Consider the following 144,179-nt stretch of genomic DNA (forward strand, 5'->3'; position numbering starts at 1 on the left):
GCTCTGATGACTGAAAATCCTTAACGAGTTTGTTTCAAAAAATGTCCATTTATTAAAGTCAAAGTATCATTACACTCGTAGTTATCTGACAGCAATTTTAACGCAAATAGACATGTGACCACAAATTAGTTTATTAAAATTTTGTATTGTCACAGCATTGTAGTATAAATCATTTTTTCCTGATAGTTAACTAGTTTAATTGGTATATTACCACCAAATGAATCAAAAACAAATTATATATCTTTATTCTTATAAAAACAAATCCAGTGAGAACCAAGATGACAGGATGTATCTAAATTAACTATACCAGATTCGTATTCTCTAGGAGGACTTGGTAATTCATCAATCATAAAAACGTCAAGAAAATATTTAATTTTTATTGTTTAACTAAATTTTCAAAAGCGAAATGACATAATGCAGCAGAATAGAAATCGATTGCTTTTTGAAATTTTTTCTAAATCTTGCACCTTTCTTTTCAATTGATTATGTCTACTGTTTGCTTCCAATTGTGCATCAGCTGTTTTCTTGTTTATTACTGCATTTGTAATGGCTGCAGATCCACCAGCAAGTGAAACAATAGTTGCTAGATATGTTAATGCAGCTAGTAGTAATGGAAGATATCCACCTTAATGTTTTGTCAGTCCTTTTCCTTGTATCATTTTTGTTAAATATTGAATAATCTTTCTCACAACAGGAATACCTAGAGCAATGAGTAAATTACCACCAGTTTTTTCTCTTTCTTTCTTTTCTGAGCATCAGATAAAAACTGTTCAATACTATTTAATGGATCATTATTTAGTTTAAATGTAACTGATTTTAGTTTAGTCTTGCCACTTGGTAGCAAAGTATAATCGGTTGATAAGTTATTCATTTATATAGATTAAAAAAATTATAGGTATTAATATTTTTTACACTCTCCAACCATTGTCATCCATGCCTAATCCCACTCCTCAAACTGCATTTGCTGCTAATTTTTCTCCTAATGAAGCATTGCTTCTTTTCATTCTGTCTTTTATGGCAAATTTTTTTATCAGTTTCATGTTGTTTTTCTAAATCTTTATTATCACGATAGGCAATGTCATGTTGTTTGCAAAGCTTCATCTAATTTACTTATTCACCATGTGCTACTCTTTCTTCTAGTTTAGTAAAAGGCCTGCAGTACCAATATCCTGGTAGGTGCATTTCTGGCATTGGTACAATATTGAAATCCCGATTGACTAATCCTTTACCATGTTTTTCACTTTCTCAAAATGTGTGATGAAAATTATTCAAAAATCGAATCAAATATTGAATTCCTTTTTGATTTTTGACGACGAAATCGCTAAATTTATTTGTCAACATTTGCATTATTCTCACTTTTTCATTGTGATAATTTTTATTTCCAGCTAATTCTTCCACATGTATTACAGCTAATCTAACAATTAATTGATGGTCATCATTCTTTCAGACATATTCGATTGGTTTTTCTGAATACTATTTTACTAAGCCTTCACCAACGTTTTCTCCATCACTTTGCAACGAATCACCTAAGTTATTTGTCTCAATGCTGTAAAAAGTCATCAACAATTTTCTTTATCAAATATTTGTATGTCTAATTATTTCCTTTACTCGATTTTATTTTATTTGTATTATTATCAGAATATAATGCTCCTGAATGGTATAATATATATGCATAACTTGATAAGTCAGTACCTGTAAATAGTTTATTCATGTCTTCCATAGTTATCAGTTTTTTAGTTCAAAGATTTATTAATCCATCTGCACCTTCATATATCCCATCGCGAATAGTTAATTTATCTCCATCAAAATTTACTGGTAATTTACCAAAGAACTTAAATGAACCAACATGTCTTAATCCAACAGTAGTATCTTCACTGAAATTAATATGTTCTAACATTTCTTCACTTACATTTATTTTTTAACATTTTTATCCTTTTTTCTCTATTCTTCATATTTCGTTAGTAAATCTTGTATTTCTGATCCACTTAAAGTGTGGTCACACCATGGACTTTCATATTACTTAATTGGTGGTATATCATTAAATTCTTGTAACTGATAATGGGAATAAGGATTCATTTGCTTTTCAACTTCTCTATTTTCTTCAATAGCTTTCAAAACATTAACACCTAATCCTTTGATACCGTGTCTAACTTTTTCAATTGCATTGATACTGGGTTGATATTTTTTTTTAAATTTTTCATATTCTGTTTCTGATTGTTCCTTCCATTTTTAAAATTCTTCTTTGTATTGTTCTTTTACTCTTCTCTTTCGCCTAGCTTTTTTAACAACTTGTGGATCACATTTTTCAAACATTTATTAGAGATGAAAAAAAACATTAATTAAACGTTTTTTAACTTTTGTGTTGAACGTTTTATGTTTGTGTTAGATGTTGTATGTTTATGTACTGTTTTATGTTTATGTTGAATGCTTTATGTTTATCTTGAATGTGTTAAGTGTTTATGTTCATTGTTCAAGAGTAACGATTCGTTACCCTTATGTTGTAAAGAAATCTTTTACTTTGGCTCTATATTTTCCTTCATTCGCTTTTCTTGTCGTGTCTATCATACAAAGTCCAAACTCATCATTCCAACATTTACAACACATTTCTTTAAAATCATCGAACTTCAAATTGCCACCAACAAACACATGATAAATATGACTGAAATTTGTGCCGTCTTGTATAAAAGTGTCTGACAACATACAAATAAATTCTATGATCTAATCAATCAGATTCTAGCCACAGTACTTTTTTCACTACAAGTAGCAGCCATATAGCATTCCCTTTCATTATTATGTATAAAAATCTACTTTGTAAATGTAGTAGGTGACCAATAATTTAGTGCACATATGTCATATAATGCAGACTGCTGCCTCACTGCTTCAATTTATCTTTAATCATTATTATAAAATTATAAATTCTAACAAAAGAAATAAAAAATAATGAACAACTGATGTCTACCACAAAAAGCATGTGAATCGAAATATGTATGGCTGTGTATTGGGAGGAAATGAGCTTGAGTGTCACATGATCAACAATGGATGGATGGCATCAGCCATCAAAACCATCTTCCCAAGAAACCTTGACAGTGCTGTGACGTGATGTTACGGGATGGGATGGCCAGTTTGGATGCCGCCATGTGAAATGCATTGCAGAATGTCTTGGTGTGATGGGACGTGAAGTGACAGGCAGTGTGAATTGACCTTTAGATAATATCATGATTTGGGTGATACTATGATTGAAGTTAATGTTATCTGAACGATACTGTACCTATTTATGGATTATATGTGGAGAATGTCCGCAGCTCATGGTCTTGCGGTAGCGTTCTCGCTTCTGAAGTACGGGGTCCTGCGTTCAGTTCCCGGCAGGGTCAGGGATTTTCACCTAACTCGAGATGACTGGGTGTTGTTATGTAGTCTTTATCATCACCATTCATCCCCATTATGATCGGAGGAAGACAATGGTAAACCACCTCCACTAGGACCTTGCCTAGTATGGCGGTACGGGTCTCCTGCATCGTTCCCCTATGCTCTGTCAAGGAGTATGGGATTTTATCATCATCATATGGAGAATATATAAGAAAAGTGTCCACATAAAGGCTAATTCACACTGTCTGTCACGGCACCATCACGTCATGTCACATGAAGGTGTATTCACACTGTCAGTTGTGTCACGGCATATCAAGTCAATTCGAATCATGTGATCTCAGTTATCATTGCTATCCTCAATTGTTCTTTTCTATGGAATTGGATCTTCACAAGATATTTTTCAACTGTTTTTACACACGAAGGCACATATGCACTGTGGTAGCTTAGGTTGGAGTATACATTTGTATGAAAATGATGTTTGTTGGACTCAAATTGTTTGCAGCTTGCAGTGATAGCTTTTATATTACAGAAGGAAGACAGAAGTGCAAAACAGTAAAAGTGTGTGGGCCTGCAAAAATGTCATTACATGGTACAGAAGGAGAATGTCACACACTATACAAGGCGCTTGAGGAAGAGAAATCTGCATTTTATATTTTGGAAAGACAAAGCAACGTTTTTTTTATTTGTTATGCGCCCAGAATTACTGTAAGAAACTCAGTGTTAGTGGCTACCATTACATACTGTCAAAATGTGGTTTGTTTTAATATCTTTCCCTTCAAGATAGATTTCCTTTAAATGTTTTATTTGGTTTTGATAGTTTGTATTGGGGTTAGCTAATGAAACCACATAAGTATTGACCACAGATGCTTGCAGACCTGTTTCACACACAATTCAGAAGCTACTTAATCATAAATGCGCCTGCCACAAATACACCTCAAAACAAACAACTTGCAGATTGTAAACATTTCAGTGCGTTTCTTTATGTAACACCATAAATGCTTGACAACATACAAATAAATTCCACCTACTAATCAGTCTGATTCTAACCACAATATTTTTTCACTTCAAGTTGCACCCATGTTGCAATCCATTTCATTGTAAAATGTTAAATACTGTTCCAATATCTATAAAAATCACTCCATATTTGCAGTAAGGGACAAATAATTTAGTACACTTATGTTGTACAATTCAGACTGCTGTCTCACAGCTTCAGTTAATCTTTCGTCATTTATTATAAATTTTAACGACAGAAATAACGAAACTAAACAATTTATAGCTGGTAATGAGCGACAAATAACCGATATCAACTACTAACACCGCGATGGAACGAAATATAGAGATCTTCGATGGCCATGTATTGCGAGGAAATGAGCTAGTGAGTCACGTGATCAGCAACGGACGGATGTCGTCAGCCGTCAAAACTTTCCACCAGAGAAACTTTGACCGCGCCGTGACCTGACCTGACTTGACGGGCCTGTCAGTATGAATTGGCTTGAATTGTCACAGAAAATTTCTAGTTATATTACATTTCCTTCCAACAACAATGAATCAGTCAAGAGATGACGTTTTGTATAGGAGAATTCAAGGCAACGGACAACTAAGAAAAAGAAGGAAAAAAAGAGAATAATATTCTCTTCTGAATCTACTAAATAAAAAGTCCAACATGATACACTAACCAAACAGATGTATTCTGGCCGTAAACTGCATTTTAATTACGAGTATTTTCTACTACGATACTTTTGCTAAAGCGTTACGTAACGAAGTGATATAGGATAATTCAGGACCAACAAGAGAACACGTGAATTCCTGAAAAAGAAAAGACAAAACGCTTTAATGCACCAAGGATGCCTCAGTCCACCATGGAGGTTCTAGCCTCCTCGGAAAACAGGAAGATGTTTTCAACTTTCCAAGTGGAGCTTCTTTCAAACGAGAGTGTTTGGCAAGAGCAATCGTGATGTACGGAGAAATGACTTTTAGCGGAAATGGATTTAGATAACAAAGTGCAAGTGAGATGTTCTATTATCAGTTGTGTAAACAAGTAGTAAGGATGTGAGACACGTAGCGGTATTTTCAGGTAGGTTTGACTTGCCGAGATGCGCGGAAGCAGGAATACATTTTATAAGTGCTCTGGTTCAATCCATTCCTAGGCTGTAATACTACATGTAGAATTTATTATTTTACCACATATTTACTTGCACGTACCTCAAAAGTTCCCATCACTTTTTGTAAAATTTAATTTTAAATCGTATGACGTTATGGTGGATTTGAATTTTTAAATCGTGGTTGTATCAGAATAGCCACAAGAAATACAATTATTGCCCATCTTTTCAACTTTGGCGGTGTTTATAACCTACTTGTAACTTTACGTAAGTATGTTAGCGAATGATTTGTGAGATTTCATTGGAGCTGAAAAAATCATTGCCCCTTCGTGATTGTACTGTGGTGTTTTTAAAATACACCACGAATTGAGCAAGGTATCTCATGTGATCCTCTTATAATAGTTAATAGAGATAACCATGAAGAACGCAATGTGTGATTAATAAGAAAAGCGATTAGGCAATGTTGAACAGGTTGCAACAGTCTAGGGTGTATAAATATGTTCAGCTGATGGATGCAGAAACTTTTCGAAATACACAAACAGCATACAGGAATATTGATAATTTTTTTTTTACTTATGGACCGTCTGACAGCAACTGAATAAAACACAATTTTAGTGCCATACGCGTTTCGCCTTTATTTTCAGCAAGGCATCATCAGTGCCTGGAATATGTACATATGTTAGCTATTTTATTTACATTTTTCTCATTGTGCCTATAGGTTATAAACAGTTCTGGTGGTTGGTATTTCCTATTAAGTAGTAATCTACCATACAAATAATGAGCCAAGTGAAAAAATAGATGAACTCCATTCAGAAATAAACAAAGCTCATCAGAACATAAAATTGACACTTGAGAAAGAAAAAGAAAATCAAATAAATTTTCTTGACATTACAATTAAAAAAGAAAATGGTAAACATACATTTAACATCTTTAGAAAACCAACAGCCACAGACACAATAATACATTCCACATCCAACCACCCCCACAGCCAGAAACTTGCAGCACAAAGACACATGTTACATAGATTAAACAGAATCCCACTCAGCAAGAGAAACTATGAACAAGAAATGAGTACAATCATACAAATAGCTAGGAACAACAGGTATGACACATATGTGGTACACAAGTCCAATCAAAAAATAAAAACACAAATAAAAAACAAACACAACAGTTCCACAGAACTCACAAGCTGAAAACTTACAAACACACACAGTAACAACACCACAGAGAAAAGAACCAGATGGTACACCATGACTACACACATAAACTAACACACAGAGTTGCAAACATCCTAAAGAGACAGGGCTTCAAAATAGCATATAAGCCTGGGCAAACCCTTCAATCACACCTAAGCCAGCCAGCTACCAAGAGGGACAAATACCAACAATCAGGAATATATAAACTTGAATGTCAAAGTTGTGATGCAGTATACATAGGCATGACATGCAGGAATTTTCAAACAAGATACAAAGATCATATCAGATGTTGGAAGTATGAAACAAACCATTCCACGTTTGCAGAGCATTTAAAAAACTACAACCATCATCCTACAAACATGGAACAAGAAATGAAAATAATGAGAGTAAACAACCATGATAAACATCTTATACAAATGCAAGAAAACTTCCACATCCAGAAAGCCATAGCAGAAAACAAACATGTGATAAATGAACAAACACACATCAGCACAGGCTCCCTACTACACTTAGTAAAGGAAATGATAACATAAAAACTCTTACCCACACCATCTGGAGACAGACACACACACACACACACACACACACACACACACACACACACACAGATACTTAAATAGTTACACTCGAAAGTTTGGCAATAACATTCGATCTTTGGCAAAAACATCTGACAGTCAGCAACAGAAACCAAAACATTGCATTAAAACAAGTGTTCAGTGCATAGTGCTGTGGAATGTGGAAAAAACTGCAAACGCATAGGGCACTAAAATTGTGTTTTATTCAGTTGCTGTTAGACGGTCCATAAGTAAAAATTATCAATATATCGTAATATTACACGCAACTGAGGAAGACAGGACTATAAAAGTTGAGCATACAGGAAGCTGGCGAAAAACAAAAGAAAAAGAATCGAGGAGCGGTTAGATGGACTTGGGGGGGGGGGGTGTGGTAACTATTGAATGTATTAGTGAACTGGTAGTGGGTGAAGGATCCTCCTCACCTCTCCCAATCAGTTGTAGGTGAGTCACTACTGATAACTTGCATGTGAAATCCAATTAGGATGTAGTTGGAATTATTAGATTACTTTGATGACAATGGTGGAAGGGAGAACACATTGTTTAAAGCACAATTTGTTATTTTACGTTGGAATTACTACAATAAGGAATTGCTGGTTAGAGATAATTGTAGTAAAGATTTATGAAAATCTGTGTGACATTTGATTCTTGAGGATAGGGCAGACAACTTCGACTCTTGAGATAGCCGAGAGCCATATATCTGTGTCTGTGTGTGTGCGTGTGTGTTTCAATCTCTGTGCATTAGGTTTTAACAAACTTTATGTAGGTTATGTGTTTTTCTGCCAATCCTGTATAGGAATGATAGTCCAATTCTTGTTTTTTACACTGGATCACCAGTGATGTGAGCCTGTTTCACTATTGAAGATGACATTTTAAACTCTCAAAACCAGTTCAATGAACCAAATACAGTATTTCTTATGCAGCTGACAACTGACTTCCTATCATTGGTGAAATTTCCTGTAACTGTTGAACTACAGCTATGAATAAAATCATACAGCGAAAATTGATATATACTAGTGGAGAATGAGGTTGAGAGATTGCAATTCTACATTGGATGTAGTCACCCATTGGCAGCTGAAAGAACCTTGTTGGCTTGGATGGTTTGTGGATACCCTGTAATTTAAAAATGGAAAGGTTAGGGTTAATGTCATGGTAACCTGTAATTTAATCCCAGCCAGTATCCCAAGGAGATACAGCAGTCACAGAATGGTGTATTCCTGTCCGGAGGCGTGTGTTAATGCACACAGTACACAACAATCTCTATACAAGCAATTTGGAGTTGATGCATCCATTATGAGCAACAGTACGAATCTCCCCCTACTCCCCCCCCCCCCTCCAATACTACACCTGGACTGGAACACAGATAATGGTATCGGGTTCTCTTCACCGGCGAATGCTCTCTCTCTCTCTCTCTCTCTCTCTCTCTCTCTCTCTCTCCCCCTCCCTCCCTCCCCTCAGATGGCAGTAAACACCGGTTTCCAGATTGATGTCATGTTTCTTGACTTCCAGTAGGCAGTGATACAGTTCCACTTCATTGCTTGATGAACAAAATATGAGGGTACAGAGATCAGACCAGCTTTGCAATTGGACTGAAAAGTTCCTGACAAACAGAGCACAGCCTGTCATTGTCAATAAATGGAGATATTCAGGTGTAAAAGTAACTTCGTATGTACCCCAAGGGAGTGTTACAGGGCCTTCACTTTGAACTGATAGATAACATCAGAAGTTCCATGAGGCTTTTCGTTGATGATACTTGTACATACAGAGCAGTCACAGTGTCACAGTGCTAGAATTTTTAGTGAAATACAAGATGACCTGCAGAGGGTTGACACCACGTGCTTTGATTGACAGTTGACACTCATGGCAGGCAGTTGTAATGTGTTGTGCATAAATAGGCGGAAAGACTTATTACTATGTGATTACATGATTGCAGAACAATCACTGGAAGCAGTCACAATAATTGAATTTCTGGGAATATGCATTAATGTGTAACAAATATACAAAACTACTTGCAAGTAAGGCTGTGAGTCATTGGAAGAATCCTCACAAAATTTAGTTCACCCACAAAGGAGGTAGCTTACAGTACCCTTACGGACCAATACTTGAACATAGCTTTGCAGTCTGGAATTCGTACCACAAGGGGCTGATCAGTGAAATAGTGAAGATCGAAAGACCAGTACATTATGTCATAGGCTTATGTAGAAAACTTGAAAGAGTCTCAGAGATTCCTAGAAGAGTCAGTTAATAGCCCACTGACCATTTGCAGTGTAAACAGGAAAGGAGGTTGGTGACTGTGGTACACAGAGTCCTCTGTGCCACACACATCATAAGGTGGTTTATGATACAGATACTTTTCGTTTGAGTATTAAACATCTGTTCCGAACAAAGTGATGACAGCTTTTGAATTGTTAGGTGTAAGTTTGCATTGCTAGTTTTGGAATGGTTATTATGATAAAGCTTTGAGATATTTCCCCTGTTCAAAGATTGCATCAGCCTTTTGTTACCAAAATCTATAGAAAGGGTTGCCCAGTCCTAGCACAGAATGTGTTAAAGTGTATTTAATTTAAATGATGCCAATAGGCACTGCTGAAAATAGATGTCTAATGCATTACTGGCAGAATATTCCATTTTATCTTTAATGAGCAAATAAAGTACTAGAAGAGAATAGATGCTTTTGGAAGCAGATTCACTGGCATTAGACCCGTTACATCCTTCCCTGGCAAGAAGGGAATTTTTTTTTTAGAGAAAATGGGACTCTTCAGGTATTAGACATGCAAATCATCCACAGCCCCTTCTCAAGGAAGATTGATCAGAATTGGATGACAGGGAAGCCACAGTGTTGGGACATAGGACTTATCTTGGTTTTCAGGGTGGGAACTGTGGTGCTTGATTCTGAGCGATGTCTGCATAATCTGACCATTGTGCTCAAGCCTCTTTTGACAGAACAAATTAGTCACTATCTCTCGTTTTTCTTTGCGTGTTTACTTAATGCTGTTTGATGACTGTGCGGTCCTTTAATCTCTTTGTTATTATTGACTTCTTTTGCTTAGGATTGTATTTTTATAATACATATAACTGATAACTGAAGAATATTGTCTAGCACATCTCTTCTTGAGCGTTATGTGACATTCCTATTTTTTATTCACATTACCATAGAGCTATCAATGTGAGAAACATGTAATTTTGTTGATGTTCCAATCACTGCAGTGTTTTTATTATAATTTTTGTAACTAACAATTTAATTTTTTTTTTCTAGAATCATATTTCCAATATGCCTTGAGATTTTTTAAAAAAGAGGAGGAGCAAAAAAAGAAAAAAAGCCATGGATACGGTTGTTGATGAATTATCTCTCTCTCTGTCAAATGTAGTTAAATGGATTGCTATAGGAGCAATAGTGTTTGGTGGCATAGTGCCATATATTCCACAGTACAAGGAAATAAAACGAACAGAAGATACAGAAGGGTTTTCATTATTTGTATGTCTCACATTGCTAATTGCTAATACACTGAGGATATTTTTCTGGTAAGTAATGAACTTTTTTAAGACAACCTGCCATTTATTACTGTACATGAGATACATACCTGTGAATGATTTGTAATCCATTTTGTTCCCAATTCATTGTTGTATTGTTTCATAAAAGTAGCTTCAGGTAGATAAGCAAGAGACATTGCATGAATAACTTTTCTGTACCTGTAAACTTCATTGGAATGTTGGGTATTGCATCTCCCTATGGGAGGAAAATTAGGTCTAGGTTATGACTCAGTGCATTAGAGGACATCAAATAGAATTAAATTCTGGAGAAAATAAAATGATTTGTAACTGATAGAAATTGTTGTTGGATTATTATAGAGAGATACAAAAACTTCTGTTTCTTATTTTTATTGCAGTGTTTAGCAAAATTCGATTTAAAGAGCTCTCAGGAAACGTACTGAAATCCTGGGTATATGTGTGCATTTTCAGTGACACTAAAGATAGTGCACAGACAGTCATGGCTGCCAAAGCATCCAAATTTGAGGGTAGGAAATCAAAACCAGAAATGAACTTACATTCCAATTATTCCTTTGCAAAGCAAGATGCTGGAGTATAACTTCAGTTTAATTCTCACACCACCTCAGAGATGAGTGATTAGTATCGGTGGCATTGAGAAATAACTTTTATTGATAAAAGTTTCAAAGCCTGATGGAACCCTATCAGATTCTATATAAAATTTTGCAGCTGATTTAGCCCCTCTTTTAATCGTAATGTACTGTAGAAAACAATGTGCACAGCAGTTGGAAGAAAGCAACAGGTTACAAGGAGGATAGCAGAAGTGACCCTGAACTATTGTTCAGTATCTGTTGCATAATCTTAGAAAATATTGTGAGTTCCGATATAAATATGTATCTCAAAGGATGATCATCTCCATGCAAACTAACAGATATTTCAAAGACATCAATTGTGTGAAACCCAACTCGTACATTGCCAGATTTCCTGTAAACAGGGCATCGAGGCAGTCGGGTAGACGCAGTATTTCTTGCCTCCTTAAAAGCTTTTGATTCAATAACGCACCCACACTTGTTATCCATTGTACTTTTGTATGGGGGTATCAAATGAAATTTATGGTCAGATTGAGATTTCAAAGGGAGGATTCAACATATTATGTTGTATGGAGAGTCGTAGAACTTCATGTATGTTGTAGGTACCATTCATGTTCTTGTATATTAATGATCTGCAGGCAATATTAATAGTAACCTTAGATATCGTTAAAATTGAACCAAGCTCAAGGCCCTGATGAAATCCCTGTCAGATTCTATACTAAATTTGTAGCAGAGTTAGCCCCTCTTCTAATTGTAATCTAAACAAAAAAATGGTGCCCAGTTCTTGGAAAAAGGCAAGGGTCACATCTGTTTATAAGAAGGTTAGTGGAAGCAATCCACAAAACTACCGTCCAATATCCTTGACATCAATTTGTTGTAGAAAATATTCTGAGTTCTAACATATGAGGTATCTTGAACAGAATGACCTTCTCAGTGCCAACCAGCACAGATGTCGAAAACATCGATCATGGGAAACCCCCTGCTCGCTCTCTTGTCACATGATATACTGAAAGCTTTGGATCCAGGCAGTCAGGTAGATGCAGTGTTTCTTGATTTCGGAAGACAGGGTGTATACAATCCCGGAAAAACCCGGGAATTTTTTGTTGTTTCAGTTTTCAGTTAAATTTTTGTAATTTTGACTGGTAAGTATTGATACTCTAACAAAGGATATTACTGCATCTCACTACTGCAGAATAATACTGCAGCAATAAAACATGAATGAGAGAGAGAGAAACGAAAATGAAACTTCAATTGAAAAGGAAATGCGCGACAGACAACAAAGTGCAGTGCTCATACAAGTGTTTGCCAACAGCAAAATGTGTCAAAGGCTTTAGGAGGACTATGCAATGCTTCATAACAACAAATTGCCTCCGATTAGTGTGACGTCACAACTGTTTGGATTCATTTTAGCAGATACAAGCGGGCTCTGTGCAAGCGCAGTTGAGTGGCGTATGAGTGGTACCTTCTCCAGTTTCTGGCTACATAAATGTGGCTGTTGGCTGTGTAAGCAGTCACAGCAAGCAGCTAGATGCAACCGGGAAAAATTTTGCTACCACACCCAAGCTGCCAGATTCATGCATGTGCAATGAACCCAGATCGATGAGTGAGGGGGGGGGGGGGGTGCCAAATTCATATTCTTGAGGAGGAAAAAACTTTGTTTCACAAAGCGCCTAGCATCCAGCACACGTTGGTCTAGCGATTACTCATATGATTTTGATGCGCATTCCTGTTGGTTTCTGAACACACTCCGTAAGTTGATTTCTGAATGAATCATAAGCCGTGCGGGATAGTCGTGCTGTCTGAGTCGACTTGTCATGGTTCCCACAGCTCCCCCCGTCGGATGTTCGAATCCTCCCTTGGGCATGGGTGTATGTGTTGTCCTTAGTGTAAGTTAGTTTATGTTAGATTAAGTAGTGTGTAAGCCTAGGGACCGATGACATCAGCAGTTTGGTCCCACGGTAAAAAAGATTCATAAGTTGATTTATGAATGCGTGCATAGTGTACGTGATGTCTGTGTCGGGGGAATCCTTGTTCCATCTAGAAATAAACTTTCCTGCAGGTGAAAGGGGACAGGGCTATACAAGCTGAACGGAGTAAAGCCGCGAGTAAATGCCAATCACTCTCTGATTATGTTATTGTTTGGGTTTGCGAATGATCAGCGTTGTTATAATTACTAGGGAAATCCATAGATTCAGACTACCAGAGTGGAAATAAATGACTTAACAGGAATAACAGGTGAGAAAGATTACCTGTTTTGTCAATTTTTTGGCCAGATTGCTACACTAGTAAGGGCCAGTTGTACAGTCCCCGTCTAGCAGCCGCTGAAGTTTTATTCTGGAAGTAGCGCGGAATATTGTTTGTAAGGACATAACAACGCCTAACCAGATAATAATAAGGGATAACTAAACCGGTGATTCTGGCAGGGCAGTGAAGTTGACCAACGGATAAGTTTTGACAAAGGCAGGAATAGTTCCAGAATTAGTCATGACAAGACTGTTTGTTAGAACGAGGAAGGAGAAGAAACGGGGACATCAAACAAATTAGGGAAGAATATGACAATTCCAAATTTATATAAAAATCTCGTACTACTACTTTTCGATCTCATGCTTGCGAAACTGGAGCGTATAAATGAAATATGAAACTATTTTCTAACACAAACCTTTTTGCTTGTAGTAGCCCTAATAGGCATTTTATGTTGGTCTTCGTGAATTATATTCTGTCATGTTATAAAAATGACCATTTCTGCCAAAACAGTCTCGTTTATTTGGTGTGTGTTGCAATTTCTGCAGTGTTAGAAAGACCTATTTGTTTTATCTAGAAGATAGTGACAAAATAGACGTAATCAGATCGAGAAACTACACCGTACTTGGGTGCTATTTGTATTGACAGCTTATGCAGTATTAGACAACAATATTTCGATTTTTCATGTAGCAAAACGTTCGACGAGTTAATAGATTTTTTCGCAGAAAGGAAAGCACGCCATGTAAAGCTGTAGCATGATTAGAGAGAAAACAATGCTAGGAGCTAAGGATTGAAGAAATGTGTACTGTATTGCTTGTCTCTTGTCTTTACTGGTTTTATGTATCCTATATTTAATTTTATGTCACCCAAAACAAAGTTATTAGCTAACAAGCAATAAAGAGTGCAAATTTTCTGAAGAGTTCTTGTTCTCCCGATTACAAATAATCCCATCCAGTATTAATTGCGAGGTGGTGTTTTTTGAGAAAGAGGGGGCAGGATGTCAAACCGGACGACTGAGAGCAAGCAGGAGAGGCACCGCAGGACATTTTAATTTCCACTGTCCTGAATATAGTTTGATGGCATAGAAGGATGCTGTGTGAAGAGGGGTGGCACTGCACTCTGGCACACTCGAGACCAAATAATATTTCTTACATTTCCTCGAACGTATATGTTTTATGTAGCAGAGTCTTCAGAAAGCTGTGCACTACAAAATGAACTTATTGAAAATTTGACGTTTATAAATTTTTGGCGTTGTATCTCAAATGCTCGAAGGAGGGGGGGGGGGGCACTATCGCAGAGCAGTCTGAGTTGTAGTGGGGAAGTGTGTAGTCTCCACGTGACCTGTGTTTACATTTAGTGATTTTGCTGTTTCCTCTTCGTTTACTGCTCTCACATTAAATGAAAACAAAATGGATTTGCGGGTCTGGGAGCTATCAAACGAATTAAAATACATTCACATAATTACGGAAGGCTAATATACGCTATTAGTTTCAGTTTTTAGTTTATTTCCATTTTTATGACAACCATGCATTAATCGCCTTGTAGAACAATCAAGTTATTTTTGTCGGTTTATTAAAGAAATTTGGTTTTTATTAATCTTTTACGCTGAGGCAGTCAATGTGTTTGAAACAAAGTGTTTAGTTCCACACTATTGGTTAATTTCAACTGCTCACTGCATAAGTGCACATTTCCATCATCTACCATGTATGGCATTATGCCATAATAAAGAATAAAAAATGAGTTAATACATTACTGATACTCCAAGAAAATTTACATCCCGAAACCCACACTTAAAAAGCTTAATATCAGGTCAAGGCCTACTTCATTAGGAATCTGGACATACGAATGTGCTAATTAAGTATGAACTTTAAATGTGCTATTTTATGGTTCACGAAATTCCGATGTTCTTGGAGTATCCTCTGATGCCTTTTTTTTCTTTTATGACATAATGTAAGATATTTTAATGTTTTACACGTACGAACATACGGGCTTCCTGTGTCATAGCAGCTGCCAAAGGGCGGTGGCACCTGTCATCTGGCACTCTCTGATGACTACTGAAAGAAACCTGTTTCTAACAGGTCACGGGAAAATATTGCAAATGATGGTTTGAAAAGTGTTAATTTCAAAGTGAATTTCCTTTTATGCAAGTTGAACTATGTGCGAGAATGTGCAATGAATTTCGTAAATCAGAGCATTTGATGATGAGCCATTTAGAAGTATTTCGAGCGCTGATCATTAGACATTCATGTCGTTATTATGAGCAAATGGATGTAGTGCTCCGGGAAGCTCTCTCTCTCCTCTGCGGTAGCTAATTTATTTGTGGAAAACTTTGAGGACAAGTCACTGGACTCTGCTAAAAATTTTACTGGCACATTTGTGTGATATATCCAGTGTAACTCGCGCAAAGAATATCAACATTGTGTGTGAAAGCTTAGCTTCTCTTGCAGCTTATTAACCTTAGAGACCAGTATTATATGTGAAAGCTTTGCTTTTCTTGTAGCAACACTATGTATATTAATTTAAAACATTAACTTTTCCTGTTTGTGTATCTGCGCTACTTAACAGTGATGTTGCTATTAGCTGATTACATCACGTGTCATGTCGCCTGAATATCCACTGTCATCGGCGTGTAGGAACGCGTGACATGAGCTATGACTGACGTACAAAAGCGCATCGCAATCTCAGTTACAATGGTTCAGAAAGTAACATGCGGTATTTGGTGGAATTCGAGTTTATACTTTCGTAATATGAAAATATACAGCGTGTATGTTGCTACACATCAAAAATTTTCCAAAAGGAGTTTTCTTCCCTGAGTTTAGTTTTCTAAAGTGCCGGGAAATTCTATGCCCGTGTATGAAAGCATAACCATTCAGAGGATTGATAAGTTTTACAGTTCTGATGGAAAATATACTGTCACTTAATAACACGGAAAAAGTGTGTTTTCATCTGGGAGAAAATATATTTTTAACTGGGAAATCTGTGAAAAACCCGGGAATTTTTTTCCTTGTCCGTATATACACCCTGGAAGAGCATTTGACTCACAAGGGAACGTCCCCATCGCACCCCCTTCAGATTTAGTTATAAGTTGGCACAGTGGATAGGCCTTGATAAACTGTACACAGATCAGTTGAGAAAACAGGAAGAAGTTGTGTGGAACTGTGAAAAAATAAGCAAAATATACAAACTGAGTAGTCCATGGGACACATAAGCAACATAATGGACAATATGAGCTTAGGAGCGCCGTGGTCTCGTGGTAGCGTGAGCAGCTGCAGAACAAGAAGTCCTTGGTTCAAGTCTTCCCTCGACTGAAAATTTTACTTTCTTTATTTTTGCATAGTTATTATCTGTCCGTTCGTTCATTGACATCTCTGTTCACTGTAATAAGTTTAGTGTCTGTGTTTTGCGACCGCATCGCAAAACCGTGCGATTAGTAGACGAAATGACGTGCATCTCCAATGGGAACAGAAAACATTTGATCGCAAGGTCATAGGTCAACCGATTCCTCCACAAGAAAACACATCTGATATATTCTATACGACACTGGTAACGGCACGTGCGTCACATGACAGGAATATGTTGTCGACCCACCTAACTTGTACACTTGGCGAATGGGTAAAAAGATTCTTCTACCTTGCCCGATTTAGGTTTTCTTGTGGATGTGATAATCACTCCCAAAAAAGTGATGAAAACATAAGAGTTTGTCACATAAACTGAAAATAAAAAATTAAACTTTTCACTCGATAGAAGATTTGAACCAAGGACCTTTCGTTCCGCAGCCGCTCACGTTACCACGAGATCACGGGGCTCCTGCGTTCCCAGCATCCTTAATGTTGCCTATCTTGCATTGAACTATTCAGTTTGTATATTTTGTTTATTTTTTCACAGTTCTACACAAGTTCTTCCTGATTTCGCAATTGATCTGTGTTCAGTTTTTCAAGGCCTATCCACTGTGCCAACTTATAACTAAATCTGAGGGGGGTGCGATGGGGAGGTTCCCTTGTCAGTACTGCTCCTATGCTTGTTGACAAAAGTACAATAATATGAGTATCAAGTGAAATTTGTGACTGGATTGAGGGCTTTTTGTAAGGGAGGACATAGCATGTTATCTTGGATGGAGAATCATCGTCAGATGTAGAAGTAACTTTGGGTGTGCCCTAGGGAAGTGTGTTGGGACAGTTTTTGTTCATGTTGCATATTAATGATGTTGCAGACAATATTAATAGTGAAGTCAGGCTTTTTGCAGATGATACGGTTTTCTATAATGAAGTACTGTCTGAGAAAAGCTGCATATTCAGTCAGATCTGATTAGATTTCAACATGATGCAGAGATTGGAAACTTGCTGTAAATGTTCAGAAATGTAAAATTTTTCACTTCACAAAATTAGAAAAGTAGTAAAATATTGCTATATTATCAGCGACTCACTGTTGGAATTGGCTAATTCATACAAATACCGAGGTGTAACACAATGTAGGGATATGAAATGGAATGATCACATAGGTTCAGTCATGGATAAAGGAGGTGGTAGACTACTTTATTGTTAGAATAGCGAGGAAGTGCAATCAGTCTAAAATAAAGATTGCTTACAAATTAGTGTGATCGTTTCTAGAACATTGCTAAAGTGTGTGGGACCTGTACCAGAGAGCCGCACGGTCTGAGGTGCTTTGTCACGGTCCGTACGGCTTCCCCCATCAAGTTCAAGTCCTCCCTCGGGCATGGGTGTGTGTGTTATCCATAGCAGAAGTTAGTTTAAGTTCGATTAAGTAGTGTGTAGGCTTAGGGACTGATGACCTCAGCAGTTTGGTCCCATAAAACCTTACCACCACCTGTACCAGATATGAAAAACAGGGGGTATTGAACATATTCAGAGGAGGGCAGCATGAATGATAACAGGTTTATTTAATCCGTGGAAGAGCGTCACAGAGGTACTGAAGGAACTGAACTGGCAGGCTTTTGAAGACAGATGTAAACTATCCCAAGAAGGTCAACTAACAAGTTTCAAGAACTGGTTTTAAATGATTACTCTAGGGGTATACTACAGCCCCCTACATATCACTCATATAGAGATCATGAGGATAAGATTAGAATAATTACTGAATACACAGAGGCATTCAATCAATCATGCTTCCTGTGAATAGAACAAGGAGAAACCCTAATATTTGATACAGTGGGACGTACCCTCTGCCGTGCAGCTCATTATGGTTTGCAGAGTATAGATGTAGATACATGCAGCTGTCTGGTGTGCAAATTATGGCTGTAGATCTAGATATTCTCAATTATGGCTGTAGATCTAGATATTCTCCGAACACTACTTGCTTACTGCATTTTATTTGTTTCTGATATGTCATTCTTTAATGTGTTTCAATGCACCAAACCATTTTGAACTGCTGACAGATGCTGTGTGACAAATGTTAGTTTCATTCAGTGGTGACATGGGAAGAACTGTATAGACAGTGATTACTGTTTCTCCGTACATAGTTATTAGGACAGTGAATACTGTGATTATCTGGAATGATTACAGCATATGTTATAAGGAGTCCTTTGAGAATGTATAGGCAATTTGTTTTTGTATATATCCAGTATTACACTGTAATTGTTTCCCAGTTAAAAATATATTTTCTCCCAGATGAAAACACACTTTTTCCGTGTTATTAAGTGACAGTATATTTTCCATCAGAACTGTAAAACTTATCAATCCTCTGAATGGTTATGTTTTCATAAACGGGCGTAGAATTTCCCGGCACATTAGAAAACTAAACTCACGGAAGAAAACTCCTTTTGGAAAAATTTTTGATGTGTAGCAACATACACGCTGTATATTTTTTAAAATATTAGTGTATGTTACTTTATGTGCTAGGTAATTAATGTATTTTATACTTTGTAGATATCATGGGTTTTATGTAAATTGCTTATTGCAAAAAGTGAGTGAGAATGTAGAGAAAAATCTGATTGGACAACTGCTCTTTCAGGTTTGGAAAGCAATATGAACTACCACTACTTATTCAAAGTATAATAATGAACATAACCATGCTCGCAATGGTTCATCTTTGTGTCAATATCAGGAACAAGAATCAGATAATCCGCAGTAAGGACAAGGTGTTTTCAGGTATGGTCATACAATTTTACTCTTGACACAGTTCTTTCTGCCTGTGCAATATGCATTTTTTTAAAGACTAATAATATTGATGTATGTGAAAGGTATCGCAGGTTCTTTGGAATTTCAGTCGGTAATATTTTTTCCTGGAACACACTACTGTTACTGAGGAAAAATGTTCTGTGATCAGTTTTTCCCCCTGCAGTAGACTTCTCTTCATATTGAATATAATACTTGTACAGAATTTCATCGATAAAACATAGGTTGGTTCTAAAAGGTGGACACAATGTCGTGTGACTATACTTTAAAGTGTAAATTGACTTTAAACTGGATATCTTGAAGCTTTCAGATGTGACCACTAGAGTGCTAATGAAGTTCCAAAGTACCATTGTTCATTGAGATTCATGAATGACATGCGTCTAAATGTGGAAGAAGGTAACTTTTTGCCACTTTTAGCGAATGGGTGATGTTCCACAGAAATAGATGCAATGAATGTATTTGGGGAGTGCAAAATTCTGTATTATGAAAGACACTCCCCAGAAGTGAATGTGTTTTCTGTTATATCACCAACAGTTCCCTGAATCTTTTTTGTGAGAAAGTGATAGCTACAAAATGTATTTTGCAATGCTACAGATTATGCTCCTTTCTTGAAATGATGATGATGATTTGCGATATTTCATTTGTCAACAGGATGTGTATCCAGCCATTTGGCACAGAGATATTTGACAGTTCCTGATAAACCTGTCTGTCAACATTAAACTGGTCATATGTGGGAAACAGGCTTGCAGTTATTCTTCTTGGGTTTGTTGCTGGATCATATTGTGTAAATACCACAATATTTCATCGGTGCAAATGCTAGTCATCTTCAGGTGGTGGTAGTTGCTGCTGTCACTACTCCAAGACGTGACTGATAATATCGCGCAGTGGCATCGAAATTTAGTGCCGCCTGCTGGGAGCTGCAGAAAGGTCTTCTATATGTTTGCTGTGGATACTGACTGTGCCGCTAGATGCTTCTGTGGTTAAAAGCTGAACTAAATCGCAGCAGTGCATTGCATTGACTCATGAATTGGAAGTTCTTGTTTTCTTTGTTTTGATTTAATGGCTGCCAGTGCTGGATTCCAGGGAGCACTTAATTGAAAACCTGCATCCCTGTTGATAAGATTGTCCACCATATAGATATGAATGGCTCCCTTAGTAACAAAATCCCAGAAAGATGTTGCTGGGGATAAAATTTCAGTATTTTCGTAAAATGTGTGAATCCACAGGTCCAGGCAATGCTCCGCTGTTGTTCGATGCAATGTTCTTGTACAGTTTAGAGTGTCTGCCCAATATAAGATTTTCCATATCAGTATGGGATCTTATACATGCCACATTTCCTAAGGCCAAAGTTGTCTTTGACTGAGCACAATAAATTCTTCATTTTTGTTGGTGGCCAAAAAACACACTTGATGTCATGCCTTTTGAGGATTCTTTCTATTCATGAAGACATGCCACCAAAGTAGGATAAGAACAGCATTGCAGTGGGTGCCTGTGCATCTGACTTTACATCCCTGCTTTGAAATTGCTTGGAACAGAATGTGTGGCATATCTATTGAAGTAGCTGTTCTGTTGGAATGCCATTCTTAAGTGTTGTAGCTCACCAGGTAGACTATCGACATCTGAGACCATGTGTGCTCAATGCATCAAAGAACGTAAGATACTACTGCATTTTGCAGGGTGATGACAACTTGTGGTCTGCAACTAAAGCTCTGTGTGAGTTGGTTTGCAATAGACACTATTTCCCAGGGTACCATTGGCTTATTTTCTGATCATGACATCCAGGTATCATAAAATGCTATCTTTTCCCACTTATGTTGTGAACTGTATATTCAAATGGAATGAGTTCAGATGCTGGAGAAACACAGGTAATGTTTCTGTTCAATGGGGCCACCCTACAAATGTATCATCTACATATCACGAGTATCAGGAAGGTTTGAGACTTTATGTCAAGGTATTTGAATGTGAGCTACATCATTTGCACACTGTTTATAGTTCATGAAATCTTAAAGTATGACATTACCATGAATTTCCCTGTGTAATATAATTTCAGTCCTAAGTGCAGAATAAGTTGTTGAGTCCACTTGTGCAACTACCCAACTGAAGTTGTAAGTTAGGAGTATCAGTTGTTGTCTCCACCAAGACTGCCTTATTTTTGTACTCTAAAGACAGTTTCTCAGTTGTTGAACAGTGGAGGAATTATGTTATTGTCAGAAAGTACAGTAGATGGCTTTATAACACATTTCGTTTTAGTTATTCTTTCATGAAAGATCTTTGGATGATTTTGCACTGTCATTGTTGGGTAAAGTTCATTAGTTAGAACAAAGAGTTGACATCTACAATGACTAATGAGAGCAGACAAAGATTTTGGAGTCCGTGGTAGAAAGCAACTTGATCTTACAATTTCTACATTGAATATTTCAGCAAGGATACCTGGAAAAAAGTGAGTTTTACACAGTGGGATCTTTTTAACTTTTTGATTAGTGACTTTCATTATTCATTTGACCTTAAGTACATTTCAGCAGCAAAGTTAATATATAAGATCCATATTGTTGTGTTTATATTTTGCACAGTAGTTTGGCAGCAGTCAAGGTGAAATACCGTTGGCATTCAACTGACTACATGACAACTGGTTCTGAGTGGAGATAAGCAGACAGACATATTTCTAATGAGGACTAGTCTTTTACGTTGCAGCACAATCTTGGGGCGTGCTTTGTTTGAGAAAAATTTGAGTCGGAAGTCTTTCACAGCTACTGCAGAACTGAAACTCCGTAGGTCGTAACTTAGTCAGAAAAAATTCTTCTGGTTTCATACTTCTCATTGCCTGCCCAAATCCAGTCTTAAAAAGTGCTGCCAAGAAGCACTGCTGACCCATATGAAATATTAAACAACATACTGTGCTTTTAAGGGAAGTTTAACCCACAAAAATCTGAAGACAATCTGCCTTGGAACCTAGTGGTAGCATAAGTAAAAATTTATGGCCTAAAAAATAACATACATATCATTGTTACTGAATAATGGTTCACCATTAGCAGAATATTTTTCATATTAACTTGACATTGTTTCAAGCAGTTGAAGTATCAGCATGCACAAATGGTTTTATGAGTAAGAAACTAAGACCAAGATTCTACAGAATAACAAGACACTTGGGTTCTTACGATACTTTGTTTCTTAAGATCTAATGACTCTGTCTTCCAAAATACTATTCCAACTCTTATGGCCCAAAATAATTAACTTTCTTGCGTATGTTGAATCGTAGAACACTTATATACTTGAGTAACTTATTGATTATTGTCATGATTTGTAACAAGTAAAGATTAAAGATATTCGTTGATAGTGGGTAAGCCATTAAAATTTGTTTCTAATTTTCTTAGATGGCTGAAGTTAACAATTTTGAAAGTGGACATCAAAAAATGTTAAGGCTCTAAATCATCTATGCTTCAAGGTAAAGTAAGAGGGAATGGTTGTTGATTAAAAATGATTATTCAGTAGATCCTTCGATTAATGATGGATATGGTTGGGATCTGCACTAAATAGCTTTTTGTTCGGGGTTGTGGTCTATACGTACCTTTACTGCATTTAACATATTAGAGGACAATGTTTTTCCCAAATCTGTCATTCGGAAAATACAGGCTTGTCTTGTATTCTCAGGTTAAACTGTTGCTGCCGAGATTAATATTTTTATGTTGTTTAATAGAGTGTTAGAGTGTACAGGGATTGTCCATCATTTGAAGATGAAACTTTGAATATTGAGGTCACATGCAGATTTATTTTGAAGAATTCAGGAAGGCAGCCCTGGGCAAACTATAATCGCATTCGAAGAGGTTTGAAATTTCCCTATATGCTGAAGCGCATGATACAGTGTTGACATTTCTTGAACAATCATGTGACATTTGACTCGTTTCATGCTGGTGCAAGGGATACGTGAGAAACTATGAATTAGCCACTACAACAGTCTATTGCTCTGCTTAAAATTTGACAATTTTGTGAAACACAGGAGCAAAAAGTACTAAATTCTATCATCTTAGCCGGCCGCGGTGGTCTAGCGGTTATAGGCGCTCAGTCTGGAACCGCGCGACTGCTACGGTCGCAGGTTCGAATCCTGCCTCAGGCATGGATGTGTGTGATGTCCTTAGGTTAGTTAGGTTTAAGTAGTTCTATGTTCTAGGGGACTGATGACCACATATGTTAAGTCCCATAGTGCTCAGAGCCATTTGAACCATTTTTTTCTATCATCTTAGGAATTGTTCTTGTATTTGATCAGGTTTACGATAAAAGTTCTCGTACATGTGTGGATACTGTGTACAAACATTAATGTTGCTTTTTAGGTAAAGGTAACATTAAAAATTGGAAATGTCGTCCTTCAAAAACATTACTTGATTCTGAACCCAGAGTAATATCCTACTTGATTATGAGAGACTGTAATGATTTACTAAGTGGTTTGCAAATGAGAAATTCGGTTGATGTTCGGATATTAGAATACCGGGTAAAAACATTACCAGCTTTTAATCAGCTTTTAAACATGATGGTGACATTCAAATAAAACAGGAAGAAAAATTTATCAACAATGAAATGCCAACAAATGAAACCACTCAAATTAAACTGACTGTAATTGTTTTGAGAATAAGTTAAAGCAGCAATATCCAGTTGTGGAGATAGTACCAACAGTTGTCGTCGTCACATATGACTTCCACCCTAGAAGATATTGCAGTCAGTTTCGCAGTTGTTCAAACACAGCACTATGGAAGGGTTGGAGGGGAACAGTGATACCAACTTCGCAGAGAACTAGATAAGCGCGGGGGGGGGGGGGGGGGGGGGGGGGAATGTGTAGTGGGCAGGCAGCAAAGTACGTCATGTTGCGAACTATAGGTCCACATTTAAACTGCAGTTTGTAGTCAGAATTGAATTGACTTTAAAACTGGACAAAAACAGTATTCATTTCCCCCTATGAATCATGGACCTGGTGGGGAGGCTTGTGTGCCTCAGTGATACAGATAGCCATACTGTAGGTGCAACCACAATGGAGGGATATCTGTTGAGAGGCCAGACAAACATGTGGCTCCTGAAGAGGGGCAGCAACCTCTTCAGTAGTTGCAGGGCAACAGTCTGGATGACTGACCGACCTGGCCTTGTAACATTAACCAAAATGGTCTTGCTGTGCTGGTACTGTGAAAGGTTGAAAGCAAGGGGAAACTACAGCCGTAATTTTTCCCCAGAGCATGCAGCTTTACTGTGTGATTAAATGATGATGGCGCCATCTTGGGTAAAACATTCTGGAGGTAAAATATTCCCCCATTCGGGCAGGGACTCCTCAGGAGGGCATTGTTATTAGGAGAAATAAAACTGGTGTTCCATGGATCAAAGTGTGGAATGTCAGATCCCGTAATCAGGTAGGTAGGTAGGTAGGTTACAAAATTTAAGAAGGGAAATGGATAGGTTAATGTTAGATAGAGTGGGAATTAGTGAAGTTGGGTGGCAGGAGGAACAAGACTTTTGATCAGGTGAATACAGGGTTAAAAATACAAAATCAAATAGGGGTAATGCAGGAGTAGGTTTAGTAATGAATAAAAAACTAGGGGCATGGGTAAGCTACTGCGAACAGCATAGCGAATGCATTATTGTACCCAAGATAGACACGAAACCCACTTCTACCACAGTAGTACAAATTTATATGCCAACTAGCATGGCAGACAATGACGAGATTGAAGAAATGTATGATGAGATGAAAGAAATTATTCATATAGTGAAGGGAAACAAAAATTTAATAGTCATGGGGGACTGGGATTCAATAGTAGGAAAAGGAAGAGAAGGAAAAGTTGTAGGTGAATATGGAAAGGGGTGGGGGGGGGGGGGGGTGAGAGTAAGGTATGAAAGAGGAAGCTGCCTGGTAGAATTTTGCACAGAGCATAACTTAATCATAGCTAACACTTGGTTTAAGAATCATGAGAAAAGGTTGTATACGTGAAAGAGGCCTGGAGACACTGGAATGTTTCAGATAATGGTAAGACAGAGATTTAGGAACCCGGTTTTAAATTGTAAGACATGTCCGGTGGCAGATGTGGACTCCGACCACAATCTATTGGTTATGAACTGTCGATTAAAACAGAAGAAACTGCAAAAAGGCGGGAATTTAAGGAGATGGGACCTGGATAAACCGAAAGAACTAGAGGTTGTAGAGAGTTTCAGAGGGAGCATTAGGGAATGATTGGCAAGAACAGGGGAAAGGAATACAGTAGATAAAGAATGGATAGATTGAAGGCAGCAGAAGATCAAGTAGGTAAAAAGACAAAGGCTAGTAGAAACCATTGGGCAACACAAGACATCTAAAGTTTATTTGATGAAAGGAGAAAATATAAAAAATGCGGTAAATGAAGCAGTTGAAAGTGAATACAAACGTCTAAAATTGAGACTGACAGGAAATGAAAAATGACTAAGCAGGAATGGCCAGAGGACAGATGTAAGGATTTAGAAGCATATATCATTAGGGGAAAGATAGATGCCACCTACAGGAAAGTTAAACAGACCTTTCGAGAAAAGAGAAGCAGTAGTGTGAATATCAAGAGCTCAGATGGAAAACCAGTCATAAACGAAGATAGAAAAGCAGAAAGGTGGAAGGAGTAAAAGGAAGATGTACTAAACAGCAATATTATGGAAATGGAATGGAACTTAGATGAAGGTGACATGAGAGAGATGATACTGCATGAAGAATTTGACAGAGCAGTGAAAGACCTAACTTGAAATAAGGGTGTAGGAGTAGACATTTCGTTAGAACTACCAATAGTCTTGGCAGAGCCAGCCATGACAGCAAGATGTATGAGACAGCTGAAATGTGAAATACCCTCAAAATTCAAGAAGAGTGTAATAATTCCTATCCCATAGAAAACAGGTGTCAGCAGGTGTGAAAATTACCGAACTATCAGTTTACTAAGTCATGACTTATAATTTGGACAGAAACCAGATGGCAGTTATACGAATTGAGGGTCATGAAAGAGTGGTGGTGGTGGTGGTGGTTTTGTAGGGCGTTCAACTGCCTGGTCATCAGCGCCTGTACAAAGTCCCAGTTTTTACGAAGTCCCAGTTTTTACGAAGTCCCAGTTTTTACGAAGTCCCAGTTTTTACGAAGTCCCAGTTTTTACGAAGTCCCAGTTTTTACGAAGTCCCAGTTTTTACGAAGTCCCAGTTTTTACGAAGTCCCAGTTTTTACGAAGTCCCAGTTTTTACGAAGTCCCAGTTTTTACGAAGTCCCAGTTTTTACGAAGTCCCAGTTTTTACGAAGTCCCAGTTTTTACGAAGTCCCAGTTTTTACGAAGTCCCAGTTTTTACGAAGTCCCAGTTTTTACGAAGTCCCAGTTTTTACGAAGTCCCAGTTTTTACGAAGTCCCAGTTTTTACGAAGTCCCAGTTTTTACGAAGTCCCAGTTTTTACGAAGTCCCAGTTTTTACGAAGTCCCAGTTTTTACGAAGTCCCAGTTTTTACGAAGTCCCAGTTTTTACGAAGTCCCAGTTTTTACGAAGTCCCAGTAAGCCACTGTCACAGATGATGATGATGATGAATTAAAATCCATGGAGAAGAAATAAAAAGTTTGAGGTTTGCCGATGACAGTGTAATGTCAGAGACAGCGAAGGACCTGGAAGAGCAGTTGAACAGAATGGACAGAGTATTGAAAGGAGGATATAGGATGAACATCAACCAAAGTAAAATGAGGACAATGGAATGTAGTTGAATTAAATTAGGTGCTGCGGGAATTAGATTAGAAAGTGAGACACTTCAAGTAGTAGGTGAGTTTTGTTATTTGAGGGGCAAAATAACTGATGATGGTCGAAGTAGAGAGGATAGAAAATATAGACTGGCTCAGTCAAAGAAAGCATTTCTGAAGAAGAGAAATTTGTTTACGTTGAGTATGGATTTAAGTGTCAGAAAGTCTTTTGTGAAGGTAATTGCATGGATTGTAGCCATGTATGAAAGTGAAACATGGATGATAAATAGTTAAAACTAGAAGAGACTAGAAGAGAGTAGAAGCTTTCCAAATGTGGTGCTACAGAAGAATACTGAAGTTAAGATCAGTAAATCACGTAACTATTAAGGAGGTACTGAATAGAATTGGGGTGAAGAGGAATCTGTGGCACAACTTGACTAGAAGAAGGGATCAGTTGGTAGGACACATTCCGAGGCATCAAGGGATCACCAATTTAGTATTGGAGGGCAGTGTGGAGGGTCAAAATCGTAGAGGAAGACCAAGAGATGAATACGCTAAGCAGATTCAGAAGGATGTGGCTTACAGTAATTACTTGGAGATGAAGCATCTTGCACAGGATAGAGTAGCATGAAGGGCTGCATTAAACCAGTCTCCAGACTGAAGACCACAACAACAACACTATTCATTTCTGCATGGGACGGTAAAAATCAAGGTAGGACTCAGTGACATGTTTCGTGCTGCAGCGTTTTGACGCTCACCGTAACTATGATGGGAAAGAAAGAGGGTGCGTTAGCTGCTAATTCTGCGCTGCCAATGAGAGAGGGTTGGGCAGAAGATATGTTTTCGAAGCAAGTGATGACATTGTAACATTCTCACATCAGTATTGAAGCGAAAACCGATATGTATTCAGATAAAAACAGCTGTGTTCTGCGGTCCCATGGTAACCACAATGTCAGAAATCATAACATATTTGTGAGAAACAGCCAAATATTTGTTCCGATGTAGATAAGAATTTCCCAGCTGTACCATTAGGATGATGATGATGATGATGATGATGATGATGATGATGATAAACAGGAGAAGAATTAAAAATAGTGACAAGATAGACAAGAGGGTCAGTAAGCAAAAAATGTAAAAAAGAAAAAGTCTGCTAATTAATGTAAACCATTTATCAAAATGAAGACAACCAATAAATGGCATAAATTTAGTATAGTTATAATGCGAACTTTTAGGTGGATACTTTGTGAGTAAAACAGTTTGTAATTTTTTTAGTCTGAATATGTTAAAAAAATTTTTTTATAAAGGAGCCTCATGAAAAAAATGGGGGTCATCGTACAATGAGGGTCGTCTCATACTAGCATAAATGTGGTGCACTGAAACATTAAAAACTAGAAAGAGGGGGGAGAGAGGGTGGCAAGGGGATTCTAGTGAGAGAGAGTGTCTTTGCGACAGAACTTTCTCAATTTGACGAAAGGGTAAGGAATTGTTCATTGTTTTTTGGAGGAACTACCTTCAAGTTCACGTTTTGTGATTATTTAGGAGACCTGTACCATGATAAATGTGATTGTCTTGTTAATAACAAATCATATATCAGTTGCAGTGTGGAAATGTATTGGAGGAAAAGATGAAATTTAATCCATGTACCTAAATTGAGCTTGTGGTTTATGATTGTTCAAACAGAGAGAAAAGTTTTGTTACAAAATATGCTTTCTGTCTTAAAAGCAGAGCGTAACAGCTATGTGTACAGTCTCCCCTCCTGCCTTCCATATATTTTCCATTTTTTGTAAAATTTTCAGCTCACTGCTGTGCCAGTTGGGCTGTACTATGACTAAATTAAGTTAAGATGTGTGGGTGTCTGTTGGTGGGTTGGAAAAGGAAGTTTAATGCATCACGACAACATTCCCTTTGAAGATATTACAGTGGTGAGGGAAAGCATATTGAAGTTACATTGGATTGTGAAGGAGATCGTATGCAGTGGTGGTCCAATATATTTTTGCAATATGGTGCTGTCTACCATCTGGATGGCTGTTATGAAGTGTTGCCACCAGTTGGATGTGATCTCAAAAATAGAACAAAGCCTTATAATCTTCAAGGACAATGTAGTTCCCCTTGAATTATTGCAGTGATAGTGATCGATGTGTGGTTATTATTACATATTAAAATCAGTTTCTTTCTGTAGGATATGGTATGGAAAAAAGGATATTTTTAGTTTTTTTGTTGTTAAGCAGTTCTAAGATTGAAATCCATGGTATAGGAACATTATGGAGGAGACCACCAAGTACAGGTGTTGTTTATAACCTAAACTGTCTCCAACAATGACAAGTTAGTGATTGAATTATTCCTGTTTGCATTCATTTGAAGTATTTTTAATACGATCAGTGTGAGTGTAACCTTTCCATTGCTAAGCAAGTCACTTACTTTTCACATTGCTCTTATTGATGCGCGCATTCTAAATACACTGCAAAGTTTTGTAGTTTAGGACAAAAGTTAATGGGTAAGGCTGAAAAGAAACAGTCAAGTATATACATTATTCAGCCACTTGTGAATTCTAAGACTTACCCTTTATTGTTCATTTATTTCTTATTAAGGCATAAAAGTTTACTAATATTAGAAGACATCTCAGTTTGTATTTAGTGTGACTGCGTGTGCGATGCAGAGAAGCTATTCTGTCTCTGAAAGTGTATGAACATGTAATTATCCTTGATTTGTGAATTGTAGTATTCCGTCAAATGCTTAGCCATCCCTCCCTCATAGGGAGTACAGGATGGACCACAGTAACTTAAAATGAATTGCTGGTGGTGCTGTAAAAGGCACGTGTGAAGATACTGGGAAACTGCACTTGCCAACATGACTAAAATACTTTGTGTGAGTGTGTGACATTCCCGGAATGTATCTACCTCTGTTAAGGCTGCAGCATGTGGAAGCAATATAAATGGTCGAATCAAAACACCTTCAGCTGTCTAAATTTCCAGTATTTTATTTGTGCAACTGGTTTCAGCACTACAGTACGCCATCTTCAGACCCAATGACCAACATGTAGGAAGGATCACACCTCTGGTCCAGTCAAAATACGGTCCAGCATTCATTGACTGGTTTCCGCAGATTTCTTCTTAACACCGTGATCCCTTCGATCGTCAGCAAGTGATGATTAAAGGGATCACTTTCTGAGGAACAAACCTGCGGACACCAGTCTTTGAACGCTGTTCCCTATCATGACTGGTCCAGAGGTGGATTCCTTCCTACACGCCGGTCAGGGGGCCTGAAGATGGCATAATGTAGCACTGAAACTGGTTGCACAAATAAAATAACTGGAAATTTAGACAGCTGAAGGTGTTTTGATTTGACGCTTTGTATTGAACAACCAAGGTCCCTCAACCATATGTATAGAAATGGACTTAAGGACAGGAAGCAATTTGTCAGGATTTATTGGACCATTATAGAATAGCAAATGTGGAGTAATCAGATAGTAGTTTCGGGTTTATGGGAAATGTGCATTTATTGGATGATAGTTTTGAACTTATCAAACATTGGAAAATCTAGGATGGAATGTAGGCAGTGTGGTTTCAGTTGCCTGAGACTGCAATCGCACGCGCGTGCGTGCATGCGTGTGTGTGTGTGTGTGTGTGTGTGTGTGTGTGTGTGTTGTTGACGAAGGCCTTAATGGCCGAAAGCTTTTAACTTGTTGTGCCTATCTGCGATTCAGCATCTCTGCTATAAGGTGAGTTTTGAACTTGTCAGCAGAACATTATGTCCACCGATCTATATAGACCCATCCAGGCGACAGCAGTGTCACCTGGCAAGGAATGACTGCTAGTCAGACACACGCATGGTGCATCTAGTATGAGTGAGTGTGCTATCCATGTGTGGAATGGGGAAGGCATATTTGGCTGAGAGCCGATTGTGAGGGCCCGGAGGCTTGCCATGAGCATTTCGGAAACTGCACGATTTGTCAGGTGTTAGAGGAGTGCTGTGGTGAGCATCTTAAAAACATAGTGAAACCAAGGTGAAACCACGTCCAGACGTCATGGGATTAGGTGGTAATACAGGACAGGCAGCGAACTGTGGCGGAACTAACATCAGACTTTTATGCCGGACAGAGAAAAAGTGTGCGTGAACACACATTGCACCGAACACTCCAAACGATGGCCGTCCACTGCCGATGAACCTTGGAAGTGCCAATGTTAACACCACGACATCGGCAACTACAATTGAAATGGGTATGTGACCATCAGCATTGGACATTGGCACAGTGGCAGAATGTTGCAGGGTCTGATGAATTCTGTTACCATCTTCATCATGCTGGTAGGGCGCAAAACCATTGTCTTCTAGGGGAACAGCTCCTTGACACCTGTACTGTGGAACAGAGACAAGCTGACGGTGGCTCCATTATGCACTGGTGAACATTCACGTGGGCATCCATGTTTCCAGTGGAGCTCATGCAAGGAATCACGATGGCCAAGGGGTATTGTACACTGGTTGCAGACTACACGCATCCCCTCTTGATGATTGTTTCCGGATGGGAGTGGCATTTTTTAACAAGATAATGCACCATGTTCCAATGCCAGGAGCGTAATGGATGGGTTCGAATAACTAAGTGGCAAGTTCAATTCAATTGCTGGTCCCCCAGCTGACCAGATCTGAATCTGATCGAACACATGTGGGACGTTATTGGATGTGGTGTCAGAGCTCATCAACCCCCTCCCCAGAATTTATGGGAGTTAGGTGACTTGTGAGTGCAGATGCAGTGCCAGCTCCCTCCAGTGATCTACCAAGGCTCATTGCTTCCGGGCCATTATGTCTCTCCACAGTTATCTGTGCCAAAGGTGGACGTATTGGCTGTGAGGTAGGTGGTCATAATGTTCTGGCTGCAGAGAGAGAGAGAGAGAGAGAGAGAGAGAGAGAGAGAGAGAGTGTGTGTGTGTGTGTGTGTGTGTGTGTGTGTGTAGAATTACAGGGAACATAAAGTCTGGTATTTGCAGTAGGAATTACAATGCTTTCTATTAAAGTTAAACAAAAGACCCAAAGAATTATAAACTGAGTTAGTGGCAGCATGATGTAGATGGCACAGTAGTTCTTTACTATGATTTTTTCACTTCTTTCTTGTTTTATCCCGTTAAGTATTGAAGAAATTTATGCTTCCAAATGATTACAGGTCAGAACCTTCATGTTAACAATTGTTTTTTTACCATGCAGTATTATCACATTGCACAACTGTTTTTGCTACTTCATACTGATACAATGTGTTAGTGATGTATGTTTTTCTCCCCTTTTGTCTGGTTGTGTGTGTGTGTGTGTGTGTGTGTGTGTGTGTGTGAGAGAGAGAGAGAGAGAGAGAGAGAGAGAGAGAGAGAGAGAGAGAGTGAGTGTGCTAGCTAGCAAGCCAGCTAGCTGTTTTGTGCTTAAATTATTTCCTCTGACCTCCTATACTTCACTCTTATTTCTTTGAGATTACAATTTACATATGATACTTTTCTTATGCTCATGCATGAATGTTTGTGTGCAAAGCAAATTGTTATGTGCAGTTGTAAAGAAAATTTTTACACATGTCAGTGTTATGGAATGCACAGAATATTTTTATTTCTGTCTCCAGTTTCTGGTATTATCTTCAGCTAAATGATACACTAAACTGTCACAGTTTCTAGGTTCCTTTGATCCTGCTGTCCACTGGAACTTCTGTGTGAACAGTCCCAAGCTTACATTCTGTAAAAATACTGTGAGAACTAATCCTATGCTCTGTTTCATGACAGAAGTGAGCAGCAAGGATGACACAAGTGGAAGGTCTCACAAGAGTAATAAGCAGCGGTTTCCAGTGCACACCTTCCGTGGTATGTGGTGGATAAGCCTCAGCCACCTTTTCTTCTTGTGCTCTATGCTTATGGATTGGTGAAATCGTGTTTCTGGGTTTCTCAGTCTGCACCTTATTTTCCTTCTCTTTGTGATTAGCTTGGACTGGTGAATGACCTGGCTTGTTTCCAGTTTCTTATCTGCAATTGCTTGCCTGTCCCCTTTGCCATGTGCCTTGTAAAATTGCTAACGTCTTAAGTCAACGTAAGTATAATGTGTATTTCTAACTTAAATATCAGTTACAGTAATTTAGTACATCTCAGGTTTTAGAATGCTGAAAGTAGCAGGGAATAAATAGTTTTTTTGCTCAACTCGCCACGTCCCAGAAAAGGGATTATATACTCCTAGCTGCATGTGAAAAGCAAGGAGGGCAGATCTGTCTATTGTAATTTTTTTCATGTTTCTGAGCACTTCACATTAACAATAATCACCTTTTTATTACTATCAACCATATAATATATACACTAAATTATCTCTGAAAGGCAATTTGGGAACATTCTGACAAGACAGATAATGTAAAATATCTAATTATCACTTTTTGAAACAGGAATTACTGAACAAAATGACATAATAGAAGAAAATAGGAGTTTGTTCCAACTTTTGGAATTTTTAAATGTGTTCACTCACTAATAGAATAGGAAAGGTACCAGATATATTTCAAAATGCAATGTTGACAAAGCTAGCAAAAAAAAAATTCTGCAGAACCAAAACTTAAGGTACGGAGAGTTTGAATTAATAGAGACATCAAAAGTAAGCATTTTTTAAATATTTCTAGACTTCTCTTACCTCCTGCCTTAAACTTCTGATGGCTAGAAATTCAGCAGTGGATTCAGTTGTGTTTTGTGTCGAGCCACCCCTGTTGTAATTGTTTTATGTCTAGTCTGGTATTCAAAGTCTCCTCTTGTATCCTAAGTATTACTAATATTAAATTTTGTACTTCCATTTTACCAAAAAAAAAAAAACCCTTATTTAACATATCACATATCAATGTGGAGCATATTTCATTACTTGCATATTTGAAAATTGTAGAAATTAGTGATAAATACAGTACATCACATTCATTAGCAGCAAAGTTTGAGGTGTTACTTAAAGTTGTTTACAAATATACTGCAAGATAGAATGGGAAATAGTCTGAAGTGGAAAGAAAAGCTGTGAGATTAAACACAAACTGAAAATTAAAAACAAAGCATTACAAAAGCATCAAGCTTTACATAGGATGGAATAACCAGAAACAGTATGAATGACAGAATGATTTGTTTTTTTCCACATTTGAATGCTAAATGTATTTTTGTAAGTTCTTGTCTCCTCAGATAAATTACTCACTTTGTGACCTGCATTTGGGTCACTAAATATGTGGATAGAAGGGTTTTATCACAACTTGTTTGGTTAATTTTTCGGTGTTGACAAGGGCAAATACATACATAAGTATTTTGTATGGTATTTGCACGTGTGTTGGTATGCGTTTCTTGCACTGTAGTCGTTGTTTTGAGATTACCAGGTACTGTGTGTTCTCAGTCATGTAGAAAATTACACAAACAAGTTAACACATTGTTAGTTTGTGTAACATCATAAAAAAATATATCCGTAAATACTGCACTTGACAATGAAATAAAATCTTGAAACACTTTCGCTCAGGAGAGGAAAAAAAAAAAAAAAAAAAAAAAAACGTAACTGGCACTGTATTTAAACTACAAACATTTGCATAACCAGGGTTGCCATAAGGTGTGGAAATCGGGGAATTTCAGACTTGTCAGGGGAATCAGGGAAAAAAAAAAAGCTGGAAAAATCTCATTTATGTCTCAGTAGATGAAATGATTTATTTACAGAGATGTCATGCATCGTTGCTATCTGGGCACAGCTGAGTACGTGCACTGCTTCCCAACTCCCTCATTCTTACTGCTTCTCCATTTCCTATCATTCCCCTCAGCTAGCAGTCAGTGCTGCCATCACTTCTTGCCACTAGCCTAACATCAGGCAATGAGAGGCAGGGAGGCATGAAGAGTGGTTTGTTTGGATCTGATTCTCAGAGACTGTTGACGCAGCGGCCGGAGACAGCCGTCGTGTGTGCATGAGTTGTGTCTGAGTGATTGTGTGAATATGTGTGTGCTCTCGTTTTCTGACAAAGACTATGGCCAAAAATTTAGTTGTGAGAGTGCGAATGTCTTTCCTATGTTGCCTGTCTGCAGCTCAGTGATCATCTTTATGGTGAATTGGTATCTATATTCATTAGTATTGATTCAGAGTATTCATGGTGCAAGTTACTTGTTACATGGATTGATCACTGCAGTCTCATTTCATCAACATGGTGTCTGTGACACATGAATAACTGGCCACACGAGTGGACTTCAGCGATAGACCAAAGCCACGGGCCATTTCTGCATGTATCTCTAATGGATCGAGCCTGCCGATCTGAAGCCCTTTTGTTTCCCACTAACGTGCAGGTCCTGCCAGTTGGATCCAGTCTCACCAATCTGCCTGCAAGCTGGGTCTATTTGTGTGTGGTGTAATGCACCAGATTTTTGTGGTTTATCCATGAACCCAGGACTGTGGAGTTCCTTGGAAGGCCAGAGGCCACGGGCGTGGACGTAAGGAATTGTGACTTGTCACCACAAGTACATTGTACAATGCAGCATTTTATTTATGGACATTGTATTTATTCTAGAACGTTTAGGCTATTTCAAAGCAGTTCTTGTATTAGAAAGTATAGATGATACGAAGAAAATTGTTGCAGTCACTGGCGGTTTATATGCTATGTACTCATAAAATGATATTTGTTCAGGTGATGCCACATTGGGGGACTTGCGTGTCTGAGATCATGAAATGATGATGATGACAATAACACTTGGTCCATAAGTGGAGAAAATCTCCAACCTGCCCATTGCGCTGTAGGCAAACACATTACCACTCAGCTAAGCAGGCGGACACACGATACCTGTAAAATAATAGATATAACAATGTGGGTAATAACTGGAAATAACATTATGGGCATAGGAAATCGGACAGGAGCGATAAAGAAGTCATGAACAGCAGGAAAACTGTAATACTGGGAACGTGAAAGTGGGGTTATACTGTACTACTGAAAACTGCAGTTAGGTTGGGATTTTATTAGTTGTTTCATGAAAGTATACCTGTAGTATAAAAACTTAGTCTGCCTCCATATCCAAGAGGTAGCACATCTGAGTTGCATGTCGAGGACCCAGATTCAATTCCTTTGCTGTCATGGACTTTCCTTCCTTGGTGGGAGTACTGGAACAGGGTGAATTCAACTTCATGATGCAAATTGAAGAGTTACTGGGATGAGAAGTAATGGCTCCAAGATCTGAAAAGCCGATAATGGCCGGGAGAATGGTGTGCTAATCCCATGCCCCTACATACTGCATCTACAGTGCCACTTGGTGGAGGTTGACATGGTGGCAGGTCAAGGTTGCATGGCATTCAGGGCCTGATCTTGTAGTTTAGTTTAGTTTTTCTATGACAAACTCTCACAGAACAGTGGACTTCCTGACGCATCATGAAAGATTGAGTAATGGAAGAGAAACACAAAATTCTAACTTGACTTTAAAACATACAATAATATTTAAGAAAAGATCTATTTCGGCAATTGTGTTCACCTGAAGAAGCTTGTGTGTATCATCAGGGACCATTTCTTGCAGAAAACAGTAAGTTTGTACCAGCAGGTTCTACACCATTTTGTTGCTGTCTTCTCTCTGTGCACTTTCACTGCTTTCTGTGCACTTTTGCTGCTGTCTTCATACATTTCGTGCCACCATTATCTTCTTCTGTTGTTTTTCTTCATATTTATGGCACACAAATTCTGATAATATTTCACGAACTAGGCAGGTATTACACTGCCACAACCACCACCTCCACCTCCTTCACTTGCTATTACCATCCTATGCCCATGTGTAATAGAGCTGCTGTGAATTCTGATATGTTTACATTTTTTTGTGTGCGAGATGCACAGCGAAAGTTTAAAATTCTAAATTTAAAAGAAATTTCTTAAGTCCTGATATTTTAACTCTGTTCAGTCTCAACAATTGTTTTGTGCTACTGGAAGAATTTACAGATTTCATGCTAAATATCTCAGGAGCTGCTGGAGACTGGTTGGGAGCTGTCCCACTTCTGTGATCAAGTTTCATAACGTTAAGATCAACTCCTTAGCTATAATTTTGCTGCTATTGAAACTACCTTAGTACGCATGCAATAGCCTTAAACTAGAAACAGTGCCAGAAATTTCCCCAAAATGCACCTAAATGTTGAATGTACAAATTTTCAATCCATCTTGTATTTACTGACATTACGGAAAGATGTAAAACTGAAGTGTTGAAATTATGCCAGTGATAAATAATCCATGTAAGATAGCAACCTTATTAAATAAGTTTGTGTAGTTCTCCAAATGTATTTTCTTTCCTTGCATTTGTTAATTTTTGTGTGTTAAAACTTCATTTCAGGATAATAGAACAAGGTTTGTGCAGTCACTGAGAAGGAAATGACTGACCTTTTTTTTTTTCGTTTGTGTTATAGTTCATTCACCGAGTAGAAAATGATTGATTTTTCTTCAATTGTGTTATAGTTTCTTCTTCAGTTCACAAAATAGGCAAAATTCCTGCTCTGGTTTCACTCTGAGTGCTGTTTCCACCTTTCAGAGGTTTTCCAACATCTCTTTATTCTCTAGGTTTGTATTCCTGTAGTAGTTAGGTTTTATTCTCATATCAGTTTTGGTTCTTTCAATTTCTTCCTATGTTATCATATTTTTGTAACAGTTTCAATAAGTATAATTCTGTTTGTATCTCAAGGGTACTGATCATTTGACTTTTTCCAGGAGTCTCCTTTCTGGTCTTTGGATTTTATTTAAATCCTTCTTTTAAGGGACACACATCACTTTCCCATATGTCAGTGTTAGTACCACTGTTATTTTATAAATTTTTGTTCTTGTGCCTTTTTTCATCTTTCTGCTGGTGGTGCCACCTATATGATCGGAATGTTCTTTTGTTTTTACATCTGTTTCATTGTCATAAATTATGTCAAATTGCTGAACAAAATAAATGTGACATTTGTGCAATTGGCGTGTCTTCGATCACTTTAATATTTACCTTAAGAAACCATCATTTGGAGTTTTGAAACTGATATTGCTAGTATTGCTAGGATGTACTCTTTTTTTTCAGTTTAATCTAATTTGTCCATAGTGAGTTGGGAGTGATGATTAAATAATGATAATTATCTACATAGCTGCTTTACGTTACAGTTGATGTTCACATTTTGTAAAATATTTTTTTATAGATATTAGTGCTGTAGATCTGAAGTTAGTTTCACATCATGTGTTAAAGTGGTGTCCTTTCTAGGAAATTGTTGCTAAGTCTGTGTAGTGGGTAGGTGGAACCAGCTATTTATCCTTATAAACTTTGATGACAGTATTTTTATGTATCTTCGAAGTGTCTGCAGTTCTTGTGACTACCTTTGTTAGGGGCAATAGTGTTACACGACTCTCTCTCTCTCTCTCTCTCTCTCTCTCTCTCTCTCTCTCTCTCCCTCCCTCCCTCCCCCCTTTTCGAAATACTCCCTCATGGAGTACATAAGCTCACATGTCTGACAACGTAAAACATGAGCAGATTGTTGAACTTTCTGAAACATTCTGTTGTGCAAAATAAATTGGCTGCACAGCGAAACAAAGCCCACAACAAGACGGACCACAGCTGTTTGCTTTACTGGTTGTGAGCATTGTCTGCAATTGGCTGCAGTAGCCACTACCTGCAATAGCAGAGAAATTTTACAATGGTGAACAGAACAGGAGGAGCGGCAATTACATTCTGTGATTCGGCGTTGCTATAGTAGCAGCACTGTGAACAGTTAGACATCAGTCGCTTCATTATTCTGATTTGGGTGTAGAACGAGAACTTTCACAAGTAGCCAACAAGTGAAAGTATAGGATTTTCACATATTACTGTCCTGCTGTATGTTACCATTACTGCACATTCTCCATGTGAAAAATTTATTTTACGGTGGGTCATCTGTATTGATTAGAAATCCAATTTGAAAGTGCTGCTGGATAGTGTTGATCTCATAGTCTGTGTATGCTACCTTCATACATTTTTACTATTTTGTCACACGTTTGTTTCACAAATGTATCCAGTAAGCCAAAACAGTCACCATGTCTCATTTATGTTTTTTCATCAGTTGTGTTATCAAGAATTAAATATCCTTGATTAACTGTGACATGAAGACCTTTGGGAGATTTGTGACTATTTTAATCACCCAAAGTAATCTTGTATTTGTATTGTAATATATATTATTACCACCTTATAATGAATTTTGATGTGCACTATCTTCAGATCACTGACACATAACTAAGAGTATCTTGTCTACATGCACTTGCTACAAAACATAAATTTTGACACCTATAGACAACATTGTGCATGTTAAATGGGTTATGCTACAATGATTGTATTCTACAAACGATTTCGGAAGTTTTGTGGGTTGTACCTCTGAGAACAATTGCATAATTTATTTATACCTCATTGTATTTCATGTTACAATTAGTTAGCAATGAAAACTGTAAGGAAAGTGATACTTTTATTGTATAATAGTAGTGCACATTACTTCTGCTAAGCATAAAATGGCTGAGTTTGTTATTAATTATTCCTGAAGTTTTTTTGGTGAGTAAGAATGCTTTGCCCTTGTATAAAGAGGTGCACTGTGTGGTACTCTACCCTCCACCTTACACATTTTTCAGGGGGAGGATACCTGTCTGTTTTCAAGTGTTTGAAATATCAGGGAGAAGATGTTTTACACACCAGGAAGAAAATAGATGACTTATATGTAACATAATAATGAAATGGCATGTTTGCTCAGGTACAGATCAGATATACATTATTTGGTTTTATGTTTAAATGGCAGTAAATTTTATTTTTATGTTTTTGTAGTTAACTTTTTTAATACCAAAAGCTAAGTTGTACTATCGTTTTTTTGTTTTAAGAAGTTCGATGTTAAAAGATGCTACACATATTCTGTTCTTGTTCTGAAATGCTTGGTCTTTCTTTGCCATTGTAATACCTGTAATAAAATGTTCCCGTTATCATTTTTGTTGGGCTCGTGTAACAGGATGTGATGTCCGTATTTGTTTAGTAACTGAAGAATTTGTTTTTATTTCTTTTTTAAATATTTGTGCTTGCTTTTATGTTGTGGTATGTGTGTTATAGCTTAAAGTTGGTGCAGTATAGAAGTAAGATATTTTCTTGGATGTCTTTACAGGGAATTCCTTATGATGGATATAAAAGCTGAGTCTGAGATACATTGTTTTCGGACATTTGTATAAAGATGGTGGAGATAATAGCTGATCTGATGATGGGGTAGCCTTTATTTCATGTATAATGCTCAGTCTGTACTCATATTCTTAATTGCCGAGACTAAAATGTCAAATATGGACATCATATAATGAATGCAAATCATCTTATCACTATAAGATGCTTTATGAGAGGTCATTTAAAAACTGATTGCACTTACAAGAGGTCTATTTGATCTGCTGTTTCCAGTGTGTGTTATGTTGGTAATATTCGGGTGTCATGCCAGGTGATTATAGATCTATAGAGAATTTCTGTGGCATAATATGGCCACTTTCATGTGATGTGTCATAACTGACAAGAAGAGTTCCCCAGCAACAGGATCGACTTTTTGAAATGAAGTATATGGTGATGTATGTTAAGGTCCCGGGTATGACGCCATGCAACTGTTCACCCTGCTGGGCCATTGCTTGTGTGTAATTGACGAGAAAATTGTGCATGATATCTCAGTAGCATTAAAAAAGTGGTGTTATTAGATTGATTATGTGGTGTAGTGAAGAGGATAATTATTTCGTATGCAGGGGTGGTTGGGGGTTTGATTCCCGTCAGGTGCAGTACGTATTTTTATTTTTAAATATTTATTGAAATGCTGTTAATTATTTTTATTCAATTAATTGGTTTAAATGTAAATTTTTGTTTCCATTTCTTTGTCACATCATTTTAATCACCATAAGAACTTTTTAATTTGTTTCATTTTTTCTTTACATAATTCTTTTCCAATGGGAATTTTTGTGAATATGAATTTGATTACATTTATCTATTATTATTTTCAATTGTTTGAAAATTCCAATCTATCAGTTAAAAAACAAAAGATGAAATAATCTATTTCCATTGACTGGAGTGATGTGAAAAATGTAGTTTTTGTTACCTGATGGGCAATTTTTTTCTGCACGGTAATCATCAGACGTTTTAAACATAACCTAAATACCTACTGCACTTTGGACAAAATATCTGTGGACTGTGGACAGAATAACGCAAATAGAAAGATTTAAATGAAAGAAGGGTTTATGAGTAAAATTAAATACAAGCAAAATGAGGAATAATATTATGCACACAACAATGTGGATGAAGAAACGGGATGACAAAAGAAATTAAATCAAAATAAATACATATCTTAAATAAAAACACTGTACAAAGACATGAATTGGAAAAAGACTGATACGAATAAAATCGAGAGCAAATGAAGTTGATATTATGATTAAAATTATGTGACAAGGAAATGGAAATAAAAAAATACATTTAAATTAATTAATTGAATAAAAATGATGATCGGAGTAATTCTGGTTTGGGGTGGGGGTGGGGGGGGGGGGGGGGGGGGGAAGGAAACCCTCACCTGTGACTAACGAGATTTGAACCCACAACCTCTTACATGTGAGTCTAGTATCCTCCATTACACCATACAATCAGACTATGTTTAAAAACTTTTTTAACACTATTATCACACAAAATTACAATTTTTTTTTTCATCAGTTAGTCGTAAACTAGGGTCCACCAGGGTGAATGGCTGCAGTGAGCGATACCTGGGATTTTAACCTACATAACCTTAAAGCTGGTTTCAAAAAGTTGGTCCCACTGCGGGGTGCCTCACTTTGTGAGATACACAGCTTTACAGATTTGTTAGAGACTTTTCATGCTGCTCTTGCACTGTCATCTTTGTCCTGCATTCTGCCACAGCTAGCTGAGATGCACAGTGCTGATAGCGACAATGAGGCAAATAAGACTTCTGGAGTGAAATTTCACTCTACAGCAGAGTTTGTGTAGTTTTCAGACTTCCTACCCTGTTTAAAAACATCTTTACTCATTGTTTACGAATTATTTTGTTCAGTGAGTGCTTCCTATAATGAAATTGCATGAAGAGAAGCTGAAAGATTCTCTGTGTAACCTGTGGTGGTTTTGTTTTATCAGAGAGCATAAATTCGTGTGCATATGTACGTATTATTTTCTCAAATTGTTTGAGAGATGATTAGAGCTTTTCTATAGCTGAAATTTGCCACATCCTCTCAGATACAGTATAGTGTACATAGATTAGGCAATACACAGATACTGATGTAAAACCATTACTGCAACTTTGTTACTGTGTAGGTAATTATTTATGTAAGGACAATGAGGAACAGTGGATATCATTTGAGGAAAGCATACCTGTTTAGGCCATTGTAAAGACTAATATGAGTGAAATTAGTGATAAAGAAATAAGTGGTACTAGTAGCTATTGATACCAGAAAGTGACACTGGTGGTTTCATTATAGCATAAAAATGGTTCTCACTTAGCATTACTTGGTTATGTAATGAGGGAATCTGACCTACTCGAACAGTTGCCACGCTTTTGTACCAAGTAAGCTGACATTTGCAACTTAAGAGTTACAGGAATGGTGGAAGTATGAGATAAAAAGTCATATAAAAAGTTGCCATTATCTGCAGGAAATGCACGTTACCTGACTAAGCAGTACACTTAACATGTAGTGTTGCAAATAGTTCTGCACATTCAGTGGAATCTTCAGCCCAGTCAACACCAGTCCTGATAATTAACTGCTTAATGTGACAGATGATGAAGAGATTGAAAAAAACACACGATCGATAAAAACAATTACTCAGATAGTGAAGGGAGACGAAAATTTAATAGTCATGGGGGAATTAGGTTGTAGGGAAAGGAAGAGAAGGAAAAGTTGTAGGTGAATATGGAATATGGGTAAGATATGAAAGAGGAAGCTGCCTGGCAGAATTTTGCACAGAGCAAAACCTAATCATAGCTAACACTTGGTTTAAGAATCACGAAAGAAGGTTGCATATGTGGAAGAGGCCTGAAGACACTGGAAGGTTTCAGATATTTAATGGTAAGACATAGTATTAGGAACCAAGTTTTAAATTGTAAGACATTTCCAGTGACAGATGTGGACTCCGACCACAATCTATTGGTTATGAACTGTAGATTAAAACTGAAGAAACTGCGAAAAGGTAGGAATTTAAGGAGATGGGACATGGATAAACCGAAAGAACCAGAGGTTGTAGAGAGTTTCAGAGGAGCATTAGGGAACGATTGGCAACAACAGGGGAAAGGAATACAGTTGAAGAAGAATGGGTAGCTTGGAGAGATGAAATAGTGAAGGCAGCAGAGGATCAAGTAGGTAAAAAGACGAAGGCTAGTAGAAACCATTGGGTAACACAAGACATCTAAAATTTAATTGTTGAAAGGATAAAATATAAAAAATGCAGTAAATGAAGCAGTCGAAAGTGAATACAAACATCTAAAAATGAGACTGACAGGAAATGAAAAATGACTTAGTAGGAATGGCCAGAGGACAGATGTAAGGATTTAGAAGCATATATCATTAGAGGAAAGATACATTCACCTACAGGAAAATTAAACAGACATTTGAAGAAAAGAGAAGCAGTAGTGCGAATATCAAGAGCTCAGATGGAAAACCAGCATATAAACAAAGAAGGAAAAGGAGAAAGGTGGAAGGAGTAAAAGGGAGGATGTACTTGACGACAGTATTATGGAAAATGAAGAGGACTTAGATGAAGGTGACATGGGAGATATGGTACTACATGAAGAATTTGACAGAGCATTGAAAGACCTAACTCGAAACAAGGGTCCGGGAGCAGACAACATTTCATTAGAACTACTAATAACCTTGTCAGAGCCAGCCATGACAGAACTCCACCATCTGGTGAGCAAGATGTATGAGACAGGTGAAATACCCTCAAACTTCAAGAAGAGTATAATAATTCAAATCCCAAAGAAAGCAGGTGTCAACAGGCGTGAAAATTACCGAACTATCAGTTTAATAAGTCATGACTGCAAAATACGAACACGAATTCTTTGCAGATGAATAGAAAAACTAGTAGAAGCTGACCTCGGGGAAGATCAGTTTGGATTCCATAGAAATGTACAGAAACCAGATTGCAGTTATGAGAGTCGAGGGACACAAAAGGGAAGCAGTGCTTGAAATGGGAATGAGACAGGATTATAGCCTATCCTCGATGTTATTCAGTCTGTGTATTGAGCAAGCAGTAAAGGAAACAAAGAAAAATTTGGAGTAGAAATTTAAACCCGTGTAGAAGAAATAAAAAATTAGAGTTTTGCCTACGACAATGTTATTCTATCAGAGACAGCGAAGGACTTGGAAGAGCAGTTGAACAGAATGGACAGTGTATTGAAAGGAGCATATAAGATGATCAACAACAAAAGCAAAATGAAGGTAATGGAATGTAGTTGAATTAATTCAGGTGATGCTGAGGGGATTAGATTAGGAAATGAGACACTTAAAGTAGTGGATGAGTTTTACTATTTGTGGAGCAAAATAACTGATGATGGTCAAAGTAGGGAGCATATAAAATGCAGACTGGCAATGGCAGGAAAAGTGTTTCTGAGGAAGAGAAATTTAACATCGAGTATGGATTTAAGTGTCAGAAAGTCTTTTGTGAAAGTATTTGTATGGAGTGTAGCCATGTATAGGAGTGAAACATGGACAATAAATAGTTTAGACAAGAAGAGAATAGAAGCTTTTGAAATGTGGTGCTACAAAAAAATGCTGAACATTAGGTGGGTATGTCACATAACTAATGAGAAGGTATTGAGTAGAATCGGGGAGAAGAGGAATTTGTGGCACAGCCTGACTAAAAGAAGGGATCAGTTGGTAGGACACATTTTGAGGCATCAAGGAATCACCAATTTAGTATCGGAGTGAAGCGTGGAGGGTAAAAGTCATACGGGGAGACCAAGAGATGAAGACACTAAGTAGATTCAGTAGGATGCAGGTAGCAGTAGTTACTCAGAGATGAAGAAGCTTGCACAGGATAGAGTAGCATGGAGAGCTGCATCAAACCGGTCTCTGGACTGAAGACCGCAACAATGTCTCTGGCGGGAAATAGTAACATATATGCCCTGAATTCATTAAGAGTATAGTGCATTTTACTGCATTTGCAAATCTCTGGTGGATAGACATTAAACAATGGAAACTCCAGGTAGAAAGCTCAGCAGTATATGAAAATATGTATTGCTACATACCACAAAGACAGGCACAATTAAGACACTTCCATAAAGGTTTTGCCCACAGTCTTCCTTAGCAAAAGAGAAACACATGCATCATTCATACACACAAGCAAGCACACCTTGTGCCCATGTGTCTGCCATCTCTGGCAGCTTGGACTGGAATTCTGGAACAAAAAGTTATGTAATTAACTTTTTTTCGATGTGATAAATAAAGCTTTATGGTGTGTTCATGAAACACTTGATGAGCAATATTTGTTTGGGTTGACTTCATCAATTTCCAGGACAAGGAGAAGACAGCTTTAAAAATATTAAGTGTGTATGTATGTTTAATAATCTTTTAAAGGCAACAAAATAAATGACAAACAGTTGAGTAGTTTTAAGACATAAAAATTAAACAAATGCAGTGTGGTCTTTCTTTAAGTCTGAATTCTAAAATTAAACCTGAACAATTATAATTTTTGGACAAACATGAGTGCTTCAGTGAATTCCTATCATTTGCATTAAGTGTTCATTATACTTCAGATCATTCCATATGATAACACGCAGAATTTGATGATAATTTTTGTTTCCAGTGATTTGTTGCCAGTGGCGCAATCAAAAAGTAGTTGATCTATTCCCTATTTGTGCTTATTACATTACATTTATTTCTCCCAGTCCATGCTCTGCTTATCAATCCTCTGTAGATATTTGTGCATTTTCCTACAGTCATCTAGTACTGCCATTTCAACCTTCCTTCTGACAACAGTATCATTTGTGAACAACATCACAGAACCTCCAACATTTTCACTACATCATTAATATAACTTGCTACGGTGCGTACCTGCAGTGTCGATAAAGACCTTGGTGTCTCTATGATCAACGTCTTGAACAATAGGTGTAAACCGACACCCAGGAATTGTGCAAAAGATGTGCACTACACAGATTTCCAGATTACACTACATTTTTCTTCATCGATCATCACTGAAAACACTAGGATGACAGGATTCGGTTTCTCAAGTAGCTGTTCACAGTTAAACACTCACATTCCCCTATGACACAGCATCACAATGGCAAATACAATTGCAGTGCACGTTCACTAAGGTTTATACAGGTGGACGTTCTTATGTTGGTAATGAATTACTCAGTTGTGGACACATTAAGTTGCACGATAACGGATAATAAAGCATGGAAATGTATTTAGTACATGAAGACATTAACACAGTAAACAAATCATAACTGTGAAGTACTGTCTGTTGTTTAGGCATGAACTTGAGTGTCTACTTAACACAAAACATACTAGCCTCAGTTTCTCTGGATCTCGCATAGCTGTTGCACAATTGGTAACTGGACCTCCAATGAGAATTTGGGGTGGTGGTTTAGGAAATTAAAAACAAGTTTATGAAACCATTTTATGCATTTGGTAATTACTGTAAATTATGCAAAAATTTTAATTAATGGTTTAATCAGTTAGTGAAGTATGTCACCTTGTGCATAATATCCAGGTCAAAGGTCAGAATATAACAAACACAGAGGCAAAATCTGCATTGGAAAATGTAGCTCCTCACAAACTTTAACATTAATGAACTTGTAAATTAATGAGTTTCAAAGAAATTGAAAAAGCTACGGAAAAGTCTGATTGCCAATCTCTATAATGATGGTGTTACTATGTCCATAAATACACATTAGCTCACATGAAAATTGCAATCATACTGTAGTAAAAAGTTCAGTAATTCATATCTTTTGATTAATAATGTTTTCTGTAAGTCTAGATGCACTATTGAAATTGACACATTGAAAATAATGTTTGAGTAATGAATATATGTCGTGAAGAGGTTAAGGTTTCGAAATTTTTGTGCACCTGCAAGTATATTATCTAGGAAATGTATATAAACTGAAAATTTCATAAATGAAAAAATAATTATTACTAACAGGAATACAACAAGAGCAGATGGGAGATTCCAGCTTGCTCTGTTTCAAACTGTAAACATTAACAGCCCTATAACACTATTTTTGATACTCCTGCATTTATCATTACATCTACCGAAAGTGTTCTGTTGATAATGGAGTGTTGAGTTCTATCTGTAAGGAAGTCCTGAATTCAGTTACAAATGTGATCTGATGCTTAGTGTGCTCATATGAGGGGTAAGTTTTATAAAGTTTTGATTGTGACTTTGGGGAAAAATATATCAAGCTGTGACCATGAAAGTTGGTGAAAGTGTCTGTCCTTCTTTTATATATTCACCATTCAATGTTACATACTTTTTTCAATGATGAATTACTTGGAGGAAACTGATAGTAGAAACCTGCATTTTGTCTGTTCAGGATACATTCCACCACAAAAAACATCTTGTTGCCATTCTGGAAATACCTGTCATGGAGTGGTTTACTCATCTGAGGCAAGAGAAGGAAGTCACTAGGTGCCATGTCAGGGGAATACGGGAAGTAAAGCAAAATTTGGTAGCCCAAAGAAGCAGCTTGTTGGCTGGTCCTGTACTGTATGAGCTGGGGCCGTGTTGTGGGACAAAAACATCCTGCTGGGCAGCTAGCATCCCACAGTGCTTTGCCTTGGCAGCCGCCCACAAACACGTTGAGATTTTGCTTGTATTCTCCTGTAAAGATTCTCTACTTATGAGCATAATCTGTTTGCACCACACCACAGCAGTCCCTTAGCATCACCTTATTCGATCATGGTAGGCTCTTCACCATTTTGGTGGAGATCAATGGACATTTTTTCCACTGTTTACTTTGCTCCTGTGTCTCGGGGTCACAGTGATAAACCCAGCACTCACCCATGGTAATTAGGCACTAAAAGAAGTCGCCTGGATGGGTCTGACACATGCAAAATTTCCATTGCTACCTCAGTTTAGTGAGCTTTCTGAATGGTCGCCAACAATCACAGAATCTAGTGGACAACAACCTACATCATGTTCAAAAGCATTACGTGGCAGTGAAAACCAATCTGTGAGGGATTTATTTTTATTTTTTCCATTAATGTTCCATTTGTGATACACAGGCTCTAGAACACCAAGGTCTCCACTTCTTATGTTTATTTACGTATTTTTGTGTTTATGGATTGCTGTTTATTAGTGTTACTATACTTTACTTTGCAATACGGCGGGTGAACTTCCCCGCATGGGGCCTCCCGGCCAACAATGCCATACGATCATTTCGTCATTCGTACCCCGTCTTTTTCCTTGAAAGTCCTTTATGTTCTCTTTAGGTTCTCTCGCAACTCCTTTCTGCAAAAAGAAAAGTGCTCTCTCCCAAAAACACACACACACACACACACACATACACATACACATACACACACACACACACACACACACACACACACACACACACACACACACACACAGAGAGAGAGAGAGAGAGAGAGAGAGAGAGAGAGAGAGAGAGAGAGAATTGGGGGGGGGGGGGTGTTAAATTATGCAAACCCCTTCAGTAAAAAAAAGGGGGGGAGCACTGCTGTTATAACAGTTCTTCATTGTGCTTTATTGTTTGATCTTCATGACTGCTTATCAGCAGCTCACAACTTATGGAAATGAAGTACTCATGACTTTTTTTCTAGTTTTTGCCCTTGTAAGGGGCAGCTCTTCTGATATGATATGACATAGTTCAGAATTCTGTAGTTCCTGCGGACATTATTACTGCTGAATTTTGCAGAACAAATGTTCTAAGTTCTACTGTATTACCTGCTGAGTTATCTAGCAAGTATTTGCAAAGTATGATTGCCTTTGTTGTCCACATTAGGAAACTGGGCTGTACATGAAAATGCATTGTAGTTGTTTCGAACAGCATATGTCCATTAATATTTCTTGAGTTTTGGAGGTTTGAGTTTTGAAGGTTTTGAGGTTTGAAATATCATCCAGTGGGTCCCCTTGTTTCATATGAATCAAATGTTGTCCCTGGCTGGTTATTACCAGAATTCTTCCATCATTAGTGAATGTTACATTCTTTCTGGCACACTTTAAAAATATAACAGTGAATGAAATTGCAATCATATAGAAGACATGTAAGGGGCTTTTGAGATATACCAATAAAATTTTGTAATTTTTTACATAGATCACTCAAAGGTCATATAAGACAGCACCAGTTTCATTTATGTGCTTTATCCATGAAAGTGTGTAAAGATGTCATGGTAAGAAATCTTTATGAAAGATTTAAGTTTTGAAGTAATGAAGCAGCATTAAGATTCTTTTACAGAAATGTATTTTCTTATCTCTTTCTCTTGCAAGAAGACATTTTTCAGTCCCATAGCTAATATATGTTATTTACGATTTTTAGTTATGGTGACAAAATGCCGATGGAAAGGGAAATCGTTATGAGGTAGTTCTGTCAGGCTGCTAAAACATCTGTATTCACATACGAGGGGCGTTTGAAAAGTCCGTGCAAAGTCGGAGAGATGGCACCAACGGCACGTATCGAGGTCATCTTTGGAAAGAACGCACACCAAGTTTCAGCCATATTGGTCGATTTCTTTGTGTTGTGATTAAATATTACTTTATGAAAGGCAAAACACCTCAGGACACTAAAGAGAGGCTTGATAAACATTACGGTGACACTGCAACTTTGATTAGAACAGTGTATAAGTGGTTTCAAAATTTTCGGCGTGGTCATATGGGCACAAGTGATGCTAACATTTTGGACGCCTGTGTGGAGGTTACAACTTCAGAAATCATTGATAAAATCCATGATATGGTGATGGATGACAGAACAGTTAAGGTGCGTGAGATTGCTAGTGCTGTGGGTATCACGAATGGGTACATAATATTTTGCATAAACATTTGAACATGAGAAAGCTATCTGCAAGATGGGTTCTGCGATTGCTCACGCTTGACCAAAAATGGAATCGTGTGAAGTGTAGGAAGGATTGTTTGCAGCTGTTCAGGAAGAACCCGCATGACTTTTAAGTGTCATTTTGTCACTGTGGGTGAAACGTGGATACATTACTATAATCCTGAGACCAAACAACAATCTAAACAATGGGTTACCAAGGGAGAATCTGCACCAAAAAAGGCGAAGACCATTCCTTCGGCCGGAAAGGTCATGGCGACTGTCTTTGGGGATTTGCAAGGGATAATCCTCATCGACTATCTGGAAAAGGGTAAAACTATTACAGGTGCATATTATGCATCATTATTGGATCTTTTGAAAACCGAGCTGCTAAAAAACGACGGCAATTGGACCGCAAAAAAGTCCTTTTCCTTCACGACAATTCACCACCACACACCTCAGCAGTTGTGGTCGCAAAATTAATGGAAATAGGATTCCAACTCGTTTCACATGCCCCCTGTTCTCCAGACTTGGCTCCCTCAGACTACTATTTGTTCCCCAATTTGAACAAATGGCTGGCGGGACAAAGATTTTATTCACACGAGGTGGTGATTGCAGCAACTAATAGCTATTTTGCAGACTTGGACAATTCCTATTATTTGGAAAGGATCAACAAATCAGAACAGTGTTGGATAAAGTGTATAAGTCTAAAAGGAGACTGTCAAAAAATAAAAAAGTTTTATCTCAAACACGTAAGTAGTTTATATTTTTGCACGGACTTTTCAAATGCCCCTAGTATATACTTAGCAAATAGTGCCACAGTGCTTGGTGTATAATCGTTTGGAGCAGTATTAGCCACTTTGTCTACACTTTTGCACATTGGATCAAGGGAAAGTTTACCTGTGCGTGATCTGAAGCCCTCTCATCTTACTCCCATGCTCCCTGTGCAGGGTAAGCAATGGAAGGAGCAGAGTTATTGGCACTCCTTTGTGAATAATGGCATTCTTATTTTACCCAACTGAGTTTCCTTAGAATATTACTACATTTCTTTCAAAGAGTTTCTCTGTTAGATATTTGTATGAACTATACAAACTTACGATCCTTCCACTGTGTTTTTAGATTGCTTTGATGTATGCTGTCATGTTTGCTTGGCAAGGATCCCAAACAGTGGACAAATAACCTACAGTAGGTTGTAGCACCATTGCAACTGATGGGTTGCACTTTTCCAGAACCCTCACTACATATTTGAATTTCCCATTCTCCTATCCTACTAGTAATTCCATGTGTTCTTTCCATTTCATATCCTGAGCAAAACTCAACAGAAAATGTCCGTAAGTGGTCATGTAAACCTCATTGTTTTTGTTACAGTTCATTTCCCTTCATACTGTTACCCTGAGGTATGTAAACAATAAAACAGCCTCCATATGTTTACCAGTTATAAATGAGATGCTATGAGATTCTCTCACCAATAATAAAACCTGCCTTGCAGTGCTCTAAGTAAAAACATTGTCCAAGCTTTTCTACATTTCGTTATGATCATCAAACAACATACTTTCCTACAAACAGCAACATTGTGTTGAATTGTATGGCAGTTCAGCATAACACACTGGATTGTTCTGTCATAAACTCTTCAAGCCAGTTGCATACTTGCAAAGATGGTCAATATGATTTTATCTTCGTTATCAGTTGTAAGTATGGTAGTTGTCAGATGCTCTTTGGAAAAAAAAGATGATAAAATCCACCTGTTCACTTGAACATGCTGTTTGCAAGATATTGTTTGTGAAAAAAAGCAACATGTTGCACAAAAGTGGTTTTGTTGAACTTCAGCTGATTCGTAGAGCGAAAATTTTTGAGAAGGAAGTTAAAGGTGTGAAGGCTGTTCTGTTGTATGGTTGCGAAACTTGGAAGGTGACTAACCACATCAAATACTAGTTCCAAGTTTTCATCAACCACTGTCTCCTATGTATTTTAAATGTGAGATGACCAGATATAATGACAAATGAAGATCTTTGGAGGGAGACAAATCAGAAACCAATCAATATACAAATCAAAGAAAGAAAATAGAACTGGATTGGGCATATATTGAGGAAACCAGATGGAGCTATTGAAAGGATGGCATTGGAGTGGAACCCCTAATGAGTTAGAAAACGTGGTCATCCCAAACAGATGTGGAAAAGGACGATAGAGAGAAAAGCTGCAGAGGATGGGAAAACCTGGAGTGAAGTGAAGAGACTTGTTGGAGATCGTACCAGGTGGAGGAATTTCATCATAGCCCAATGTTCCAGAGGGAATGACAGGGACTAAGCAAGCAAGTTACAGCGTTTTCCTTTAGAATAGGCTGTAGGATGCTGCAACAAATGGATGTTAATATTATCATGGATTAGATATTCACTGTTGGATAAAGCATACATACTTTTTCATGCATCTGGAGACTTTCAATAAGAATACAGAAACATTGCTGAACTTAGTTTAATAAACTCCAAAATGCATTCCTTGTATTTCAGTCTGTTATCTGTACATAACACTGAAAAAATTCTGTGATTTTTCCCCAGCTTATTAACTGTTGCTCATTACTACCATGATGTTCTTTATTTGTGGACAATTGCCAGTAGAATTAGATGGTCATTCTTTTCTTCAAACTCTGTTTTCCTACTAGTTCTGGGTAAGTAGGTTGACTCTGCGTGTTAATGAACATTGATTTATCAGCCTTGTATGAGTAGTTTGAAGTTCAGTGATAGTGTAGTTTCACATCTCAGCTGCCTTGATCTCAAACGAGGAGACAGAGAATTACATGGATGGATTTAAAAGTCTGAAATTTTAGCAGGAAATTTTGTTTAGCAGTAGGGCTAGTATCATAGTTACGGATCTATTGTTGCTTTCACAGTTGAATGGTAACACTGAAACAGATAATTGTAGTGTCATGTCTTAATTGATTGGTTTCACATGTTTAGTCAAAATGAGTAAAGACATGGGTCAGGAAGAGGGTAAAAAAAACCTTTTTATTAATGAAAACTTAATTGGAGCCCAGATGCAATGTGAGTGCACAAAACTGTTCATGATTAGATAAATAAATTTAAGCGTTGTTGTACTATAACATGTGATGGTTCTAAATTGACTCTGCAACTTAAAAAGTGTACAAATCTAGTTACAATTGTGGTACTGGTGTAAATAGGTTTTGTTATGCAACAAGTTCACTTTTTATAAAATTTTATTTTACAGGTCTGTCTTGATCACACAAACTTTTATACATCACTGTTATCGGTTTCGGCTACTGTCATCGTTAGATCATAAAATATTCTGATGTAGTATCAGTGTCAAACTAAACAGGTAGGTACATAATACATGCTGGTGATGATCAGAATGCATTTGATATTTATGCAAACAAATTTTTGGTATAAAAGTCAGTCACATTCTGATCATCACCAGCACTTACCATGTACCTCCATGTTTAGTTTGACGTTGACACTACATCAGAATATTTTATGATATGAAGATGGCTGTAGCCGAAACTGGTAATAAGGAAGTGTAAAAATTTGTGTGATCAAGACGGACCTGTAAAATAAAGTGCCAAAATATGATCACGGACTCACTTTCACACTTTTGTCTTCAATTTTATAAAATTGCCATCCATTCGATATGCACTGCAGGATAAACTATTCCTCCAGACATGCGTTACAAACTTCGGCTATTTATATCCATGATGTACTAGCATGTTTTCTAATTTCATCTGTCCACTGTCCATTAGGTCATCATCATTGCCATTGATTACCACTTATAATCCAGCAGAAAAATTATTTGATCCATCTACCATCAGTTTGCTTGGCTACATGTTCCAGTAACCCCATTTCCCATCTTCCGCTCCAGTCTGTTACCTGATTCATTTGTTTACTTTGAAGATATTAGTTTATAATTCCTTGCATTCTCATACCCTTTTTTATCATTGAAAATCACCTGTTCCTTGGCCTGAGGGAATGTTCACTGTGCAAGAGCAGTAGTGTTTCAGTACTGTTTGCTAATTTTAATTATCAGCCATTTGTATGTCTGTGCTGACATTGAAACTTTGATAAAGTAGTAGGATTCTTGTGCATTTTTAAATATAGAATTTAACAATTTGTTTTCAGTTTGTTGTCTTCAGTTATGGTGGCTGACAGAGTTTTGGGAGACTGGATGTGAGAGGCAGTGTCCTTTCATTCTCTTCTCTAAACAGAACGTAACAAACACTGTTTCCACAATATTCTGTGAGTGCTGCATATAACAGTGTTCATTGACTTTACATAGGCCCAAACAATCTCCCTTCATTCTCTTTTCTAAACAGATTGTAACACTGTTTCACATCATTCTGTGACTGCTGCATATAACGTAGCTGTTTTTTTTTTTTTTTTACCTTACTTCTATGCAGAATGCATCTAGTTTTTGATTTTATTTATTTGAACTTTGGTGACAACTCTTTTTCCTTTTGTTTAATTTGAAACAAAATCCAATTTTGTACATTGAGTGTGACATTAGTGATTGTATAACAGATCCACTAAATACAAATACTCTGCTAGCAGTTGCAGTAAACTTATTGCCTTTTTTATATCCTGGTGCCATAGGTAGACTGTTCGTCACTTGCTTTGTTAGGTACATCAAATCACAGGGAAACGAACACACATTTCTATAAGTCTGGAATAGATTGAGTTCACAAAGCGAATGAAGCCCTAACAGGTCCTGGCCATAGCAAAGTTAGTGCAGAAATACAACAGTTCCAAATCAGTAACCACTTGAGACCGAAAAACAGTCAAGTCATTTGTGCAATGCACAATACAGCTACAAAGTACAGAAAGCACTGAATCTATGCCACAAGCCCAGTGGTAAACAGTTGCCAAGGGGTCTACCATGTGACATGCATGTCTTGGCCATGGCTCCCATTAAGATTGCAGCTCACAGCCTTAGTACCTCTGATAGTCCACATCTGCAATGGACAGGGGACCTGAATCACTATTGGATACAAAACCCTTTGGGATTATATTGACTATAACAGCATTGTGGCCAATATTTTGATGACGCTGGCAAAAAGACCAGGATTAAAATCAGTGGGAAGTCCAGGATGGAATGACAGCAATATGGGAAGGGTAGGTTGCTACTTACCACTTAAAGGAGCCACTGAGTTGCAGTTGGGTGCAATGGAAAAGAGCACTAGAAACATTTTCTTGTTTGGGACAGTCCTTCAGAAGTAGAACTGTCACACAACAACTTTCACACACACATGACCGCTGTTACGGGGCCTTAAGAGGTTTAATATACATGTTTCGCATATGGGCTGTAAGACAAGTTGTTTTAGGCAGTTGTCTGCATTTAGACTGTCTTTACTGACTCTTCTACAGTTTTATGAACATGACAGCCAGTAAAAAAATATGATTATTAAACTAATTCCACCCTCTTTGGTTACTCTTGTTTCCACACCTACTTCGACACGTGAGGGGTTGCGCATAGTTTACAGTATATAAGTACTCAGCCAAATTGTGGTTCAACTGTACATTTCACTGCCAAGGTATGTTTGTGGATATAATACTTGAACAAATATAAATGTGACAAATATAAATCAGAACGAGAAGTTAGCTCCAGATCTTAAGAATTTCTTATTCATAAAATGCCTCCATTCCGTTTGTTCTACCTGTTAAATACCTATTTTACTGTGAATTATTCTTATATTCTGAAAGGGAACAAGTTTTTTGGCTCTGTGACCATTATAATAGTACGCTTACAATTGCAATCAAAATTGTATTGCTGATATTATTGCGTTAGTGCAAGAATTTAGTATGTATTTCATTCCTCATGTTCAGAAAGATTTGTTGTCAGAATAAAAAGTGCTTCACAAATATTAACTTTTATATCTTTCTTAGAAGCTGTAACCCATCAAAATTTTCTCACTGGTACATGGGGGTGTGGGTATTATTATTAATGTTGCTAGTCATGGTTGGGGAGTAGGGAGTGGGCGCTTTCAATGCTTGCATCAGTGTCCCTGTAATCTGTACCCTCCTTTTTTAACATTGCTTAGGATGCATTTTGCTTTACTTTCAATGTTTTTTATGTCTGTCATTTTTTCCTTTTGGTATTAAGGAATTTACTGTGTTCTTTAAAGCAATAGTTCAGCTCCAGAGCAAGTAATTTATCTTAGGTAGACGTAGCACATTATTCATCCCTGTTATTAACTAATTCTTTTCTCAGTTTTCATTTTATGAGCACTCTTGAATAAGATAGAAAAACTGGATAGAAAGTGCTGCAGTGTTACATTAAAAAGTAGCTGGATATCATTTGTTGGGTAATATCTCTTGTTGTTCAGGTTGTTCTTAATGCAAGGCATTTTTAAAGTATTAACTACTACTGTTTGTGTGTGTCATATTTTTGACAAATCAACTAAATAAGATTTGACTATTGTTTCTCAGTGGCAGATAATAGTAGTTGCCTTTCTTTTTGTATCAATAAAAATATTTGTATTTATTTTGGTTAAACTGATTCCCATTAAAGAAATTAATTGGTGAGTGATGGCACACATCTTTTTTGCATTGTCATTCCTTAGTATAGCAATTTATTACTTTAATTTGGGGTGTATAAGTTGTAAATGACATAGCACTTGCATGTTAGTTATATGCATTTTACAAGTATTTATTCTGTGGTTGTACTAGTTTCTATTTCTTACATTATTATTACTGCTACACTAATTGAAATTAGAACTTCACTTCAGTAGCAATTTGTGCCATAGAATAGTCATATGTATTGCAAAGTGCATATCAGGAAACATTATTATGTACATTCTTATGTTATGAGTGATGTTTGTATTTATTTCCTGTTGGGGAGTTACTAATTTTATTATAGTCATGTCACAATCAGTGCAGATATTACAACTTTGAAAAATTATTTATACAGCAAATATATTGTAAATCTTAAAGATTAATGTCAAATCACAGTGCTCTGCTGATTCCCTAGACACTGTAGAATTTGTTCATTTTACAGAGTGTTTATAAAGTTCTGGAAACACTTTAAAAAAAATTGGTACAGATAAATGGCAGAGGACAACATAAGAAATGACACAGTATGTGAAAGAGATACTCTCATTTTTGTTTACAGTATTTATAAATATTCTGTGTGTCCATCCTTCATTACATGAAACATCTAATCAGTACTACTACTCTGCCCATACTCAACCCAGCATATCAGGAGTGACAGTAAGAACAGCTGCTCCTATGTAAGTCTTTTGAGTTTTTGTGGTAGAGATGGAACATAGACACCATTTTTCATGTGATCCCACAAGAAAAGATTGCAAGGCATCAAGTTGGCAACTGTGATGGTCACTTGAGTAGCGCCAAGTCAGTGGCTGCAACATGGCCTGTCCAGCAGTGTGGCCATGTCTCATTCAGGTAGTATCGTACACATTTGTGGGAATGTGGAAGTATGCCATCTTATTGCAAGATGAAATCCTTTCTGTCAGTTTAAAGTTCTGGCATGAGCCATAGTTACAGTGTCAAGATAGACAATACCATTAATAATTTTCTCAACGAAGAAGAAAGGTCCTAGACTGTTTTGTTGGAAATGGCACAAAATGTGTTAACTTTCTCAAAATCCTGAACATGTTCAACATACAATTGTATGTGGATTTTGTGTCACATTCACTACCGACTGGCAGAAGGCAAATTGTAGCAGATAAAATTGCCTCTGCCTCATTCTCATTCATTTTCACCAATTATGGTCTGTGGCAACCCTGTCACCGGTTTTGTATGCAGTAGCATGTGAACAGTTTTGACACTCACTTGAAGAAACTTAACCTTCTTAGAAAAAAAAAAAAAAAGCTGTGTGCTTGTGTATGTGGAGACACAGTTGAAGTCTCAACAAACACCCATAGGTGAAATGATCAGAAGTGTTCCTTATCAGTGTAAGCATTGAAATTGATAAACAGAGCAGTGGAGTTCCAACAACAAAATAGGACTCTGTAGCATTGAAAATTTGAAAATAATTGCCTTGAAATTTTAGGTTACACTGGCCTGAAGCACTGTACCAGTTCCAAACCTGGTGGAAATTCTTTGTGGTGCAGTGTATGAATCAGATGCAATCTGTGTTCAGGTGACATTACTCTGCCAACAGGACAACAAATCTTTCTACATCACTAAAGAATGAAAAGCCACTCAGGACAAAAGTGAAGTAGCAACATCCTAACCTAACCTAACCTGACATGGTAGACTAGAAAGTATTAACATAGGTTTACGTAACAGATTTTATTTTCAGATAGTTTTTATGTAATTGTTTGTATATGAGCACCAAAGCTTTATACTTTACTCTGATAGGTCTCAAGGAAAGGACATTGTTGAATGTTAATGAAATTACTCTCTTTATGTGTATAGAATTTGCCTTTCAGAAGACTGTATGAACTGCCCTTTAAGATCGTGTTATATGACAAACCTGAACGATTGAATAATAATATAGACTACATCACATCAGTATTCTTAGTGGCAAACTGGCCAGTAGGCATACGGTATCTTTTAAGACTCTGTGTGCCTATTTTCCTAATTTGAAGCCAGATATATTTCGCTAATGCAGTCTTTACTGTTATCAGTCAGCTGTTTTGATATGAAACATGGACATCATGCAAAGTTCTGTGATGCAAAAACTTCTGAAGCAGCAGGAGATTTTTTTATGTGTTGTGATTTCCTAAGTGCCATTCATGCTGTTGAACAGAAATGTGCAGGACATTCACTTCACTCACTACAGTGCTCATAGAAGGAACACCAGGAGCATTGGAAACCCAGAGAAATACACAAGCTGACAAGGCTGTAAGGAATGAGTGCAGTTCATTTATTACCATATCGTGGACGAGAGAGGCAAAAGGCAAAATGTGTATTCAGGAATAGATTGTTGAGGATACTAAATAGTAAATGGTAGGAGGTTAGCACATTGTGTTGGCTCCAGTCTTTCAGATGGAAAGGAATATCCTTAAGGGGGTGGACCAAGGTCACACTGGATTTTGGCACAGATATTCATGATTTTTTTAACAAAATAACAAATTACAAAATTGATCTCGAACCTTTATACTGCACCCTCAAGATTGTATTGTGTGTGCGGTTGTTTTTTATGTAAACTTGCACCCAGAGGACACTACACAACATTGAAGAAGGCCTTTGCGGAGTATGAGGGTGGTTGATGGGAGCTCTGAATGCTACAATTTTCAACCGAGAACAAAATTTCAAAAGGTGCTTTGAAACTGATGATATTGTCCAACATAGTACACAGGAGTGTTTAAAAAATGATTTTTAACAAAATGGCAGCACTCTGAAATAAGTCAATGTTTTTGACAGAAAAGTCGTGTAATAAACATGCACCAAAAGTCTAAATTAAAATATATCACAAAATTCTATGAACTGCAGTAAAACAAGGCCAACTCACTAGTTGCAAAAAGATGTAACGTCATTGCTTGTATATTTTATGAGTTATAGCTCCTCCCAGCTTGAAAAATGTTTAGGGGGAAAAAGCAGGCATTAAAAATTACAACTTCTGTTTTTTAATATTGAAATTGAATAAACCTTTAATCAGCGATGGCTGCACTGTACAATTGCCCAACCCCACCAATGTCAAGACTCTCATTTTGATGAAATGGACCCTCTCTTATAGAATTAAGGGATGTTTTTTATTTATTTATTTTTCCAGGTTATTGAAATTGCTTGAGGGTTCTACTATGCCTTTGTTTAGTGTACTTACCATCTTTAGAAGTCAGTTTAGTTTTAGCATATTATTCGTTCTTTTGACAGTTTCTAAACTTTTCATTTGAAAATTGGTGCTATTGACCATATCATTCTGTACTTAATTTAACAACAGCAGCAGGTACACTGATCAAGCCAAAACGTTAAGACCATTGCCCACCGCATCATTGGATGCCACCTGATGGTGTTGCAGGCAAGTGATGCAGTGAGAAAAGTATGTAAGTGAACCTGACATTAACAGGGGATCACCCTGGCAATGATATGGGCTACAGATGGGGAAATCCGTTGCTTATCTCAACTTTGACTAAGGGCAGATTATTATTACACATAGCCTGTGAACGACTATCTCACAAATGGCAAAGCTGGTCGGTTGCTCATGTGTTACTGTCTTGAGCATCTACAGAAAGAGGTGAAGGACAATGAAACTACCGCTAGATGCTAAATGATTGGATGTCCATAACTTCGGAGGCTTGTTTGCTCTGTAAAGTAGGACAGATGGTGATCTGTGGCATCTCTGCTGAAAGAGCACAATGATGGTGCATGCCCAAGTGTTTTGGAGCTCAGCATTCATAGTACATTGCTGAACTTAGATAATTAGAAAAGTGCCGGCTCTTCGGGTGAATCACACTTTTGCTACATTAGGTTGATGGTAATTTCCACAAACGCTGTCAAGGTGAATGCTGGCATGAAACGTGCAGCACGCCACAGTTGCGGGCTGGTGGGAGCGGTATTTTGCTGTGGAGACATTCTCCTGTGCTTGAGGACCTGTGGTAGTAATTGAAGTTGACATCTGCAAATCACCTGCCTCTCTTCATGTGTGATGTCTTCCCCGATGGTAATGTCACCTTTCAGCAGTATAATAGTCCTTGTCATGGAGGCAGAACTGTGCCACAGTGGTTTGAGGAACATTAAAGTGAACTCGCATTGATGTCGCAGCGATCAAAAACACCTAATGTAGAGCCCATGGAACCCATATGGGTCACTATTGGGTGCCATCACCACATGCACAAATCGGTGGCCACGTACTTCCGTGAATTACATGACCTGTGCATAGACATCTAATGCCACATACTTCCACAAACCTGCCAAGAAACTGTTCAATACCTGATATGTAGATTCAGTGATGTATTTCATTCCAAAGATGGACAAACAACCTATTAAGCAGGTGTTCTTAATTTTTTGTGTCATCAGTGTATATTTCTGTTGCTAATATTTACAGCCATTCCTTCTCAGCTTTTGGATCAATGATTTTTATCTTTTAGAAACAGCAAGTAATATTTTCAAGATAAACAGCAGTAGATATATTTGTTGGGAGTTAAATATAGCTTGTCACAATTTATTTTTTTCAAGTAAAACAAATATGTTAAGTTTGGACTAGACATTATACTCTCCATCTGTGTCATTGAAAAACTTTTGCTGCTTCAGAGCTCAGTACGATTAAATGCAAGAGCATGTGCATTTTCTCTATGTACTAACATTCATACAAAAATTGGCATTATGTTGTATCAGAGTTGATTCGCATAATACGGCTTACGCCCCCCCCCCCCCTCCCATCTTATATCTGTCATCATTTTCTGCAAGTTATTTGGTACATTTTGCCTACAAGTGTAATATGATTTCTGTTCTGTTTAGGTATTGTGGCTTGATGAAATTACAAGATTATCCATACTTCTTTTTCAGACTTTGATTTACAATACTTCTGGGCTTGGACAGACTTCATTTCGTATATAGATTTTCTCATAGTTTTTCACATAGCCTGTGGCATAGTTATGTACCTTTTTATTGACGTGCCATTATTTGTGGAATTGGTTGGATTCCTAGCAGTACTTTTTGAAGCAATGCTTGGTGTCCCACAATTAAAAAAAAATTACCAGAACAAGTCTACACTGGGCATGAGGTGAGTAAACTAAATGTATCACTAGATGCATCTTCTCTAGTTGAGCATAATCTTGAAACGCAAAACGATGATGTAAGCTTACGTTTATGTAATGCAAGTGATGAAAATGATATCCTGCTATGGCAAGAGCAGCCTGACACTTTATTATGACCACATTGTCAACGGCTCACCAAATTTCCACTGCTGAAACTCTTGTAATCATATGTTGAATATTGTCTCCCATGTTTGCGTGCATGTTGGCTTTTAACACTTCCAAAGATGAATATCACTTTGATTTAGATCTGAGGAGAGGAGACCAGTCAGCTATCGGATCATCAAAACACCTTGTGATAGTGTCACGGACACATTCGAGGAGTGTGTTTTTGCCTTATACTGCATGAAATAACTACAGGTACTCTTCATTTGGTGTTACTTCGCCGATCGCAGGTTGCAGTATATTGTTCATATTCCCATAGGAAGCAACAGTTAGATGGAAGAATATTTATCCAATAATCCTTATAATAATGAGTTGTGCACCACACTCCTGTTTAGACATCAAACAGAAACTCATAACTGATGATTTTCAGAACGCCATTGTTGATTGTTCTGTAAGTTCACATACCTTGAAAAATGCAGCCTTTTTTCTTTTGAAAAACAGAGCATTTTAGGGTCATGCACATAATTGCAATAACCATTTGCAATGTTGACATTAAATATCATCTGAATTGGTCAGTCGATGCACTGACATTATTTTCAAAGGTCTCGGTTGGAGTTTGTGCACAGCTTTGTGGGTAGATGTGTGGTCACACAGGTCTGAAGTGCTGAATGTTGGACTTCTTGCCAAGGCTCTCCCCAACTCATGTAGTTTATTCTTGGTTGGAGCACTTTATTTGCTAGACATTTTTCTTTCGCAGAATATGGATTCAGTCACATGAAATTAATTTACTAGTCTATGTATCATCCAGTCATCACCGAGCGAGGTGGCGCAGTGGTTCAACACTGGACTCGCATTCGGGAGGACGACGGTTCAATCCCGCGTCCGCCCATCCTGATTTAGGTTTTCCTTGATTTCCCTAAATCACTCCAGGCAAATGCCGGGATGGTTCCTCTGAAAGGGCACGGCCGACTTCCTTCCCTAATCCGATGAGACCGATGACCACGCTGTCTGGTCTCCTTCCCCAAACAACCAACCAACCAACCAACAACCAACCAACCATCCAGTCATTCAGAACACATACAGTGACAAATTCTTTATGAAGGCAAGCTGACATTCTTCTTGCAGCTCAGTTCATGAGCATTCAACATAAGAAACAGGTAATACCTTAATGATCAGAAACTATACACAACAATAAAGGAAAAACAGTAGACTCATTATCACAAATTAAACAAGGCACGTAGACTCATCATCACACATTAAACAGGGCATGATACACACTTTTAACCGATATGTCCAACAGAGGGCTGGAGCATCATGAAACCTGTCGGCTGGTGTATTGGTTCCGGCACAGTGCCCGAAGGTCTAGCTCGATGGCCATTGTGCCAAGAGTCATAATAAATAAATAACGGTAGCACTTTCATTGTGAGTGAGTTTTAAGAAATAAGGTGTGTTGATAAGTTCTGTCTGATATCTACTTGTATCTCTGTGTAGATTTATGGTAGTGGTTTACAGGATACCAGGTGTTGTGTATGCGAGAGGGAATGTTAAATCAGTCACTCAAAATATATTGCAAGTACCATGACATAGACCCCACAAAATGATATGAAACTTCTCTTTTTGCCAGAATAGTGACATTTTCCTTGGAGCTGTGCTGTAGTCTTGGTGCTGAAGTCCCGTCGTCATAAATATATTTTAAAAGATTTAATGGTTGTTGCTATTTGTGCTGTAAATACTTAGGAATGTGAATTGATTACATCTTACTGTAAGAATGTAAATTTGTGTTTAATATGGGAATTAATTTCGTTAACCCTTAACTACTATCGACTGTCTATGAATTTTTGTGTCAAGATATTTCTCACATCCATGCAAAGCCAAATGGACTCTTCCGTGTACTTTCCTATTGGCTGACAAGCTACACGTGCCAGCATTCTTGCATTGTTGCTACTCTTTGTTTCGTAATTATTAGCCTTGAGAGGTCGCACAGACGTACCATAGTGATTGCACGCTGCGTTTTTGATGCATGCTACTGTTTCTCCGTGGTGGGGAAAGCTGGACCTTCTGTGCAATGCCTATAATGTGAAACAGATGTGGATGTGACAGCTGATGACGATGGAGCTTACTTCTTCGGTAAGAATAGATGTTTTCGATGGAAAAAAAAGCAGCCACCAGCTAATGTAAGAACAAAGCAACACAAAATTGTCTTGCAGCTTCCTGGACTGCACAGATGGTGAAAAGTCTTGGAGAAAATCCTGCTGTTTTAGAGGTATGGAAACTGTTCTTTACACCAGACATTCTAGATGAAATCATTCAATGGACAAATCTGAAAGTGTCTAAGCTTAGAGCACAGTTCGCTAACAATTGCTTACCCTATCTACAAGATGTTGATGTCATTGAATTGAACGCTCTAATGGATCTATTAGTGTATTCACCCATTTTCAAATTGGGGAATGAGTCTGTTTTCAGCATGTTTGCAACCGATGGAACAGGCAGAGATGTTTTCGGATGTGCTGTTACCAAAGAAAGATTTCTGTTTTCATTGTCTGCAATACGATTTGACAATCCAGATGATCGGGTGGAAAGAAAGAAAATAGACAAATCAGCAGCAATTTCACAAATCTTTCTGCATTTCATCGAAAACAGTCAACTTTGCTACTCTGTAGGGTGTGTGTGTTGATGAAATGCTTGTTCCTTGCCGTGGAAGGTGGGGTTTAGAATGTCATGCCAAACAAACCAGCAAAGTATGGCCTGAAAGTTCAGTGTTTGACTGACGCTCTTACAAATTACTTGTACAATGCATACATTTATTCTGGAAAAGGCAGCGAGGGTCACACCCTTCCCAGCCATGAGAAAGATAACAGTGTTCCCGCTGAAAAAGAACAAATAGGAGATACCACAGAACATCTTATCTAATAAGAAATGTGGTGTGCCCGGTTTTACAGAAGACATGACTCTGGTTTCCTTCATGCCCAAGAAGTCCAAAGCTGCAATACTGATCTCTTCTATGCACCATTCAGTAAACAATGATCCTGAATAAGGAAAACCTGAGATCATCCTATTTTGTAATACAATAAATGGTGGTGTGGGCTGTCTCGACCAAAGGTGTGCAGCGTATTTGTCAAGTCACCGGGCAGGAAGATGGCCTTTGGCCATTTTCTTCACATTAGCGGATGTTGCTTGCGGTGTAAATGGTAATGTGGTACATCAAGCTTATCCAAAGGCAGAAGTAATGACGAGATTGAGCTTCATGAAGACTCTAGCAAGAGACCTAGTTGAACCTCATATGAATCGTAGAATTTCTATTGGGCACTTGCCACAAGAGTTGAGTGACACCATCAGAAGAATATTTCACTTAAAAGATGAGCCCCAGATAACGAAAGAAGACTTCGAAAATCGAAAAACATGTGCCTTTTGCCCTCGTCGTCTGAAGAGGAAAACAAGATACGCTTGTCACCAGTGTGGTGTTCCGATTTGTTTGGAGTGTTCCAAGAAGGTCTGTGTTAAGTATTTGCAGGTGGAAATTGACCAAAGTATGATTCAGTGGCACATGAGAACACACATTTAGTTTTACTTGTAATTTTAGAAGCAAAATTTGGCAAAGTTTCTCCATTCGGAGACTTATGGACTGAAATATTCGCTCTACATTGCAAAGGTGAGTCGTAAACTGAAAGCTGACTTCGCACACAATTTATCGTAAGTCAAGTTGGATTTTTCCACCTAGTTATATTACCAATTCGTAATATAATCCCTCTGATGATGATCTGTGTGTGAGTGGAGGGCTAACTATTTGCTCTTATTTTCGTAACTCATAAAATAAAAATATACTCCAAATTTTGCCTTCTTCTAATTGTCAAAGTGTTTAAAATACTGCATTGTTTTAAAAAATCAAATTTCTAGAAAGTCCACATCTAAGAAGTGTAATGAATGGTAGGAAGTCAAGAAACTATATATATACAGCAAAATTCTGTTTTGATGTATAAAATAAAAAAATGCAGTCTGAGAGACCCCTCCATAGCAATTGTGTTCCTGTGAACTACCATAGTAGTTAAGGGTTAAGTCGCATTTTTGAATGGTGCATGCTCTTTTCATGATATAAAGCTCTTGTAAGTGGTGGTGTGTACCCCGAAGTACAAATGCAAGTGCAGTTTGTATGCTTGTCATTTGGTGAGAGCTGTTTCAACTGGAAATGAAAGTGAAAAGGTTTGAAGCTCATCTCTTAAAATTGTATAGAATACCACACATTACCTAACCCAACATGCAAGCAAAAGTGAATATGTTTGAAACTTTCAGCAACCTCTGAAGCAGAACATTATTATTATTATTATTTTATTATTATTATTGTTGTTGGTAAAATAGATAAGGTAAACTAGACAATCATCTTTAGTGATCATTTCACAGCAATGTCCTTTCATCTATGACATAGCCTCTCCTGCTGTGCGTTGGTATTGTAAAAATGTTCACATTTGTTTGGGTCTGGCTTATGTAAGTGTATAAAATACGAATAAGCTCCTAAGTTATTATTTTTTTGGTTTTGTTTCGTTTTCAGCGTGCAAATGGTTCTAATGTGGACAACAGGAGATATCTTCAAAACAATATATTTTTTGGTAAGGCAAGCTCCTCCACAATTCTGGATTTGTGGAGTTTTACAGATTCTCATCGACATTGGTATATTGACACAGGTTTATTGGTACCGCAATAGCTCTGGTGTTAGAGCTAAAAAGCAGGATATGCCAGACTAATAAAATAGCATTTATGTGATCAACTGTGTTGTGATTTTGCATTACTGATGTAAATACAGAATGTTTTGTAGTTTGTGCATTTAATTGTTGGTCTTTTATGAAAAAAATATTGTTTCAGTATTTTGTATTAATGAGAACTGTAACAACTATTATATAGTGATTGTGTGTGTGTGTGTGTGTGTGTGTGTGTGTGTGTGTGTGTGTGGACAGCATAAAATTAACTAGTGGTTTTAATATTATAAATGCAGATTCAAAGTAATTAGAAAGTATAAAAATCTGTACTTAAACTGAAGTAATTTTCGACTTAAGACTAATCATATCTAAATTGAGTTATAATGCTAAAATAATCTCTTTATGATATACTTTAAATCTAATGAATGAGAATATTTTAGTATTCAGGTAGATGTTTATTCTGGGTGTGGGGGGGAAGCTCGCATGCGAGTGTGCATATCTTTATCTACAGATTAACTAGCATTGTTGAGTAATACTAAGTACCCTCAACAAGAAGCATTTTGTATGTGTGTGATGGAAAATATTTGTGGTTCATGACAACTATTTATAAATAGCCTCAATGATTAGTGGTTTTAGTAGGTGGTAATTATTACCACTAGGTTCTGTTTGTTCAGTATAAAACAAGTATTAATAGTGCTAGGAATAGGGAATAAAGTATGACGTTAATTTAAGAAATTGAAAAGTGAAGTGAAATGTAGTTGTGCATTAGAACATCTCTAATATATCATTTACATGTGAGTTTTGTAGTATTCAGTTAATATTGCCTTGTCACTCAGCTCTCTAATCCATTATTGGTAGCTGTGCAAATAACACGAAACATCTTATATGTCATTCTTAAATCTACCCATTTTTGATTGTGCGTAACTACAGGCATCGATCATTACCGATTGTTTTAAACTTCATTGATGATCTGCAGTAAATGTGGAGGGAGGGGTTTCTTCCCCCTCTCCTGAGATGTGATACAAAAAGAACCACCTCTCATATGTGACCAGTGACTTGCAGCTTTCTCTAAAAGTGGATATAGACTTGCAAAATTAACTTCTTATATTGACTTCTCTAGCTTGCGTTCCGAAATATGTGGTATAAGAACTTTATTTTGATTAACCTGACTAAAGTTCTTTGTTAAAAACTTAATTGTAGATCCCAGAGTTGCTGTTGGTAGCTTTCAGAGAAGCTAGTGACATTTAAGTGAGTGTGTTGGCCTTGAAGTATTAAAAATCTTAGGCTTGAATTTTATGTAACAATTAAGAGTATATGTGCCTAACACAACATACTAGAGTTTATCCCTATTTGATGCATATTATACTCCAATTCCAGGATTAGTGTACAGTTCAATAACAATTAACGATCCTGCACATCTGTTTGTAGTCATTACAACAGTGAGCATAATTGAAATATTTGTAAACAAATAGGTTAAGGAAATGGCTGCCAGTAACTTCGAAGGCAGAGATATTTGTTTTGTAAATAATGTTTGTACCCTCTTTTATCATTCCCACTGTGTGTTGTGGGCATACCAATAAATTTTAAATGTTTGTACATATCACTAGTATTTTAAGAAAATTAATTGTTAGGGAAGATACAGAGCCCCTGATACATTTGTCAGTACAACTTTAAATGTCTTATAATTTTATACTTAAGGGACTGTGTAAAGAATGTTAGTAATGTAAATTGATATGTGTGAAATAAGTTGATCCATACTGCAGAGTTTATTGTAATATAATATTCCATGTTGTTTCTTGAGAATAATCATAAACTCATTCATATAAATTTAAAGAAATAGCCTAAAATAGTATCTACAGCTTCTGTTACAATTTAGTTTTTAAGGTTTCGTGTAAATGCAAATATTTTTGAATAAAATTCTTTTGGCCGACAAACTGATATGTTTGTTTACTGAGCACCTCATAAGTATGTTTAATATTACAAAATTGATGTCAGTTGCTAAAGATCTGAATGTGTGTGTGTGTGTGTGTGTGTGTGTGTGTGTGTGTGTGTTGGGGGGGGGGGGGTATTCTTGACTTGTATTGCCATACTTTTTACCTGGTGTACCCCACACACTAGTTGAAGGTAAGAAACCAGTCTGGCATTTGTTGAAACAGGAGTGGAAAATATAGGGAGAGCCACACCCAGGCTGACTTATTACGTAACTATCTGTTTTGTGGTGTACATTGGGATGTTCAGATTTATTTTTACAGACAATATTAGCACAGATCTGTTGGTGATGAGCACCATCTGTATGACAGTGAATTGATTTTTATTTTTATGCTTTTGGAATGTGTTGGGTGAAACCATTAGTCACGGCAGATTGATCAGAGTCCCTTAAGTCTCTCATGGTATCAATTCATATAATGTGCTGATGAACTGCAACTGATTTGATCACTGCACCCCTGCTCTTCAAACCTATGTTGTACAATTATTTCCTTGCTTTATTTTGGAAGAGAACACTTAGTTTTATAATGAGTACAGTACCTTGTTTGGACTTATCCTGTATTTTGAGCAGCAATGATATTTAAAGTGTCGAGAGCCTTCTAATTTTTGTTTAATATCCAGTTATTACCCAAAGAGAATAAACATTAATTTAGTCATAGGAATAGTTCAACAGATAACTTGGAAAATGTTCAGTTTTTTGCACCCATTTTTGTTTCTAAACATATTTGTTTTTTTCTGAGGACTGAACTTTTTTATTAGTTTTAGTTTGCTATGAGTTCCTTTTCTCTGTTCGGCTTCAAATATTAGTATTTGGACAACGCGGACCTTGAAAAAAAAAACTGTTTGCTGGAGTGGGATTCAAACCCAGAACCTTTGCCTTTCACAGGCAGATGTTCTACCAACTGAGCTACTGAGCACCACACACGGCCTGTCCTCACAGTTTTACTTCCACCAGTACCTCATCTGCCATCTTCCAAATTTCACAGAAGTTCTCCTGCATAACATTCAGGACTAGTACTCCTGTTCTTCCACGAGTGCTGGTCCTAAGTTAACAGGAGAACATCTGTAGGTAGGCGATGAGATACTGGTGGAAGTAAAACTGTGAGGATGGGTTGTGAATCTTTCTTGGCTAGCTCAGTTGGTGGAGCACTTTCTTGTGAAAGGCAGAGATCCTGGGTTTGAATCCCGGTTCAGCACACAGTTTTAATATGCCAGGAAGTTCCATATAATGGACATTCTGCTGCAGAGTGAAAGATTCATTCCGGAAATAATGACCTTGCTGGTGCTTGCATTTAGAACAGCAACTGACGGTTTTTATCCATGTGAAAACAGGTCATATTGTCTGTCCGTCACCTTCAAGGGATTCTGAAGTGTGCTTATGTGACAGTATCTACAGACTATACTACAGTAGTGAACATAATAGTACATATTCTGAGAATCACCTCATTCCTTATGTCTTGACTGATCCTCTAAATTCAGCAGGATGGACTACATTTTGGAAAAAAAAACCCCTTATTAAAATATTGAAACAAATACACAGACTACAGCCTTCCTTTTAGAAATACCGTATTTACTCGATTGTAAGACGAGGTTTTCCCCCAAGTTCGTCATTAGAAAAAATACAGCGTCATCTCATATTTGCAAATTAAATTATTGTTCCCAAAATGAACATCTTTACTTTGTTTAATAGTTTAATATAGGGGTCACCTTACATTTACTGGTGGAACTTTGGCATACTGCCAGAGCTATATGCCAGGCTTCTTTAGGAGACTGAAGCGGGGAAGGTTTCATGAAATGGTACAGCTAGTTGTTCAGAGTGTGTGAGAAAAACACAATGAAGAGTTCCTGATTACTCAAGCAATTTTCGGAATGAAGGTACAGGACATAAAGAGGAATTTTCTGAATACAGAGCAACTACTGGCTGGTGGGTGAGGATGATAAAAGCAGGACTTAAATTATGAAGAACAATGCCAATTCAGCAGCATTTGACAAAAAACTACTTACGTGTCAGTGTGATACAATTAAGCTAAGAAAAGTCCACAATAATTTGCTGGGCCATGTAGATAACACTTTAGATGCCTGTTTCTTTTGATGTACTGTCAGATATTACTATCGATGTGAATGATGTTAAAAGCATTCCTATAAGAAGTTTTGTCAACGAAAAGTCGAAAATAACAGCAATTCAGCACTAGAAATTGGAATTAAGTTCCTCCCATATGAAGGAAAGCCACGTCAACAGAACAGAAATGTCTGCAGTGCTTGATTTTAGGAGCCAAGAAAATGGATGGATGACAGGTGACCCAATGCTAGATTAATTAATGGTCATTCAGAGCATGCCAAGCTCTTTTTTAACAGAAGGAAAAGATTGGTAGTGGATACTTTAAAGGGACATGTGGAAACCCTCGGTATCTATTCTAGGCCAGTGGATTCTTACTGTCTGGAGCAGAATCTCACCTGATTATACAGGGTTGTCAAACAGCCTGAAAAGCTTGTAAAGGTTTTGCAGGGTAGGTTGTGCTGAGAAATAATTACAAAGGAAAAAAAACTGATATGTTGCGCTGTTTCTGAGTTCATTAGCATTGAAGGTAACCAATCAGGCTATTTGATGCGCAGATTCAAGTGTCCCACCAGATACAATTAGTGTCAGTTGTTCTCATAGCGTAGATGATAGTTCATGAGACTGCTCAGCCTTTGGCTTGGGTTTGATACTTGCTACCATCCTAAGTCAAATTTTTGTATCGCTCTCTTGTCCAGTTTTCTAAAATCGAACAAAGAATATGTTACGTTTCGCAGTGCCATCTGTGGCAGATCGCTTGAAGTTGCACATGTAACTGCCTGATGGGCTAACTTCAATGCTACTTAACATGGAAATGGTGCAGTGTATCAGATTTTTTTCTTAACAAGTGTTTCTCAGCACAACCTACCCTGCAACACCCATACAAGCTTTCCAGACTGTTTCTGACCACCCTATGTAATAGAAGGATCAAAAAATTGTTGCATATCCAATGCTATCTGGGTGGCTTAAAAGATGACATTATGGAAGGAGTGCTAGGAAGGAAGAATTGGCAGTAGGCTCACAAATGAAGATTATTATTGTTGTTATGATCATTATCATTAAAAATAGTAGTAGGGCCTACCACACACTATTCACTTCGTAAGCAAAACAGGAAGTGAAGATAAAAATTGATGTAAACAATCAATACATAAGATTAGAATGGCAATAATATTAATTTTTAGGCACATACCTATATCAGTAAAACAGTTTGTAATTTTGATTAGAATACGTTAAAAATAAAAAGAAAGTTCTCAACGGCTAAACTGAATTCAGATCAATGTAAAGAAAGGATAAATTTAGTATGATCACAAAAGAAGTTCATAAAAAAAGATACTTTGGCCTGGTACAGAGAGGAGGCAAATCCTGTTGTCAGATCAGTCTTTCTCTTAATACTATTTTGTAGTCCAACTGAAGCATCACTGCAATTGTAATCTAGTATTTCATTATAAACTGTAGTCTCAAAGGAAGGTTGTTGCAAAGACAAGAACAGCAAAATTAGCTTCTATTGCAGTTGACCGATCATATAAAGCATGTTTCAAAATGAGTGTCAGGTTTTTAAGGCTATGTAACATTTATTGCTGTCAGCTTACAAATATAAATTATACATCAAATGAAAGAGCAACTCAGTTTTTCGTACAAGTGTTTGTCACACAGCACACATTGAATCGATAGGCGAATTCCTCCCAAACCTTGAACAGTGTGTCTGAAGTAACTGTTACAACAACTGCTTCAGTTCTGTTTCTTAAGTTGGGCATATCAGCTGGTAGCGGAGGCACTTGAGTGTGATCCTTTATGAACCCCAAAAGTAAAAAATCACATGGCGTCAGATGCGTGAATGTGGAGGCTATGCAAAATGAGCTCTGTCATCTAGTCCCTTGCGGCCAATCCCATGGTCGGTTACTGTCATTTAACCAATCACGTACTGACATTCCTACCTGGAGTTTCCATTGTTTGATTTTGTTCAGTCATGAATTGAGTTATGCCAGTGAGTTCATGCACTATCTTGCTGCAAATAAAGTTCCGTGATTCAGCTTCTTCCAATTGAGGAAAGAGTCATGGTTCTAGTGCATCAAGATAAGAAACACCAGTTACAGTTACTTCACCAAAAAATATAGGCCCATAAACTTTCTACTGGGCTATGGCTCGAAAGACATTCTATGTAGGGAATTCTGGTTGTAACTATACCATCTCATGTGGATTTTCTGGCCGTGGGATGGGAGCATTGTGTGTGTTCAGATTTCCACTTAGGTGAAATGTCGATTTATCAGTGAAGATGACACGATCCAGAAAATCGTCATTGCCATGCAGCAACATATTGTTTGTAAAGTTGGCACGTAAACTGCAGTCAGTAGTGCATGTGCATAAGTATACAAACAAAACTGAAGTTCTCTTCCATTTCATGTATTATAACTAATTGTAAGCTGAATATAATAAATGCTGGAAAGCCTTAAAACTGCGATATTCATTTGGCAGCACCCAGCATTCTTATGAGTAAATCGAATTAAGTGATACCAAGACCCCTCGTGCAAAACCATGGTGTGACACGGACTTCGCAAGGCAATGAACTTATTATAAGTAGAGCCATTGTGACCGATAAAAAAATTACTTATTAAAGTTAGTCAGATGTGGATCAAAGATATGAACATCTTGTTTGATGTTTTAGAATTGCTCATTATGGTACCAAAAAAATGCCTTACGTCCGTGCATGTTCTTCAGACGGCACAAGCCACCTGCAGGACAAATGCAACTGAACAAGTTTCCTGTGAAATTCACCAGTGTGTGGTGATGGCAGACATACTGAGGACTGTTTCATCCTGTGTAGATGTCTCCCACATCAGAATATCATTGTCACTTGGCTGAACAATTTCCCTTTGGCAAATGAGACGTAGTGCCTTTTTCAATTTACTAATACACTGAGAGTGAAGTCTTTCATGATGGCACTGTTGTATAAAACATTATTAGTCTTCTTGCCATGTCAGTTAGGCTAAAACCTCAAGCTACGTCCATTGTCTTTGTTAGGAGCAACTGGCTGTTAGAACTACTGCTGTGGTAGTCTTATATAGCCCATAGAGGCTTTTGATTGGTCAGTAATTATGTAAAGCTGTCGCAGATGGTGTCAACGGCTGCACTGGTGGTGTCACTACTCCCACTGTAGCACAAACACTGTGTTAAATATCTGTGGCTCTTCTCTGCAATGAGAACTTGCTTTCATGTAATGCTACGATTATCTCTGCTGTCATGGTTGAATATGCATTCTTATTTCTACAGCCTTTTTAATTACAGAATGCCAATATGTAGGAGCCTAGGACAAAACTTTTGTTTCATCAGTATTTTGTGTTTGTTTGTGAGGCTGCAACTGCAGATTTCTCCAGTTCTTGACCTGCACAGCAGCCGAAAACTGTGCAGATGGATTTGCCCGATGTAATTGTGTCACACACACACACACACACAGGGGATGTTATAAATACCAGGGAGACTGAGACCCTTCTAAACAGGGCATAGCATCTCCTTTATCTTCTTAGGTCAGAAAATAGATCTTATATGTCATCTCCCCAGGCCTCTATTTTGTGGGATGTAGTGCCACAGAAAGGAAGGAATGCAGTCAATGATTCGTCACATGAATGTTCAACATTTTAACGTTTCATTTTCTTGGAGAAAGATGATTTCATGTCACATGACCCATAGCTCTTCTTTCGGGCACATACTTTAGATGATCAATTTCAGAATCTAAGTGGTCCTCATCTGAAACAGTTTTCCTCTGTGTACCAATATATTTAATGCTGCTCTCTTCCGGACTGGATGGAAAAAACTGTGTGTGTTGGCTTGCAGCACACTGAGTGGCATCCATCCAACTTTCATTTTACCAGAACATCTAAAAATGGCAGCCTTCTCTCTTTCTCTGTCTCAATGGTGAACTGTATGTTTGGGTGCATGTTGCTCATATGTTCATGCAAGTGCTCAAGAGCCGCTATGCCGTGTGGCCAAACCATAAACATGTCATCAACATAATGATAAAATAAAGATGGATGAAGGGGAGCTAAGTTTAATGCATGTTTTTCAAAATACTTCACTAAAAAGATGGCCCATGGCCATTCTGTCTGTCATTTCATAAAATTTACAGCCATACAAGAAATAGGTGGTTGTCATAACTTATCAGAGCAACTGTTCTGCAAACAGTTTCAGTGTGTCCTCCACAGGAACTTTGGTGAATAGTGAGACCACATCCAGGCTGACTAAAATATTGTTTGGGCCGACTCTGATCCGTTTAATTTTCCCAATGAACTTCAGAGTGTCCTTGATGTGATGTTCACAGCAGCCAACTATTGGAATCCTCAACTTAGTTAAATATTTGGCCAGCCTGTAGGTAAGAAAACCAACAGCATTAACAATTGGCCTCAATGGAATACCTTCCTTGTGGACTTGAGGTAATCCATACAGCCTGAGGTCAAAGAGCTCGTGCTCCAAGATTTTTGATGTCATCCTCTGATAGTCCAGAATTCTTCAGGAGCTCCACCACTTTTCTGCTGCATGACAGTTGGGTTCTGTTTTAGGTATTTGTACGGGCTACCTTCCAACAAGGATGCCGTTTTGCTGTGATATTCAGTGGTAGTAAGAACAACCATGGAATTTCCCTTGTCAGCCAGAAGTACCACAAGATCTTCATTTTCCGCAATGCACGGAGTTCCTCTCTCTTTGATGTGCTGATGTTAGATTTGGGCAGCTTGGTCGAGGCTAAAATGCAACTGGTGGTTAAGTATGAGAGATACTGCACGCTTGTTCCACTTCGCGAATGAACTCCATGATACGTAAAGTGCCTGGTGTAGCCATGAAATTAAATCCTTTATTAAGGGCAGAGATGGATTCATTGTCTTTCTGATGAAGGTAATCTTTGAAAGCTTGAGGTTTTATCCTGAACTGATGTGGTAAGAAGTCTAAGAATGTTTTATGCTTGTACCCTGCCACTGGCATGTATTAGTGTGTACTGACTCAACAGTTGAGGTGAGCTTCTATGGTTTCATTACGCAGTGGTTGTGTCTCATGTCTGTTCAGCGAGCAGAGGTACATGTGTGTGTGATGATAGCTTCTGTACCCCACAGTGACGAGATGTTGCGGATGGTATGTCTGTTCACCTTTGGGTGGGGTGTAGCGTTGAATTAATACTTTTGCTGCTACAGACATGTTCTTTGCATTACATACTGATATGGCTTTAGTTATTGCTGTATGGCTCACAAAATGCTGGTGCATGTGCTGAGAGACAGTGTTCTGGCCTGTAAGAAATACTTGTCATCCAATTTTTATTTTTGCACACGGTACAGTCTGGTAACTTAACTTGATAAAGAACTGAATTTCTTTTCATTATCCATTATACAGGGCTATTACAAATGATTGAAGCGATTTCATAAATTCACTGTGGCTCCATTCATTGACATATGGTCACGACACACTACAGATACGTAGAAAAACTCATAGTTTTTTTCGGCTGAAGCCGCACTTCAGGTTTCTGCTGCCAGAGCGCTCGAGAGTGCAGTGAGACAAAATGGCGACAGGAGCCGAGAAAGCGTATGTCGTGCTTGAAATGCACTCACATCAGTCAGTCATAACAGTGCAACGACACTTCAGGACGAAGTTCAACAAAGATCCACCAACTGCTAACTCCATTCGGTGATGGTATGCGCAGTTTAAAGCTTCTGGATGCCTCTGTAAGGGGAAATCAACGGGTCGGCCTGCAGTGAGCGAAGAAACGGTTGAACGCGTGCGGGCAAGTTTCACGCGTAGCCCGCGGAAGTCGCCGAATAAAGCAAGCAGGGAGCTAAACGTACCACAGCCGACGGTTTGTAAAATCTTACAGAAAAGGCTAAAGCAGAAGCCTTACCGTTTACAATTGCTACAAGCCCTGACACCCGATGACAAAGTCAAACGCTTTGAATTTTCGGCGCGGTTGCAACAGCTCATGGAAGAGGATGCGTTCAGTGCGAAACTTGTTTTCAGTGATGAAACAACATTTTTTCTTAATGGTAAAGTGTTTAAACCTCCTCTACCAAGAAACGTGCCAGAACTGCGAGCTCGCATCAACGATGCTTTCGAACTCATTGATGGGGACATGCTGCGCTGAGGGTGGGAGGAACTTGATTATCGGCTTGATGTCTGCCGAATCACTAAAGGGGCACATATCGAACATTTGTGAATGCCTAAAAAAACTTTTTGAGTTTTTGCATGTGTGTGCAAAGCATTGTGAAAATATCTCAAATAATAAAGTTATTGTAGAGCTGTGAAATCGCTTCAATCATTTGTAATAACCCTGTACTTAATGCACTGCATCAAATTAAGAAAAACACTGCAGGAAATTTTAAAGAGTGCGGATGTAAAAACACATGGTGTAAACTTTGCGTATGGTTGATTTTAGCTGACACATTGCAGTGACTCAAATGTAGCCATCAAATTTTATTTGAAATTGAGAGCAGAACAATATCTCACTTCATTCTCGAGTTATTGTGTTTCATATCTGAAGGTCAGTCTCTTGTGACACGCCCATTCATTCTTTGCACATCATGAACCATGTGGTCTCAAAAATCTTTGTATCTCATAAATGATGCAAGATAATAAAACGAGATGTTTTGCAAATGATAGCATGCAATGGGGCATGTATGTTGTATGTTAATACTCAAAACTTTTTCATTCACTGAGGTAAGGATGTAACTTGTCCATAGCAGTGAGATGCCGGCGGCCCTGGATGCAGTCTTAGCACTGCAGGAAAATCAAGCAGTGCACTTATACCTGTCTACAGCACCTGGGGAATGGCATAGCAGAATGTGTATACACACCTACAGCAGCAAAAGGTTTAATGAGTGAACTGTTGTTGTCTTGTGGCTGTAGTCTGTTCAATTTTAATGTGAAACTGTTGACTAGACCTATGTCATCGTTGTTTCCCACAGTGGCATGACTGGCAGTGGCTGTTATATTTAAATTAAAGCACTTGCAGCACACTCATGAGACAGCATGTGAAAAGCCCAGTATCTGAATGACAATGAAGATGGAGTGCCTTGTGCACAAGGTACTGAACATTGGCTGTGAACAAATGCACTGTTGTCATCCATCATACCCATCCTGCATAAGACTGTCATAATAGCAGCCAGTACTACCTCTGATGAGCTCATAGTCATATGACAAGCTGCACTTGGTGACAGAAAAGTTCCCTCCAAGTTAGCAGCTACCAGTTGCTTGTGAGTGTATTTTCTCTCTCTCTTTCTCAGCTCATACGAATCGTGTTTTCGTGTTGCATGTGTGTAGGGTCCTTAAATGACCTACGCATATAAACAAACATTTGCCTCATCCCTGTGCAATAGATATTATTGGGAGGTATGATTATATCTATGCTGACAGAAAATTAAAAAATAAAACTATCATTTTTTTTACCTCTTTTGTCTTTTTTCACCAATCTCGGTGTCTGTCAGTCTTTGGAGCTGGTGTGATAAAGACATATATAATTGCACTCTCTCACTATTGTGTTAAGTTACAATATGCGGAAGTCGCAAGTTTTCATTCTACTACTGAGTTACGTCCTAATTTCCTTCTCGTGATGCGACAAGGACTTGCATTTTTTAAATGGACCTTTTCAGAATTGAAGTCAACACGAAGGGATAATAACCACTGCAGTCACACTGGCATTGTTGTACTTGTTGGGGAGAAAAGGTAAATACCAAGCCACACACCAAAACTAAATAGAATTAACGTTGAATAAATATTCCAGAACTGTCACAACTCTTTTAACATGCATGCATCTGTACCTGCGTGCTTTTCTGTGGGTAAACAATAATTACTTCAACTTTGGACAATTCACATTATCTCTCTCCCCAACCACTACATCTGGCGACCATGGCAGGAAAAATTGTCATTTATGACAGTTGTATAAAACAATACTGTACTGCCAGAATGTGTCAGTACACAGTAAACACAAAGTAAGTGGATTAAGACAAGCAGATAACTATGAAATGATGTACTCAATGGACTGCAGTGGTAGAGTAAAAAGAATTCTTGTTCATGTCCATAACATTTCCTGGAGAGCAGGACACACTAAGTAAACTTGTCACATGTGTAGCTAAGCGTAGTTATGTAGGTTTATCGCGAATTCATGTTATGAAGTTTTCTTTCCTTGGCATCTGTAATGATGGATACTCGTGTTATTTGCACTGTATGAACACAGAACTTAGACATATTATGTGATAGTGTTGTACACAAATATTTTGTCAATGGTGGGAAATGAGACTGAAAAAATGACAACCTGTGCATGTTAAAGTAAGATGAGACTACTAATACAGAATGTTGACAAATGAACATTCAAAAAGGGAATGCCTGAGAGCAAAAGTGATATAAAAAGTGAAGGATGTTATGTGACATAAAATCACAATAAATGTATGTAATATTAACTGTCGTGTGTGTTTATGTAAATTTTTGAACGATATTGATGTAAAGAATGTAAATGTCATGTTGAAATGTATCTGTACGGAGTAAGAAATATGCACACTCGTGTGTCAATATATTTCAAAATGTATATGCTTATGTTATCGTAACAATGATAAAATGTAAAAAAACATGACGCAATGTGAAGTTGAATATGTTTTCCAGGACTGGTTATGTGAACTAATAACTGTGAATTTGCTACAAACATTTTGTGAAGGTTTGAAACCCATAATTCCATGTGTTCCCATAAAAAAACTTGCCTGGCATTTTACCACAGAGAGGGTATGGAAAAGAATAAAGGCATTGGAGACCTACCTTGAACCCATTCAGCTATCTTTAGGATGCTAATAGAATGAGCCTGGTTCAACCACTGAAACATGCGGATTACGACAGGAACAAATGCCTGGGCCGTAAACGATGAACCTCTTCGCCACAGCATTGACTGTTCCACTATGCACAAGCCTCAGCACACCATGTTGCAGCAATGAGATGAACACTTTTATAGGCTTAGGGTAAACAAGTGAAATTGTAGCAGGCTCATAGACAGCTCTGCTTGACTACAGCGTTAACAAACTCAAGTTTGTGCACAGCATATGTCACGTGAGGTGCACATGCTGGACAATGTTACAATAGCAGTGGTTAGATTACAATAATCAAATTACAGACTCTGAATTCAAATGTGCCTGTCGACACAATCTTTAATTTTTTTTAAAATAGTAGTAATAATTTGTAAAGTGTACATTAAACAAAATTAGATATACATAATACGTAATGACATCCGGGAGTAAACAATGTAAGCTTGGCTACAAATAAAGGTCTCAGTACCCTGCCTGACAGGCCAAGAGTTTAAAGTTCAGAAAAGGGACATATAGTGTGATGCACCACCACTGTATACTGACGTTGAGTGATATGGATCACGCCAGAGTGTGTGTGTGTGTGTGTGTGTGTGTGTGTGTGTGTGTGTGTGTGTGTGTGTGTGTGGGGGGGGGGGGGCTTGTGTAGGTTCTTTACATGATCTACATATATAGATAAATATTTGTGCCATCCCCATGTAGCAAAGATATTGTAGGGGGTATGGTTATATCTACGCTGACAGAAAAGTGAAAAAAATAACTTATTTTTTTAAAATATATGTCTCATTTGTTTTCTTTTCTCACCGATCTTGGTGTCTATGAGTCTTTTGAGCTGGTGTAATAAGGATGTATGTAATTGTGTTCTCTCAGTATTCTGTTAACTAAAAGTTATAATATGTGGAAGTCACAAGTTTTCATTCTGTTACCGAGCTACATCTTTCTCCCAATGTGACAGGGACTTGCATTTTCAAATGAACCTTTTCGTAGACGAAGTCAACGTGAAGAGAGGATAGCCGCCGCAGCCACACAAGCATTGTTCTATATCGTTGGGGAGAAAGGTAAGTACCAAGCCGTATACCAAAACTAAAAGGAATTAACACTGAATAAATGCATCAGAACTGCCACAACGTTCTTCACACACACACACACACACACACACACACACACACACACCTATCTATACCTGTCTTTCTAGATAATTTTTGGTGCGGTTAAACGATAATTACTCGAGCTCTGGACAATTCACATTATCTCTGTCCCCAACCACTATACACGAAAATGCTGGAACACTTGTAATATGGTTAAAATGAAGCATTTTTTAAATTACAATAGCTGAACGTTATGACCACCCAAATAAGTGTTGTTGCACTTTCAGCATACAACATAGACGTAGTTTTTGCTGTCACATGCTCTGCCAAGCATTCTGTTGAAGGCTGCTGGTATCAGATAATGCACATCATCATGGTATTCCTCCAGATCAGTGATCTAGAGGCCTTCGGCTGAATGCAGCCTGAATCAATGTCATTGTAACATATGGCTGAGAATCACAGGCCGCATTCGGACTCCGGGCCGCAGTTTGACGACCACTGCTCTAACTGAGATGCTGGTCTGTGAATTGTCCTTGCTTGTACTCATCAAACCATGATAGTACATTGCTGTTTTTTTACACATGGATATTTGTCATGATAAAAAAAAAAAAAGGTCTGGAGGAGAAGACATGGACCACTAAGTTAACTGAAGTCCATTTTATTGTGTGCTTTCTGCAAAAACCACAAGTACCATCCCCTCCCCCACACCATCCAGTATATGATTTTTCTCCTGACATATTTTACTGTTTCCTTTATTGAAAAGTCAATCACCATGTTCCTGGGCCCATTGGGGTTTTAATGGATTCTGTAGTCTGATCCATGAACGATGGCAGTTTGCACAGCTCAAGATACGGACAGGAATTGCCTTGTTGCCTGGTCCAAACCACAGCTGCAGGAAGTGCACACACATGTTCCGCACTTGAAGAAAGCATTTATACTGAAAATTATGTCTTGCTTGCTTGTGTAGAATTTGTCACTTATTGCCACCATCAGTCTTGATAACTCATGACAAAAAGAATAAAAATTCACTAAATAACTTGCTATGACCACGTTTAAGCTTGCATTGGCTACGACATTCACAGCAGAGTGCTGAGAACACTACTGAATGCTTCCTGGTTGTAAGAAATGTGTGACATAGATGTGCAGAACAAGCCTAAACTTGACCACCATCATCCGTGACTCCAACAATAGTAAGAGATCTACACCACCGTGCATGCAAGGCTGTGTGATGTGGAACCTTATTTGCAACAACCAGTGAACTGTGTATTCCCTGAAACACTTTCTCCCACCAACGTACCAGTTGAACAACACACTGCCGCAAATTCTAGTTTTCATGACGGACAGGCCTTTAACATCTACATTATTGGAAAGACAACAAACATCTTGTCTACAAAATGTGTCAGTCATTCTTCCACTTTTGAAATATAATCATGGCATCACATTAACATCAAATAAGCTTTGTAATTTCCATTATCTCCTTTCCCAGTAATCAGCAATATGATCTACCATTTGTCGAAGTCATTTAAATAAGTGTGTACTCTTGGCAGCATTAAGATTATAGGACAAAAAAGTCATGTACCTTCAGGAACCTGCTGCAGCAGCAGTTTGCAGTGACATGAAAAGGTTGGCCACAGTGAATTCATGCTATCTCAGACATTTGGCACATTGTTCTATATGCATACACAAATTTTCAGTTTTAGCTGATGTTCTTGGGATGAGCCAGAGTAAACTTCTGGCTCATCCCAAATGCAGAACATCACCTTACACGCAGTACTCCTAGCAGGCACCCTGAAGCCTTAGATAAATGTAGAATGAAATTTTCACTCTACAGCGGAGTGTGCGCTGATATGAAACTTTCCGGCAGATTAAAACGGTGTGCCGGACCAAGACTCGAACTCGGGACCTTTGCCTTTCGCGGGCAAGTGCTCTACCAACTGAGCTACCCAAGCACGACTCACGCCCCATCCTCACACGTCTCCTACCTTCCAAACTTCACAGAAGCTCTCCTGCGAACCTTGCAGAACTAGTACTTCTGGAAGAAAGGATATTGCAGAGACATGGCTTAGATAAATGTATCAGTTTGCATCATTTACATTCAGCCATAAATGTGTTCATCCGACATGTTACCACATTTTCAGTCCATAGAATATGATTGGTTTCTCTTCAACCACAGTAAACGGCCTTTTTTTTTTTTTTTTTTTTGAGGGGACAATGTTTGCAAAGGTCTTACAGGTGGTATTCCCTGAGGATGAGGAGTGTGGTTGTATCCAACCCATTTCTCTAAAGTGTGAGATGGCCTTTATCAATAATAATGAACAAATTTTAAGCTGTTAGTCAAGGTACACATCAGCAGACCATCCATTATGAACATTTTCAGTCCTGTTAAGTTATGAACCAGTTGCTAGCCATTGCGATGTACAAGTTCAGAGACTGATTTTATAACCACTTGATTGCTTTGGAGTCAGCCTGTCTGATGGCATTCTTCCTAGGATCCAATGAAAGCAAACTACAGATAGTCTTGTACTGTGTGTATCACAGCTTGGGGAGTCTTGCAATCATTCCTGTGCATAGCAACAGTAATTCTTGCTGCTCCTTGTCTGATTGGATTCAGTTTGTGCAAGGTGGAATGCAGATCTTCGAAACCCATCAGTTTGAGAAGAAAGAAACCTGTCTGAGGTGGACACAAACACTCCGATTTCCAGGCAGCTGTTGGGGGAGGGGGTTTCAAAGCAAAGGCTAACGGCAGTTCTCCAGACTGGTTGATAACATCTGAGCTGGATTGTAGAACTATCCTGGATTGTACTATTTAAGACAAGAGACTGGTTGTTATGCATTCTTACCTATAACTGAGAGAACTTGCTGTCTTCTTATATGAGGTGGACTAACATTGTTTAGCAGTGTGGGTCCAGTGAACAGTTGTAGGCAGAAGTGCATCACATACAATGCGCATGGTTTCTCCATGCAGTCTAGTAGGGAAATGTGGGAACTATTGTGCCATTTGGGTACCCAATACTCAGCTAATGTGTAAACTAAGTCCAATGCTGCTGCTGTCAGTGTTTTTGTCGGTGCCCACGAAGTAGCAGTTGACATCTGCAATAAATGATTACTTTTCACTTTTGCAGCTGTTTCCTGAATTTGATGTCAGTAGGTAAGCGACTTACCAAAGATAATCTACCTCACCCCTCCCCCTCCCCGAAAAAAAGATGATTAGGAGTAATACTGAACTGTCATATACAAAGGGGCAGTCAAATGAAATGAAAAAATGTAAGTGAACCGTTTATTATCTCACAAATAATTGCCTTTACTGTTAATACATTTATCTCATTATAAAACAAGGCTTAAGAAACCATGATTGTACCCAGGCACGCACCTCTTCATCCAAAGCAAACTGACAGCCGCAAATGTCTTTCTTCAGGGCTCCAAAAACATGACAATCACATGGGGAGGGATTGGGACTATATGGAGGATGTGTAAGGGCTTCCCAGCAAAACTTCTGCAGTGTAGTCAGAACAAACTTGGCAACATGTGGGCATGCCTAGGTATAATCATGATTCCTTAGGCAACTGCAAACATTCTTTCTTGAAGGCAAAGACCACATTGTCTCACAGTGGGGTAAATCCATTAACATTTATGATGATTTTTGTGAAAGTCCTCTTCCACATCTATACTCTGAAAACCACTGTGAAGCGCATGGCAAAGGGTACGTCCCATTGTCCCACGAGGGTTTCTTCACTTTCCACTTCCTTATGGAGTGTGTGGAAAATGATTGTTTGAATACCTCTTGCATGCTGTGATTATTCTAATCTTGTCCTCAGATCCCTATGTGAGCGATACATAAGGGGGTTTTGGTATGAGTAATCATTTTTCTGGCAGGTTGTGTGCACTTATGCTGAACACAGGGCACAGAAGTGAACTATGCAACATGCCATTGTTCAGTTTGCGGAATTTACTCTGCATGTGGTCGCAATGGACTTGCAATAGGCAGTTATTTAGCATATTATTCAGTAAGGAGATGATTTTTATGCAGGCAACTGCCTTGATAAATTTCATTATTAAGTCCTCTGTCCACAAACTTCATTTGCTGCCGCTGCACCTAGGAAGACCAACACTTTCTTCTCAAATGAGTGCTTAAGAAGAATATTATCACTTCCAACAGACACTGTTATTCTGTTTGGAATAAATTGTTCAATCAACTTGTTTAACACATTGACTGCCACACAATTGGTGACAGACATTTCACTGCCAGGCCATGCCATGGCATCTAGCTAAGGCTCAGGCTCTGCTGTGGCTGACAGCAGGCCCACGGTGTCGCACCTTGATGTGGCCACCAGTGGCCTTGTCATAGTCAGCATATTAAGACAGTGAGCAATGCTGTAGCTTATTATCTCTTCCCAGCTTAGTCTCCTTGAAGAGTGGTGGAAGTCTTACTCACTTGATTCCAATGTGCAGCTTAAAAAAGCACCAAGTCAGCTTTTAGTGTGTGGCCTACAGTATTTTTAAGTGGTTCCAGATGTACGACGTTCAAGCCTTTCTGGAGGTTGTTTAAGCCTTACTGCACTTCTGAAGATGTAAATGGTTGGAGCGTAGCTCATGTTGCCAAGGCAGTTCGCTTTTTACTTTCCACTGAATTTCTTATCTGCTGTTGTGCTGGAAGTTGGGACAAGGTGGTTTCTATAAAGTGTTGCATACCTTCTGAAGGTATTTGAGTGATCCAGCTTATGAATGACACACAAGGCTTTCCTGCTGTAATGTGTCAGATTCTTGATCTACAGTTTTCATCCATCTATCTTTCCTGACACGATGCAGTGATTTCAGCAGTTCTGAGTTGCTTTCTTCAAATTCAGTAGTAAGTCTGCTAGTCTTCTAATTCTGTCCCAGTATATAATCTTTATGGACTACTACTGGAACACTTGTTTTAACTCATCTCACATTAATATCGGGGTATTTGCCATATGGTCTATTTGTCATCCAAAAGGTTTCATAACTACTGCCTGTCAGTAGAGAGCAAACTAAATAGAATTTTCTTTGATACCAGCAAGTATGAGCTGATGTTCGAGAACAGTTGTTTCTGATACAGTGCTACAGGAAACATGAAAGGAAGAAATTACTCTTCATTAATAAGTGATCTATAGTTTTGTATAGGTATGGTAAAACATCAAGTAGACATTGGAGAACACATCATACGTAACAACTGTACAGTCACTTGAGTAATATGTTTCTCGGGAGCTCTGATTTTCCAGACCGATTAAAATACTCACTGACACATTTTAAAAATGGAACAGGTATAACTCAGTCAGTTTGATTTGCTAACTACCAAGGTTCTTCAACAAACTGTTTTTCTGAGTAGCAACACACATCAGTTCGCATATTTTGATATCACTTTCAAAAGGTCTGGAGTGGAACGAAAAAGAGAAATGCTATTTCTCTCTGTGTGATGAACAAGAGATGTTTTGAACTGACAAACATTTGATTGTGCAATACTTTTTCTTAACGTGGAAGATAAATTATTACTGATGGTTACCCTTGTTATCCAGAAGTTATTTATGTGCAAAATAACAATGAACCAACATAGTTCTCATTGAAACATGATACAGCACAAAGAGCTATGAGATTTTGTTTTTAATCAACTGCATTTCTTCAGTTACCTCACTGATTTGCAACTGAACGCATCATAATTAACAGCAAACTTATTTCTGCAGGTGACAAGTGACACTTAGTAAACTATTAACAAGTAGGTGGTATCACCAGGTGGCTTAAAGTAAACATATCTTTCTAGGAACAAGTAAGCTTATACTTTCAGCAGCAGAACTCTCCTAAAAGTGTCAAGTTATCAAAAGCAGCTAGTTGAAAGGTCAGTGATATCAAGTGTTTTAATTTATTAGAACTAAAGATGGATAAAAGATTTCTTCAAAGTCTCATGTTTAGGATCTTGTGCAGAAATCAAGCACTGCTGTCTTCACTAAGAGATTAATTTCTACTGTCACTTTTACTTCCCTCTTTTGTGTCTCATGGTAAATCTACAGTGTCAGTTTCTGAAGTTCATGCAAATTGTTATCAATGTGTATCAGAACTCTGACTATTTTTTATCACTCAACAAGATTAGGAGGTAATTAAATGGACTCATTGAAAACCAACTACAGCATTTACTCAGTGAATATGAGGGAGAAAAAATATTTGTGCTTTGATAACACAGTCTTAACTAGTCCATTGACAAGTGTTACATATTCACCAGGTTCCACTAAAACTATGGAAAATCCAAATTTTTAAGCTGAAATTGCAAGGCTCCCTTTTGGAACACTCTCCTTATTCCATACAACAGTTCCTCAGTCTAGTTGACAGCCTTTTGTTGTAACTGTTACTTAAATGTAAGAACTGCCATTAACCTCACATCCATTATTTAATAAGCAGCCTGTAAATAATTCATTATTGTAGAAAATGTATGTATATTGAATCAGAATAATGAAGTGATTGACAGTTGGGCAGGGAAGGGAGGGGTTTTGGAGCACTGTTATGTGGGAAATACGGAAGCATCCGATCCCACCCATCTGCTTTGACCCATGACGTCACGAATATGGCGGAAACAAAAACAAACACACACACTTTCCACAAGAAGCCTAATGACACTAACGGGACAAGCGCGGGAAATGGGGTGTTTTGGGTGGGGGGCAAACTAAATATAAACAAATTTAGACGCCTTGCGTAGCTACAACGTGTAAGTGAAGACAGCCATGCATGAATACCCACCCACCTCCCCAGGGGTCGTAACCCCTGCAACCCATAGAAAATAAAGATGCTTCAGTAGCTGATTAGTGTTTTTTGTCTTAAAAAAAAAAAATCTCACGGGATAGAACGAACAGATCAGAAAGATAAATATAATAAACTAAAACAGAAATTCGGAGGAAACATAATTAAAATAAGTAATAAGTGTTTTTAAATTAAAAAAAAAATCTCACGAGATAGAATGAACAGATCAGAAAAGTAAATAAAATAAGATAAAACGGAACTGGAGACAGCCACACTCAAACCAAACTCCGCGCCGTCATGACGTCACACACGACAACACCCTTACGTCACGGGTCAAAGCCGACGCGTTGGATCGGATGCTTCTGTCGACCCGTTATGTGCAAGTGCAGTATGTCTTCAGTAGCAGTGGAGTTCCATACTTAGTATGTTCATAAACTCCCTGTTACCTGCAATATTGAGTTCTCATTGCTGTCTCACAGTAGTCTATCACTTTCCTAAACAATTTCAGAATATAAGATCTGTTCGCTACAATAATGGTGAAGACCACAATTACCTTCTGCAGTTTGTGACTTATTTCATAACTGAGTAGTTACAATACAAGTGGTCCCTTGGAACTTGAGAAAAAAAAAGTAAAACCTGTTTAATAGGACTCCAATCACAAATGGTCTTACTGGCAGTAACAAGGCCTTGTCTTCCCCAGGCCAGGTATAAGGGAATACAACAGAGAATCGGAGCAAGATGGAATTTGTCTGGGATCTTCTAAAAGGCTCACAAATAGCAAAAATGCACATTTAAGTATAAAAGAAAAAAACCAAAAACCAAACCTTTGGACTCCTAATGTGAAACCCACAGAGCAAAATCACTTTTTTATAGGATATCAGGAATAAGATAGATTGCAACTCACCATAAAAGATGACCCACTAAGTTGCAGACAGCCACAACGAAAAACCTGATACAGATGCAGCTGTTGGCCAAAGCCTTCCTTAGAAAATAAACACACACATTCACACAACCATGAACACTTCATGCAGACTTAGCCACCATCACTGGCAGCACACAACCAAGAACACCTCACGCACACTCGGCCGCCACCACCAGCAGCTCTGACCAGATTCCAGTCAGAGTTGCCAGTGATTGTGGCTGAGTGTGCACGAGGTGTTCTTGCTTGTACGTATGTTTACTTTGCTGAGGAAAGGTTTGGGTGATAGATGCACGTGTAATAGTCTTTTTGTTGCGCTTGTCTGCAACTTAGTGGGTCGTTTTTTCAGTGAGTAGCAATCTACCCTATTCCTTATAGTGTTGTTATTCGAATCTGGAGTTTCCATAGTTTATTTTAAGTGTTTAATTTAGCATCACACTTCTTCTTAAAAACCTATAAAATGTGCTCAGTTATCAACTGAAGCATATTAATATTAATCGTTGTAAATACAGACTTTTCTCTGACAATCTCCCCCATTCAAATGTCAGCAAAAACATGAAAAGACAATTTGGTTGGGTTGCTTGGGGAAGGAGACCAGACAGCGAGGTCATCGGTCTCATCGGATTAGGGAAGGATGGGGAAGGAAGTCGGCCGCGCCCTTTCAAAGGAACCATCCCGGCATGTACCTAGAGCGATTTACGGAAATCACGGAAAACCTAAATCAGGATGGCCGGATGCAGGATTGAACAATCGTCCTCCCGAATGCGAGTCCAGTGTCTAACCACTACGCCACCTCGCTCGGTGACAATTTGGTCTTCTCTACTTTTAGCAGCTTTGTTTGTCACAATTTAGAAGTACAGAAATGGAGAATTTGAATCCATGTTTAACATATATTTGTACATGAAACTGTGACTTTATGCTCTACATAAAATGATTACAACAATTTAAGGTGTTTCGTCACTTTATCTACTAACGGACTAGGTCCTGGGCCTATTCCTAGAACAGTTGCACATCCAGGTTCTAATTGAGTTCTTCCTGCATCTCGTATGAGACATGAAACAAGATTTAGCTCTTCTGCTTTTCTCTTGAGTTCTAATAAACACTCTTCTCCATCCTTATCTCCTTTGACAATTATTTTAGGCTGGCCTACACACTCCCATAAATTTAAAATATCTGGAGCTCTCGCCTGGCACCTTTTGTAACAAGACAAAGCTGCATGGGCACACTGAGAAGCCACTTTCCCTTTGCCCATTTGTAAATCAGGTCTGACAATTAACACCATTTTCACATTATGTCCTGTCTGTGCGGCTTCTATTGCAACCTTCCAAATACTGCTTTTTTTAAGGATGCCCCTGCTCAAAAGAAGCTGACAAGTAAAGGCTATTCCTGCCCCTGCAAAGAAGGCCGTGTAGACGTCCATGTCATTAACTTTTAGCTTTCTCAATTTCCTTCAGCACTAATCTGTTTCTTCCTGTACACTTCCATACAATTACGAAATTCATTCACAACATCTTGACACTTTCTCCAGTCTTGTGTTTCAGCAATACATTCCTAGAACATAGGAAAAGTATTATTAGTTTCATTATTATTGTTGTTATTATTTACTATGCAACATGATTATTTTCTACAGTTAAAGAAATCTTATATGACAGTTACGTATGTGTAGATGCAGTCAGATACAAACAAAGACTAGTGAAGGTGAAATGGTGACAGAGTACGATTATAATTCAAATGACAACCACCAGCCAAATGAGTGCCTGGCTATGTATTATATACTGATACGGGATGTTCACATAAGCTCTCATAAAAAAGAATATTAAAGGCTGTGCTATTTCAGTGAAAAGAGCTACCAGTGAAGCTGGACACAAATATGCATGACGTTAACACACAACTCAAAAGTGAATTATTGGAGAGTAACATTGGATGTACTTCAGTAATATGCCTTACTGAAAATCATATGGACAAAACAAGAGTTTCGTCAGCAAGCAGCAGGTTGCGAATAAATATAATGCAATACTGTCAAGACAAGCTGTTATAATACTGTAGTTATTAAATGCTATAAAAAAATAAATAAGAGAGACAGTTTAGCAGAGACAGTTAACGTATAAAATTGACTGTTTGGGCTAATTTCGAAATCCCACAGCCGAATCAAATTCTCTTAATAGTCTTCAATAATATAGTCAGAAGAGTTTCTGTTACTCTTCGGCCGCAAGTTCTACTAGTGTTAATATCAGTAGAAATAAAAGCATCATAAAAAGGTAATAGAATCAGCATACCTGAACCTTGTAATGTAACGCTAGGCATCCTGTCTTCTTTAACATTTTTTCTACGTGGTCTTCAACATCGTCATTTTCTAGGGGTCTCATGTTACGATCAGTTTCACTTCTCTCGCTACAAAAGTATCGTATGAAAATCATTAACTGGGCGTTTACTGATCTGTAATGAGAAATAAACCACACAACACAAGTGTACATTATATAATACTTACACACGACATGTAATATAACATCAGTGCTGATGAAGGTGATTTTAAATATCCCTGTGTAACAGAAACAAGTAAACCAAAATTATAATTCTGGAAGGATCAGGGCATGCACGATACTACTGCTACAACAACCCGACAAAATTGCAAGGTGTACCACACTCAACAGACATAAACAAACAACGATGTAATTATTTTCAATGATTAACACGTTCAAAGCACTCGAAAAAAGAGGTGCACATGCATTGAAAACTTGCGCAATGTGCAATATATATGCCATCTGTATGTACAACAGATTTCTTCTTTCGAGATACCATGCTTGCGTATGTAATTCCGTTACACAGTGACAAATAACAAACTAGGTATTCAAAAACGAAGTAAAACAATATCTCTTTATTCACTCGTTCTACGATTTATTTGAAATGAGGTGTAATTTCCACAAAACTCCAGTGTCACAGAAATCTTAACTTGTGGATAACTGATAATGGAGTGTGTAAAGCTGCGTACACACTAGGGCAACGAAGGCCAACGAACGACAGAGCCTGTATTCAGCCGTAAGTTGGTCGCCAAAGCACTGAAGTTCGGCCTCTCATCCACACCTGACAAAAGGAGTGAAGCCAAGGTACTGGACCATTTGGAATCATAGTTGACTCTTGCAACTAGCCATTGTCGCTCCTGTTTTTGTTGTTGTAAAATAGTGTGTTAATTCTAATTTTATCGGCCGATATTGTGAGGGAAGAAGAGGCTTTAGCAGTCGTCGCATGAGCAGCGTTTGTTTTGCTGCAAAAAGATGATCATCAGAAAAAGAAGGAGGAGGAAAGACGCTGGTGAACGACCTCTCTTAAAACTAATGAGCAGCGTGATGTGACTAAATTTATGTCTACCTTAAAGCTGAATTGGAATATCGGCTATTTCATAATTTTTACATCATGAAACCTACAGATTACGAATTGTTATTCAATTGTGTAGACCCTAGTACTAACACTACTACTACTACTAAAATTTCCAACGATAGCACGTTTTTTAGAAGTGCAGCAGAAAATTAATAGTCACTTCCAGTTTTGTTTCTCTTTGTCGTTCACGGGAAAAGATGTCAATAACGACACCGTATTCTTTATCACGTTGTGCATTCACTACTTTCTAATAGCTGAGTTATTTTCCTCCAAGCGTCTAATCTCTTCAGTTTGTTTTTATAATCACAGTTCATAGGAGCCCATAAACATTTCCATTCACAATAAACTCTATCAGCTTTAGTGCTGTCTCCATATTTCACTCTGTACTCCAGTATTTTTTAAACACAATAAAATACACACCCTAAGCGAGAGCTGGCATTGCATGTAGGTGGAAACAGTGACTGTTTAAATTAATTTTATGAGTAGAGCCACAAATCGCATTGAGTATGTTATATTGACTGGTTTCGCTCTTTAATTTCACAGCCAACTGCTGTAATTTAAACTGTAAATTCCAGAGTTTCACTCTTAAATACAGGCCCATTCTAGAGACACAACAAATAGCTATATTGTTGCCAACAGTTAAAGTGAGCTCCCCACCAGTTTCAAGTGGAAAAACCACCAGAAAACTACTAACAAAAATACCCCTACTTTCATAATCGATAAAATTTCCACTAACAATTTTTTAAAATTATTATGAAAGAAAACAATATGTATATTAGTAATTAGTTTCCTTTATTATTAAATACCATAATAAAATATCCACAATCATTAAATGAACTTACAGTAAATAAATCAGTAAGTCAAGGTTAGGAACGTACAAAAAGTTCTATAACAAAAGCTAATTATTTAACGAATTCATCTTCTTCAGATGAATCATTTTTGTCTGCATCATCATCATTGTCATTTTCAGACTGATACGATTCTTTGGTACTGATTTGTTTTACAACGTTTATTGGAATTTCATTTTCGTTGCAGCATATTCCTTCAAACCTGAAACCAGCAGTTAAAAGATTTAACTTCATTCTATTCCTCTGCTTGTTTTTTATTACATTCATACTACTCACAGTCACTCAACATCGGCATTGGAATGAGGCAGTATTATGAGAGTAATCGTAGAAGTCGCTAATTCCTCAAATCTGGATTCCCTTTGAGAATCTTTGAAATGCAATACTTCATTCCAAATTTTTATGTATCTTTGGTCTCGTTCTAGTTTAGCAAAAGAATTTGTCGCCATTGATCATCCACTCTTGCTATAAATTGTACACTTTGATTGAACGGAGCTATTATATCAATTAGATTTTCTTTTTTGTGGTTAAGTGCTTGTTCAATACTTATTCTGGAATGTTTTTCATAAACATTAAATTTTCTGGTAACCTGTTTTTTATTTCTTCAATCAGACTTACTGTAAATATTATGCACCAATTACACATTTCCTCATCTTCCAGTGGTAATCCTTTTTCTCTCATTTCAAGCAGCTGCTTTTCAAAGTGGAATTCCAGATAACATCTTCGATGGAAGGAATCATGAATATTTTGAGTAAAAATGCTAACTTTATTTGCAGGTTACGTAACTTTGCTGATGAGCATGTCTATGAGGTTGGTCAACTCAAAGAGTTTGGCGTGATCTATATCTTTCGACTCAAACATTTTATTGACTCTGTGTATTTCAATTAATATTGGATGTAAAAATGAAACATATGCCTATTAATCTCATTCACAAACATAGTGCCCAACAACTCTGTCATGTGCCACCTTTTGCGCACTTAAGCTACAGAAAAATGTGTTTTTAGCTCTGAACATTGCGTGTATATTCTTGATACAGTGGATTCTATTGACAACCATCTTACCTGGCGTGCTTGAACTATTTTCAACGGTTTCTGTCCATCGTTGATGGTTTTGTATAGTTCCTTATAAAGAGATTGTCTGTCTCTATAGTTAAAAATTCCAAATTTCTCAGTAAAATTGTTTTTGGAGCAACTGAAACAGCCAGTTGCAAGGAATGGTACAAGCAACATACTCAAATCAGGTGTGGTATCTCTTCTTTCAATTTCGTAAATACTCTGTTATTTACTCCAACAATAACAGAGGCATTATCTGTACCACTGCTGATTAAAATTTCAGGTGACAAATCGAATCATTGAAGTGTCTTCTTTATAGCAGAGACAATAACTTCAGCATTAGACTCATGCAGTTCAGCAAAGTCAAGGTATGTAGATACTATTTTATGGTGTAATTTACTGTAATAAACTATAGTCAATCACAAATATTTGTGTACAGCAGTATCAGTAGATTCATCAGTTAATAAGCTAGGTTGATCTTTGTAATCTTCTTTTAGAACACCAGTGAAATGCGTTGCTAACACGTTTTTCATACCTGATGTGGACTTAGTTCCGTGCAGCTGAACGTTTTCGATATCTTATTCATGACTGTGACCATTTGGGAGAAAACTGTCGACTATATGTTCCGAGTTCGAGTCTCGGTCCGGCACACAGTTTTGATCTGCCAGGAAGTTTCATATCAGCGCACACTCCGCTGGAGAGTGAAAATCTCGTTCTGGAAACATTTCCCAGACTGTGGCTAAGCCATGTCTCCGCAATATCCTTTCTCTCAGGAGTGCTAGTTCTGCAGGGTTCGCAGGAGAGCTTCTGTAAAGTTTGGAAGGTAGGAGACGAGGTACTGGCAGAAGTAAATCTGTGAGGACGGGGCGTGAGTCGTGCTTGGGTAGCTCAGATGGTAGAGCACTTGCCTGCGAAAGGCAAAGGTCACGAGTTCCAGTCTCGGTCCGACACAGAGTTTTAATCTGCCAGGGAGTTTCAATGCAAGTCTTGCTTCTTCCTTTTTTTTTGTTGCCCATGGGTTCTGACTTAAAAGCAATTTTAGGCTGCATCGTTACAACCTGCAACAATTTACTTAGTCAAAGACTGGTCAATGATATAAAACCGATCAATGAATAACTAACCAATTTAATAAAAAGGGTTGCTTACTTTTTATTTTGTGGATGTTTCTTTGACATCCCATGAGACTTCAAATTTCCATAGTGACTCCTTAAAACTACACCACAAAATTTGCACTTCACTGTCTGACACATAGTACTTTCAATAACTGGAAGCCAATCTTTGAAATATTGGTCTTGAAGCCAAGAATCTCGAAACTACTGTGTATATTGTGGTTTCGGCATAGTCGTGAAATAATACCATACACCGAGAGTCACGGTTGTATAGTGCACACATCGAACGACGACAGTCGAGTTACCTTTTGTGCACATCTGAAGTGACACACCCAGTGTGAGGCAACAAGTGCTCAGTGGGTATTCAAAGCGACAATGAAATACGTGAGCACACATTGTTTGAAACTGGTTGCTGCACTCCCTGCAACTGTACAAGCCGCGTTTGCTCGTGAAATGAACTGTAACTAGGTGCTACTAAATACTGTTCATTCTATAGGGAATCCCTGCATGTAGTGTATTGAGTGTGAAGGATCGTTTGATGTCACATTGTAATGCATCAGTGTTGTCTTTGCAGCAAAAGTTCCTGAAACCAAATGAAGTAGAAGTAACATATTTCGAAACATATAAATAGCTCAATGGTTGAGAGATTGCATTTTCAGTAACTGAAACTGAATTCTGCTACACCACAATAAAACCCACCAGCCACTAGAAGGAATATTTCGCCATTAAAAGAAGAATAGATACCACCAGTTTTAGTGGAAAATCCACTAAGTTGGCAACACTAATCGTTACTGAACCAAAGGACATTCGACGTGTTGTTCTCAATAGGGGAGAGGTCCCAGCGCCAACCGACCACCACGCTTTAAAGATACCTTCAGTAAACCGAAGCACAACCAAGGCCAAACGCTCATTGGCTCTGATTTGCTGCACATATACACTAAGCAAATCTAGGCTAACGAAATGGTTTGCTGTCGTTCTTTGGCCTTCTTTGGTCTTGATTGTATATGCCTTAATGTAATTGCTTTGTTTTAAGTAAAGGCTGCTCAGCACCCAATAATCTGCGCAAATGTCTGTCTATGTAATAAAAAGTCGCAAATCTCGTGTGCTTATACGACACAATTTCAATACAGACTGTCTATTGCAGGCGCACCTTCTGTTGGCCTAGGAAAGAACATTCAATGGCAAGCAGCTACTCTCTTATGAAGAGTATTTAAGTTCATGACGCTATATTGACAGTGCAGGAAATTATGCTGTGGCCTGTGCTCCTCACCCTTAAAAATGTTAATAAAGTGACAGAGGTAGCAAGAACTATCTAAATAGTCAAGATAGTGGGTGTTAAGGCATCAGCTGATTTCAAATATCAATGTACTTCGAGAGTTACATGGTGAACCTGACGACTGGTGAAATTGTTTGTGAGTGGACATGGAGACACATAAATACCTACTGGCATGCACTAAAATATTTTGGACTAAGTCTCAGCTGGCAACAGATGTGGAGGCCTCATCTACTAACCATCCAACAGAAAGCCCAAAATATACTAAAACTACTAATAGGCCAAACTTGAGGATTACACCCGTACACTATTCTCCATACCCTGATATAACCCATTCTCTGCTGTGTGAATGTTGCATGGATCTGCACCTCACCCAAGTTCTATAAGTCTGTCCAAATTCTTGAACGCCATGCACTCCATCTCACTTTCCACATCCGTTTACCTTTCCCCACTTGGATCCTCTGCCACGCTTTCAAATACCCACCCCTCCGACCCACACTGTACAGCACCGTATCTCCTGTACTATTTGCAAACTATATTCCAATAACCCCATTGTCTGTCCTCTGATCACTAACCCTCATATACTGTTACTCCTTCACAAAAATGTCCCTCTATCCCTACTCCTACACACACTCCTTATTCTATCTCAATGCAACTTCAAGCACCTCCCTGTCCTTGACAATGCGATCTGCCTCAATATTTATCCCTCCTACCAACTTTAGCTCTTCCACACCTATCCCACTAACCATCAAGCCCCCCTCTCCTTTTCCCTCTCCATCCATACCTATTCCTTTCCCCATGTAACCATTACCCTCCTCATACATTACTGTCTGTGTTTCCACTATCAACCTCTCCTCCTCCTATTATCTCCATCGTTTCCCTACCTGACAGTTCCCATCTCTCTACCCACACTCCTCAACCATGTGGAACATAGTCTTTTCTCCAACAGCACTTCTCACCAACTGCAACTCCTTCAGATTTTAAGTGAGAGTGTAGCACTTCAGTGTTTATCTTTTCATAAAAATTTCACATTTCTGCAGTGTATTTCAAAAAGCTATATATACAGCTTTTAAAAAGCTATATACATATGAAGGTTCGGATGAGATTATCTCGAAAACTATACATCAGTTAAAAATAGTAGGTAAGACAAGTTCGTAAGCTCAAAGATGGACATCAAATGATACTACACATGCTCTCGAGCCCCCACCCCCTTGGGTGGGGTAGGGGGAAACTTTTAAATCTTAAATGGAAAAACCAATTTTTTATTGCAGATTCCGGTTCTCTATAAAAAAGTAATCAAGTTTTGTCTGAAATATTTTTTTAAGCCATTGACAGATGGCGCTGAAATCGAGATAAAAGTAAAATTGGGGAAAAACTCTGATTAATTTAGAACTATCCGAGAAAGACGCATCAAATCGAAAAAAATGTGCACCAATTCTTTCATTAAGCCAAATTAAGCTATTTTTTTTTTTTACAAAATGTATCCTATCCACCACAGTTTTTGATGGCAGAAGGTGGAATGGTATTAAAATCTTGTTGGGGAACTCTTCACAATTGCATTACTCCCCGTGGCCAAACTGCGAACTATGGGTCAGTATAAAGGTTGGTGCAGTGTGATCAGACGTCTTTTCACTTTCAGATAGTGAACTGTAAACGTCAACTGACGAAAGTAAATTATTCCTTAGCCAAACATGGCTCACTAGCCCCTTACAGAGATTGTTGATATGATGTTAATTTTAGGTGAATGTCATAACAATTACGGTGCAGCTGCACAATTGTAGCAGATCGTTTCCCAAACACACAACATCCAAGCGAAAATATTATTCGCAATTGCACCCAATGAGCTCGAAAAGGATACATGCACCGTCCACCTTGTCATCGCGAATACAATGAAAATGATGCTCTTACTCTACCTGTTCTTGCCTGTGTTCAACTGGATCCCGAAATTAGTTGTTTTTTAGCAGTCCATTTTTGACTTTTAAATTAAAGTAAAACAAATTTTGTTTCTCATTTTGTATTTTTTTATATTCACTTGGCTGAAAAGCCAAATATTGTACCATTGACAGCCCATCTGCCCCCACATGCATATGGGGTGATGGGGATAAACTAACAATAAAGGAAAAAAATACCTCTTGGTCCTTGTAACTCCTCATATAACATGGAAAAATGCTTTTATGATGAGACTAATTTTACCATATGAACGGCTGGTAGCGAAATTGCGATTTCTGACAAGAGAAATAAGTTACAAAAATTTAAAATTTCTATAGCAGTGTCAAGACAATAACTGAGACATTCAAGGCTATATAATTGCTCTGAAGAGGGATTCCTTGAAGACAAGTTACACTACTGGCCATTAAAATTGCTGCACCAAGAAGAACTGCAGATGATAAACGGGTATCCATTGGGCAAATATATTATACTAGAACTGACATATGATTACATTTTCATGCAATTTGGGTGTATAGATCCTGCAAAATCAGTACCCAGAACAACCAACTCTGACCGTAATACGATACCACAGTTCATCAACAGTAGTGACTGGCGTATTGTGACGAGCCAGTTGATAGGCCACCATCGACCAGCCGTTTTCAATTGGTGACAGTTATGGAGAATGTGCTGGCCAGGGCAGCAGTCGAACATTATCTGTATCCAGAAAGGCCCGTACAGGACCTGCAACAAGCGGTCGTGCATTATCCTGCTGAAACATAGGGTTTCGCAGGGATCGAATGAAGGGTAGCGCCAAGGGTCGTAACACATCTGAAATGTAACGTCCGCTGTTCAAAGTGCCATCAATGCGAACAAGAGGTGACCGAGACGTGTAACTAATTGCACCCCATACCATCACGCCGGGTGATACGCCAGTATGGCGATGACGAATACACTCTTCCAATGTGCGTTCACCGCGATGTCACCAAACACGGATGCGACCATCATGATGCTATAAACAGAACCTGGATTCATCCGAAAAATTGACGTTTTGCCATTCGTGCACCCAGGTTCGTCATTGAGTAGACCATCGCAGGCACTCCTGTCTGTGATGCAGCGTCAAGGGTAACCGCAGCCATGGTCTATGAGCTGATACTCCATGCTTCTGCAAACGTCGACGAACTGTTCGTGCAGATGGTTTTGTCTTGCAAACGTCCCCATCGAGACGTGGCTGCACGATCCGTTACAGCCATGCGGATAAGATGCCTGTCATCTCGACTGCTAGTGATACTAGGCCATTGGGATCCAGCACGGCGTTCCGTATTACCCTCCTGAACCCACCGATTCCATATTCTGCTAACAGTCATTGGATCTCAACCAATGCGAGCAGCAATGGCATGATACGATAAACCGGAATCGTGATGGGCTACAATCCGACCTTTATCAAAGTCGGAAACGTGTTGGTACGCATTTCTCCTCCTTACATGAGGCATCACAACAACGTTTCACCAGGCAACGCCGGTCAACTGCTGTTTGGGAAACTTTCCTCATGTCAGTACGTTGTAGGTGTCGCCACTGGCGCCAACCTTGTGTGAATGGTCTGAAAAGCTAATCATTTGCATATCATAGCATCTTCTTCCTGTAGGTTAAATTTCGCGTCTGTAGCACGTCATCTTCGTGCTGTAGCAATTTTAATGGACAGTAGTTAAGTATCTCAGTCATGGTATGTAATTCAGATGTGTTTTGAACTCTACATATAATAATAAAATCATGGGAGTGGAAAATGAGATATTTTTCACTTTGTTTATGAAAATACGGGTATTTTCTGTTCCCTGTCTGATGTCATATCAGTAAGCACCAGAACATAAAACTTCATTCTGAACTCTAGATAAAGATTCATAGTCTCTATGGAAAGTTTTCTTTTGGTAGTGTGGTGGTGAACTGCACAGTTTACCAAAAGTTCACTCTCTTTATTAACTGCATGTTCCCTAGAGGGTAAACGTATAGAAACATAAATATCCCTATGTTTCTGAAGACACTGCTGCAAGATGTTCTTTTGTTAGTTTAGTATGATGTGCTGACATTACTATACTGTACAATAAATATTTTAATTTTTTACTACATAGTCACAAAAGATTATGGCATAGGATAGTACTGAGAGGAAGTATGCTAGCAACCCCTTATTTAGGTCAAAAGAACATGTATTTCTAAATGGAAAAAAAGAAGAACTAATTAGTTTGGTTGTCTGGAAAGATTATTTTGGAATTAAAGTTTCCCAGTTTGCCATTAGGTCAACTGTTCTTGTTTTTTTCTATTAAAGAATTATAAGCAGCTGCCTTCTTATCTAGCTCACTGGAATCCTTAGCCTGATCTTTCCAAAACAACACGTGGAACTACTATATATTTGAGTAAATTCAGCAATGAACTGCTTAACACACTGACACATATCAACCATTTTGTAATTCACTGCCTCAGCAAAGACGAGAAACACTAGATTGAACAAACAGCTATCTCAAACACGTTTTGCCACTTTTTGCACACCAGTCTCCTGTCTACATGGTTACTTATCAGGGTGTTTTAATACGTCACTGTGCTGTTGTTGTGCTGAAATTAAAAACTGTTTAAATGTCTTTGACCTGAATTCAATTTTCAGACAAGATGTATAATTTTGAAGTATTTGTTTAAAATTGTAGCGACTGTCCAAATTGATGAAAATGGAGAATAGTCAAGAACGTAAGGTATCTGGTAAGGCAGACAGTAGGAAAGCAAAGGACAGTGGAAGGGAAGCAGTAATAGGACAGAAAAGACATAGTGAGGTATCATTAAGATTTGAGTATGTGGATCAGTGCAGCAGTTGTTACATACTGAAAATATTGAAGAAAGGAATCTATCAGATAGGGAATGTACTGCAGGTTTGAAGACTTTTTGGTGGAAAAAAATAAAAATGCCAAACAGAAAATGATTAGGGACACAACATAAAAACACCAGAGTGTAAGCAGGGGATTGAAGTTTCTATGTAGCAGGGGCACAATTGACAATCTGAAAATTTTATTGGAACAAATGTTAAAAGCAAAAGAGGATAATATTAAGGAAATTAAAGGAGGGATGGGAAAATTAAAGGAAAATTGGACAGAGTGCACTATGGACCAAAGGAAGAGTTTAGAAGTATGAGGAACAAGACACAAAGTCAATTTAAGAATATGAGGACAAAATTCTCTAGGGAATTATACACAAGAGTGAGTAGTTTGGGTACTGAAGCCAAAAAATGTAAGACATTTAGACTATTAAGCATTTATGCAAAAAGCATAAGGAGATATAGCGAACTGATGGGAAACCTTAAGAGCCCAGTGAATGGAATGATACAAAACTTGCAAAAACAAGCTACTGGTCTGTGGAAAGGAAATCTGATCTGCAGAGAAAGTTGGAAGAAGGGATAGATAACAGAAAAGAAATAGAGGATCTCAGATAAAAGACAGGAGAAATGCAACAGCTGCTTACTCAGATAGATAATAAAGTAGAAAATGTTAAAAGATATTTAGAAGATAGATTTGTGTGAGGAATAAGCCTCTTAGAAATAGTTTCAGCATTGCCTGATTGATCAGAAATTTAAGCTAGAAGGGAGTTTACATCCTATAATTTTCGTTAGGGCTATTAAGGGAGATTTACCAAATAAATGGTTTGAAAAATAAAAAACTGATTTTGTTAGGAGTTTGTCGGAGGGTGATAGTGTTTCATGCCCTCACAAGTCCATTCTCGAACAACCACTCGAATTATTTTTCAGAAAAAAACTTTCAGAATGTATGTCCTGTATGTGGTACTAGTTATAAGCACATTACATTTCTCTGGCTGTCAAACCAAAATCTTCCTGAATTAAAATAGTATGATAAGGAATCTTACAATTTCCTAAACATTTTCTCTGAAGTACTCTACCACCACAGTTTTTGAGGTGATGGTCTATTAATGCACCCAATTACCCTGTTTGAACCACTTCTGATACTTATCTTCACCCAGATTATTTCACATTTGGAGTCTGTAACAATATTACCAAATACTATTGACTCCTTTATGGCAAAAAATACACTGACACTATTAATGTTTAGCATATGCCTGTGATATAAGTTGTAATATGAACTTAGGAGTTTACAGCTATTTCACAGATTATTTCACATTTGGAGTCTGTAACAATATTACCAAATACTATTGACTCCTTTATGGCAAAAAATACACTGACACTATTAATGTTTAGCATATGCCTGTGATATAAGTTGTAATATGAACTTAGGAGTTTACAGCTATTCATTTCCAGTTTCAGCCAATCTACAATTCTTAATACTATGTGGGCATTATTATGTGAAATACGTGTGCCTAATTCTCACATCTCACAATGGATGCACATGGAATTTATTAATATCACATTAACATTTCATCTTACTAATCAGCTAGGGTGAATGTTCTGTTTTGAGGATAGTCTTTCTATGACTATAACAGGTTCAAAATGGCTCTGAGCACTATGGGACTCAACTGCTGAGGTCACTAGTCCCCTAGAACTTAGAACTAGTTACACCTAACTAACCTAAGGACATCACAAACACCCATGCCCGAGGCAGAATTCGAACCTGCGACCGTAGCGGTTGTGCGGTTCCAGACTGCAGCGCCTTTAACCGCATGGCCACTTTGGCTGGCGACTGTAACAGGTATATCATCATTAACTATATGGAGAGATTACTCCAATAAACAAAACGTAGGCATGCCATACATGCTCTGCTATCTGAATAGCACTTTTAGTTGTTTAGTGCGCTCCTGACATACTGAGAGGGACCCTGCAAATCTCCAGCTGATATTAGGGGCCAAAAAATCAGCATCTGAGATCATCAACAAATTGTCTGAACCCCTGGTTTGGCTCTTTCACATGGCTTCAAACCACAGAACTGCAGTGGATTCCGGACATGATGCTGCAAATAGTGAGGCATACCCAACACTTGTGTAAAATTAGTTCTTTTCAGTAATTCAGCAGACTCTCTAAAGAAATTGTGGATTGTCTCAAAACACATCTAACATAATTGGTGCCTACAAGAGTTGTGATTTGCAAACATCTGCATCCATTGTGTACAATAGCTGCTGGCATGGCCCTCTCCAGATATCAGTTGATTATTTCTGGAAAACATGCTGAATGCATGCTGCATTTCATTCCTAGCCTATTTGAGGGGTTCCATTACCCACCCAATGTCAGATCTCCCAATGACCAACATTTCCAGCTTGTCCAGACACGACAGAAATACTGGCCGCAGACTCAACAGAAGAGATGTCCTGTGGTGTCCTAAACATATTATCACTACTTGGCAACACCACTTACTCATTGCTAAGTTATAAGAGGACAGATGCATGTTTAATTCCCACATTTGTCTCTCATCATTGTCAACCACTAACCTTCAAATGGCTACAATCTTCCCAGATTTTAAGCATTAGAAGTTGTAGTGTCTTCAGGATTTCCAATAACACCAGAACTGTTACAGCTTTCATCATACTTACCCCAACGATGCTTTCACCACGCTTGCCCCAACGATGCTGCTTCTTATGGCCGCAGCTGAAGCCTGTCAGATGTGGCCAAAGAGGTTTATAGCTGTTTATGTAAAGCTGAAAGTTCACTTTGAATCTAAACAGAACAAACACATTCCTTATCCTTTTCTCACAACGTAAAACTATAAGAACTCATGTAAATATACTGGTCAGAGTAGCCACACTGACTAAGAAACTATTAGCAGACCACAGTGAGAGACAGAGATCAAACTACCATCTGTGGTGCTGAAGATAGCATAAATGTACGCTAATAAAATTACAACACACAAAAACAAGAAAAAATCTAGAGGTAATTCTCATAATTATTGGTGTAAGTACATTAGCATTGGTCATAATTTGTTGTTAGTATACTTACCAGAAATAGCCAGTAGTGGCTGGTTCTACATTTTAATACAAAGCTTGAAATCATTTCACATACCTAAACACTCTCTTACATGATGAGATTTATGGAACATCATCTGTGAATAAATGAATGAGTCAATGAATGGTACATATGAGCATTGACTTGGAGATTTTTAGTAACTTTTGACTTGAATGGAATTTCTCATGTGCAAAAAAAAGTGGTGGATATATATACATTTTTAACATTACACTGTGAAGCAATGGAACAGGACAAAACTAAAGAACTGTCTCCTTCAAAAATAAGTTTTCGAAATCTAATACCAAAATTAACAAAATATAAAACAGATTTGGTGACAAATCACACAAAAATTGGTCAAAAATGATGCCAAAATTGTCAAGAATGATATCAAAATTATGAAAAATTAATGATGACATTGGCCATAACATAAAAAGATTCTTTCCTATCTCTGGCAACAAGGTGTGCTCTGGCTTGCAAACTGAAATGAGCACTTGCCCACGAAAGGTAAAGGTCCTGAGTTAGAGTCTTGGTCAGGCACACAGTTTCAATCTGCCAGGAAGTTTCACATCAGCGCACACTCCGCTGCAGAGTGAAAATCTCATTCTGGAAACATCCCCCAGGCTGTGGTTAAGCCATGTCTCCGCAGTATCCTTTCTTTCAGGAGTGCTAGTTCTGCAGGTTCGCAGAAGAGCTTCTGTAAAGTTTGGAAGGTAGGAGACGAGGTACTGGCAGAAGTAAATCTGTGAGGACCGGGCCTGAGTCGTGCTTCGGTAGCTCAGATGGTAGAGCACTTTCCCGCGAAAGGCAATGGTCCCGAGTTCGAGTCTCGGTCGGGCACACAGTTTTAATCTGCCAGGAAGTTTCAGGACAGCTATTGTGCATACAATATGTCCTTGTCTATTTCCAGTAGTATGTCATTTGTGCAATCAGGTATGACTTCCAAAAAACAATAAAAATACCTCAAATTATGCAGAAGCCTTAAGTGACTGTCTCATAACTCAGAAACCAATCATTTTATTTGAAATTTTCTTATTATTCTCATATATGAATTTTGATGTTTTGCTATTGACTAATGTTTTCAATACCCTGTATCACTCTTGAAACATTTCAGTATTGTATATAGATGGCCTTAAGATCCTTATTGCACCTTTGTAATACATTGTTTATTACCAATGTATGTAAATATTGTAAAGCTATGGAATTTAATTTGATAAGATGACCTTACAGACTGCCCCCCTTCGATTTTATTCATATTTATCTTACCCTGTGGTTACTATCTGAACATCAATTTCTTAAAGTAGTATTATACAAGTCTCAAAAAAACTTGAAAATATCACATCTGAAGATTTGAAGGTTTTGGAGCACTCTTCAGACACAATACATTTCGAGTATATTAGCAGAACGTAGTCATTTGCACTGCATAGAAGGCTAATAACTGTGAAGTTGTTGGCTCAGTTCTCAGTAGCAGCAATATTTCGTTTTACTTTTATTTGAATTCTACATTTATATCCAAATGGAAATGTTAATTGACAAAAATGAAATCATAATTTTTAATAAAATGTCTTCTTCTTTCTAGTTACTAATCAAGTGAAAATAAATTGAAATTTGACCCAAAAATCCTAGATAATTAATTAGTTTTGTGTTTTTGTACTAAATTTTGTCTAAAAACAAAAATATGTTATTTTTGTTTAAAATTTATCCAAATATTTGTGAATTAATATTTCCATTTGCTTATAAGTATGGATTTCAGATGAGAGTAAAAAGAATATTGGTACTACTGAGAAACAAACTAATAAATTCATGACTAAATCTACTAGGGTAATGGAACCCTGTTGAAATGCTCAAAATGCTTTGTACTTAGCAGCACTCGAAAATTTTCGACCCTTAAAAGGTAATTTTTTTGTTTGTTTGCAACAAATCGACAGAGAGAGAGAGAGGCATATAAGGTGAGCACTTCAATAAAGCTGGTGGAAGTGACTATACATAGTTTTGTAATACAAGCAGCAATAGTAGGCCATAAACATTACTGCACATGGAAATGGTGGTGAGTTCATGGTTGCAGTGTGAGCTTAGTATGTACAATAGGTTGCTGTTGACAGTTAATGATAACTGTATGTTATGCATTACATGTGGAGATGTACTTACATAAATTCAGCGTTACAAAGTAGTATCAAATGTACATGAGTCACGTGGACACTTTTGCTGACAATGACATTATAGTTAAATCGCATTGGGGCAGAAGTAAAGTTATGTAGATTAATATTAATGTATATTTTATAGACCCAGGCCCTACTGAACAATTTGATTAGAATGCAGTCATTATTATGTTCATATCTACACACTGATTTCCCAAATCATTATCATTTGTATTAGGGTCAACACCATTTCTAACCTGCTATTCACATAGTCACTGAACAGCGAAATACCATTATTATAATCAACAATTTAAAAGAAAGTGCAATGAAATCTGTGGCATAAAATAGTGATGTGAATTTGAAGTCAGTTTTCTTTAACAGTTGCAGTAATAAAGTTAATTTATTGCACTAGTAGCTCCATTTAATTTATCACTGTAACTGCTGAAATGAATGAAACTATGAGTTCTTTATTTGAGTTTAAAATTGTCTTGTTGTGCATTGTACTTATCTTGCAATTTTTTGGCATGCAGGATTCCAGTGTTGTCATAGCGTTTCAAGTGATCAAAAGTCGTTAAGTATTTTTATAGCAAATAAATGTGATGCTGAGCAATGTCAGTAACTTCAGTCTCCACATTAGCTCTACTGTGTCATAATAAGACTTGCACAGTTGCACAAGCAGGGACTGAATTTTACAGAAAAAAACAGTACCATCTTTTGTACAAAATTTAGGTACTTAGTATGTGCAAGTGAGTGTGATGTGCCTTTATTTGGGAGAATAAAGGGATTTTAGCTTTTGAACTATGTGTTAGTGTTCTAACATTCTGCGTGGTGTCTGTTTGTTCTAAGTCATGTCTCCATACCACTTTCGCGCAACGACGCTGTGAGCGTGTTTTTTAGGGAATTGACTAGTGTGAACCTGGGACGTGTTGCTTGTAAGGAAACGCCAGACTACACATGACATATAGAGTTCAGAAGAGTTCAGTGAGATTACCGATGATATAATCAAATACTTAATGACTTCAGCGTCAGCTCCACTGCACTCTCTGTAAAAGATTCTTAATACTAACTAAATTTAGTGGAAAGGGTTCAAGGCTTTCCTATTTTTAGTTAGCTGGTAAAATAATGTCGAAAAAGCAGTTACGTTTACCATTGGAAATTTTATTCTACTCACAAAACATTGCTTATAAATTGCACTATTGATAAAAGGAAAATTTTAATACAGGATGATAAAAACCAACTGCGTTCAACAAAAATGTGAACGAATATTCCCTGAATGGGTTTCCAAGTTCTACAATGGATCAAAGGATGACCGATGCCATATCACATCTATAATCTAGATTTAAGTTAAGTTTCATAAAAGAGAAAACTATCAAAATGGTCTACAGTGACCCTCAATTATCTTTAATTACTTATTTAACTTGTCGTAAATTACAGTGGCTGATGTGGTTTCTCAATAATTATGTAACAGAAAAATCATTGTGTTTCAGATTTTTACTTCAAGTAGCAAATGCGAACACCATGAGATTTAATTGGCGATCGACACTAGTATTACGTAAAAAGGGGATGTAACAGATGAGACTTCTGCAGTTCTGAGTCAAGCCTTATGCGCTCAAAAATGCGGCATCGCGTGCGTTCACTACCTTGTCGGTGTTTAGGCAGCGTCAGGGGGCGGCGAGTGGCGCAACTCCACACAGCTCGCCGTCTCGGAAGCAACTCTCTCCTAACTTCTCCTTACTACAATTTACCAAAGTTGATTTAAGGAAAGCTATCTGGCTGTATTTTCAACTGACCAATCAGGGTCTCAGTGTTAACCTTAAGCTCCGCCTACAAAACTTCTGTCTATCCAATGAGAAACGTTATGCTTTTCGTGGTGGGGCAATGTTTTTAATGTTTGCTACGTCACAGAGACGTGAAAAAGTCTCACGCTAAAACTTGCAGCTGGTGTGGGCCTTTTACTGTTATCGTAAGATCTATACTGTTCTTCTGGAGGGCTCTATCTTTTAACATGGGCTGGGGGGTGGTTTTGGCGGTTGGCTGGTGACGTGGGTGTCCGTCCCTTATCGTAGGGCCTCCTAGCCTACACGATTCTGCTCTCGGCTTCTGTTCTCGTTTCTTCCCTCGGAACTGCGTCTGTTTCGCGGTGGGAAGGTATGACAAGCATTTAGGCATTCTTCTGTTAGTCTGTGGTATTCCATTTGCTCACACGTTGATTGTATTACTTTCGTTTATTTAATGTCATGATTTATTCGGAGCTATGTGACATACTGCCGGATTTGCTCTCATGTCAGGGGTTTCATGGAAGGTGTTGGATTTGCCTGACACCTTACAGTATTACTGCATCAAGAGACATGTGTAATTACAATGGCTGCATAGTACTGATGATAGCTACTTGGCTACAGAGCATAGTGTTCTCCATTGTTGGACTGGCAACTGTTCTTATTTTTGTAAATAAATTCAATTCAAGTTTTAAATGATATGGTAGCTTTGAACCTTTTCAGGTCCTTTATGATAGATCTGTAAAAAGAATGTGGAACAGAGAATACAGCATGATGAAGCCAAGAAATGTGTAGAAAAGAAAGTGAAGTAAATTTTAGCAGATTCTAATGCAAAGTATCCAGATGACGATGAAGGTGGCAGTGTGGGAGTACACAAAGGATACAGAGCAAAAAGTGATGCCTGCTCGATTTCATAAACTTGGTACTAAAACAGATATTTTAAAACAACTGCATGTGTGTGAAATCTGAAATGAGTGTTTGCAAAGAGAAGTTTTAACGAAAGAAGATAACCCTGGTGGAGAAATATCTTTATGTGAAACAGCAATAAAACAAACCCCTTTGGTACTGGGCAGGGTTTTAGAAAATGTGACTGCAAAACTAAATGCACCACAAATAAGGGTCCTTGTTGCAAAAACTGGTTTCCATATGATCCAAAGTGTCACCAATCTTTAGACTGCACTAATAAGTAAGCACAATTTTATCACAAACTTCATAAATTCGTTTCATTAATTGTAATGATATTTTGAATCATTTGATTCTTTGTATTAATTGGTGATAGGTACTAAGGGATTGGTGACTCACTCTGTCAACTAATTTATTGATTGTTTGATTGTATTGACTTGAGTCTTTAGAGACCAAAAAATAAACAATAAATAAATAATATTATGTCAATTAAAGTATACAGAAGTGTTCCTGTTGTTCCAGGAAAGAACTTAGGTAATGTGCAGATTATTAGATAATTTGCAGATTATTTGCAGATTGTTAGATAATTTGTGGATTACCTAGGCAGTTTGAGAAAAGAAAAAAGTACAAGACTTCAGTGCATTAGTATGACACTAGCTAATCTGCATATTACTTAGATAAACCGCAGACTAGCTGATTACTGCACTTTAGCGGTAACATATACACTACTTACAAGGGAATGGTCCAATCTGACATGTCAAAATATACCCTGAAATTTTTCACAGGGAAAGAATACGCTGAAAGCAAGAGGCTGTCAAACTTTTAGCTGCTAAGATACACTGTAAGTATTTTAAAAAAGTACCGAAAATTGCCAAATTCGTAGCTCACCAGGCAGCTGGATAAATGTGTACTCCTACTGCAGCCCTAGCGAACTATACATTCACAACATGGCAGGTGCAAATCACTAGTTGATGGCGCATCGGTAAGTAGACAACACGACTCTGCGTGACTGTAATTTGTAAAAAAAATTTCAGTTTTCGTTGACAGTTTCTGTGAAAGAATTCTCTGACTGTGAACTGTGTAAATGGAAGAAAGATGTACATGGAGTAATAAATATATGCCAAAATGAAACTCACAAAACTGTGAAAGAAGAATTATATGAAAGATTTACAATGCAGGATGGCCACAAAGTCCCATTACCAGCATCCCCCAATTAATAACCAGCAAAAACCCAAAAAGTTGGATAAATAACATGAACAAAAATTTTTTTAGAGGAGTTTTCCTGAGGTATGAATCATGTGTAGCTGCTTGTGAGATGCAATGCATCGTTAATGATGGAGATGTATAAGACTGGGCTCCCCAAATCACAATTGACATAAACACTGCTGATCTGAAGTATTTTTCGACTTTATTAAGCAGATTCAAGGAATCACACAGTATAGGAAGTCGCAAAACAATGAAATTTATATCAAGGGAAAGTACAGGGGAGATGCCACATCTGCTGTGTCGAATGCATATCAGTCAGGTGTCGTGAAAGAACTACTAGCAAACTGCAGTTCATCATTTTGAGGCAAAAAAAGACAGAGTCTATTGTACAATCGATTAATGCTATGACATGTTGATACTCAGCAATGACGTAATAAGTATTAGTAGATTACTTTTTCTGCAGCTTTAGCTCTGTCTACAGATAATGCAAGGCATAGTAGTAGTAAAAATAACAAAGAGAGACTGTTTAGAGGCAGAATTCTTATAACTGACCAATCAAGATCTGGAAGAATGTGAAAGAATAATTTTTAACATTTCGTTCAAAACAGTTCTAAACAGTTGCAGAATTTACTTCACTGCTGTTGTTGACCTCTTGGCCAGGACAGAATGATACCTCTGTCTTTCAGGAGGATTGCAAAGAGACTGTTGAGATAATTCAGATTTCACCCAGAACAACCAATATAACTCTTGACAAAGAATGTTTTCAACTGTGGAAAGTATTTTTGAAGAAGTTATCGGACGATATTATTTCCCATAGCACTGTATGATTTGAGGTTTATCAGAAAATTATTCTTAAATTTCAATATTTGTGCATTATCAATTTGTATTGGCACATTTTACAAATTGCTTTTAGTATGCCCTATATGCACCACAAAAGCAAAACAATAGCCAGGATCATTTCTTGCTCCATCGCATTTCTGTCTAAATAAAGCTAGTAATTACTGTGATGTACCTGCAAGTATTAATTTTTATTTTGTCAGTTGTGTCATGTAAGGGGAATGTGTGTTTTCATCATTCAAATGACACTTTGCTTTATTGTGATGACTGTGGGGAATAAACAAGAAACTGTTTCACTGTTAGTAAAATATACATTATTCAAAAATTATAATAAGTGTGCTTCAGGAATTGTTACACAATAAATGTGTATGAAATATTTCAGTGCAATAAATTAGTCATGATTGATGGAAGTCTTCTGTAACGTAACATCAAACACTGACTTGATACACTTGCATCACTCCCGGTGTTAGAACTTCATGGCCCTACACTGTCATATCGTTTCTGATCATGCTCTCGGCACGAAGGACTGTACAAACTGCTGTCATAAGCTGTTCTTCCTGGAACAAAAACGTTTAAATTCAACTATAAAAAAATACTTGCAGTGCATATTAGTCGTGAAAACTGTGATGGTGCATTGCTTTTGTTGTATTCTTCCTGTATAAACAATATGGGGGTAGGTTTCAACTTACTTTAATGGACCATTCCCTTGTTAGTTGTAATTTTAGGTCCACAATGCCTAATAGGGACACCACTGAATAGTGACTATTTGTTTTTAGCAGCCACATAGGTTACGCTATTCTTAATGTAACGCCTGAATAGTACATGTCTCATAGGACTTTTTAACAACAGATGGTGTTTGGGAATTTTAAATAACTCATAATAGTTTTTTATGGGCTCTATATTTCATTATCTGAGTGGATTATTATTTTCATTTTTTAGTTACTCTGAAAATGTGTACGGAACCTATATGTTTGGTTCAAATCCTCACGTTTTATGTAGTAAGACTATATTAAAAACTAACAAATATTCATGTAATATTGCAATATATAGTTTAGGTACATAATTAGCATACTGTCATACCACCTTTGAAATTGTACATAGAATTTATCATGTTTCATTCAAATTTTCACGTGGACTACATTAGTATGAATTTAATGGATGTTCATGCAACACTGAGGTGTATTAGCAAGTAAATAATATAGCTCAGTGATCTCCCATCTTCTGTCAAACCCATCTTCCACCTCACTACATACCCACCTCCAGATCTGCTCCATCCCCCATCCACTCGAAACACCTCCCACTCCCCTTCAACTGTCCTCTCCACTCTCCACACAACCCCCATCTCCGTTACCCATCCCACTTGCCACCCACTTCACCCACGCCCTTAATTCTCCCTCTACTGAACAGCTGTATTCTACTGTGGCACTGTCAGAGTGTGCAGAGAATGTCATTGAGTAGGTTCAGGTCCAGGATCTTTCAGTGTCTAAGTTTTGTGACGTTTCGACCATCCAAAATGGGTTGTGCATGTTGTTGCACATGTGCGATTTCTTTTATGTAGGACACTAGAAATCAGCAAATTACCATTTTATAGTAGTACATCTATGTGATCATTTCTGAGACTATAATTTTGTTGATGGTTGGTGTTTGTTCTGCTCATACACTTTTTGTTGCATTTCTGTTTGGAATTTCGTGCGTGGTGGGACATCATGTGACCATGTGCAGCCCTGCAGCATGTTGTTGAGAGGGCATAGGGAGTTGTGCCTGGAGCAATTGTTTTATCATATCCTACCCAGTTAAGGAACGCAAATAAGGAAGCAGTTCTTGGCGTAATATTCATTTCAAAACTAGACTTTACAGCTCAAAGTATCCTAACACTTTGTTATGTGGTGACTTTAACATAGAATTATTTTTATTTGTACTCTGCAATATTGTTATGTAACATTACCAATCAGGTTTATGTGTACACAGCACTGCAAAAAGCTAGTAAGAAGGAATACACATTTCTTGCAAAAATAAAAGAAACAGTTCTTTGTGTAGCTTACATCAGAATAAAGAACAATAAATAATTTCATGACTATTTCAAAATGTGTAAAAAATTATCAAGGTTATTTCTGAGGCAAAGAAACTGTACAACTGACATTTTATACTTTAGGAATAAATATAAATCCATAAAAAGTTAAAATGATAAAACACAGTATACTGCCAGTCTACAATTTAGCCTAGGATGGCATTCAATAAATTTAAAATGTAAGCAACATAAATTAAGCAATAACAACTAGCTTAGATAAAGTACTAGACAAGTGTATTGTGGCGAAAAACATTGTTTCACAGAACGCAGATTTGTAAAATTCTGCTAAAGCTGTCAATATATTTGAAACAAAATATTTAATTCAAAACTGGTGACCAAATTTGCCTGCTTAATCAGCTTCAAGTAAATATTTACTAATGTTCATACATATATAGCATTAAGAGATCTTACAGTGCCATAAAAGAAACAGGACATCAGAGACTGCTCCAAGAGCATTGGAATTTCGTCAACCACACTAAAATGGTTAATTCGGCTTAAAGTGCACATTTGAGTTTCCAGATTCACATGGAAGTACCTGTTATTCAGCTTTTCTATGGTTTTCAGAATACCAATTTTCTTGTAGACTATAGTTCAATTCTTTTATCTTGATGGCTCGTGCATGCCTGCCCAGATGGTGGAGACTGCTGTGTTGCCAGTTACAAACGACACACGCCCCAAGAGTAGCAGTGCCATTATATAGTATAGTTTGCAAACTTACGTTTAGGGGGGAGCGCGCAGTTTATGAAGTAAAGCCACCATGGCTGGATTAACCTTTTCGCTGTTACAGAGATGTGCTCCCCGCATTCCGCGCTGTGCGCGATTTTGTCATCACTGCACGCCTGTGCTGACACATGGTGTTCTGACTGCTTTGACAAGCTTATCATTCGATTTCACAAAAAGTATTTGGCCAAAAAATTTGATTTTTACACATCTTCTTGACTGATACCTTCCCCCATAAACGACTTAATTTTGTTCCGATGTTCAACGCAGTTATTGGGCAGTAATCAATGTAGTAAACCACTGCACGAAATTTTGAATAATTTGCAGAGGTAAAAGTCCATAGCGTTTATTTTCCGTATGGTCGATTTTAGTTGCTACAATGTTCAGAATGATATGTGGACAAGATACCTAAATTTCATATAAAATTTACTGTGTAACAATATCTCATTTAATTTAAGTACCAGATAGGTGTCGCATGTAATATTGAGAAATATTCCGTCTTTCGCGACTGTAATAAAGTTTTATTTATACCAGTCATTTCGTTTTTTTCTAAAAAGTTCTGATTGAAACAAAATTGGCGAAGTACACAAAACTGAATTGAGGATGTAATAAAATATAGAATTCTGCTCTAAATATTACTTTTAATACTGTCGCAAAAGAATATATCTCAATATGAATAGTAAAACAGGGACTGCAGAAGAGAAGATATACAAACAAAACAGATAACATGAATATTGTATGTGTGATTTTTCATTGTTTTTAATTGCTGTGAAAAGAAATATTGGAGGACAAAATTAGAAAAACCGAAAACTTATTATGATTATAATGAAGAGACAAAGCACTAGAAATTTCAAAAAATTACATTCAAACGAATAAAGACACTTCAGTATTGTTTTTAAATAAAGAATGTATTACACGCCAAACAAGGTTTGAACCCAGAATCTTTCACTTAGCAGCTAATCACCTTAACCATTACACTAACACAGTTCATCATTCAACAGTGTGCCTTGAGGACTGTAAAACATCAAGCAAAATATCGACAAACACTTGGTATGACTATGAATCACTCATGTTTCGTCGAAGTACAATAGGAAATAAACAATTATCGCTGTTCTTTATTGCGAAAAAGCGGTTCGTGAGAATAATACAAACACCTTTCCGTGCTATTGCCTGACTTAGGAGGCTTATTGCTTGTTTGGTTTAATTAATTAATAGAATATGAAGCAATTGGTATAAAGAACGCTTTTTCCAAACTTTCTATAAAAGAAAGTCTGCTATCAAGACATTGTTTTTGTTCAATTACTTTATTTATGACTGAATATTTCTAAAACTGAAGACACTCGCCCGTGCTCTGCACTGCAGTCGATCTCTGCAACATCGTTCTCTATTCATTGGCTGACTGTGTTTTGTGACGTCAGATGCGCAGAACGAACCTAAACTCGGCCGCCGTCGTAAATGATGCGCACTATGGTTCTATATTATGTCATGTTAGGTTCTTTATTATGATATAATGTCATTCGTGCTAGAAAAGGAAAATGTGCCCTTGAAACTGAAAAAAGTTGAAACCAACCTATAGTGTGGAATGAGACATTTTTTTTCATCTGGCTACTTGCTGCTACTGCTCATACGGCAAACAGCCAGACTTCAGGTAACCAGAAGCGGGAGAAGGTACTGCTCACACGCGAATTCAGCTCTGCGCATGCACACGAGCCTGCTGGCAACTTCTCAAACGAACCTAGGAGTGCCGCTTTGTTGTGATCTCTGCCACTGATCTGTAAAATGTTAACATCAGTCGATGCACAGATGTGATGGATGCAGGTCACAGCAATGTATTGGTTGTTGAAAGTGTCATACTGTGTGTTATTAGTTATTGGATATGCACAATGTAAGCTATATTATGTATCTTCGATATGTATTCATATCCTGTAGTATGATAACTCGTCCATAACACCAGAAATATGATTTTTTGACAGTGACATGTCACATAGACTGGCCGGATAAGTTTTAACATGCAAATAGTGTTTTGAAATACGTAATGATTTCTTGTTCCTATGACCTTCACTGTTTGGTATGTACATTACAGTCAAAACTCGTTTTTAGTTAGAACGCGTTCTTGCTAGTTGAAACTAGTTTGTACTGAGCCACTTTGTGAAAACGCGTTTTGCCTAGTTAAAACTAGTTTTAATTGACTTTCGCTTTTGATCAGCAGTAAATTCTGGTTGTAACTAAGGCAATCAGTATCAACTAGTTTCAGCTAGTAAGAACGCATTCTAACTAAACTAGACAGAACTTGTTTTCACGAAATTTATTTAGGGGAAAATATTGAACTTGAGAGCAACTATGTGTTGATTGAAATAAAAAATAGCATTTTGGTATTATGCAATGCAATATTTATTGAGAATATTGATCACACATCTAAGTCATTAATATTAACTACAGCAATCCAAAAATAACCATACACTGAAGAAACATTTTAAGTAACATTACAGAGCCACATGAACAATATTGGTAACGAAAGTGGAAAGAAAATAATCATAAAGTAAAAGTATGTTAATTACTCATACATTTGAAAAAAGTTGCTACTGTCTCAATAAAAGAGAAATGTACTAAAAATATTTAGCAATTAAATTTTGATTATTTGTTATTGAAAGGCAAACTGTCGTGACATTTTGAGTTACAGAGGTTTCCCTTTTACCTAAACGAGCACCTTTTTGAAATACAAGCTTTCTTACACACACAGCGAAAAAATCCTTGTCCTGATCCTAAGGCTGCCATCTTGGCAGCAGTTCTTAATGATACTTTTGTCTCTGGCACGTCTTCCAGCAGCAAGAATTTTTGTTTGGACACATTGAATTCGGATCTGGAAGAGAACTTTTAATTAGCTTGTTTGAAAGGTGATTAGGTACTTAATACATATTAAAAATATATTACAATGTAAGTATTAAAACTTAAAATATTAATTAATTACTTGAATAGTTAGCAACATTTTCAGAGCATTAAATCACTGAAGTAATGAATACGTCTGACTTTTGTCCTCAATTATTGAAATCAGATCAGAAATACATACCTGCAAGTATTCCATATTTCGTTCCAATCTTGTGCAAGCCCTGTTCATCTTTCTTTAGAACAAATTCAATATTATTGGGGATATCTGCTTGCGAGGTGCCAGGGCTAGCAGTGTATTTAACACTAAATTCTTCTAGAATCTACATATGTAAATGATGCTCTAAGCCCCCCTATTCTAACTCAAAATAATAAACAAAAACACATGAAACATTTACAATACATCAAATTGGCTCAAATTGGATACTCAAATAAATGCTGTGAAGGTAAAGTTGTCCCTAAACTAGATTGTGACATTTATGATGAAGTGGTATGTGGAGCCAATTCCTTGCAACTCAAGTCTTAAGAGAGACACACAGCCAACCCAGCATTAATTGCTGCTACATTAGTGAGAACTCAGACAATGAACACCCAAGACAGATCAAAGTTAGAAAAGACAAACAGGCGCGCTCTGCTGAGCTCGGATTATCACATAGCAAAATTGCCTGCCTTGCTGGTGCTGCAGACATTACCAAGCTGTCTTCTTAACTGCACGGACACGATCTGGCATACCGGAGGCAATGGCTGGTTGCTTCGACGTCTCGTCGTGGTCATGATAATGTCACGAGTATAGCCCAAAACAAATTATCCTGGCCTGGTTGTTCCAGACTAAAGACTTCCTAGCAATACAAATGCGCCTCTGAGGGAGACAAAGAAGGCTCGCCACACAATCACTGACAGTACAGTGATTGATTTTAACAAGCAAAGTCACCCAGTAACTCTGATACAGTAAACTTTAGCCAAAACTGCTCAAGACAGGCAACATAGGCCTCTTGTACGCAGAACGCTTAATTGCCACCTGTACTCGTAAAGTTACATTGAAGTCGAAACTTCAGCAACTTCATCAAACAGTTACAATTAAATAAAAGTATATTAGACAGCCAACGGAAGGCAGGCTGACCAGAGCAGCGAGAGCTCAGTCTTGTAACCTACTCCGACCGAAAGGCGAGAGCCGACTACCCGCAAGAGCACCCGTACAAACCGAACACAGAACATTCCCTCCCCCACGACAGTGGCCGTGGTTAACCGTTCCAATCAGCAACTCGAAAACCGGCGGAAAATTCCACTCTATTGCCGGAACACTACCATTCCACCAATGGAGATTCTTGGCGCCAATTTCTGCGCTGTTTTTGCTACGTCACGCAGCTATGCCCTGAGCAAGCCAATCACAGTTACGATTTTGCAGAAAGCGCGGGAATTTGCCCGCCACAACTGCCTGGGTACACAAGTCATTCCCACTCCTCGCTGGTAGCCCGCCAGAAAGTGTTTTCGCTAAGTTTCTGCGAAGTAACGGAACCTCTAGCCCAGCCGCAACTTCAGGTCCTTGCGAGCGTGTCTCCACCGCTATTCTACAATGTCGGCGTCTGGAAAGCATTCACTCGACTCCCTCACACCCGTCGGCTTACCGTTTCAAGATCAGCAGATCCCGCCTGTCACCGGACCACCCGGGTGACGAGGGACGCTGTGTGGGAATTCCGCGTGTGAAGGAATAGCAACTTTCCACCACATGCAATTAGAGAGGAAAATCGTAAGATAGAAATATGAGAGGGGGCTCATGCCACCTCTCATGCTTTTGCTCTGTCGATAACAGGAATCGGCATAATTATATTGTCACTGATTTCTACAGTGGCATGTATTGAATCTGAAGCCATCTTTATTCTTTTGGCCTGTTTCGTCAGGTTTTCATGAGTGTTTTCTCTAGCTGCTCGTATTTGAGATTGTCGTTTCGCAATAGCTTCAGCTTCTGGATCTTCGTGACAAGCTGGAGTTATTTGAGGCTCTGCACTCGTACTAGCTACAGCTTCTGGATCCTCTTGATTGGCTGCTGCTGTTGTTGGAGACTGTATACTTGTACTGGGCAAAGCTTCTGCATCTTCTTGTCTGGCTGCAGCTGTAATCTGTCCATTGCTACGAGCCATAACTGCTATCTCCTCTGAGTCATGTGATAGTTCCAGTTCATCAGGTGTCTCATTTACTGCATCTAACACATTAATTTTATTTAAAGCCCTTTTAAGATCATCTTCATCTTCTATCTCCTTAATAACATCTATGTATCTCCTTAATAACATCTAGAGGTAAACTTGAAGTCATAAGCCCTGCTCTGATTCTGTGCCAGACATAGCTTTGTAAGGTGTTTGCTTGATACCAGAATGATATGCCCGATTTTTCATGAAGTGTACAAAGCGAAGACCTTTGACCAGTTGGTGGTAATGTTGTCTTGCATCCATGAAGCCAATATTTTTTCAACATCTTGGTTGGCGCGTTCAACAGAAGCTTGGCTTTGGCTGTATCTTGGTTTTCCGTGAACCAGTTTACACTCAGACGAAAATACAGCCAGCTCGTACAATACAAGGAGCACCAAATGCCAAAATATATCTGCTAAATGATGAGCCACTTCCTCTGCCCTCTTGCTTTGCAGTGCATGTAACAAAACAAATTTTGTCAAGTGGTCCTGATACACCATTATATACTTAAATCCACTATCTTCTTGAGTTTGCATGTCGATCAGATCAACTTGGCAACGACTGTTCATTTCTGAATGAAGTATAGGTTTCGAAACGTGGTCCCTTTTCTTAATGCCTCTTTTGCGCTGACGAGTTTCACGCATAGACAGATAAATGTTTATCATCTCCACTGTTATGTTTGCATATTTTCTTGAAGTTTCAACCTTTAATCTGTCGCGACCTCAGTGACCAACGGCCTGATGAGCTGCTTCAATAATTTCGAAGATTTCTTAGACACATAAGTAGTACTTCACAGGCTCTTTTCTTGTCACTAACTTCCTGGCCCCACAAATATTAATAACCTTGAATCGATTTAATCTGTTGTACTGCTTCTGTGTCTTTTTCTCAGCTGATTGTGCTTCTTCAGTTTGGTCCACTAATTTTTCGTAAGATTCTTTTGTCATAACATTGTAGTGGTTTTCCCTTTTGTCGTGTTCTTCAATCTGTAACATCCTTCTCACAAATTCTTCTTTCCATCGCCTTTCTTGATTAGATCGACCGTGTTGTTTGTTGTAGCGAAAAGCACCCAGTGGCGGGCTATTGTCGGCAGCTGCAGCGCTGCTCAGGTGGGGAGTTTTGGCGCCTAGAACTGTTCCCGCGCGTGTAATTCTTTCCGCGCCTCTAGCGCTTATTGTAGCGCCACGTATTTGACACGCTTATGTGCGATTGTTGTGGGGACAAGTGATTATCTAACAACTGAATACCTAACAATTCGAAGGTTTTCACAGTAGTAACGCTGTTGCAGAATTAAAAATTATTTATTATTAATTTTTATATAACAAGTAAGGATTTTAGCGGTAGATCTAAAGGAAATACAGTTTCTTGAAGAATATTTATTAGAAATGACTCTTTGTATGGCACAGCTCAAAGCATGGTATTGCACACAATCCAACATCGCACTCTTCACAATACACACGCGCTTCTCTTCATATGTTTTTCCCCGTTGTCATCCAGTTTGCAGCAACACTCGCCATTTTCGTGTCGGCACCTTCTTGTTTTACTATCTGGAACGTGTTTGGATGTATGATGAGTATTCCAATAAATACTGCGTTGCACAATCCAAAAATGCTGTTTTTTATTTCAATCAACACGTAGTTGCTCTTCATTTTAATATCCGCCTCTAAATAAATTTAGTGAAAACAAGTCCTGTCTTGTTTTGTTAGAACGCATACTTACTAACTGAAACTCGTTGATACTGATTGCGTTAGTTACAACGAGAATTTACTGCTTATGAAAAGCGAAGTCAATTAAAACTATTTTTAACTAGGCAAAACGCGTTTTGACGACGTGGCTCAGTAAAAACTAGTTTTAACTAGTAAGAACGCTTTCTAACTAAAAACGGGTTTTGACTGTAACATGTACACTTCATTAATTTTCATTTCAACATGCACTTGAAAATGGCTATAAAGCGGAAATCATGACTGCGTAAACCAAATGAACCATTTACAGACATTAACTTACAGAGACAGTAATATTTTAAGACATGCTTAATTGAAATTGAAATTGGTGAATTTGTGTCTGAGGTAAGTCAAGTTGGACGATTACCTAAGAATGTTGTGCAGGGTTAAAGCATATGAAAACAGGAATTTTTCATTGCCTTCCAGTACTGACAAGTCACAGGTGTACGAGATTAGTACCAATCAGCTGCAATGACATAAATTTTGACACAGAGTGACATGGATTAATGAGAGCATCACAGACACTGTCATCTTCAAATGAAATAAATATTTGCAGCAAGGAATATGAAATGAAATTAAGGCTGTTGTAATACAATACAATGAGTAGAAGAAAAATGACATTCATGACATTTAGTAAACATTTGTGTTTGTGTCATATATTGCATAATGCTTCTAAAAATAAGTACAATTACTGTTAATAAATTAATCATCCTCTCATACAGACAAAACAACAACACATCGTCAGGCAATTACAGGGAGACAACTTTGGTGTCGCTGACGGTGGCAGTAGTCTCAAACAGAAAACAGTCAGCACGAAGTGTTCCAAATGACTGACTTTTACCGTTCAGTATTTGCGGACTGGCGGCCGCCTTGTCGTACACTTCCTAGAGCTAGTCTATTGTGGGCTCATAAAACATTAATTTATGGACGCTACAAAATAATACACTACTGGTCATTAAAATTGCTACACCACGAAGATGACATGCTATATACGCGACATTTAACCGACAGGAAGAAGATGCTGTGATATGCAAATGATTAGCTTTTCAGAGCATTCACACAAGGTTGGCGCCGGTGGCGACACCTACAACGTGCTGATAATGCACTTTAAAACTCACATCGTCTTCATTCCTGAAATACTTGCAAAGCAATGATTTCTTCGCCCAAGGAAAGAGGAAGAAGTCATTGAGTAGCGTGTCGGAAGAAAACTGGAGCGATGCAAAACTTCAAATATGCAGCATGTGTGGCTGCGTTCAGTCGGTCAGTGCAGTATGATCTGGGAACTGGAGCTTTGTCGTGGAAAAAAAAAATCCCGTTGCATAGCTTCCCGTATCGCTTCATCTTGATGGCCTTGCGAAACCTCGTCAAGAGATATGAGTAGTAGGCTCCTGCGATTGTTTGCCCCTTACGAGCGTAATCTGTAGCTCCACACCATGGTAGACCCAAAAAAATCAAGCATCGCCTTGTCCGATGATGGGTGGGCCCTTGGGTCTTTCAGCTATGATGTTTCCATTGACATTTTTGCTCCTCAGTCGTGGGCTGATAGTGATATATCCATAACTCGTCCATGGTGAGTAGGTGGCTAAGGAAGTCATCTGGGTTGTTCTGACACAGCCGCATGCAACATTTCTGCTGCTGCCTCAGTTCGACGGGCTTTTTATATGGGTTTGAGCAGTCACGGAGTCCAGAGGGCGTCGACCTATGTCGTATACAAAATGTTCAGGATGGCATGGACTGATTTTCACTTTTCCCGCTATCGCCTCGCTTGTGATGATGGTGCATTGTTGTCGTACACTTCCACCAACTCAGCACGGATTGTAGCAGAGTTGTTCCCATTCAAATCCAGAAAACTAATTACCGCATTATACTCTACTTTATTGCGGTATCTCTATGGGCGCACTACGGTATTACGGTGTGGGCATTACAATGTATAGGGTAAACCTATCTAATTTCGTGACATACTTTATTTCGCGATAGAAGACACGTTTTTGTCCTCAAGTAAGGCAGGCCTCCTGCATACTGTTCCAACCGTCGTCAACAAATGGGAGGAATTGTTTTCACACTGGAGAAACATTCTGGGAGAGAATAAACGCTGTGTGCGGAACATGTAGTTTATTGTTTGTTGTGTGGAGGGAAATACGAAGTTTGCTGCACTGGTGCTGTAATCAAAGTGTATTACGGTAAGTTGTCCAAGTAATTAGTCAGATACTTAATATTTAGTTGCACGAGGGTTGACTGAAAAGTAATGCCTCCATTTTCGTAACTCTTCTACAATTGGCAGCATTTGTGTGCGGCAAGTGCTGGCTTGTCCCGTAGCCTCTTCTCTACAGCTCCAACTGGCGGGAAGCCTTAGCACTGAACGGTTGTGTTGTTACAGAGTAAAGTATGGAACCCTGCGCAGACGGTCGATCAATGCGACTTAAGCAACGTGCAGCCATTGAATTCTTGACAGCAGAAGGTGTCACCCCAAAGAAGATTCATCAGAAAATGAAAGCAGTTTATCGTGAGTGTGTTGATGTGAGTACTGTGCGTCGTTGGGCGAGTACGTCTAATGATGTTGAGGCGGGAACATCTGACCTGCGTGACAAACAAAGAGTTGGACGTCCTGTGACAGCAACCACAGAGTTTCACAAGCAAAATGTTACAGATTGATTCAGGACGATCGTCGTATCACTCAGAGAGAAATTACAAGCAAATCGGCATTTCACAAGAACTTGTGGGTCACATTATTGTTTTGCTTGGCTATCGGAAGATCTGTGCACGATGGGTACCCCGGATGCTGACTCCTGAATTGAAAGCGCACAGACTTGAAATTTGCCAGGAACTCTAGAATGAAGGTGACGCCTTTCTCCATTCAATTGTGACAGGAGACGAAACGTGGGTACACCATTACGACGGAGACGAAACTTCGGTCTATGGAATATCACCACAAAGACTCGCGCCAGAAAAAGAAACTCAAGACGCAGCCCTCAGCTGGAAAAATCATGGCCACAGTGTTCTGGGACGCAGATGGTGTTATCCATGTTGATTTCCTTGATCGTGGAACAACAATAAATACAGAGCGTTACATCACAACGCCGCGAACTCTGAAATGGCGGCTAACAAGGGCCCGAAAGGAAAAGGAAAACGTTTTCCTGCAGCATGACTATGCCAAACCACACACTTCACGTGCCACCACAGCAGAACTTCAGAGACTGAATCTCACTATCATATGGCATCCTCCGTCCAGTCCATATTTATCACCGTCTGACTTCCATCTGTTCCCAATAATGAAAGACGATCTGCGGAGACATCATCATGCTTCTGATGAAGACGCTGAGAGAACTTTGAGACTGTTGTTGCGGAAACAGAATGTCGACTTATAAAGTGACGGCTTCAGAAAACTTGTTCATCGTTGGCAGAAATGTATCCAAATGGCTGGTGATTATGCGGAAAAGTGAATATTGGTAATTAAAGATCACATTCTAAGGATTATTCTTGCGTTTGATTTATAAAAATATTCCCATCCAAATCCAATTAACGAAGTTGGAGGCATTACTTTTCATTCAACCTTCGTATTAGCAATGGAACATACTAGTAATCTTAGCCGTCATTGTTGAATTTGAATGCCTGATTGCTGACTCATTCGCTTAGGAAAACGACAGCAACTCTCACGTTTTGTGTTCATTTCAGAAACAATGGCTCCGTTTCTGAGCTAATGTGCGTAGGAGGACAAGCCAAATATGAGTCATGTGGACAAGAGAAGACAATACTACTCAACTGATGACTTTCGTGTAGCACTTCAGAAGGCTTTCGAAGAATAGTGGTCGACATACAAAGCTGCTAAACATTACTCCATTCCCTGGAGTACTTTAGAAGACTACGCAGACCGCAGTAATGGAGACAAAGGCAATGTGACAATTTGTAAAATGAGTAGACCATTTGCCCTTACGAGTCAATTGGAAATTAAGTTAGTTAATTTACTAATACAACTGCAGGAAATAGGGTTCGGCCTCAACATTAAGCGAATAATCTACTGACCATTGCAGTGCAGTGAAATCAGCGTCTGAGGGAAAACCCAAGTCAAAGAACAAAAGAGATGATGACATCTGATCCACTTGTGGAGCTACAACTCTGGAAAGGATAAAAATTCTTGGATTCAGTGGTGTTTTTGTCTGCTGTGGTTTCCTGAAAATTATCAGCCCATCGATTCACCTAATGCTATGGCATTGATGTGTAATATCTGTGCAAATGTTAATGACTCGATGTTGAAAATGAATGAAAACTGCTTTAAGGGAACTTTAACAGCACAAAAGAAAATTATCACGCAATTAAACACATTTTTATGAAGTTAAGCGCAGTGTCACTGATTTAAGTACCCTGTAACGAAATTAAGTAGCACGTCTTCTTCTTTTATTACAATCTATAAAATGTACAATTTCTAGATTGAATATTTGTTTGCTCGTATCATGTCATATGTTGTTTATTTGTAAGTGGCCAAAGTTTCTCTCTAGTATGTCTTGACAGGGACTCGCAGATAGTGGCAGCTGCCCAGTCTTCCTGGTACTGACTGAAAGAAAACTGCTATCATGGGTGCGAATAAAGCGATTTAAAAACTACAGTTTCGCATTTTATTTGTATTGTAAATAGATATTCGTGGATTCAGTCATCGTGCAGTCTGTTGACGTTCCTGCCGAACAAATAATCCCGTATTTTGGGCATGAGTTTGTAGCAGACAAGTTGGACTCGGGTGTTGAGTGTGTTTTCAATGAGGATATGTCGTCGGTCGTTCGTCAGGACGACCCCACCCAGGATGTTTGGTCGCAGGAACTCTGATGACATCAGTTTGATCTGCACTTCCTGGCCCACTCTTTCCTTATACTCCTTATACAGCTGGGGCAGCATGTGCTCTACCATTCTTAAGTCTTGACGCCTGACTTTCAAGCACATCACTGGTTCGGTGAGCTGCACAGAAGAAGAAAAGGGGATGATACTTAATGGTATCAATTTGAGAGGTAACGGATTCCTTGATAATTTGATTATTGATCTGCTTTTGAATGTTAGATAAAGTACCTGGAGCATTCCTTGCATGATGAGGTTGAACAGAAAGGGCTCGTACACTGCAGTATTATTGACTATGCGTCCAGCAGCAATCCGAACTTCGTCTACTAAATTTTCGGTCATTCTTCTCTGGGCCTCCATTATCTTGAAGCGCACGTCGCAGCGTCTTCTCAGCGCCTGACTGTGAAAGATGAGTCATTCATTTGTCACTCCATGTTTGCGTTAGAATATTTGTGTACATACTGAAAGCAACTAAATGGAGAAGAAAGTACGCCAGTCGCAGGAACTGGGAGCAGAAGTTGAAGAGTACAAGAATACTGTGTATTTGGTACGCTCTTTATTTGGCTTCTAGCACGTTCCGGTGCAAACCCGAGGGAAATGCGTCGTCTCTGAATTCAAATACACTCATGGAAAAAAGTACAGTAATGAAATTACGGGAATACATGTTACAGAAGAAAGTACAGTAATGAAATTTTGGAAATACATGTTTATGGGTAACACGTTTAAGTGATTAACACTGCAGAATCAGATGATAGTGTAAGCGCGAGATACGCCATAGTAATGTGAAATGCTGGTACATTGATAACGGAGTAGCCACCAAAATGTTGAATGCAAGATTAGGTTAGATTAGATTTACTTTCATTCCAATTGATCCGTAGTGAGGAGGTCCTCCAGGATGTAGAACATGTCAGTAAAACAATAATACATGACAAATATTTACAACTCAAACATATAAGCTAATGTACCATTCCACAGGTCCCAAGTGGAATGATCATCATTTTTTTAATGAACACTATATTAAAGAATCATTTTACAAACACTAATGCACTGAATTTAAAATAAAAATTTTCTTTACTTATAAGGTAATAAACATGCAATAGAACTACCATAATACTTATTTACAATGAACACATTACTGCACTGAAATGGTGCAAAAGTTAGATTGTACTCACACACACACACACACACACACACACACACACACACACACACACACACTTATTTACAATGAACTCATAACTGCACTGAAATTGTGCAGAAGTTATATTGTACCTATACATATATGTACACACTCACACACAAATCAATTGGTTCTGCTGAGAAATTCGTCAATGGGGTAGAAGGAGTTGGCTACCAATAAATCCTTTACACTTCTTTTAAACTGAATTTCATTGGTTGTTAAGCTTTTTATGGCTGCTGACAAGTTATTGAAAATGTGTGTTCCTGAATAGTGCACACCTTTTTGTACAAGAGTAAGTAACTTTAAATCCTTGTGAAGATTATTCTTATTTCTGGTATTGATTCCATGAATTGGGCTGTTGGTTTGAAAAAGTGATATATTTTTAATGACAAATTTCATTAAGGAATAAATATATTGGGAAGCAGTACCTAGTATTCCTAGTTCCCTAAGCAGGCTTCTACAGGGTGTTCTTGAGTTCACACCACATATAACTCTTACTACACATTTTTGTGCCCTTGAAAACTTTAGCTTGGCCTAATGAGTTACCTCAGAAAATAATCCCCTATGACATTCTGGAATGAAAGTAAGCATAGTATGCCAGCTTTTTCGTTTTTATATCCCCTATGTCTGACACAATTCGCATTGCAAATCGAGATTTGTTAAGACGCTTCAGCAGTTCTGTGGTGTGCTCCTCACAGTTGAATTTATTAGAAACCTGTAATCCCAAGAATTTAACACTGTCCACTTCTTCTATCTGCTTGTCATCGTATGTTAGGCATATACTCGTGGGACACCCCTTACAAGTTCTGAACTGCATGTAGTGTGTTTTTTCAAAATTTAGTGACAAAGAATTGGCTCAGAACCAGTGATTAATGTCCACAAATATTTTACTAGCCCATCTTTCTAAGACTACACTCGATTTACTATTTATAGCAATGTTTGTATCATTGGCAAACAAAACGAACTTGGCATCTGGTAATGTTACTGATGAAAGGTCATTGATATACACAAGAAAAAGTAAGTGCCCTAAAATGGAACCTTGTAGGACCCCACATGTAATTAATTCCCAGTTGGATCATGCCTGATAGCTTAATACATGTCTCTTTCCTAATAACACCCTTTGTTTCCTGGCAGAGATATAAGATTTGAACCATTTTGCAGCATTTCCTGTTACACTATAATATTCTAATTTATTTAAAAGGATACTGTGATTTACGCAGTCAAATGCCTTTGACAGATCACAAAATATACCAGTTGCCTGCAATTTTTTGTCTAATGAATTAAGCACATTTTCACTGTAAGTGTAGATAGCCTTCTCAGTATCAGAACCCTTTAGAAATCCGAACTGTGACTTTGACAGTATGTTATTTGAGATAAGATGGTTACAAAGCCGATTGTACATTACTTTTTCTAAAATTTTTGAGAATGCTGGCGAAAGTGAAATTCGACGGAATTTTGATGCTATTTCTTTATCTCCCTTCTTAAACAGTGGCTTAACTTCTGCATATTTCAACCATTCAGGAAATATTCCATTGATAAACAACTGGTTACACAGATAGCTTAATATGTTACTTAACCCAGAATCACATTCTTTAATTAACTTGCGAACTTGCACGCATTTTGTGCACAAGTGCCGTATGTCAGTTTGTGGGATGGAGTTACATGCCTGTCGCACTCGGTCAGTCAATAAATGGACGGTTAATGCTGTTTGTGGATGATGCTAGAGTTGTCATCTGACGATGTCCCATAAATGCTCGGTTGGAGACAGATCTGGTGATCGAGTAGGCCAAAGCAACATGCCAATGCTTTGTACAGCATGTTGGGTTACAACAGTGATATGTGGGCGAGTGTTATCCTGTTGGAGAAAGACACCTGGAATGCTGATAATGAATGGCAGCATAATATGCTGAACCACCAGATTGGCATACAGATTTGCAGACAGGGTGCGTGGGATAGTTACGAGAATGCTCCTGTTGTCGTACGAAATCCCACGCAGGCCATAGCTCCTGGTGCAGGGATTCAGTGCGTCTAGCACGCACACAAATTGGTTGGAAGACTTCAACTGGCCTCCTTCTAACCAACACACGGCCATTACTGGCACCGAGGCAGAACCAGCTTTATCAGAAAGCACAACAGACCTACATCCTGCCCTCCAATAAAGACACAAATGGTTTGGGGTCAGTGAAATGCACGCTACAGGGCGTCTAATTCGGAGCTGTACATGAAGTAACCAATTTGTAACAGTTCGTTGTGTCACCGTCTTGTCAACTACTGCTGCAGATGCAGTACGAAGCGCCAAAACCATACGCCGAACGCGATGGTCTTCCCTCTTGGTAGTGCCACGTCGCCTTCCGGTGTCCGGTCTTCTTGTGACAACCGCTAGCAGTAGTCTTTTACATTTTCGCCAACTCTTTCTGCGGTATCGCAGAGGGAACATTCAGCTTCTCATAGCCCTATTACACGACCTTGTTGAAACTCAGTGAGGTGCTGATAGTTGTGTCTTTGTCGCTTTAAGGGCATTCTTGACTAACATAAAGTCACAACGTTCTACCTCACAGGTAACTAACGCCGAAGGTATTTATAGCGTGTATTTAAAGCAAACCTGATTGACTTCCTCATAGCGGCCACTCTTATACGACTGGCGCGAAATTTGAATAGACATCTTCTTTGAGATGTAGAAATACGCCTACCAACTTTCGTTTATGTTGCACAACTCCTTCTTGTTGCTGCGATTTTTTTGCCGTCAGTGTATATTCTAAAAATATAAATGGCAAGCTATAAGGTACTATAGGCTTATACCGAAATAAAATACATCTGCTCTTAGAAGCTTGCTATGAAAAATATTGTTAATCTTCCAATTTCTGGCTATGTGCATTACTTAATGTTATTTATTCATCATATTATTTGACACTATGTAATATATAACATGAGCTGGGACTAACATTAACAAGTAAAAAATCGTGAAGTTAGCAAGATGTTTTGATTTAAACTTCTTTGAAACTGCCAGATAAGTCGAAAATCTAGCTCCCTTCTTTTACATACTTAACTCATTAACTTTGGAACCCATAGGAAAGTAAAGTTGCGCTGTGGTCCGAAAGCCACGTTAAACTGTATGTTCCCCTAATAACTGGCTAGGTAAGTCAACTCAAAAGTCGGAGGAAAGCAACGGCATACCACCTCCAACAGGACCGCGCCTATTAAAGCACTGTGGTGTTCAAACCAATCTTCCAACTGATGACTACTTTACTTTCCTATGGGTTCCAAAGTTAATGATCTTCGGGTTATTAACATTTCTGTGTTTTCATACTGTAGCTTTGATACCAGTAAACGTAATTAACCGGCCGAGCACTGTCACCATACGAGTTGTCAAGGTGGTAGACGACGATGCTGTCGACCCCAGTTACAATCTTTGTCATGGCTATGTTTCAGTGGAATACCTCTATGTGTATTTCAAGATATACTCTTATGCACTTGGTACCAATTCAAATTTATATCCGATAGAGCTGTATTAAGCAACATAAATCAGATATGTTTTCCGAGCAATATATCGGACAGCACGTCAGTGCAGTGAAATTTCGTTTGTGTGCTGCACTTGGTGCAAGAAATATTTGTGTTTTGCTTGTTTCTGTGATAGATTTCACCCCACTGAATGCGAGCAAGCTCACGAATAGACCGTCAATAATTGGAATTACGCAATAATACAGTTAAAAGGTATATTTTTGCATTATGTATCCCGATTAAAATAACTGTAAATAGATTACATGCCCACTTGCTTATTACTCGCATTTCTCGATGCTTTCCGCAAAAAATGAAGATAAAAATAAAAAGAGAGAGAGAGAGACAGAGAGAGAAAACAGAAATGTATTTCAAATATCAGCTCGGTGACGCCATGTTCGTCTCGTGATGCAAAGCAAGAATAGTTGATAGGTAATAGCTCGTTGTACTAGAGATATGTATGGCTACAGAGTTCTTTCTTTTCTCTCTGCAAACAACCAGAACCGAATTCAGTAACAAAGTGGTAAGAACACCTATGCAGTGCGCCAATTACTCAGCCTTTCTTGATTATTTTGTTAATCGTTAACAACTGTCTGCAATGCAGTAAACATCCTTGATTACTGATTTGTTATTACTACCATTGTTGTTATTCGTCACCTCACAACAGCTTTCCTATCACTCATAGCTGTCGATACAAATAACGAATGGATCAGGATGAATGGAATGTGGGATGTTTCGTCACGGAGAATATACACATTTATCTCAGCGTCTTATGTTCAGGGTAATATGAAAATCTCAGCAAGAGAAGACGACCACGGGATGCTGGTGATGCAGGCAATAATACCCAACTATTTCTATCGACTTGACACCGTGACGACAGACAAATTGGCGTCTCAGTGTATTTTGATTATAATTCGTTAGCCTTCTTGCGACGTCGTTCTAATAGCTCGTGGGAACAGGTATAATATTTTGCATTTTGAACGGGCAATAACACACAAAGATAGTAGATGGAAGGATACAAAGAAACAATCAGACTCATGGGTGTGGATCCAGTTCATCATTAGAAGACTAAATAAGAGGGAAACATTTCGAAAGCAATGAATACGCTGGTTTGTATACGTACATTATTTGTATAGATCTGAAGATGAAAAAGCGCAGATCTGCACAGTGTCCGCATCTGCACTTTATTTTCTGTCTTAATGGGCATAATTTTTAATCTCTTCACTTCTGAATTTTCAAATGAATTGATTATTACGTGGCACAGAATAATCAGTTAACTGTGTTTCTTATAGCTTCCATTCGCGCCAACATTTTTCTACATTCTCGTGCAATTCATGTAATTCTGCTTGTATGATCACAATACTGCACTTAGATGCAATCGATTTCGAGGTGCAAAGTGTTTATTATCTTACTTTTCGTGACAGGTGGCCAAAGTTGATTCCCAAAGACTTTTTATTGTACTGAAATAATCTTTTATCATAAAGTAACAAGGTAAGTGTTTTATTCATATATATTTTGTGGGAAACTGTAATCGTGATGGAGGATTTTACACCTGAATGTTTGACACAACTGGTAGGAGGAAACGCTGTATGTTAACCAAACCCCACACCTCCTCTTCGTATCCTTCTATGACACAAGCACGGGATTCTCCTCGCATACCGCTACAGAGCTGTTCCTAGCACAGCTGAAAATTGGCAACATCGTCACAAACATTTGGCAATACTGTGACAGTGGAATCACTTCTGCGTATGGTACTGAATTTACTCGCTAAATTCACTTGATATTCCCTTTCCATTTGAATGACTTGTGCTACATAATCATCGTGTACACTAAGACACTGAGACAGAAAATTAAATTTTTTGGCTATAGAAATGCTATTCTTCACATGAGTGACAAGCTTTATTATCGTTCACGATGCGTTATGAGGCTGAGCGACCTATACCATGATGAGAATGGCCTGCTGGCAGCAGTGTGTCCATAGCCCCGTGGTACCACCCATGTCGCAACGGATCAATGAGTCATCAGTTCTAACCGTGGTAGGGGACAGCATGTGTGAGCTTTATTTTATGATTTATTTTAAGGAGCTGCGGATCTGCAGAAAAAATTCTGTAACGAAATCAGAAGAAAACCTTTACACATCAAGACCTCTTGGTAGCTCGACTCAGCAAGTTGTGTTAATGGTCATAGATCTCAGTTTTCTGACTGCCAAGCTGCTTAACAATACAAGCGTCTCTGAAGAAATTCGAATTGACCATCAACGATACGAATTTCAATATTGTTCTTCACTTAAGACTCACATGCCAGGGTGATAAGTATGAGGAAATGAACCTCTTGATTACTATAGGGCCTCTATGCTAAATTTCCACAGTAGCAATTAGGAACTCTCTGCAGACATTTGCTAACAGCAGCTCTAGCAACTTACTTTTTCTCTGGATAGCTTCAAATATGGGCAATTTTGTCACCTTAAATCCAGTTGAATATTTTAAATATCACTTTTGAACAGCTTTCACTTCTTCAATAATCAATGTATGGACCTCAAAACAAGCAATTTGGTTGAGTAGCTATAAAGCAGGTTCTGAAAGGTATTGTCACAAAGTTTTGCATCCATTTACCATAGGGGATCAAAGAAAGAAACCAAACACATTACATTGCATTTACTCTCTGTGCCTTGAATAACACATATGAATCCATGACAAAAATAAATTATTTGAAGAATCTCCTGTGAAAGGAAAAAGAACAGGATGTGAAGCTTCAATTATAGTGCACTGGGTCAGAAACAGTGAAATTAATTCTGTGTCATATTGATGTATTGCGTACTAGTGTAATCAAAAACCCATCAAATAAAAACGGTTTTGTGCCTCTGTTGCTATCGAGTGTGAAACACAAATTGTAGACAGATTTTATGTGTCACCACTCAACAGCATTAAAGCATTTTACACTGTCAAGAGTGAGGAGTGGAGCAGATGTTGTCAGCAGAAGGCGAGGCAGTGCAGTGCCTCAGCCCCTGCTTGTAGGCAGCAAACCGGTCCCAGAGGACTCTAACGCATGCAGTGTTCAGAGCAGGTGGTCGGCCAAGAAATCTCTCGCTAAAATATTGTTGCACCAAACTGTTATCACCAATGTGACAGAAAGCGAAATGTATTGTAGATTCGCTTGAATTACACTCATAGCTTCAGCACCGAGAAGAAAGTGGCGATAAAAGTTTTGTCGACATATGCTTTTGGTTGCCAGACGTCGTATTAGCTAGTCTCGCGTTTTACTTCAAGACTATGGTCGTAGTCAAGAGTGATGTACTCAGCCTGCACTCAAGACTTCCTCCGGGAAGTGCCGCAGTCTACAATGTTGCCAGATCGAGCATATTGCCTGACATAAAATTCTCAGGGGCGCACGACTGTATTGTCCACCTTACATGAACGACTCGGCAGTCAGTTTTTTTGTCTAACACATATTGCACGCTGAAGACCCAGAAGAATTGAAAAATGAAGTTTATGAGAGCAATGTTAACTACAGCGTTCGAAGTATTCATAGTAATGTATACGTGTGTGTAGACACTTCTAATTCCCACTCAAGGATGACAAGGATACCCAGTCCAGCTTCAATATTATAAATACGTCACAGTTCGTAGATGAACTCAGACTTAGGTTGATAATCATTTTGAATATTTAGCAGCACTGTACCCATTGGTAATAACTCGTTTTCAACCAACGATTCCCACAGCTACAGGAACACAACTTCTCATAACCCTTAGACAAAATACTTACGCTGTGCTATCAGATGAAAAGATCAACCTGACACAAATTGTGGGAAGTTTGTTTTACAACCTTCGTTACTGGATAAAGAGCTCTTCCTATTTGAGAAATGTGTGGACGTTGCTGCATAAGACTATTTAAGAAGAAACTAAATTCTTTCAGCTATGACAATGTTTAAAGAAATCGTCTCTAAGGCACTAAATCGTGGTTTGTGAATCATTTACAGGGCCGTACTCTGCCGCATTTCACTGGTTGCAAGGCAAAAAAGTTTACTGACAATTTCAGAGAAGAAAAAGGGGGACGAAATGTTTCTCACTGGAAGGTCATGTTGTTTTATTTAAAAATTACAAAATCAGGTAATACGAACAGTGAGGTTGTCAGTATAAGCACATTACTTTTGTCAGCATGATGTTGCACTGCCCAGGGCCTGTAATGATAAAGGGCCCATTTAGGTCAGGCATATTGTATACAGAAGTGGAAGAGAGGGCAGATCTAAATTCTACAATCTGTATGCATTGCACACACACAGAAATTACTGTTACAGAGACCAATGAGTGAATTGCGTATTTTCCGGTGAGAAAGAGCACTGGCAAACAGTCTTCGCTACATTAGGTTACTTAAACTGGTGTCACTCTGAGATAGTATTTATGGTCAGCGACTAAGTGTAAGGTCAATGAGTTGGATTCGGGTTTTGCAACTGTGAAATACTTTCCTACATTATAGAAGCGAATACTAAATTTGAACGAATATTGCGAAAATTTTGAACGTGGATAGCTTAGAATGAAAATCTTTCTGTTTATTCCAAAGGAAAATAATTGATCTTCTAAAACATTCTCTGTCATACACAACTTGAAACAGGTCACGTCGACCAAATCATATGGAAGAACTGACAGCGACATATATCGGAAGGCAGTAAGGTCCCTTGGCTTTTGGTTTGACAGTATTCGACAGCCATTTCTAGGCGCAAGTAAATCTACATCTACATCTACATCTAAGTGATTACTCTGCTATTCACAATAAAGTGCCTGGCAGAGGGTTCAATGAACCACCTTCATGCTGTCTCTCTACCGTTCCACTCTCAAACGGCACACGGGAAAAACGAGCACTTAAATTTTTCCGTGCGAGCCCTGATTTCTCTTATTTTATCGTGATGATCATTTCTCCCTGTGTAGGTGGGTGCCAACAGAATGTTTTCGTAATCGGAGGAGAAAAATGGTGATTGAAATTTCATAAGAAGATCCCGTCGCAACCAAAAACGCCTCTGTTTTAATGATTGCCACTCCAATTCACATATCATGCCTGTGACACTATCTCCCCTATTTCGAAATAATACGAAAAGAGCTGCCCTTCTTTGTACTTTTTGGACGTCAACCATCAATCCCACCAGATGCGTATCCCACACTGCACAGCAGTACTCCAGAATAAGGCGGACAAGCGTAGTGTAAGCAGTCTCTTTGGTAGACCTGTTGCACCTTCTAAGTGTTCTGCCAATGAATCGCAGTCTTTGGTTTGCTCTACCCACAATATTATCTATGTGATCGTCCCAATTTAGGTTATTTGTAATTGTAATCCCAAAGTATTTAGTTGAATTTACAGCCCTCAGATTTGTGTGACTTATCGCGTAATAGAAATTTAGCTGATTTCTTTTAGTACTCATGTAAATAACTTCGCACTTTTCTTTATTCAGCGTCAGTTGCCACTTTTCGCACCATACAGATATCTTATCTAAATCATGACTTATGAATGAAAATGAAGAAAGGCAGTGCGTTTTTGTTATTAAGTAACGTCTTAATCAATTACTTTGGTTTTAATGTAATCTACGAGTAATTGCTGATGTTTGGTATTAACACGGAAAGGATTCCATAGACGGGGAAATTACTTCTATACTATTTCTATAGTGACCAAAAGGCATTAAATGATCCTCCAGCACATGTGTTTCAACAGCGGTATGAAGAAAATGATAATAGTAATGACGGTAATAATCGAATTATCCGGTATTTTACACTTTTTTCTCGAACTAAGAAATTTGATGAATTAGTGACAATTTCAAAAAGGCTTCACATCGAGGCTATGATGCCTAGAAGAGTCTTTACATCCTGCTAACATGAGAATAGCGTAATCTCTGGGTCAGAAGCTTGGTTCTACTTTATCATTTAATAGACTAGCATTTTTCCACCGTGACTAATTTTGTAAGCTAAGCACATCATCCGTTACAGCACACTACTGGGGCTGGGAAATGTGGCCACAATGGTCTGGTGGAACGAACTGTCACAGGTGCAATGCGTGGGTTCAGGCATTTACTTTTAAGAGGGCCAAACAGATTTACTTTACCTCTGGTAACCTCAAGAGAAAGACATTATAATCCAGAATCCTCATTAAACATCATTTTCCTTCATTACCAACTGGGCAGAGCCTGTTTACATAGGGAAATGACATAAGCGGAAGTCATGGTAAACAGAAATACTGTCGCCAGTAAACTTACTTACATTAGAAAATTTTATTTTATTCGATGAACCGATAGCCATTTAAAGGAACAGGGCTCTTATTTGACTTGTACTTGATTTAACTAGAGACGTTGAAATAATTTGGTGTTGGACTGTGATTCGAATTCGTATCTCCTCTTTCGAGGATCTGAATCTCTCGGAACAGTATAGTTCAATCATTTCGTTCCTTTTCCCAAGACTGCAATCTTCTCTAGGTCTCCTCCAAAGGTAAGTATGTGGTTCGAATCCTGATCCAGTACAAAAATATCCATAATTCCATTTCAAGCCCTATCACGTGCACACCGGCCTGCTAGTGAAAATTAGAGTGCATTCTTAATGTCTGTTCATGTGTTGCCAACAATCGCAATAGGTGTCGTTGGTTAAATATGCACACATCTTATTGCTGGCGAGCAAGCAATTGATACTTAAGCTATATTCGTGGATGATAAAGAAGGACGGCAGGTGTGCGGTTAGATTGTCGCTCAGGCACAAAAATTTGTATCCTTATTTTAGATTCAAACACCTAGTAGTTGGTAGGAAAAACCGATACGTAACATTTGATTTTACTTGGTTAACAATCTGATTACGTGTTGGTTTCGTATCTCCGTCACAGAGCTTCACATCATGCACTTCATCTTTAAATGCATACACACTTTGTTTCTTCTGAATGGAGGGGTTGTGTTGTTTGGGGAAGAAGACCAGACAGCGAGGTCATCGGTCTCGTCGGATTTGGGAGGGACGGGGAAGGAAGTCGGTCGTGCCCTTTCAAAGGGACCATCCCGGCATTTGCTGGAGCGATTTAGGGAAATCACGGAAAACCAAAATCAGGATGGCCCGACGCGGGATTGATCGTCGTTCTCCCAACTGCGAGTCCAGTGTGCTAGCCACTGCTCTGAATGGAGGTATATCAGACATCTTTCGTGGTTAGTTAACAGGGACGAAAGGGTCTTGATAGGAGTCCCGGTTTATTACAAAAACTGTCGTCTTTTTTTCAAGTTTAGATTTGGTTACTGATATTGGCGAAAATTTCGGTAATTCATGACTCTTCATGGCTAGTCAGCAATATGATTAGATTAGATTAATACTTGTTCCATAGATCATGAATACGACATTTCGTAATTTTGTAGAACTTGTCATTTTAATGAAAGATTTCTTCACATATAATGATTCAATTTCTTTACAACAATTTTTTACTCTCTCTCTCTCATTCTTTTTTATATTTATCTCTCTCTCTTCACACACACACACACACACACACACACACACACACACACACACACAATTATTTTTTTATTTTATTTGTTTGTTGTGCTCGACTATTGGCCAGGCACGAAAACGTCCGTGAATGAGTTTCTTAGTTATGAGTACACTTACGAAAGAAATATAAAAACAACAAAGAGAGTACTGATTTATGATGCTTAGTTTGCAGTCAGTTCTGAGTATTATTAGTAACTACGCTCCAGTTCCTAAACCTAGTTACAGAAATGCGAATCAGACGCATTGGTGGTGGCAGCCGCGTCTTTGACATGCCAGCTATGGTCACTCCCCAGCCCGCTATAGGAACACATCGGTTCGTCTTCTTCCTGCTGGTACTGTAACTGAGATTTGGCAACAAGGCAACTAATCTCGTCCTTTAAATAGCGGTTTACGAGCTCTAGCCACTTATGGCCTCGTAAGAGAAAACACAGACACATGCATTTTCGCTAGCTCTGTGGTAAAGTGTTGTCTTGTGCACAAGTGTCTGTTATGGTTTGTGGTTCCAGTGTCGCTGATTGTTACATTTTCATCCCTCCTGTGAAAGAGCTACAAGCAGTCAGATAAAACATCGATAAGGAAATCACAAGAAAATACTTTTGGCTCATAGTGCAATCGTGAAAAACTTACAACACTGTACAACAGGTAACGCCTCTTTCCACTGCTGACAAGCAAATTTTGGTTTCTAGGAATACATAACTTTATTTATGAAATGCCACATTTGCATACCTCTTGAGTATGACACAGCATACCAATTAAACACAGACCCAATCTAAATCTAAGTGAGTAGTGTTTTACTAATTCGTGCTGACAGAGGAACGCTTGTGTACAGATACTCAGTTTTATTAAAACAGACTTTCGTCGTAAGGTTATCGTGGGTAGTTTTATTTAATTTCTTATAATAGAGTGCACAATTTTCGTAAGGTTTCTTTTAGTGTTGTTAAAACTGTGGTGTCACCGCCGGACACCACACTTGCTAGGTGGTAGCCTTTAAATCGGCCGCGGTCCGTTAGTATACGTCGGACCCGCGTGTCGCCACTATCAGTGATTGCAGCCCGAGCGCCGCCACACGGCAGGTCTAGAGAGACTTCCTAGCACTCGCCCCGAGTGGTACAACCGACTTTGCTAGCGATGGTTCACTGACAAATTACGCTCTCGTTTGCCGAGACGATAGTTAGCATAGGCTTCAGCTACGTCATTTGCTACGACCTAGCAAGGCGCCATTACCAGTTACTATTGATACTGTAAAACATGTACCGTCAAGAGCAACGTTCACCATTTATGGATTAAAGTTAAGTATTCCACCTGCTACGTCAGTTTTTTCTAAAGTCTAATTTCCTTGTACTGTTCCAGACCTCACGCCAGCCTGCGTGAGCTAAAACGCGTGCCTTTCGGCTTCCTCTAGTATACCGGGTTGGCTCTCCTGCCAACCCACAACAAAAACAATAGTAAACACGAGAGTGAAATTAATCATCAACGGTATGTGCGAATTCTCTGACGTTATCTATAACAGTCTGACAATGCACGTGCAGTTTATTGATTACATGCATGTAGAAAACTTGTTCTGAGTTAAAGCTGTCAAACAAGGTTGGAAGAAGAATAAAATGCCATTACCACACGACAGCTAATGTAGAAAATACCTTTCTGACGTATTTTGGCACGATGGGCTCTCCCCGTACGTAATACAAAAGTTTCGAGATGCATCTGCTGCCTGGCCGTCTATTAAACATGAAAAGAACAAAATGTCGCAGAAGTTAGCCCTTTTTCCACATGAGACTATTTTGGGTTGAGAAGTGAAGGGAATTATGTTCAAAGTTCCATTAGATTGATAACTCCAGCAGACAGCAGAATTGCGTTTAAAAAAATGTAGCAGTGAATGTACTCGATCTCGCGATGTCTCATCTATAGTGCACAACACTTACCGTTATACTACCATCTGACATGTAGCTACTGCAGCTCCAGAAGTCAACAACAATTCCTCCAGAACTTTCGCATTCCACAGTGCTGTGAGATAATGCATATGGCCGGATCTAGACTCCTGAGAGCAGACAGTTACAGCTTTTCTTTTGCACTGTACGACGTTTTTAACAAACAGCGCAATAGATTAGCTCAAGTGGAAAGGAACATTTCCTATTTAAATTTCTGCGTCCTACACTGTTGGCAGTTATGTGTAGGTGGCAATTACGTGATTTTATTTCGGTAATTACAAAACAGAGGCGAATGTATGCACTGGGTAGCCGAGGCAGCTAGTTCATGGCGATTCGGTTTACCAAGTAAATGAATGTAGTGAGCATCCTGCAAACCACTACAGGGAGCCTGTGCGTCAGAATTCTCATCTTGTGTGCAGCAACGGTGCTATGATAGAGAAATGAATCGTAGAGAAGAGGATATGGTGATCTGTTGGACTGATGATAGTTTCATATGATGATGCTCTGGGTTCGATTCCAACTTCTGCTGATGTTTTTTTGATAGGGAGAGGCAGATTCTATTCTCTTCTGGCTACGCCAAGTGAAGAAGGTATAATGGCATTGTGGTCTGAAACTCACATTAAACATGATATTCCTTCTCTACCAAGTAGACGTTAGGTGGAACCACAGTAAAGTAAGGAGTGGCGACATGTAGAAACTCTATCACCAGTAACCTTTCTTATACTAGTCATTTATTTCTAGTGACGAAAAAAACCCTGTGTATGGTCACAGGACACTTATTCCATCTTTTAGTTGAGCTTCTGTATGTCGATAAAATTGGTTCTGAACTGGGAATGCAACTCAGATTGCCCTTAACGCGGAATTTGATCCCTTCGTGACAATACAGCTCGACTACAACTTGTTGTTTGTTCAGAACTGCAGATTTCTCAACATCTCCACATATTGCGCATGAATGGGTTGGAATCCTGGCCCAGCACTAAAGTTTTCACTATGTATTATCCAGCTCTAGCATGAGAACACCTATCTGCTGGTGGATAATAATTTTTATTTTTAATGCATTTTCATTCGTTGTCAACACTTACGATATCTGACGTTTTTGACTCCCAGTGAGACACAGAACTATTTGCGAGATCCCTGTAAGTTCAAGGATGTTATTCCGAGCTGCTGGTGGAGAAAAATTCGGTAACTGTCGTCTCTTTGTGTGTAGTCAACAACGATATGTTTGGGGTTCGATTCTCAGTCAGCACTGAACTCTTCGTCATATTATTTCGAGTTCAAAGATGCTCACATGTCGCTGCTGGTGTAACAAACCCATACTTAACGTTCCTTTTCTCTAGAATATAACAGCGATACGTGCCGGGTTGGAATCCTGGGAAGGAAAAATTGATGTTTCGTCTCGTCATTTCAGTTAATACATCTAGCTACTGCCGAGAAAATCCGTTATGCAAAGTTGATTGTGCTTCGATAACAATCCGATTAGGTTCTGGGTTCGAATCACTGTCCAACTTAAAGCTTTACCTCACTGCATTTGAAGTAAGTTACTTGTGAAGAAGCAGTATTTAACATCTCTCGTAGTTCGTTAACAGGGACAATAGATACTGGGTAGGAATTCGCGTCCGTTAAAAATGTTTACGTTACGTAATTTAAAGTTGATATTTGTTAACTGATACTGTCTAAAATCGAGGTATATCACTCTCTTTATGCCTAGTCAGGAATGACTGTTAATTTCCGTCAGTCACGAAATCTTAGTTTGCATGACCTGGGTTTGAATACATATGCAGAACGAGGCGGTTCGTCGTGTCATTTGAAGTTCATACATATTCTCAACTAGCTGCTCGTGAATAACGTCAATTTTTAATGACATTTTGTGTTAAATAACAAGTACAGTATGTTACTTTGAAGAGGAAACCATGAATACGACGAACTTACTACGTGCATTCCCTATCTGACGTAATAATGGGAGTGCTAAAATTTCAGGTACGTCATTTATTGCAATAAATGTGAGCTTACAAGCCTTAAGGACAGTCTTATCTGTGATGAGGTGTTCCCTGATATTTGTAGTATCGTGGTATTACTTTACATCTTGAGTTATTGCGATACAGAGCAGTGTTTTCTAGTGGTGACTTGTTGGAACCATTTTCAATAGACAAACGACTGTACCAAGGAGCGATTAGAGGACCTGCTAGACAGCTGCGTTATGTAGGTTACATGTGAATCAGGCGAAATGCAATTCAGGTCGTTCGGATACTTTTGAGCACGACTGTACATATCGCTATCCCATGGCTTTTGTCATGTCAGTGTGTATAAACTGCAGTAAAACCGATATCAACTTCGCTTTTTGAAATAGAACTACGATAACGTCTGCTGCTGTTATTCTCAAACTCAACGAGACGAATTCAATTCATGCTCCACTTTTCGAAAACGGATAAGTAGGATCGGAGTAATTACAACATTTGGAACAGTGTTTATCTACTTTGATAACTAAACCGATGCTGTCTTGTATGGAAGTTCGTATTGTCACATGAAATTCTCGCATCTGGCTGATTGAGCACTCCAGCTTGAGGCAGCTGACAGATTCCAATAACAAATTGGAAGTAGTTGAGAAAAATTTAATTTAAAACTGATATTAATCAAATTTCGCTACTCGTGGTTGCATCGACACGTCTTCAGGTTGGAAAAGCCGTGGAATATACGATGCCTTAGCAGTTAACTATAGTAACTGTTCTGCTCTTGTCTCTGCCATAGCCTTGAAAGAAAAGTTAATGTTACGAATTGAATGAAATTGTAAATCATAGCACTGTTGAATAATGACTTCGCATGAACAAAAAATTAAAGCCAGATTAATATCTAGATATACATTTACATCAAATGGTTCAAATGGCTCTGAGCACTATGGGACTCAACTGCTGTGGTCATAAGTCCCCTAGAACTTAGAACTACTTAAACCTAACTAACCTAAGGACAGCACACAACACCCAGCCATCACGAGGCAGAGAAAATCCCTGACCCCGCCGGGAATCGAACCCGGGAACCCGGGCGTGGGAAGCGAGAACGCTACCGCACGACCACGAGATGCGGGCACATTTACATCGTAAAATTAGAAGACTTAGCTGTTCTGTTCACGTCGTTGTCAGACTCTTGAAAGAAAGGTGAAAGCTGCAAATTGAATGGAGTTGTAAATCATGGAATTGTTGACTTTCCGTTAACGTCAGTTCAATTTATGGCTACACAATTGCATTGTAAAATCGGAAAATGTGACTGTTCCGCTCACGTCTGAGCCAGAACCGTGAAAGAAAGGTGAATGTTGGAAATTGAATTAAGTTGTAAATCACGAAACTGTTAAATAATGATTTTACACGAACAAAAAATTAACCTCAGTTTAATTTCTAGATATACACTTACATTGTAAAATTAGAACAACAGCAACAGCAACAAAAAGGAAATTACAAAAAAGGTTATAAGCTCTTGCATGTCGCTGTTGTTGTGGTATTGAGTCCGAATACTGGTTTGGTGCAGCTCTTAACGATGATTTATTGCATCAAAGTCTGTTCACCTCTGCGTAACTACTGCAACCTAAATACATATCAGTCTTCATTTTGTGTTTGAGCCTTGACCTTTCTCTACAATATTTATCTCCTCTCCCCTCCCCCAACCCCCCTCCCCCAACTCCCCTGCCCGCTTCCCCCTCCATTACCAACTTGATGATTCCTTGATGCCTCAGAATGTGTTTTATAACCAGATCCTTTCTTTTAGTCATGCTGTGCCATTAATTTCATTTCTTCCCCATTTCGATTCAGTACTTCTCCATTAGTTATTCAATCTAGCACTCTAATCTTTATCATTCTTCTGGAGTATTCTCTTCATGTCTATATTGTTTGTTGTCCATGTTTCATTTTTGTACAAGTCTACACTCTAGAAAAATACTTTCAGAAAATATTTCCTAACATTTAAATTTATTTTTGATGTTAAGAAATCTCTTCTTCAGAAACGCCTGTCTTGCTGTTGCCAATCTACATTTCACCCTCTCTACTTTGATCATGGTCTGTTATTTTACTGCACAAATAGCACCGCCTGGTTTGACAACATTTCATTGTCCTTGTACACGGAACCTGTACAGAAAACTGGAATTGAGATCAACATGAACATCATTTCCGCCCTTTTCATTGCTCATGGAAACCACACATTGCATGTTGTACCACCTCACAGCGAGACGCTCAAAGCTAGTGGTCGAGACTGATGTACACACAGGTACCTCTAATACCCAGTAGCACGTCCTCTTGCATTGGTGCATGCCTGTATTTGTCGTGGGATACTATGGACGTCGGGAGTGAAGTTGCGCATCATGCAGCCTACTGCGCACAGTTTGAGTCGTAACACGACTTCCTGTGGCTGCCCAAAAAAAGCATTATTCAACAGGTGGCGTTGCTGTCAGAGTTCTTCCGAGCCACAATCGGCAGATAGTGGTCATTCATTGCAGTCGTAGTAACCCTTGGTCGGCCTGAGCGAGGCATGTCATCGACAGTTCCTGTATCTCTGTATCTCCTCCATATCCGAACAACATCGCTTTGGTTCACTCCGAGACACCTGGACACTTCCCTTGTTGAGAGCCCTTCCTGGCGCAAAGTAACAATGCGGATGTTATCGAACCGCGGTATTGACCGTCAAGGCATGGTTCAACTGCAGACAACACGAGCTGCTTACCTCCTTCCTGGTGGAATGACTGGAATTGATCGGCTGTCGGCCCCCCTCTGTCTAATAGGCGCTGCTCATGAATGGTTGTTTACATCTTTGGGCGGGTTTAGTGACATCTCTGAACAGGCAAAGGGACTGTCTCCGTGATACAATATCCACAGTCAACGTCTATCTTCAGGAGTTCTGGGAACAGGGGTGATGCAAAACTTTTTTTGATGTGTGTAGTGGACGAAACAGTTCGTTGTCCAAGACAAGTTTGATAAAACTGAATCTAAA

At 38.3% G+C, this 144,179-nt stretch overlaps 2 protein-coding genes across 4 annotated transcripts; one reads left to right on the plus strand and one right to left on the minus strand.

Annotated features, from left to right (window-relative positions):
* The first annotated feature begins 5,283 nt into the window (after positions 1 to 5,283).
* Positions 5,284 to 67,005, plus strand: LOC126457211 (solute carrier family 66 member 2). 3 transcript variants are annotated; one of them, XM_050093318.1, is made up of 6 exons: positions 5,284 to 5,440; positions 10,490 to 10,755; positions 19,518 to 19,654; positions 33,125 to 33,199; positions 61,712 to 61,928; positions 66,608 to 67,005. In XM_050093318.1, the coding sequence occupies exons 2-6, from the start codon at positions 10,556 to 10,558 to the stop codon at positions 66,798 to 66,800; spliced, it is 822 nt and encodes a 273-aa protein (XP_049949275.1). In that variant the 5' UTR covers positions 5,284 to 5,440; positions 10,490 to 10,555; the 3' UTR covers positions 66,801 to 67,005. The 3 variants fall into 3 exon arrangements, with proteins under 3 accessions (XP_049949275.1, XP_049949274.1, XP_049949276.1); XM_050093317.1 differs by having other exon boundaries at positions 5,285 to 5,440; positions 33,122 to 33,199; XM_050093319.1 differs by lacking the exon at positions 33,125 to 33,199 and having other exon boundaries at positions 5,285 to 5,440.
* A 22,284-nt stretch (positions 67,006 to 89,289) lies between these two features.
* On the minus strand, positions 89,290 to 89,775 carry LOC126456011 (peptidyl-tRNA hydrolase 2, mitochondrial-like). Its single transcript, XM_050091766.1, has one exon. It carries the CDS (start codon positions 89,773 to 89,775, stop codon positions 89,290 to 89,292), a length of 486 nt encoding a protein of 161 aa, XP_049947723.1.
* Between the last annotated feature and the right edge of the window lie 54,404 nt (positions 89,776 to 144,179).

This window comes from Schistocerca serialis, chromosome 2 (assembly GCF_023864345.2).
Source record: "Schistocerca serialis cubense isolate TAMUIC-IGC-003099 chromosome 2, iqSchSeri2.2, whole genome shotgun sequence".
Classification (NCBI taxonomy): Eukaryota; Metazoa; Arthropoda; class Insecta; order Orthoptera; family Acrididae; genus Schistocerca; species Schistocerca serialis.

Coding starts and splice junctions, on each gene's coding strand:
- LOC126457211 (XM_050093317.1), top strand. CDS start 10,556: ATGGATACGGTTGTTGATGAATTATCTCTCTCTCTGTCAAATGTAGTT. Junction 10,756..19,517: donor ACACTGAGGATATTTTTCTG/GTAAGTAATGAA, acceptor CTGCTCTTTCAG/GTTTGGAAAGCAATATGAAC. Junction 33,200..61,711: donor TCCAGTGCACACCTTCCGTG/GTATGTGGTGGA, acceptor CTTCTTTTTCAG/ACTTTGATTTACAATACTTC.
- LOC126456011 (XM_050091766.1), bottom strand. CDS start 89,775: ATGGACGTCTACACGGCCTTCTTTGCAGGGGCAGGAATAGCCTTTACT.